This window comes from Corticium candelabrum, chromosome 4 (genome assembly GCF_963422355.1).
Source record: "Corticium candelabrum chromosome 4, ooCorCand1.1, whole genome shotgun sequence".
Taxonomy (NCBI): domain Eukaryota; kingdom Metazoa; phylum Porifera; class Homoscleromorpha; order Homosclerophorida; family Plakinidae; genus Corticium; species Corticium candelabrum.
The window spans coordinates 4,478,807-4,601,306 of record NC_085088.1 but is presented as its reverse complement, the minus strand read 5'-3'; the positions used below and the strand labels follow the sequence as shown (position 1 = coordinate 4,601,306).

General features: G+C 42.0%; 21 protein-coding genes and 3 long non-coding RNA genes across 34 annotated transcripts in view; 12 read left to right on the top strand and 12 right to left on the bottom strand.

The window, feature by feature from the left end:
• Positions 1–69, bottom strand: part of LOC134178401 (multidrug and toxin extrusion protein 1-like) — a 5,053-nt gene extending 4,984 nt beyond the window's left edge. The window contains exon 1 of the mRNA XM_062645279.1: positions 1–69. This exon is cut by the window's left edge and continues 269 nt beyond it. The gene's annotated coding sequence lies outside the window, so the exon portion shown is untranslated.
• A 233-nt stretch (positions 70–302) lies between these two features.
• Positions 303–11,805, bottom strand: LOC134178595 (uncharacterized). Its single transcript, XM_062645471.1, has 28 exons — positions 11,534–11,805; positions 11,336–11,386; positions 9,593–9,742; positions 9,444–9,536; positions 9,245–9,383; positions 8,791–8,887; positions 8,670–8,727; positions 8,514–8,611; positions 8,384–8,456; positions 8,269–8,329; positions 8,089–8,201; positions 7,946–8,037; positions 6,885–7,887; positions 6,558–6,663; positions 6,442–6,498; positions 6,277–6,385; positions 6,128–6,218; positions 5,915–6,001; positions 5,702–5,854; positions 2,747–2,879; positions 2,653–2,685; positions 2,497–2,600; positions 2,358–2,441; positions 2,191–2,303; positions 2,103–2,127; positions 1,960–2,028; positions 1,258–1,722; positions 303–1,190 (listed from the first exon to the last, which is right to left on the bottom strand). The coding sequence occupies exons 1-28, from the start codon at positions 11,771–11,773 to the stop codon at positions 840–842; spliced, it is 4,248 nt and encodes a 1,415-aa protein (XP_062501455.1). The 5' UTR covers positions 11,774–11,805; the 3' UTR covers positions 303–839.
• LOC134178598 (ras-related protein Rab-35-like) lies at positions 11,805–17,363 on the top strand. The gene is made up of 2 exons (XM_062645475.1): positions 11,805–12,029; positions 16,717–17,363. The coding sequence occupies exons 1-2, from the start codon at positions 11,826–11,828 to the stop codon at positions 17,161–17,163; spliced, it is 651 nt and encodes a 216-aa protein (XP_062501459.1). The 5' UTR covers positions 11,805–11,825; the 3' UTR covers positions 17,164–17,363.
• On the bottom strand, positions 17,217–18,756 carry LOC134178596 (uncharacterized). Its single transcript, XM_062645472.1, has one exon. The coding sequence runs from the start codon at positions 18,689–18,691 to the stop codon at positions 17,387–17,389; it is 1,305 nt and encodes a 434-aa protein (XP_062501456.1). The 5' UTR covers positions 18,692–18,756; the 3' UTR covers positions 17,217–17,386.
• Positions 18,757–18,868: 112 nt separating this feature from the next.
• On the bottom strand, positions 18,869–26,128 carry LOC134178597 (ciliogenesis-associated TTC17-interacting protein-like). Its single transcript, XM_062645473.1, has 11 exons — positions 26,081–26,128; positions 25,974–26,026; positions 21,937–22,125; positions 21,820–21,875; positions 21,163–21,240; positions 21,042–21,102; positions 20,872–20,984; positions 20,711–20,817; positions 20,594–20,658; positions 19,395–19,510; positions 18,869–19,332 (listed from the first exon to the last, which is right to left on the bottom strand). Exons 1-11 carry the CDS (start codon positions 26,110–26,112, stop codon positions 19,126–19,128), a joined length of 1,077 nt encoding a protein of 358 aa, XP_062501457.1. The 5' UTR covers positions 26,113–26,128; the 3' UTR covers positions 18,869–19,125.
• Positions 26,129–26,153: 25 nt separating this feature from the next.
• LOC134178593 (SWI/SNF-related matrix-associated actin-dependent regulator of chromatin subfamily D member 1-like) lies at positions 26,154–34,322 on the top strand. The gene is made up of 18 exons (XM_062645470.1): positions 26,154–26,215; positions 26,270–26,379; positions 28,344–28,407; positions 29,616–29,738; positions 29,799–29,870; positions 31,620–31,679; positions 31,750–31,866; positions 31,930–31,971; positions 32,024–32,083; positions 32,171–32,269; positions 32,329–32,391; positions 32,455–32,552; positions 32,608–32,662; positions 32,723–32,803; positions 32,862–32,939; positions 33,000–33,044; positions 34,017–34,118; positions 34,181–34,322. Exons 1-18 carry the CDS (start codon positions 26,168–26,170, stop codon positions 34,232–34,234), a joined length of 1,371 nt encoding a protein of 456 aa, XP_062501454.1. The 5' UTR covers positions 26,154–26,167; the 3' UTR covers positions 34,235–34,322.
• A 1,040-nt stretch (positions 34,323–35,362) lies between these two features.
• On the top strand, positions 35,363–36,426 carry LOC134178374 (uncharacterized). Its single transcript, XM_062645248.1, has 3 exons — positions 35,363–35,894; positions 35,956–36,003; positions 36,099–36,426. Exons 1-3 carry the CDS (start codon positions 35,379–35,381, stop codon positions 36,243–36,245), a joined length of 711 nt encoding a protein of 236 aa, XP_062501232.1. The 5' UTR covers positions 35,363–35,378; the 3' UTR covers positions 36,246–36,426.
• LOC134178375 (A disintegrin and metalloproteinase with thrombospondin motifs 10-like) lies at positions 36,173–38,767 on the bottom strand (the record flags this gene model as incomplete). The annotated part of the gene is made up of 4 exons (XM_062645249.1): positions 36,173–36,241; positions 37,229–37,530; positions 37,598–37,954; positions 38,017–38,767. Coding segments are annotated over 3 exons (1,230 nt in total), but the record flags the coding sequence as incomplete, so codon positions are not given.
• Positions 38,713–39,768, bottom strand: LOC134178376 (ADAMTS-like protein 4). Of its 2 annotated transcripts, XM_062645251.1 has the most exons (4): positions 39,679–39,768; positions 39,348–39,360; positions 38,905–39,284; positions 38,713–38,846 (listed from the first exon to the last, which is right to left on the bottom strand). In XM_062645251.1, exons 1-4 carry the CDS (start codon positions 39,752–39,754, stop codon positions 38,833–38,835), a joined length of 483 nt encoding a protein of 160 aa, XP_062501235.1. In that variant the 5' UTR covers positions 39,755–39,768; the 3' UTR covers positions 38,713–38,832. The 2 variants fall into 2 exon arrangements, with proteins under 2 accessions (XP_062501235.1, XP_062501234.1); XM_062645250.1 differs by having other exon boundaries at positions 38,765–39,284.
• Positions 39,769–40,977: 1,209 nt separating this feature from the next.
• On the bottom strand, positions 40,978–44,347 carry LOC134178663 (A disintegrin and metalloproteinase with thrombospondin motifs 9-like). 3 transcript variants are annotated; one of them, XR_009969669.1, is made up of 7 exons: positions 44,155–44,347; positions 43,664–44,067; positions 42,717–42,729; positions 42,270–42,652; positions 41,790–42,203; positions 41,323–41,727; positions 40,978–41,254 (listed from the first exon to the last, which is right to left on the bottom strand). XR_009969669.1 is itself a non-coding variant. In XM_062645548.1 (6 exons), exons 1-4 carry the CDS (start codon positions 43,746–43,748, stop codon positions 42,190–42,192), a joined length of 495 nt encoding a protein of 164 aa, XP_062501532.1. In that variant the 5' UTR covers positions 43,749–44,016; the 3' UTR covers positions 40,978–41,254; positions 41,323–41,727; positions 41,790–42,189. The 3 variants fall into 3 exon arrangements, 1 of the variants encoding a protein (XP_062501532.1); XR_009969670.1 differs by having other exon boundaries at positions 44,171–44,185; XM_062645548.1 differs by lacking the exon at positions 44,155–44,347 and having other exon boundaries at positions 43,664–44,016.
• A 6,276-nt stretch (positions 44,348–50,623) lies between these two features.
• LOC134178965 (lipid scramblase CLPTM1L-like) lies at positions 50,624–57,419 on the bottom strand. Its single transcript, XM_062645876.1, has 16 exons — positions 57,260–57,419; positions 57,094–57,194; positions 55,006–55,341; positions 54,464–54,536; positions 54,283–54,400; positions 53,557–53,651; positions 53,404–53,488; positions 53,239–53,342; positions 53,117–53,182; positions 53,000–53,050; positions 52,860–52,942; positions 52,678–52,712; positions 52,564–52,619; positions 52,453–52,497; positions 52,285–52,400; positions 50,624–50,983 (listed from the first exon to the last, which is right to left on the bottom strand). The coding sequence occupies exons 1-16, from the start codon at positions 57,416–57,418 to the stop codon at positions 50,884–50,886; spliced, it is 1,623 nt and encodes a 540-aa protein (XP_062501860.1). The 5' UTR covers position 57,419; the 3' UTR covers positions 50,624–50,883.
• On the top strand, positions 57,420–65,344 carry LOC134178968 (programmed cell death protein 5-like). The gene is made up of 5 exons (XM_062645880.1): positions 57,420–57,537; positions 57,603–57,640; positions 61,195–61,259; positions 64,924–65,015; positions 65,071–65,344. Exons 1-5 carry the CDS (start codon positions 57,460–57,462, stop codon positions 65,191–65,193), a joined length of 396 nt encoding a protein of 131 aa, XP_062501864.1. The 5' UTR covers positions 57,420–57,459; the 3' UTR covers positions 65,194–65,344.
• A 31-nt stretch (positions 65,345–65,375) lies between these two features.
• On the bottom strand, positions 65,376–71,209 carry LOC134178963 (uncharacterized). Of its 2 annotated transcripts, XM_062645875.1 has the most exons (14): positions 71,123–71,209; positions 70,476–70,684; positions 70,202–70,403; positions 70,007–70,118; positions 69,688–69,863; positions 68,847–68,995; positions 68,611–68,709; positions 68,465–68,550; positions 67,607–67,697; positions 67,300–67,365; positions 67,162–67,239; positions 66,985–67,100; positions 66,860–66,920; positions 65,376–65,792 (listed from the first exon to the last, which is right to left on the bottom strand). In XM_062645875.1, the coding sequence occupies exons 2-14, from the start codon at positions 70,659–70,661 to the stop codon at positions 65,376–65,378; spliced, it is 1,839 nt and encodes a 612-aa protein (XP_062501859.1). In that variant the 5' UTR covers positions 70,662–70,684; positions 71,123–71,209. The 2 variants fall into 2 exon arrangements, with proteins under 2 accessions (XP_062501859.1, XP_062501858.1); XM_062645874.1 differs by lacking the exon at positions 71,123–71,209 and having other exon boundaries at positions 70,476–70,718.
• Positions 70,895–73,448, top strand: LOC134178967 (heparan-sulfate 6-O-sulfotransferase 1-B-like). 2 transcript variants are annotated; one of them, XM_062645879.1, is made up of 2 exons: positions 70,895–70,955; positions 72,026–73,448. In XM_062645879.1, the coding sequence occupies exon 2, from the start codon at positions 72,046–72,048 to the stop codon at positions 73,198–73,200; it is 1,155 nt and encodes a 384-aa protein (XP_062501863.1). In that variant the 5' UTR covers positions 70,895–70,955; positions 72,026–72,045; the 3' UTR covers positions 73,201–73,448. The 2 variants fall into 2 exon arrangements, with proteins under 2 accessions (XP_062501863.1, XP_062501862.1); XM_062645878.1 differs by lacking the exon at positions 70,895–70,955 and adding an exon at positions 71,640–71,953.
• A 112-nt stretch (positions 73,449–73,560) lies between these two features.
• LOC134178969 (large ribosomal subunit protein eL22-like) lies at positions 73,561–74,343 on the top strand. The gene is made up of 4 exons (XM_062645881.1): positions 73,561–73,652; positions 73,707–73,808; positions 73,914–74,035; positions 74,089–74,343. Exons 1-4 carry the CDS (start codon positions 73,644–73,646, stop codon positions 74,231–74,233), a joined length of 378 nt encoding a protein of 125 aa, XP_062501865.1. The 5' UTR covers positions 73,561–73,643; the 3' UTR covers positions 74,234–74,343.
• Positions 74,300–76,807, top strand: LOC134178966 (DNA-(apurinic or apyrimidinic site) endonuclease 2-like). The gene is made up of 4 exons (XM_062645877.1): positions 74,300–74,529; positions 74,857–74,943; positions 75,008–75,396; positions 75,554–76,807. Exons 1-4 carry the CDS (start codon positions 74,409–74,411, stop codon positions 76,442–76,444), a joined length of 1,488 nt encoding a protein of 495 aa, XP_062501861.1. The 5' UTR covers positions 74,300–74,408; the 3' UTR covers positions 76,445–76,807.
• A 115-nt stretch (positions 76,808–76,922) lies between these two features.
• On the top strand, positions 76,923–93,975 carry LOC134178742 (muskelin-like). 2 transcript variants are annotated; one of them, XM_062645628.1, is made up of 21 exons: positions 76,923–77,243; positions 80,342–80,484; positions 80,556–80,644; positions 80,931–81,040; positions 81,946–82,138; positions 82,210–82,284; positions 82,811–83,103; positions 83,690–83,788; positions 84,414–84,472; positions 84,533–84,628; positions 84,692–84,743; positions 84,802–84,928; positions 86,381–86,448; positions 86,504–86,577; positions 86,839–86,941; positions 86,996–87,073; positions 87,129–87,190; positions 90,802–90,904; positions 91,545–91,617; positions 92,323–92,360; positions 93,786–93,975. In XM_062645628.1, exons 1-21 carry the CDS (start codon positions 76,995–76,997, stop codon positions 93,864–93,866), a joined length of 2,265 nt encoding a protein of 754 aa, XP_062501612.1. In that variant the 5' UTR covers positions 76,923–76,994; the 3' UTR covers positions 93,867–93,975. The 2 variants fall into 2 exon arrangements, with proteins under 2 accessions (XP_062501612.1, XP_062501613.1); XM_062645629.1 differs by lacking the exon at positions 90,802–90,904.
• A 307-nt stretch (positions 93,976–94,282) lies between these two features.
• Positions 94,283–98,979, top strand: LOC134179053 (uncharacterized). Its single transcript, XR_009969768.1, has 3 exons — positions 94,283–94,549; positions 98,734–98,782; positions 98,841–98,979. It is a non-coding gene; the product is annotated as an uncharacterized LOC134179053 (long non-coding RNA).
• A 699-nt stretch (positions 98,980–99,678) lies between these two features.
• On the top strand, positions 99,679–100,533 carry LOC134179028 (uncharacterized). Its single transcript, XR_009969753.1, has 3 exons — positions 99,679–99,792; positions 99,848–99,887; positions 99,970–100,533. It is a non-coding gene; the product is annotated as an uncharacterized LOC134179028 (long non-coding RNA).
• Positions 100,534–100,975: 442 nt separating this feature from the next.
• Positions 100,976–102,767, top strand: LOC134178673 (uncharacterized). 3 transcript variants are annotated; one of them, XR_009969673.1, is made up of 5 exons: positions 100,976–101,540; positions 101,593–101,747; positions 101,803–102,146; positions 102,210–102,307; positions 102,393–102,767. It is a non-coding gene; the product is annotated as an uncharacterized LOC134178673 (long non-coding RNA). The 3 variants fall into 3 exon arrangements; XR_009969672.1 differs by having other exon boundaries at positions 102,210–102,767; XR_009969674.1 differs by lacking the exon at positions 100,976–101,540 and adding an exon at positions 101,551–101,592 and having other exon boundaries at positions 101,669–101,747; positions 102,210–102,767.
• A 2,364-nt stretch (positions 102,768–105,131) lies between these two features.
• LOC134178452 (rhodopsin-like) lies at positions 105,132–106,597 on the bottom strand. The gene has a single exon (XM_062645329.1). The coding sequence runs from the start codon at positions 106,595–106,597 to the stop codon at positions 105,440–105,442; it is 1,158 nt and encodes a 385-aa protein (XP_062501313.1). The 3' UTR covers positions 105,132–105,439.
• A 5,494-nt stretch (positions 106,598–112,091) lies between these two features.
• On the bottom strand, positions 112,092–113,258 carry LOC134178451 (rhodopsin-like). The gene has a single exon (XM_062645328.1). It carries the CDS (start codon positions 113,256–113,258, stop codon positions 112,092–112,094), a length of 1,167 nt encoding a protein of 388 aa, XP_062501312.1.
• A 2,537-nt stretch (positions 113,259–115,795) lies between these two features.
• LOC134178450 (two pore channel protein 1-like) lies at positions 115,796–118,483 on the top strand. Its single transcript, XM_062645327.1, has one exon. The coding sequence runs from the start codon at positions 115,796–115,798 to the stop codon at positions 118,349–118,351; it is 2,556 nt and encodes an 851-aa protein (XP_062501311.1). The 3' UTR covers positions 118,352–118,483.
• Positions 118,484–119,571: 1,088 nt separating this feature from the next.
• LOC134178621 (rho GTPase-activating protein 32-like) overlaps positions 119,572–122,500 on the bottom strand; it is a 9,162-nt gene continuing 6,233 nt past the window's right edge. For 2 of the 3 annotated variants that reach the window (XM_062645504.1, XM_062645505.1), the window contains 4 exons: positions 122,155–122,203; positions 122,001–122,086; positions 121,001–121,108; positions 119,572–120,840 (listed from right to left, as the gene is read on the bottom strand). In XM_062645504.1, the coding sequence (XP_062501488.1) occupies positions 119,880–120,840; positions 121,001–121,108; positions 122,001–122,086; positions 122,155–122,203 (1,204 nt within the window). In that variant the 3' untranslated portion in view covers positions 119,572–119,879. Of the gene's footprint in view, positions 120,841–120,996; positions 121,109–122,000; positions 122,087–122,154; positions 122,204–122,500 lie in introns of those variants that run through there. The other variant, XM_062645507.1, reaches the window with a different exon arrangement.

The window sequence follows — 122,500 nt, the reverse complement described above, 5'->3', positions numbered from 1 at the left end:
AACAGCTAACTTCATTAATTACGATATACATCACAGTAAATGAATACATGATACATGTATGGGTGTTCAAAAAGTAAGTTGCACGTTGTGTGTGTGTGTGTGTGGTGTGTGTGTGTGTGGTGTGTGTGTGTGTGTGTATGCGTGTGTGTGTGTGTGTGTGTGGTGTGTGTGTGTGTGTGTGTGTGTGTGTGTGTGCGTGTGCGTGCTCACGTGAGCCATTCTGACGGCTGGTTTCAGTTTTCAGGTTTGTGCATTATGCAATCACCAATGGCCATTTTAATACTGAGTTCTGCACCCTTCGTCTGTATATGCATACATAACTGATAACCAGTACAGAAGAAAAGAAACAACTGCATGCACCAAGAAGCTCATAAAGTAGCACAGTTTCAAAGTCTCTGTTGTACAGTATTAAAACTTGTACACCTACTATCAGCAGTCTACACACGATGTCAAAATATACGATGACCATACAACATACAGCATCAGTTTTGGTTCTTAGAGTTCTAACATAATACTACTAGAGCACACCACATTGTGATGCACACATTAGCCCAACACTGCAGTATGTCACACATTTAAATCAACTTGAGTATAATTTAGTCTTGACCTAACCATAAATCAATGCAAAAATCAATAAAGTACAGAGACAAGTCGGCTGCCCGATCCAGCAAAACCTAACATGGCACAACAACTCTGCAATGTAAAACAATCTCGTGAAAATGTAAGAAATAATGAAATACATTGATAGAGCAGAACTACAATTGGCTGCTAAGTTGCAGCTACAAGTACTGTGAACTATGAGCAATGTAACATACCGTCATTAAGACACATGAAAGTCGTTACGATTTCGTATAAAACTCCAGAAGGTGCAGCCACTCGCGAGACAACTCGGGCGTGTCTGCCTTCAACTGCCACACCCGACCCTCTGATTCCAACACAAGCACACGAGAATCGATCTCGCTAATGGACAAAGGACATCCTCGTAGATATATCGAACCCATACACTTTCCATCCTGCTTCTTGTAGTAATGCAAATAACCCGTGTCTGACAGCTCGAAAAAGCGCGTGTCCCAGTGAGGCGCTCGTTTCTTACCCCCGCTCATTTTCTGAAGGTATCCCTCCTTTGTGGGTTGAAAACTCTGCCTCGTGGGTACGGACAGTGACCGAGACAGACGAGGTGAAGACTGATACTGAGAATACATGCAATACTACCATTACCGCTTGACACAACACTACAAAATTATACGCTTTCATTACCTGCAGCTGAGTGTGATTCGTTGCGTTGTCTGTGGACCTGCGAGGAGGAGAGGCATTCGGTGCATATGAAGCTACGGTTGCTGTTGACTTTTGAATAGAAGCCTCTGCTGACGTCACTGTGACACCGGATCCGATACTCTCTGTCAAATCAGGTTTGAAAGTCGATACGGGATTGTCTAATGAACAGAAACTCTTGGGCGTGTCGTACACTGCTTCTACTGCCACATCGGACGAACATCCAGATTGACTCCCAGACAGGTGACGACCGTTGACCAACTCTGTGTCCGACGTAGAATCGGAAACAGGAGAAGTAAACCGAGGAGACAGAGACTGCTGTGAATGAAGACTGCCAGAGGTAGAGACAGAGATGGTTGGTGAGACAAGCGGTGCTGCAGTCATTGCAGGATTTGTGACTCTTCCATTACTCTGAGTCTCCTTCTTAGGTTTCGCCAAGACCTTCCCTCCCTGTCATACGAAAATCAGCCAACAATAACCTAACACACACACACACACACACACACACACACACACACACACACACATGCACGCATGCACACAGACATGCATGTGCACACATACACACACACACACACACACACACACACACACACACACACACACACACACACACACACACACACACACACACACACACACACACACACACACACACACACACAAGTAGCTACATAAACGACACACTTTGTCACTGGCCGCTATTTGAGCAAGAAGACTAAATGATGACAGAGCCGATGCACCAGTTGGAGCATTCTACACACATCAATACTTTACATCTACCTAACCATTCAAAGTCGGTCAATTTCACAAAAAAACTTGTTACATACCTGAGGTACGAATTTCCCAGATCCACTATTATAAAGCAAGTAGCCATATAAAAATATGATAAATAAGTTACCATTCACTTATTGCTACCTTGCTGTTCCTGAACCTTGATCTTTCTTCGCTTTCTTCAAGAGATCGAGAAATGTGTGCACGCTGCTAAATATGTCTTCTGAATTTGTGTTCTGTTGTTCGCCGTATCTCTCCTACAATTGAAAAATAAATTTCTAAAGCGACCGACATTAGACTGGCAAGTTTACCAAGACAGACAAATATTGTGACTTCAACTGTGAGCACTGCCGATCCATGACATCGGTCTCTTTTTCGTACCGTAAAACAAATGCCTAAACAGCATATCGTTGATTGGCAAACTTGTTACGTGTAGACTACATTGCTTGCCTTGACGGATGAGTTGAAAGTTTTGTCAGTATGAGATGGATGCTCTTTCTTCTTCAGTAGGTTGTCCGCATTACGACTGATTCGTGACAGATCTCGCTTCATTACTGACATTCAGAGTATTACAAATCAACAAAATGTGGAATATAACCGACGTACCATCGACTTCAGCTACCAATGCTTTAACAGATGCTACATACAATAGATCACTTCATCTTAATGATTAGAGAAGTGCAATTAGAATGTGACGTACCGTTGACTGCCTTTGGAATGTTAGTCATTTCGTCAACAACATTGAGTGCCAAAGGATCACGTTGTTTTAAGAGGTCGACAAGATAATGAAGTAATGTATATTTTGCACTTCGACGACCACGAGTGTCAGCCAACTGCAAAACAACAATCGTTTACCTTACATGCTTGCCTTTGAAAGCAATTCAATAACTTTAAACCAACAACGACAGTACAATACATAGGCATAGGAACGGAGGGCACTGGGGCTACTGGGGGTCCTGGGGCACGTTCCCCTCAACTTTCCCAGCTGTCAAGTGACCAGCTAATATATAAGGATGACAGACGTAGAAACTGATAAAACTGACGTGACATACTGCACTAACATTATAGTGTTAATGTTAGTTTCCTGTTTTTGCTGTGTTGCATGCTTAGTAATACATTTAGCCCTATTCGCAGAGCCTCCTCCAGCAGATGTGTGCCCCCTCAACCAAATCTAGGTTCCTACACCGCTGTCAATAATCTAGTCTATATAAAGCTCAAATTGTGTGTGTGTGTGTGTGTGTGTGTGTGTGTGTGTGTGTGTGTGTGTGTGTGTGTGTGTGTGTGTGTGTGAGAGAGAGAGAGAGAGAGAGTGGGTTCGTGATACGCGGCCATGTCTTTTGTCCGTTTGCACCCAAATCGGTAAACACACTCGGCACACCAAGGGGAAGGTTTACGTGAAAACATTAAAAAATTATGCACCGAGTCCCCTCTCAAAGGGTCGACCCCAGCGTAAAATTTCTCGATGACACAAACGCTACACATTCCAGTTCATTCGAACACGCCCACACCAGTCCTGTGTAGACTGTACATGCCGTCGTCCTTCACAAAGCTTCGAGCAATCGACTATTTCTAGCTACTCTTGTAGCGCTTTCGTTTCTCTCCAAATTCTGATTGCATTTACACCAATCCAACCTACACGTTTCCTGCAGCAAGCACTACACGAGGAGTGTGTTGATTTCTATTGAAACAAGCACGAAGAGCAAGATTCAAATTCATTAAGCACATCCGAGACCTCGCAACAGAGATTGCACGTGATGTGTCCAAATGCGTCTTCCGTCAGAACTCTACAGTATCTTGCCCGTACAAAGGACGGGGCATAGATCTAGTACTTCTATAAACATCAACTACGGCCATGCAAAATTAATTACTTGTTGATCATCTGCAACCATCCCAATTTGAGCCTGCCCAAAATTTTTTTATTCTGAGTTTGAACTTTTAATGATATGTATGTACTGTACGTGTAAAGTCGTCAATCTAATATTGGATGTTCTCTGATATTAAACACTTCCAGACAAACAACAAACGAGAATGTATTCATCCAAAGGCATGAATGTAGAGAATAGTTACACAGAAACAAGATGTGTTAGATTGGGTTTGATCGCTTGACGTCTCGCTGTTCACGTTGACAATTTATAATTTCTGCACCTTCAAATAACAAGTACAGGTCTCTTCTACGCGCAGTAATAACAACAGATTGGCAGCTTTCCGCGTTCTCTCAAGAGGTTGAAGAAGAAGGGCAGGTCGTGTCTCTAATATCGGGCACCTGTTGTGCTTGTTGCGAGTACAATCGCAGCAAGATAATGCAATGGATTATGTCAATGTTGACGACAGACGTCTAGAAACTGCTCGCCGAGTATGAATAGCCTTTCATTTGTCTCTCATGTCAAACGAGGGAAGTAGCTGGAAAGACAAGTATCTTGAAATTGCTCTAGTATTGCACGTATACCTATAATAGGCACAAAATAGACAACTATGATCGCAAACAGCCGTATTCTAAAATTCAAAACTGCATCCACATGCGTGTCTGCCTTCATACGCTACACAAACGGAATGCGTCTTGCAGAAAACGGTAGCTTACTCGAATCACCATCCACATCCTATGTATTGCCATCGTTCGCGAACAAATGAATAGAGACGGCAGTAGCCGACAATGCTAAAATTAGTCTTGCATATCCAGACCTCACCGCCGCATCATACACACAAGTGGATGCAGTTTTGACCTTTAGAACACAGCTGTTTGCAATCGTAGTTGTCTATTTCCGCCTATAATAGGCATACATGCAATACTAAAGCAATTTCAAGATACTTGTCTTTCCAGCTACTTGCCTCGTTTGACATGGGAGACAAATGAAAGGCTTTTCATACTCGGCGAGCAGTTTCTAGACGTCTCTCGTCAACGTTGACATAATCCATCGCATTATCTTGCTGCGATTGTACTCGCAACAAGCACAACAGGTGTCCGATATTAGAGAACATGACCTGCCCCTCTTTTTCAACCTCTTGAGAGAACGTGGAAAGCTGCCAATCTGTTGTTATTACTGCACGTAGAAGAGAATGGTACCTGTTATTTGAAGGTAAAGACAGTAAGCTGTGGCGCCGTCAAAAGCAAAAACCGACAGCTGTCCGATATTAGAGGGGTGTGTCCGATATAGGAGAACAGCAGCGGAAATGGTAAATTGTCGATGTGAAGGGTGAGACGTCAAGCGATCAAGCCTAATCTAACATCTTGTTTTTGTGTCTCTACGTTCATGCCTTTAGATAAAAGAAATTCTCGTTTGTTATTTGTCTGGAAGTGTCCGATATCAGAGAACGTCTGATATTAGATTGACGACTCTACTGTTCACTGCGTGAATGTGTGTGGCAGGTCCTTAGTAAGTAAGTGACATGTGCTACTGTTGCATGTGACTGGTGTAGTAGTGACACATGCGTACCTGTGCACTGATAGCCCACAGCTTTCTGTGCACTCAATGATTTCTCTCTTGAAAATATAAAAAATATAAAAAATTATGAAATATAAAAATATGAAAAAATATGAAAAATATGAAAAAACTGTCGGTCTGTGTCAATTTTTTTAGAAATTCTGATGATCAACAAGTAATTAATATTGCATGTGTTAATTAATTAATTAATTAACACACAGGATCTTAAATGTTACCTTTGGCAGTGACTTCAGTTGAAAGCCATATGCACCACCTCGTGCTGTGCCACCATTGAGGTAATTGCCTATGGCAAGAACATATTCCAACACCACAGTAAAATTCCGATTTTCAGTCAGCTCATTGCATGCTGCAATTGCTGTTGATATTGACTGTACAGAAACTTTAGTGAGTACAGTTCATATGTAATAGACAAAACGCATCAAGCAAACCGGTAATAGTTCTTCAAACTGCTCAGGAAATTCTCTAATTGTCAACATCAACTCAAGTCTTCTGGAGAGATCAGCTACAGAGCATAACTAAACACAATCCAATAGTCAAATGCAGATCCATTGCAAGAAATACACAAACTCACATGCACACACGCACACACGCACACACACACACACACACACACACACACACACACACACACAGCATATAACCTTCATCATAAATTGATCCACAGAGTGTAATACACTCTTGTCGCCACTAAAATTTCTGTACATTTCAACATCCTCTTCACTCGGCTGAAAACTGGATCATAATAAATGTCCTCATCCAATGACAAACAAGACATACTGCTTGGCACTACCGTTTCAGTGAAATGACGTGTTCAAGTGGCAAACCTTTGTCTGGATCCACAACATTCAACTTTCCATCCAACTCTTCAACAGACATCTTAAAACCACTCAGAAAGATGCCTGACACAAAACAATCTTTCATAGTAGAAACACAGAATTGCCAGTCTCATTTCTACCTAAGTTTTGGGCTCGTTTACTATCCAGCAGGCTCTTCGGGGCAACAGGTTTTGGTGCTAAGTTCAGCATGTACATGTCAGAACATATGAGTGCAACAAACACAAGCAGGTATTACCAGTCGGCAATGGCGACGCCTCGTCGGCAGCAAACATATGCTCAAGGTCAGTGACATTCAATTTGTCTGTGACATCATTCGCCTCCAGCCAAAATGCTTTCGAAACCTAGACACACAACCTATTCAGTCAATAGACTTGAGATTAATCTGATTGTGGCGTTGCAAGTGTGTGTGTGTGTGTGTGTGTGTGTGTGTGTGTGTGTGTGTGTGTGTGCGTGCGTGTGAGTGTGTGTGTGTGTGTGAGTGTGTGTGTGTGTGTGTGTGTGTGTGTGTGTGTGTGTGTGTGTGTGTTGAATGTAAATTCCAAATCAAAGTGATAGAGCATACCATCATGTCCGGCACCTTTGCCCAAAAGAACTGCTTCAATTTACAGTTGGGAGTAATCGTCGGTTTAGGTGGTAAAAGAGATGGAAATAAACCTCCAAACAAACCTCCTAATCCTGGTGGTGGTGGAGGTACACCCGGTGGAAATCCACCAGCTAGGGGTGGAGGCGGAGGTGGTACAGCTGCCACCTGAGAAGACGGAGGTACCACCGGTGCAGCCAAATGTTGTACACTTGGAGGAGACTTCGAATCTTCAAAAGGCTGTATGATCTCATAAACACCAACTGGCACAGCCGATGAGACATCATCCTGCCCGCTCGCTGATGTGGGAAGCTCTACAGTTTCGTAGACGACGGGTCGAGCAGATGGTGACTTCTCGTCCGAGTTACGTGAAGATGCTTGTACAACTGAGTACTCATTAGATTGAAATTCACTCATTTTGCTGCTTTCTAGCTGAGATTTTGTTGTATGCAATTGAGCTTCTGCTCCAACTTCCGCATACTCTCCGACAAACTTATCACTTTCAGGCTTCATTTCGGTCGCCTTTGGAATGAGTAAATCATAGACGGGTTCACTTGATTGATTCTCTGTATGCACGACTTCCGATGTCGCTACTACTGATGCCAATTTTGACTTCGACACGTAGGGAGCAGGAACATGTGGAGCCGGTCCCGATTTCGACATCACCAATTTTGGATGTTCCTTCGGCTGACTGCTTTGTACAATAAAACTTTCCGATTGACTGCTGGGTATGCCTACAGGCTTTTTGCTGTCTTTTGCTGACGATAACACAAGAATTGGACTAGGCACCGCTGCAGCCTTCGCAGACACAACAGATGGCTGTGCCGGATCGTTTGGACGTGTGACAAGCATCGGAGCTGATATTTTAGACACGGGTTTACCACCACTTGACTTCGACGGTGTTCCAAATCGTTTGAACTTTGACCGGACGGACTTAAACAACGAGTCCTTTGGCTCATCAAGTGCAAGTGAAGGCGAAAACACCCTAATATACGAAAAACAATTACACACATAAAACATTGGAGATCAAAGCTCTTCAGTACTTTACTGGTGAAGTACTACCCCCACTCGCAACAGGAGTGACCTCAGACGTTTCCTGTTGAATCGCTTTTGCCATTTGATGCAGTTTTCGAACCTTAACAGATCGGTGAGTATCCATAAACCTTAAAAAATAGATAGCACTTACTCGAGCAACAGCATGCGAAGATCCTTCGGTGTCGGGCAGCGACTGTAATAAACTCTTCAGTTCTCTCTTCAGCATCCTAACCATCGCAGACACATTTTTCGATTCAGGCACACCTTGAAAGACATCAATACAGCACATTGTATCTCAACAGATAACTACATAACAACAAGCACGACATACCAGACTCCTGGCCAATAAACACTGAAGAGAATCTCAAAGACGATGCAGCTGTGGAGATAGCCTAAACATTACAGCTGTCAAAACGAGCACCTAGAAATAAATTTTATATACTTACCTCGATCCAAAGATCTCGCTCGGCCGCAACAGATGCTATTGGACGAGCATTGTTTGGGTTTGGAATTCGAAAACTAATTTTTTGTTAAATCAACTCAAGAGTGAAACTGGTATGACATGAAATGGCTCACTGAAAATCTTTTGTAGTCGTAGAAACAGAAAAGCCGTTATGGTCAACTTTCTGAACGGTAGCAAAGCGAGCACCCAGTTGAATACTATTCAGTGCATTCTGCAAAGCACATGAAGCTATAAAGCAGCCAGCATTCCATGCTGTTATGACAACATACATGAAAATTATCCGTCTTGTAGTATGATAAAGAGCCAGGAGTTACCTTCACCCAACGCCTACCGACATCAACAGGGTTGATTTGTATCAACTGTAGCAGATAGATGGACACAATCACTTACTTTGCCCACGTGAAATATGCAGCACTGTGTCCACGCTTCTCCAGTTGTCCTTGTTTTATCTCAACTTGCGAAGAAAAGTTATCACCAGTTTCATCATCTGTCAAACAAAATAGCATAGCAATACTCCTTATAGATTCAAATTATGTGACAACTCAAGTATTCGTGTTACATATAAAACAAATCAAAACATTCACGCATGCACGCACTCATGCACGCACACACACACACACACACACACACACACACACACACACGTGCACACACACACACACGTGCACACACACACACACACACACACACACACACGTGCACACACACACACACACACACGTGCACACACACACACACACACACACACACACACGCATGCACACACACGTGCATGCACACACACACACACACACACACACACACACACACACACACACACACACACACACACACAGAGTCTAACCACTGTCATTATCTCCAACACCATTCTGTTGTATAATCTGGTTGAGAACTGAAAATATCTTATTCTTGTCCTCTAACGAATCTGCATCCAACTCATAATCATGGTGATTGGCAAAATAGATATAAAATCGCTCATTCTCCTATAGCACAACACACCATTACATTCTCTCTACCAATAAACAACATAATGCAACACTCACGTCTCCCTCATATCGCAAAATCTCTGTAAAATAGAATGTCTTATGAACCTGCCCACGATGCATAACCAGCATCTTCTTGGATTGAAAATCGAACTAAACAAACAATGATATGTACAACATAGCCAGAACGTGACAGTAAAAGCAGCAACTTGAAGAATTCGCCGTTGAGCATTCCTGGTAAGTTTATTCCACTTGTAGACAGGAAAGTTGTACGTTTCCGTTTGCTGTTTGACTGCATTCGTGTCCAAAGCGAACTGTGAAGCATACCGCTCGGCAGCATCAATGGTCAGCTGCTTGTACTAAACAAGAAACCGTTAATAGACATTGTCATGTACTACTATGATATTGCAACAGACTGCTAACACACTAAATCCAATAAACTAAATGTTAATGCTTCAAGTATATCAATGTAATCTGGTGACACAAATTGTTGAACAGTCAGCAGAAACTACAGTGCTGGTGAAGACATTCAACCCACATAATTAAAATAATTTTGTCATGTCACCCCATGCAATTAGTTATAAAATATATTACACATTGAGTGTGTGTGTACTTATTAACGACAATCCATAGCATAATAGCATGATAAAAGAATCTGTAATTTCTGTCTCCCATTAGTTGAATCCTCACTTTCCCAGTAGTTAGACAACCTCCAATACCCAACAACGAGCTTCATCAAACTACAGTAACAACCCTACAAATTTGCATATGTCATGTGTACGATTTCTACACAACATATGTTGCAAAGTCAATATATAAAATATGTAAGTTGTAGACAGGTAAATTTGTCACTTCGTTGTCTACTTCAAAAACACTCCAGGTACATGCAAACCTGAATTATGCTGCTCTGGTAAAATTCTCTCATGAACAATGACAGTTGTACTTGGTATTAGTCCATTGTCCATGGTAGTTGCATGTACAACCAAACACAATTGCTTCATGATTGGACTGCACCAGATGTGATACATTCCTGAGTGTGACTGGACATAGTCATGTATCCATATACTCAGGACTTTTAGAGCTGGAGCGAAGGAACTGGGGGGCTCGAGCACCCCCAATTTTGAGCACAAACCTCTATTTTATAAGCAGACAGTACCCTCATCGTTCATGTAATTTGTCTTTTCATGCCCAGGCAATAACTTGCGAGTCGCTTCACCCCCTGAAAAGTACGTTATTCGTTAAGTCATGTGACTTTACCAGTCCCGTTTCTTATAATTCATCACTGAAATTACCAAACAGCACCACCGGTTTCATTACAGTTGGTGTTTCGTTTTTTCAAGATTAACTAATAAAGCCACGACAACAGTCTGCATTGACGATTGAGTGACAACACAAAATCCTTCCTTTTGCATTGCAAGAGCAAATTGTCTTCCTCATTTTTCTCTGGGATTACAAATCACGTGGAGAAATTATCTTTCAACAAAAGCTCTTCAATTAATTCTGTTGTCAGGCACCATTCCTAGCACTTTCAACCAACCACTGCTTGAATACCACTCAGTCCTTGACCACTCAATCAAATTTCTCTTTCATAGTCCTGTAAGTTACAAACTCATGTCATTCTATTCTTCAGTCTGCTCTTAGCCAATACTGAAGGCCCATCGCTTTCTAGCTAAAGACCTGATCCCAAACTTTCTATAGATAAAGATTAGGTGGTACAAATCATTTCCTTTCAGTCAAAAATGCATCCTACTGCACTAGCCTGACTCAGTCTAGATACCATATAGTTAGTCGTTTCCCAACGTGTAAAAACGCCTTTCCTCCCAAATACGTAGTATAAGTAAAGTAATAAGTTAACACACGTCAACAGGCGCGTTTAATTAACTAATTAAATGACCTGACCCTCACCACAACAACAGCAATAAACAAAGTCTTGTTTTATTATAGAATGATACCTTGACCATGTTCATAAGAAGAATCCTGAGCCAATTACCTTGAGTCTCCGGCTACCAAAAAAAGAAAAGACAAAAATGTGTGAAACCATGCATGGACAGCAAACGTCCGCCCTGCCCCTGTGACACCATGGTACATGTCCGCTGGCCAGGACGACCTCTTGTCCCTTCATGCATATTCCAAGTCACACAATTACTTACTGGCATCGATTCTAAATGAGTGGCGGCGGCCGTGCATTGTTCGCTCGTCAGCACGTTGTCGAGACGGAGAACTTCGAGCACGCGAGTCACCGGCAAACACGTCTGCGCATGCGGTGGACGAACAGATTGCGGCGACGCACTCTGGACCGAATCAAATCGATTCAGTCTGTCGTCCGACTTCGAGAGGCGTCGCATACGTTCAAGAGACGACGAACTGGCATACGACGACTTCTCAGCCATCCCCTACACTAGCGCATGCGTAGGTAACTAAACACACCCCTGCACGTGCAGAATGGCGGCGTCTGGGGCAATGCGGAAGTACAAGGTTGTCTTGCTAGGCGACGTCGGGGTTGGAAAATCGATGTTGTTCGAGACTGTGAAGAGTTTGAAAGAGGCTGGAAGGCGGGAACAGCAAAGTGCGACTCCGTTGAAACTCGGATATGGAACGAGTACGGAAATCAGTTATAGAGTCTACGTTGGAGACGTTGGAGTGTTGGTAGGTTGAGATGGACGTGCGCACTGCCGGACAAGACGATGTACAGACGAACTAGCTAGGGACGGGCCACCTCGAACTCTAGCTAGACGAGCAGATGTCCTATTAGGCTAAAGCAGTCTATTTGAGACGCTTGTAATAGTGTCGGTGCAGAGACTTTGTTAGGTTTAGTGCCTTTCGGGTTGTAATGGTTCTTTATGAAAATATACAGTACGTGTCACTGTATGTAACGGACTGACAGACAGACAGACATTATGCTTCAAGACCGTAATGGTCTTGTTGTGTTAGGTTGCTCATGATGTAAACGTTTGATGTAAATGGAAAATATATGTATTGAGACGGACAGACAGACAGACAGATTGTTTATTTATTGCATAGTTCATCCTCTACTTGTACACAAGTTGTCTATAAACTCTGCAAAAATGCTTTAAATGACAAACAGAAAACAGACAGACAGACAGACAGACAGATTATTTTATTGGTTTTAATTAAACTATAAAAGATACAGCAAGCAAACTCGGTTCATCAAGTCAATTAAGACCTACTCTCTGTTGGTGTTCACTGTGTATTTACAAAAATCGCTATAACTCCTGTGTCCTTGGCCGGTAAGCGACGATCTTGACATCATTCTAAAGCGAAAGAGCCTGGATTTCTTCTAGACGCTAAACATAGCATGTAAATAAGACACACCTAGGAGGATAAGGTTTTTGCATATCAAAGACCCCAGTCTATTAGAACGTTAGTCTATTGGAACATTAAGGTTAGGATATGATTACAGATAAGTGGTCACCAAAGCAGTTGCCATGCCAATTACTTCATTACTATTATTACTCTAGTGGAAAGCTTCATGCATTCAGCAATACTCTGTCGTGTTTGTCTGGGCTTGGTTGGTCAATGTACCATCACTATCAACTTCCGTCACTTGGTAGTCATCATCTATTTCATTTCTGATGTTATAGCTCTCCATGATGTCTTAACTGCATCTCGTCTTTTTTCTAGAAATTTTCTTCTTCTTTTCTACGAGTTTTGCAGGTATTGTAAGTCACAGTAAAACAAGTCTGTGTCAGTAACAGTAAATCTGGAGTCACAGTACACAAGCTATTGATGTCATAATCACTTAGCAGGTCACAGGCAATTAGTTAAGTGTTTCTAATCCAACACAGGTGCTTCGTTAGGTAGTTCCCCATTCACAGTGAACGCGAACAGAGATTAGTGAATTAAAGCTTAAATAGCCCTATTTTTGAATTTGTACCTCTACTTGACCATGTGAGAAGAGAGATTTTTGTAAGGTCACTTGGCTGTTACATGTCTGTAATAGCACAGAACGGTGTTGTCTCACAGACAGACAGACAGATTATTATGTTTGAAGGCTTACTCTACCAATAACAATCACTAACTTTATACAAGAGTAAACAGACAGACAAACAGACAGACAGACAGTTGGCTAGAAAGATGATCAGAGTAACCTATGGACAGAGAGCTATCCAGAGTCTAGATGTTGTTCAATTTTCAATTCAGTAAACTAAGTTTTGGTTTGTAGCCTCTATAGGGGAGCTTTTAACTTAATTCTATTTTTGTGTATTTGTGCATGTAATCTGTAGTTGTAGTTGTGACACTTATTGTTCATTATCTGTTTCTTTAGTAAAAAACTAGACTTTTAAAAAAATTTCTCTGAAAAAAGAAATGGATGTAGGGATTGCATAAAAAGTAACAGAAACAAGATCTGTAGATAATATGAATCAAAGCCAGACATCATTAGTGAATCCTTTCAACCCCCAAAATGTAAAATGTAGGGAATGTGGGGGTTGGAAGGATTTATTAATGATGCCTGGCTTTGCTTAATATTATTTATAGATCTTGTTTCTGTTACTTTTTATACAATCCCTACATCCATTTCTTTCTTCAAAGAAACAGTTTTTAAAATTCTAGTTTGGTAAGTTTTTAGGAGCACAAAAGCGCAACATTATACCTTGGGTGTACATGTCTTCATTAGGGCCTGTAAGCCTTTAATAAGCATGTCTAACATTTAGTGCGTTTTCATTAGCGTTAATTAAACCTGTTTATATGTAACAGTTGTCGTTAGACATGATTCAGAGGTAGTTTACTCAAGTGGTTTCTAGGTCTACGAGGTATACTGTACCATGGTATCCTAGCACGAATATGGATCCTAATTTAGTGCCTTTGCATTGTTCTTTCTTCTGTGCGTGTATAATTGAATATGCAACGGCAGTTGGAATAGAAGTTAGCTTAGTAGTCAAAGCCAAAGATTTTATCACCTACGGGGGGGGGGGATATGCGTTGCAAATGTCAGGTTCCCATATAAATTGCTATGTGTACGTAATTATTGTCAATTTGCTCCTGTGTGCGATGCAGATCTCAAACAATTTTCGGACTAGACCGGACAATGGCAAACATGATCAAATTACACAATTTTGATGATAAACTCTTTCATAAATACGTTTGGCTTATCTGATTGGCTCTTCATCCATTGTCTCTGGTTGCTATGGACAAGCAATCGCAAATACTGCTCCGTGATTGGCCCAAACTGTGCAATAGCGTGGATGACGGACATTGGATCAAATCTGCTTGAAAGAAACACAGTTTAAAATTAACATTGATTTTGGTTTCTCTAGTCACCAAAAGAATAGAGTTCGGGTAATTCTAAAGGGTTTTCGTAAGTTTCACAGCCGTACCTATGTACAAAAAGAGACATCCGTGGAGAAGAAGAAGAAAGAAGAAGAACCATAAAATTGGCCCATGGGCCTCTGAGGCTAGCAACTGTTTCTAGGTTGTTAGATGATTAGTGACCAAAACAAAAATAGGATATAGTACACGACGTACAAACATTTCATTTCGTTGATTTTGAGAAATTTTAGTCTTCATTTACTATGTTTTCTAAGCGTGCAAAAAGATGACCACGCCCCACAACGCTTCCTAACCTGGGCAATCCCTACATACAGGGCACTACCATACCCTGTGATATACAAAGATTGACAGACATTAGTGATATAGGCTCTTCTGTATTAGCATTGATGTTTACAATAAATGTTCTTTGACAAACAAACAGACAGGCAGGCAGGCAGGCAGGCAGGCAGTCATCGATAAAGGCACTTTGGTGTATTACTTACAGTGTGCTGTATTATGTACACTAACGTTGACAAGTGCTGTACAAATTCGAATAAGTACGAGAATATATGCTCAAGGCCTACTACTACAGTATTATGTCCCACATCTATGTGAACCCTGCAATGTTAGCCATGCAACCTTTGAGTGTATACAAGCAGACAGACAGACAGACACAGACAGACAGCTAGACAGATTAATGTACATGGCATAGGTGGTTTTAGTCTTTTTTAAGTTTGAGACAGAGACATTGTCACAAGGATTATTGTATATTTAGTGTTTGCAATTATGCTTAAAATGTAGTGAAATAAAAGAAAGACAGAGAGAGAAAGAGAGAGAGAGAGAGAGACAGACAGACAGACAGACAGACAGATAAGAGATCGAGTTAAATACGTGTTGTCTTTGATCACATAAAGTAGTTTGCTTGCATATTTTTAATGGCCCTTTCTGGTCCCTGGTTTTTTATCATTATTCTGTACATGAAATGTCTGTTAGATTGCATATTGTAATTTACGTAGTAATAGTATGATGCAACAGTCATGCACACGCTTGGTACTACCATGCATGCCCACCTGGACTTAGGTGATGCAACATCTCCATCTCCTGCTGTGCTTTGTGGTTTTGTGGAAATGTCAGGGTAACACTCCTTGATTGTTTCAAATCACACTTGATGGTATCGTTGTTTGATACAGGGGCTCTTGACCTCAAAGTTTGCTTCAGAGTTGTTTTGGTGTCTGAGGGGGTACTTTTAGATGTCTGGACCTCTGACGACAAGCCACACACACACACACACACACACACACACACACACACACACACACACACACACCGCGTCAGACTTGTACAGTTGCATTACATAAATGATCTGCAAACAAACCTGTTCAATCAGAAATATTACCATAATAATCATTGCAGTTCAAATAATATTATAGTACAAACCTAATTAGAATGACAGGACTGTATTTACTTACATATTTCATTCCAAGAAAGGAAATGCTGTCTGGCTTGGTAATAAGACTAGTATTTACCTGCTTACCTGTGACTGCCTCTGTGTATGTTTATTTCTGCTTGTAATTTTTGTTGCTACTGTATACTCTATCTATATAGTTCTTGCCATACGGCCTGCCATGCCATCTGTCACCTACGTATGTAATTGTTGGCTCAGTGTATGGTGTGTGTGCATGTGTTGTGTTGTGTTGTGGTGTGTGTGTGTGTGTGTGTGTGTGTGTGTGTGTGTGTGTGTGTGTGTGTGTGTGTGTGTAGGGTATTGTACTGACCTGCCTGGCACAAAGTCATATAACAAGCAATGAATGCTCAGTATATAGATCCTCAGAAAACACTGATTTAGATCAATACAGAGACAGAAAGGGTGAATGGTAATCAAATCAACAGAAGGGAGTCAATAGGTAACAATGAATCATTAACCAAGGCTTGAAACGCTAGGGTACAGTAGTGCAGGGTGGACACGCGACATATGACCAACTCGACATGCTCCGCCTACTGAACACGTGACCAAATATATATAATGACACTCATTTTTCCAACAGTTGAAATTATTTCTGTGTAGTTCAGCCTGTGGGATACTGGTGGTGTGGAACGGTTTCGAACAATCACAAGAAACTACTACAGCGGCACCAAGGCGTTCATCTATGTTTACAACACATATAACAGAGCCTCACTAGACGGTCTACTCACATTCATAACAGAAGGAAATTCGGAGTCATCCGATGCCCTCAGAGTATTAGTAGGCAACACCAATGGCTCACCGGATCCTGAAGCTCGTCTCGCAGATGAACAAGTGGTAAACAGTTTTGCCCGCCAGCAAGGGTTTCTGTCGACTCTGAGATTCCGGTTGTCTGTTACCTCAAAAGATGATGTACTTAAGCTGTTTCAGACGATCGCAGAGCACTTAATAGAAGGTTACTCCAACCCGCCAGACGCGAACAATACAGTCACCCTGGGACCGGGACCAGGACCAGGACCACTAGACCCTGGATGCTGTCTCTGCGGCTAGGACAGACGAGACAGACAGACAGACAACCGGAAAGTTACAGTCGAGGCACAAGATTTACTATTGATCAATTTCTACTAACTGTATAACTCAAACGATATTTTGCAGGCTTGGGATTTGTCAACATATGAGTGATTTGGGTAGTCAAATTTGCTTTATCTATTACATTGTATATATGCATCTCGTTGACCAGAAACACAAAACCATTCACGACCATCATCATCGACTAGAATCGCGTCGCCTCCAAGTAATCCTTCATTCCATTCGGCAACGGCAGCTGCCTGATCAGGTCGAACCTGGTCAACTGTCGAACGACAAACCGGCAATGATGCTGTAACGATCTCACTCGATTGAATCTCGACAGAGCGTTGGTCAGTCGTACAGGATAAGCCGGAGCAGTCTGACCACGCCCGCGTGAATAGCATAAAATCCCATCTCTTGAGTCACACACCGACTTTTCTATCAGTTCAACGACCGTCGAATGCCCCTCGGTATCGGCCCTCTGGTAGAAACTGAACTGACTGTTGTAGAATTCAATGCGGGTATGCAGAGTCCGGCCTTGGGACCGGAAGCTGAGACTCAACAAATATCGGTCATCACTACTGTCTCTGACCAAAAACGTGCCATCAGAGGTCCCCTCTAGTTTCTCTTCCGCTTCTTGTCGAGTCAGAGGGCCCCAGTACCAACCCTGAAAGGCCAGATTCTTCAGTCCGAACGCCAGACTTCTCGCCTGTCCCGGACTCGGGTCAAAGCATGGTCCCACACGTGTGTAAACCACCTCGTCTCCCTCCTCGCTTGTCGAGAAACCCGACTTCGTCCCGTTGTCGTTCGCCTCACGCGCGCTACCGGCCGGTAACGGATAGGGCTGCGAGTAGCGACTCATTCTCATCTGCTGTTGTATCCGTCGTCGTTCCTGTTCGTGCGAATACCAACGCCCAACGTCCCGGAGCGGCCCGAACGCTCGCTGTACGGCCGCCGTGTCGTATATAGGCGTCTCTACCGAGCTGAGAATCTCATCAGGTGGTACAGCTTCAGACCTGCGCTCTCCATCAAGGAGGTCATCCAGACTAGGCGCCTCGAATAGCTCAATCGCACCACCGCCCTGTACCCCCAATCGGCCACTTCCTCCTTTCATTGTCAAGAGCGTCTCCCGCTGTACGTATCGATTCTTCCCGGGCTGTCGCGGCGACTGCTCGAGCAGCTTCGGCTCGTACGCGTTGCCGTCGCGTCGCGGTGCGGGGAGCGACGCCGTGCGCGCCTTCTTCATCGCGTCGCTCATCTGCGAGACGTCTACGCCTCCGAGCTCGGTGATCGTGTGACAGCGACCATCGCGTGAACGCCTCGAGCCTTTGAATCGGTTTTTGATCGACTGGAAGACGCTGCGGCTTCGATGTCTTGACGCGTCGTCACCTGAAGCAACAGACTTGTCAGCAGGAACCTGGACGGATTGCTCGTCTTTTCGCTTGTCGGTTAGAACCGAGTCTGACGGCGTTTGTCGTCTCCCTAATGTTAGCTGTCGTAGTCGTTCCATTGACGTAAACTCTGTGTGTTCCCTCGTCCGGATTCGTGTGAGTAATAATGAATGCGCATGTGCGTTGCTAAATTGTACACTGTGGCATTGGAATGTGGTCTTATGATGTCATACAGACAACGATCTAATATTCATTTTGAAAAAAGAGAAAGATGTGGGGTTTTCGTATGAAAAAGAGTAGAAACAAGACTATGTAGAGCGTACGTGCTGTGACATCTTTCATGAACATTCAGCTCTAGCTAGACTGATCGATGAGCAACATACATCATTTCTACATTGTATCATTTTCTAAGGTATAAAGCACATAATGTTTAGAAAATGGTGCAGTCATGAATGTAGGGATCGGATGATTTGCTCAGTCTGTGAATAATGATGCGCATGTGCGTTGCTACACTGTCGATTGGAATGTAGACGTATACCAGTCGGGCGTATAACTATTTCTGGAATGCACTTGTACTTCCTGATGATGCGAAACCGCCGCTAGGCGCCGCTCGAGCCGAGTAGGACGCGAAAAAATCGGCTGCAAACGCAGTTACGTCGTCAGGTTTGCGTATTAGCAAAAACTGGAGGAAGTCTGCGAGAATGGCTTTGAGTTCTGGATGTTCTCTCATGTAAACGGCGTGAATTTCTTTCAGTTCCTCCTGTAATTTTTGAAAACGAGACGCTCAGTTTCGGTCAGTGTAACGCTAGTCATGTGACCTGCCTTCCTATCCAGATACTGTGAGAACATTTCCATGTCATCTTCCCAGTGTAGTGACCCTGGCAGGCTCATGACGTCAACAGCAGGAAGATCCTCAGCGTCAGTAGTCTGTTGTGGCACTAGTATATAAAACAAAGGCATCAGAAACAACAAGTCCAAGCATTGCAAGTGTCTAGAGTATACGTAGACATCACTGGTGAAGTGTGTGTGTGTGTGTGTGTGTGTGTGTGTGTGTGTGTGTGTGTGTGTGTGTGTGTGTATGTGTGTGTGTATGTGTGTGTGTGTGTGTGTGTGTGTGTGTGTGTGTGTGTGTGTGTGTGTGTGTGCGCGCGCGCGCGCGCACTGAAAATTTCCCTTCACCAGAGTGGTACCATAAAATTGCCAATCTAAAGAAAGGTAATACATACACCACACTAAGATGAAAGATGATTCCAAACTCTATTAGTAAAAACACAAATACTTTCTATACATGCAAACACAATTGAGCTTCAAATAGTTTCATCATTCCAATATAGCATCTTGTCCTTTCTGTAAATAAGGCCATACATCAATCTGATTAGAGATCTTAGATGTGTAGATGCCAATTACATTTGATAATTGAATTCACACCAGACTTGGGAACAAATACAGACAAACTCATTGCATGCCACATAATCAACCAGATTAACAAACCATGAAGGATGTCACAGTACAATAATATTATAGGTCAAAAGATTACCCAATCAGGATGTGGAACATCCCTTCTTCCCTGAGACAACCGACTGCAAATAGTAGTTACGTAAACATTACAAATATCACACAAAGCACAGATGGAGGGACAGAAAAATGGACAGATCAACATGCAGACAACAGACAGATGGAGAAAAGAGACACAAGGTTGACAATGGACTGACACTCGGTTTTTCTTTCATATTGCTTTTACGATGACCACAGAAGCCAACACAATCGACTACAATATCCAGACCCTGATTGGACATTGCTTGTAAAGTTACTTAATATTTATGAATGTCAGTTGTCTTTGATAATATCAAAATTCAGACACCATTAATCATTTGCTGCCAATTGTCCAACTCATGCATGTTATGAATCCCTCCTGCGCGCTTAAACAGAATCATGCAAACAAAATATTAATAGCACGCTGACAAACACTGCTGAATAAACAATTAGACAAAAACAACAATTACGAAACATATTGTACATACATGCATCCATATCACTGTCTGCTTCAGATCCTGTTGCTCCAAGTAAACCATAAAATGTGAGACGTCTAAACACGAATGCATTGCAGACAAACTTGATATCAAATTTGTGTCACGCACCCTCCATCGTCCAGTATACACTTGTATACTAGTGACAATCGATCAGCTCTATCGTAATGCTTCACGTATTGACAAGGTTGGCTGTCGCCAGTTACAGACTCTTGTCTCTACAAAGTCACATCAGTGCATAATACATGTTACTCCCCGGTACCTCATCTTACATAGATAAGTCGACACAATTCAAATGCTTCATAATCCAATCCGACAAATTCCAAAGGCAATGAGAAAGACCGATGCTGCAGTGCCATAACTCGTTGAAGCAAGAAGCTAGAACCTACACGAATTGACTACGTTTCAATACAGCAGCAAATCACAACGAATGACACCCGACCTTCTGACACAAAACCACTCATGCTGGAAATGGAAAATGATTTGACTGTGATTACTGATTCCTATACAAAGGTAGTGACTTGGAAAACACTACATATCAACTCATACGTTAACGTTGTTACCTGACCGATTTGCACGGTTTTAGTCATATGATATTTGTCATCTCTTTGTGACAAGGCAAGTTTCATCTCTCTGCCATCCTGCAAACAGACATTTTATGTAATCAATACAGGCCCATACATTACTTGGAATATATATATATATTGAAACAGTACGTTGCACTCAAGGAGATCATCTAACAGTAAGTTAGTCAATCACGTTAATTAATTTCTATTTGATATCATTCAAGTTTAGGGTTTCAATGACTCTGTTAGTTTCAGTCGCAATGTAAAAGGTTTACATGCACTGTCTGAAAAATAAGACAGTGCAGCGGTATGTGTGACACTGGCGGCTTTTTGTTTCATAAATATCACTATTTAATTGCTGATAACTAATTACCATTGATGTAGGCAAGAGTCAGGTGACTGATACACCAATTGTCAGCACATGTCCGTGTCTTATAATAGTACATCTTTCTATTTGTCTCATGCAAGTCTGCATGTTGCCTATCACAATGTAGGTACAGTAGTGGGTGTCTGCAATAAGCCAGCTAATTTGGTTAAATAAAAGAGCTTGAATACAACTGTCAATACAATAATGTACAATTATTCTATTACCTGGTACTTCTAGTGGTAGGTGTACGTGTCATAAATCACTATCAACGCTGCTGCATTACTTACATCGTATGTAGTCACATATTTCTCTTCTAGAACTTGTAGATTCGAAGCAACAGTCGCTGACAACAACACAGTAATATCAACAAACAGTCGAGAAACACATCATTCGAGTCGATCCACTTGTTATTGTCTGTACTGTGCCATCAGATTTTGACGTTGGCTTTACTCTGGTGATCATCACATTGTAGAAGTTTGAGCCATCCGGTGTACCTCCTAAACTTACATTTACGTTAATATGTTGATGGGCCTTCCCACCCACTTTCGCACACAGTGTTTCTGAGAACAGCAATTGTGGTATGATCTCATCGCCTACAATCAAGATGCAAACATGTGTGTTAGTCCAACATCACTGCACCATTGTTAATTCAGCAGTCACAGGTGAGTACACCATAGCTTGTCAAATTTGATTAGAAAAAGGTCGTTGGTAAACACAATGCAAGATGCCAGCAACATAAAAGTTTAGTTGTAATAAACAAATTTGTGTGCGAGATAACTGATGCTAACACCTATTTGAGGAACTGACAGCTAGAATCTACTAGATTGATGGTTTCAATACAAGATGAAATCGTAAGCAGTGCAGTACGTGACAAAACAAACCCACTGAATTAACTTCAAATTTTTACTGAGAAAAGCTTTGCTACTTTTCAAGTTTCACAGAGTGGCACCAGAATTGGATGCCTGTGCAGAGAGTGTTAACACTTAGCTGTTTAACTGTCACAAATGTGTTTATAGGAGGTGTTCTTACTAAGAACCTACTCCACATCAGGTGGCACCTTACAGCTGCCTGTTTATAGCAGCAGGATGGGGTAAATCGTAACTGCATGTCAGTTGTGCATTATGTTAGGGGTCGTCTGTAATTTTGGTATTTTTAAAAATCCGGATTCGGGCCGAACAGAAAGGGGTGGATGGGTAAGCCCTAAATTCAAATTCTTAAAAATACCAAATTCAATGACGTCATCATATCCTTGTCGCCTTCACACTATTTGCCACCAGTACAATGCAGTCTAGGAGACTTGAACACTATAAAATTGTAGTAGAGATCATTCACTATTCTATTATAAAATTGCTTGCTTGTCAGTCATCAATACAAGAGTATGTCAAGTCATATTATTTTAGGGCCGGAATTCACGGTGGGTGGGTCAACAGCAATTCGTCCCAAATCCAAATTTATAAAAAAATTACAAATGGCTCCTTAACGTACTGTATTATGAGAAATACATTTCCACAAGGTTGTTTGCAACGGCACCTTCACATACTCCTATCATCCACTCAAGACATTGGTGAGATGAGATGAATTGCAGCATTGTATTACAAGTGAGTAGTGTTCAAAATTTTATAACAGACAACGTCACTTTGGCAGCCTCACAAAACTTTTGGACAGCAAGGTGTTTAGGACATATACTTCATAATATCAAATTATTATACTGACTGTTCTGGCAAGTAAATGAATTAAATCCCAGGACTTCAGAGGTGTCATGACTGTCTGTCAGACTGAGTAATTTCATTCTTCTACTCTACAGCATAAAAATGCAAAAATATTTAGTGGGTCACCATGACTTGAGTGACTTTAGTTGTCAGGATGGCATCCTCACTGGTATAATATTGGTTGTCACAATGACACATGAACTCGGTTAGTCATCAACAGGACATGATGAGTTACGTACAGTTGCAAAAATGCTGCAGTCTTCCAACAGTGTGCATAGACAGCAGCTTTGTACTTACTAATAACATCCTACAGGGCATTCTAATAAAGTCGCGTTAGTATTCTAGGCCATATGTTTCCACTAGCTGCACCTTAAACTAGTTTAGATTAAACACGTTTAAAAACTGAACCAGTTCAAGAAAGCGACTGTTTCCACTAGGAACCTGCACATCCGGAATGTGCAAAACAAACCGTCATGGGTATGAATGCCTTATTTTGAAGTGTTGGGCTGCTCTGTCGTCAAGTCAGAGTAATTGTTGGTTGTCACTGATTCAGAGTCTGTTAGTAGGAATTTGCATGATGATGACCAAGGACGCCGTCTTCCCTCTCTCTGTAGCCGCTGATTTCTTTCCTCAAGTCAACGACCCTTACATCTTTAAGGCAATTCGATCCCAGAAAATAGTCAATATCCATCAAAATGGCATTGTCAGAAGCCATCTAAACAATTGCGCTACTGTCACATGACAATTAAACCTAAACCTCTTTGTTAAACCTACTACAAAATGGGTTTAAGGAATCGGTTTAGGTTTAGAATATAACTGGTTTAGAGCAGGTGGAAATAGGTCAATCCTTTACACCAGTTTAGCTTAAACAACTTGTTAATTAAACCGGTTTAGGTACTAGTGAAAACACACCCCTTGTGATCTCACTTCTACTATGACGTCAGACTGTCAAGTATACCTTACTAGCATATTTCCACGAATAGTGCCCAATGGGGTGCTATTTTTTTCATAGTTCTAAAACATGGGGCATTATTATTTCACAAGCATAGAGACTGTTGCATAATTTGTTCATTTGCATACCATCACACTACACAAACAAACTACCTAATCTATCTTATCACACTACACAAACAAACTACCTAATCTATCTTATCACACTACACAAACAAACTACCTAATCTATCTTACAGTTACACCTCCTGGCTACTTTCGCTATCACATGAGTGGTATTCCTGGTTTATTGCATACTTTGAATTGTCGTCATCACTTGGTAATTCTATCTGGGTGTTCATTCATCTCAACTGTACACATTGATAGATGCACATGCATACTGAGTTTGAATATTAACCCAGTGGGGCACTAACTGAGCATTTTTGGGCATTAGTATTTCATATATAGACTCACCATGGAGCTTTATTTGAGCATGAGGCACTATTCACAGAACTACGGTATTCACTGCACCCTATGTTAAAGCCAATTGGCTCAATTTAATGTTGATTACAGCATATTGACGACTAAGAATCCCAGTACATAATATATTTTGAGAAAAATAAAATAACTTTAATTAAACAAATGCAAAACGTATTTGCCTCTGCTGATAACCCTGCCCCACATGCTAGTAAAAGCCATATAGCACGTTAATCACACAATAAGCAATTTATACCATGGTCACGTGATGTGTATAGCTGAGAGTGCAATATTCACCGAATGTAACTTATTGCATTCTTGCCATGCTCGTGACCGATCGCACATCACATGACCTTGTTATAATATATTTCAACTGACAAATACTGAATGTAGTAAATTAATTAAAAATTATAATAAATATATTCCAACTGACATTTATTACTATTGCTATTTAGTTTAATGTCGTCATTACCCTCTAGGTAGGGTAAGTGGGATCTCTACCCTCAACTGCGCGCCCACCAACCTGGCAGGTAAGTCCCAGAGAGGTACATGTTTCCGCGTAATCCATATGGTGCTAGTAACTGGCTTATCAATCATTGATTGCGTGCACTACGAGGATTTTGCCAGCTTCAAACAGCATGCCCGGTACATATCAATGACTACCAGAAAAGCACTGATCGTCATTGCCAACAATCCCCACGCCAGATCACAGAAACTCCCCATCGATGAAAACAAGTCTAATCTCACAGACATAGCCAAATAGACAGTGAGAAAGAACCAACAAACTAGTTTCATTATATTGCTGTCACCACACCCAGGATTGAACCCAGGCCATCATGGTTAGAGAACCAGAACTCTAACCATAAGCATAGTGAACCCAGGCCATCATGGTCAGAGAACCAGAACTCTAACCATAACCATAGCCTTATGGTTAGAGTTCTGGTTCTCTAACCATGATGGCCTGGGTTCAATCTCGGGTGGTAACAGCAATATAATGAAACTAGTCTGTATTAGTTACTATCACTATTTTATTATTTCTTCATTAATTAATTTTAAAAATTAAATTTTGAACCAAATTCAATTAATAATAAAGTATCTATTCAATATATAAGTTACATTCATACTAACTCAACTGAATTAAGTCTTTTGAACACACACACACACACACACACACACACACACACACACGCGCGCGCGCGCGCGCGCACACGCACGCACACACGCACGCACACACACACACACACACACACACACACACACACACACACACATCTAGTTACATATATAAGCAACAGCTCCGCTGCTTTCCTTCCAGTCACACTCACCCTCTGTCAACGACGACAAGAAATTCACCGCATCTGGAGCCGCACAAACAACCCTATTCACAGGTTTTATTTGAACGATCAAAAATAGCGTAAAACCTAGAGCTCACCTCCCGTTGTTGTCCGCATCAGCTTCCGCCATGCCGTTGCTGCGATACGCTGGTTGATAGCAACTACGTATTGAATTCAATGCAAGCATGTCGGGACAATTTCAGGGCCGTCAAGTTTATTTTGCAGGCGATCTGGTACAACCGTGATTTATCTTTTAAAAATTATTTGCCTAACGTGTTATTTTGCAGAGATCTGCGGTCGGTGGAGCGATGCGGCCGGGAGTCGCAACTCAACAGGTCGCCGCTCACCCGTATGCCAGACTGACGGGTTCGAGGGCGCGTGATCGACGAGGCAGAGTGTAAGACGCGTTCCGGTTTTGTTGTGTGAGTGTAGGCTAGTACGGGCCGTGGCAATCAAATAGAAAGTGGTCCGGCCTAACGTGCGCTAACAAGCTTGTGTAAAGTAGTCCCCTATTGCAGTCCCCTATTGCAGCTGCCCTGTGGAGCTGCAAAATTCGTCAGGAAGTCGGCTATATGGATCTATGGTCGACAACTGCAAAATGTGGAGTTTGCATGTATTTGATCAAATAACATAAAAGCTGTTATTTACTAGCTAGGTTACTTAGCTGAAACGGAAGTAGATGGAATAGGCTTCTGGTGAAAGTTCACTCTACACAGAGCTTGCTTATGCACTGCTCATGGGGTCACAGTCCCTGTTTTACAGTTTGGGAGGCTATTTCAATGATATTACATTCCCGTATGTTGTTGATATTAACGTTAACAAAGTATTATTTGACAGTGTGTGTTTAGTACCCCAGGTAGTTCTCGTCATTGTGACAAACCGTCGAGCTCACAGTATACCATATAGCAAGACAATATTGCTAATTATTGCTAATATCCATTAACGGTCTTAGACTTTATTGCCTTGCATGTGAAGTCTAAGAATTTGTGTAGCAGGGATTCATTCTCCGTTTTCAGGATACCTAACTAGGTGTAGGCTATACCCAAAAAAAATTGGTGGCATAAAAACTTCTGGACTTCCTGAAATGCTGCTTCAGCAGCGATCAATTTTTGGTGAAACTTCTTGGAACCTCAAGACTCCTGGCTGGATGCGCAGTACACTAGAACTACATTGTAGTGGCATTGCCAGCATTCAATGGCTAAGGAACCAAACCACCAATTGATATCAAACTTAATTATTTTAGAGTAAATTGAAAAGTGATAGAACTCTTCTTCAAATCGAAGGACAACGGAAGAAGTAAATGGGCATGGATGGGATATATGCATGAATAGTCTGTCTTTAATGACCAAATAAATGACAAAACAGAATCTAAGCTGGCAAAAAAAGTTGCCATGCCCCAAAGTTGTGGAGGCTCTCCATGGACCCTCATAACGACGCCACTGTACATTTACACAGTTGCACAACACAATAGGTATGCACTATGTAGTAGGTACTGTACTAGCTTCAGTGGATGCACCAAACTATACATGATTTACAGTACTTGCAACTACATTGTACTTTATTGTAGGCAACTCATTGCTTGTTCTTGTTACATTGTTACATGCACTGCACAGTGTCAACGTGTAGCAGACTTACATGGCAGTAGAATATGAAATCAAAGTGTGCATGAACAGAAAGGCAGTCTGTGTGAGAACCAAAGACATGAGAAATAAAGGACGTTGCTGTACTAGACTTTAGCCTTCTTATTAAACATAATGGGGAAATGGAGAAGAAGTCCATTAGTTACTTGACGTGATACTTCAAGCAATTAACAAATGACATTGAATGCAAACTCAAATGAGGTTATGTACTGAAGGAATGAAGAAGCACTACAGTACAAACCCTCAGCTTCTATGCAGCTGGAAATAGTTGTTGCTTTTTTGCTGTATTTACTTGTTCTACTTACTCTACTTACTCTATTTACTCTTTCTTTGAATAGAAGCCGCGGCTTCTATTTTCTTCAGGCCACAGAACCATGCGGCCTCTATTCAAAACGTGTCTTTTGTTCGAGGGTGACTTTTATTCAAGTGCATTTTTATAGATGTCCAAGTTGTCCCATTGTGCATCACGTGACCGGCCGACACTACTGTACCCTAAACCATGTTGACGCCTCGGGCAATTAGATGTTTGCAGCATTACAGAAATGGGATGACTACATAACTATATTTCATATAATGTTTATTGTTTGATAATGTGGCCTAAGTCATCTGTGTTGTCCATAGTAGATCAGTGTTAGACTCAATGTGGCCACTGCTCGTTAGCATTTGTATGCATTTCAAATGTATGAGATCTTACCAATGGAATTATCTATGTGTGTTACAGGATTGTTAGACCTCCAGCACCACCAGTCCAGCCAAGGTTGGCCGACAAAGAACTGTCCCACACGGTCTGTTGTACTTTGTGAATTGTATGTATAACAAACTAGTGGAGCCGTTTACAGTGATAATAAGATGTCAGTCTTTATCACGTACATGTTGATCTATTATTGTATTTGGTATTCTTATCGGAATCTCTAAGATATAATTTTTGCATACAATGAAATTATGTCTGTGAAGCCAGTACTTTAATTTTGTTATCTAATTGTCAAACTGTTATATGGATTGTGTGATCAGAAGTTGTGGACTGACTGTCATCGATATTTCGGATAGGGTGGTCTTATGTTTATCTGTCCTGCTGGAGAGTTTGCTTATAGGAAAGAGAGTTGCTTTGGTACTTCATTAGATAATTCTTTGGTAGATTTTTTTGTAATTCCAAATGATGTGTAGTTATGTCACTGATTGAGTTAGCCATTACTACATACATCGTTCTTGTAAGCAATAAACATGCCCTCCAGTGTAAGGAGTTGTTCAAAATTATCAACAATTTCACGAGCATACAAAGCGCACGCATTGGGAGGGGGTTATGGCCTCACGCTTTATAAAGTGTTGACTGGTAGCAAGTGGCTTATCCGAATTTCTCTGTTTTCCATGGCTGGAATTGCATCATGCATTGTTCCCATGCTAGTCACCCGTATGTGAAGGATTTGCAAACATGTACAACCACGGCAACCAATTCCGGTTTTGTTCTAGAACAACATTACCAGTCTATACCCAGACTTTCTTAACGTTTTTGTCTTTGTCCACTTGAGTGACCGGAGACCTCGAGCTGACATCATTCGAGTGCATCAACTGGAATGGAATAAAAATTGTATCAGTGCAGTAGCGTTGAAGACCACCCGTCAACCCTCTAATAGATGGAATCATGGTCAAGCTACTGAATTGTGCACCAATAATATTGCGTACGCTTTGGGGAGGGGAGGGGGCTTCAGAAAAGCGTGCGCTTTGTGTATGTTCGTGAAATTGTTGATAAATTTGAACGACCCCTAACATGCTCTGCATTATGTGAGTGGATGCATGCACATGTGTGCATGTGTAAAATAGCTCTGCATAGTCTTTTTGCTACTGTATACAGTGTGTCAGTGTTACCTGCAAGTTGTTCTGTTGTATGCTTGGCTGCTGTAATAGGCATGCAGTAGAACACGGCAATGGGACTGTGCCTTTTGTTTGGTAATGTGTTGTCATGAGGCTCTATTAATGAGTATTGTTTTGATAACAGATAAGAGATCTTGTTCCCGAGTCACAAGCGTATGTGGATCTAATGAGATTTGAGCGAAAGGTTGATTCTACTATCATGAGAAAGCGACTTGAGATTCAAGAGGCTCTTAAACGTACTCCAAAGGTTGTCATCATTTTATCATTTCAATACATTTCATTTGATATTTGGTCGGTTGCTGCTTAGAAAAAAGGTACACTAAGGATATCTATTACTCACCAGTTCTTTCTAAGTCAAACCATGATATCACCTGAAGAGGTCAGACTAATACTGTAAATGATAAATGCAGACATCCTTACAGTGAAAGTTGTTTTGAATGTAACATGCTTCATCTACTCCTAAAACATGTGATGTCATTTGATATCAACATGTGCTATTCAGTAGTATGTAAGAAGGACGTTTTCATTATTTTCTGTTGTTTTCATAAGCTTGTTTGTTATGTGTTAGTAAATGTAAATGTTAATGTAAATGGCATCGATCTAATTAGGGTCTGTTTACAATTCCCATCATTTCACAAGTGTGTAAAGCACACATTTTGCAAACCCTTTACCTGCCTCTGCAAGTCCTGGGGGAAATGTTGATAAGATGGCTGCATATTACATGACGTCAGAACCATTGAAATGTATTTGCTATACGGTATTATTACGTTTCGATTTACAAACAAATTTTGTATAATGATTATCTATATGTACATGTAGAGACATCGGATATATGCACCTTTATCTTGCCTCTTTCCTTCAAGTACAAGATGATTGTGCTCTTGTTCTTCTCTTTGGAAACTGATTATAGTGTTTCACACAACATCATACATCACTCCATCACTGTCACTCATTGTTAGACATGAAGACGTTGACAAAGTGATAGTACACTACAGACAGCTAGGTGACTTGTGTGCTACAGTTGATGCTTTTAGGTAAACTATAGTCTCATAGTTGTCAAAGAACACATTGATATTTAAAAAACTTTTTAGATGGACACTGGAACACGTGCGTTAACTCAGAGACCAATCGCTTCAAGATAGTTGTGATTTTTCTTAGAGGAAGCATACAGCAGCCCCACATGTCCTTCCCTGAAACACACTTGTACATTTGTGAAATTGATGAAAGTTAGGAAATGCACCCTAGTTCTTATATATATATATATATATATATATATATATATATATATAGTCTTACATCAAGCTCTCATTGCCCCAGAGGGAGTTCATAATCGCTGTTCGCACATGGTTGGGGATACCTTCTTCCCACCTCCTCCAAGCTCAATGCGTTGTTCTTGTGGACAGGTTTTAGACAATTATGGGGACCATCTACTGGGTTGCGGAGAGGGAAACTGGAGAAATAGACGACACAATGCTCTTGCTGACATAGTATTTGAAGCACTATTATCTGATAATGCCAACTGTTGTCGTGAGCAACGGCTTTGTGGTGACTCGAATGCAAGACCAGGAGATGTATACCATCCAGATTTTGAGAGAGGGCGACCGACTTACTTTGACATCACAGTAAGAAATTCTCTCCAACGAACATATATGGTAAAGGCAGCCTGTCAAGCAGGGGTTGCGGCAGAAGCTGGAGAAAGAGAGAAAGACAGCTCATATAAAGACATTGTTAGTGAGAATGGAGGTGTGTTTTATCCACTAGTTGTTGAAAGTCTGGGCTTGTGGCCGCCATCTAGTCTCCAGATTTTAAAATCTATCTGCAGAAGAACAACATTCCACAGTCACCTCACAATGAGCCAGGCCACGTCCTATTTCCACCAACGGCTTTCTATTAAACTCTGGTTGTATAATGCAAAGATAATTCTAGAGAGATTGTCTGTAGATTGCTCTGATACGTTCTAGACTTTTTGTAGAGTGGGGGGTAAGGGTTGATTTTGGGTTAGTTTTTAAAAATATAATAAAATAAAAAAATAAAAAATATATAGTCTTATATCAAGCTCTCATTGTGGTGCTCTTTACCTAAGTTGAGGATGATATTTGCCATGTGTGATGTAGTTTGAATACGTTAGGGTGTTGGAGGACTAGAGTCATCATGGGAACTAAAAATTGAAGGCCGTCTCTTGAAAGATGTGTGTTTGTGTATACCTCAACATTTTATTACTTATGGACACTTGATCATTACATTCATTGATGTTGCAGTCTACTGAGCCACCAACTGATTCTTTGACTCCAGAGCCCAAGTTGTCATCCTTCCTCAAATGTTTAGCTATAGAACTGGACAGAGACATGTATGGTCCCGATAAGCATCTCATGGAAGTGAGTTATCAAATTTTAATGGGTGCATTTGTTCATTGTGAGTGGAATTCCAATTTGTTGTAGTGGCGACGATCAACACACACACAAGAAACAGACGGGTTCCAAGTAAAGTTTGGCATCATTTGATTTGTTGCATGGAATCACTGGGTTTCTTCAGGTGAGACGTACAGGAGATCAACCTGTGAAGTGCAAGGCATTTCTAACTTTGGAGTCTCAGGTAATTACATGCTCATGCACCATCGTGACTTACATGTTTGTGGTAGTTGTTCTTGTTCTTGTTATATGATCTCTTGGAATTTTATAGCCTCCGAGATATCGGCTTGATGCTCGTTTGGGACGTTTATTAGGTGTTCACACCGACACTCGGCCAGGAGTCGTAAATGCATTGTGGACATATGTTAAGGTAGCCTTGCAACACAAATTGCAACAGAAATTATTGTGACACGTGCAGCGTTTACTCAGACCCATAAGCTGCAGGATCCTAATGAATGTGACCATATTAATTGTGATGCTTCATTGCAACAGGTTGGAATTTACATGCTCAAGTTTTTGTGTTTATTGATTATTATTTGTCATTGATGTTGTCAGATATTTGCCATCTCACGAATGAAGTTCTGTGACATCCCTCATCTTTTACAAGGACTATTACATCCACCAGATCCTGTAGTCATCAATCATTTAATCAGGTTTTTACATGCCAGTGATTGCAACTTATGTACATGATCTGATCTGGTGGTGTAGCAATGACGCTTATGATCGACCAAGAGTAGCATGTTATGATATTGAAGTGGACGTGGTATGCTCTGAAGACAGGAATTATGCACAAACTGCATCTACCTGTTGTCTGTTATATTAGGATTCTTCAATAAAGCAAAACATGAACTCATTTTTGTTGTCAGCAGCAAGCCAACAAGAAATTGCTTTGTTAGAAACAAAGGTAACTTGGAGTATTTCAATTTTCAGTTGTGGAGTTCTGGTTTAGCTGTACATGTTAGATCCAAGACATCATCCAGGCCATAAACAAGTCTAAAACAAAAAGAGAGTTCTTTAGACGGTTTGCTCAAAGTCCTTTAGTATGACACAAAGAAGCTTAACTTGTGGAATGGATTTAGAAATGTGTTTGATTTGAGTAGGGCTTTATACACCAGTGGTTGATATCGCAGAACAAAGACTTGAAGGTTACTTGTGTTAATTGCCAGGAGTGTGTGTGTGTGTGTGTGTGTGTGTGTGTGTGTGTGTGTGTGTGTGTGTGTGTGTGAGTGTGGGTGTACTGTGTGAGTGTGTGGGGGACAAATTGTGTGGTGCTGTAGCTCAATTGGTTAGAGAGTGCATTTGGAGAAAAGAACATCCGGAACCTCACAGGGTTGCAGGTTCTGGTGAGCTATGGCATAATTTCCTTAAGCAAGAAACTTACACACCATTGCTTCTCTTGACTCAGGAGTATATATGAGTACATGGTCTTTGACTGGGGTGGACAAGACCGCTGGCTTGGCAATAACATCATGCAGCGACTGGTGGGCCTTGGTGTCTAGTCCCAGAGCTGTGCCATTGTCAGTGCCCCTGGATGACTCCGGCCAAGCTCCAGGTGGATTGTAGCGCTGACCCTAAGCCTCCACGTAGCGCATGGAGGCCCTGTCTCTCTAGAGGCAGGGGAAGCAATCTCCGCAACTGACCTTAAGGTTGACGTCATTCAAGAATGACATAGAGGGCTTGACATTTGTCCACATTTGTCCATTTGTTGCGGGGTCTTTTTGTCATGTCTGTGTGTGTGTGTGTGTGTGTGTGTGTGTGTGTGTGTGTGTGTGTGTGTGTGTGTGTGTCTGTGTGTGTGTCTGTGTCTGTGTCTGTGTCTGTGTGTCTGTGTCTGTGTCTGTGTCTGTGTGTCTGTGTCTGTGTCTGTCTGTGTCTGTGTGTGGTGTGTGTGTGTGTGTGTGTGTGTGTGTGTGTGTGTGTGTGCGCGTGTGTGTGTGTGTGTGTGTGTGTGTGTGTGTGTGTGTGTGTGTGTGTGTGTGTGTGTGTGTGTGTGTCATGTCTGTTCATGTCTGTGTCTGTGTTGTGTCTGTTTGTGCCTGTTTGTTTGTGCCTGTTTCTGTGTCTGTATGCTTATTTGCTTGCGCACGTGTTTGAATTATTGCAATCTTATTTACCAGACTATGAAGGATGTGACGGGTTGCTCTGAAGAGGAACGACAAGGCGAGTATTACAACATGCCTTGGGCACAAGAAGCTGTTTATCGTTACTTCTATAGCAAGGTATTGACAAATTCCTTGTATAATCAAGGATGTTCTATAGGCGCTAAATGCTGTTGCTCTAGGTGCAGCAAAAGCGCGGTGAACTTGAGAAGGCATTGGGTATACATAACAACTGATGTATAGATATTAGACAATGAGACTGATAGAGGTAATAAATATATTAATTCATGCTGTCACGTGTGCATAAGGAAACTGAGAGAATTGGGCTAGCTGTAGGTGCTGTTGTACTGATGCGAGACAGTGGATTTTGCAGTTTTTGCCCATTGTTTCATTCTTCTTGCCCCATCTTCTCAGTGGCAGCGGAACTGAGGGGGTGAGGGGCAGCTGGCTCCAACCATTACCTTGATAGCAAACAGTACAGCATTCAGTCAAGCAACAAGAAAAACCATTGTCCATGTCCAGGTACTCCGGGATCTTTTCATAACCCGTCCCCTCAACTTGGCAGTCACTCCGCTGCTCCTGTTTCTGCCTCAGAAATGTCTGTCTCTCTTCATTTATTCTCTTTGTTTTTATTCTTTCATTCTGTTTTTCTTCTCTCTCCCTCTTTTGATTTTGTAAGACAACTACTAGGGGATGTGCTCGAGAGCGCTTACAGAAGAACAGTTGTTTTATTGCTCATTAATGAGTACACGTGTTTAGGTTGCATAATTTATAAAACGTAGTGACATACGGGAATGGGGCAAAAAAGTGCGAGAGGTCTGGTAGGAGGTTAAATGCAGGCAGTAGGGAGCTTACGCTATACTGTACTTGCGTCTACATCCCAGTGGCGTAGCCAGGATAGTGTACCACGGGGAGGATGCTCAACATCTAACATATCAATCTTCTATGTATAAATTTTAATCATCAAGGATGGTGCCGTGCAAATTCTTCAAGCACTGCTTCAGCATCAACTGCTATGTTTCTATGGATATGAAGAAGAGGTAGTCCCACGAGCCGTTATTGGTTTCACGTAGTTGATCTCAAGTTCGTCTTGATTCGCTTTAGCCCACTGAAAGATCTCTGCAAAGCATGTTGTATACCTTTCAGACAGCAGGCATGGAGGTAGGTGCTCGAACACCCTGAACACCCCCTCTGGCTACGCCACCGAGTACGGTTTAGCGTCTATAGTAGGAATTCTTGTGCGTGTACAGTACCGTACGTACGGTAAAGCCTCGAGTGCACCCATCATTTTTTAGTCAGTCCGCTAATTGTTGATACCGCCTCTCTGTGACATCACAGTCACGTAGATCGCTTCAGACGAAGTCTTCTCGCATCTGTTTTATGTCGTCGCGTCACTTTGCTAATGCATGGCTTTGTCTTGCCGCCACTAGGATTGTAATGGTGTTCGCTACCGCAACCATTACACCAATATTAAATGAACGGGCGAACGGTCAGGCAGGTAATCAGGAACGAGTTTTGGCACTCAGCAGTACGAACTTTTGCAGACGAGCCGGCTTACCGTCAATCCAAATCAACGAGCGCGACGGCGGGGATCGACGTTCGAGGGTCGTACCATGTGATACGGTGAAGGTGAAGGGATTTGATTGGTCTAGCACCTCGAGATTTCCGCAAGATATCAATAACCGGCGAAATTCAGTGAGCCGGCTATTACTGTGGTATAAAATGAGTGGCACTGATGAGGTGGGAGATGACGCTACCGACGATTATTGGAAATACGATTCCCTTAGCGATATTTCTAGCGATGAATGGTCGCACAATGCAATCGTTTTGCCTCCAGATTCTGACGGTTCTGAGCTGTTTAGCACAGACGTCGTAGGCAGCAACGTACACAGCAAGGTAAAGGGTACAGGGAACGTAGAATTCCAGAAAGATGACGAGATTTTATGTTGTTGTACAGGGCGGAGACGCGAGGCCCAGTCTGCAAAGAGGAAACCGACAAGTCCCGGTAAAATATTTGCATGCGTTTTCGCAATTTACTTGCGCATATATGAATTTCTGAAAATCTAACTTTCTAATGCCTTGTCTGATATCAATGTTTAGGATGATGTGCTGTCTGATGATGATTTTGATAACGATGACATAGAGTTTGCGCCTACTCCTGAAGAAGAAGCAAAGTATGCCCACATTCCGAATGGTCCAATGATAACAGACAAAAGTCAATTCGAGAAGCGAAAAGTTTCTGACTAGAAAGAAAGAAATGAACACAGGTATGATGAAGTTAATTATGTGTATGCAAACTAATTATATATAGCCATGCACATTGTCAGAGAGTTTCATGGGTAGTACACTGTACAATGCTACATGCTCGTTTTGAAATCCCACTCTTAGAAGTGCCAGTGAAATAGGGCAACGTCGTAACTTTAACTAAGCAAAGGCATAATATAATTTATGTATAATGTAGCCATACGTTCCAATGGGAGAAAATCTGAGAGTATTGCATGCATACATTGGCCAAATTTAAAAATAGACGTCGTTTGGAGGAGATTGACATGCAAGAGTCTTTCTTCTGGAAGACTCTAGGTTTGACCGGATCACGAGTTCAACATCCTTGTCAGGGAGAAAGGTGAACTTACTTCTACAGTGAGTTCAGAACTTAACCCTGTCCCACGTCTGCTGTCTAATGCGAGTACCGTTCAGGTATGTCTGTATACCATTCTACAGTATCAGGAATCGCTGTGTAGTCTTCTTGGGAGATGACACCATCCACCAGCAGTCTATCTATAATCTCAACATCTTGTCAAAGAAAACAGGACAACATAGTCTGATTCACCAAAACAATGTTGTTGTTTCTAAGACGGCATTGACGCCATCTTTCCAAAGCCTATAAAATTGTGTCCTATTAGAGAAACGCTTCCTGTTCTCTATAAATTATATCTGTTATAGGGCTCCATTTATCAAAGGATTGTTCCTATCTAATGGTTTTTGACCTACTCCCAAGATATATATTTACTCTATTTGGGTGCGAGAGAAAATATATTATTATATCTTCTTCGCCTCGTCTAGATCAGAAGATTAGGGCTCTACATTGTATATGTATCACCTTCAACTTGGATGTTTCTTTACTTCCATGGAATGCAGTTGCACACATTTGTGATTCAATAGCTTTTGTAGTGGCAAAATATTGTTTAGCTTATAGTTAAGCATGGAAATCAAGCTGTTATTCTACTTACTTTTGTGAGGGTTGTTGCCGTGTGCACTGAAGAGCATACGTTCTTACTGCAAAGAAGTACATCCGTAAGTGGTGGTTTTGTATCAGTAAAATCGATGCAATTGATACTGCCTGTCATAGGAGCAGTTGTTCTACTGGTGACAATATAGCATGCAAGTCCCGTAATATCTTTTAACTGCAGTCACTGAAGAGCACAAGTTAGGCAGCAACCGTTCTTCAGCTGTCCCTTGCACCAATGTGTCTTGCTAACCCACTCACAAACTTTAGCCGCTATCTTGTCAACGCAGTTCTCTTTAGGAGACTCTACAATCAAAGCGCAAAGAGGATATGAACAACGACAGTTGATGCCATGTTTATCAACGTACCGCACCGTATACAAACAGATTGGAAGAAGAGCGCATCTGACCGATTTTGTTAGTCGCAATACAAGTGTACCTGCCCTCGTCGTGCGTGTTAACCTCATCAATCATAATACTGGCTCTGTTTTGAGACAGCTGAGTAACCGAGATTCTTCCGTTTCTTTCTCCCAGTGCAACTGTTGTGCCATTGGGCAGATGCCACACGATGAGAGCGTCCGATCCGGCATGGTCTACTCTACAGCTGATACCGACGGTGGTACTTGACACGGCATAGACTTCTTCTCCAATAAAGTAGAACAAATCCTTGTTTTCGGGTGGCGGCTGTGGCTGCGATCTGGGAGGTGGAGAAATCCGGGGAGATGTCGACGCTGAAAGAAGAAACAAGCTAGTAACCTATATGTCACAAAAAGGTCGGTTGACTATTGCATACAGTGTATCTCACTTTGACAATAGCGAAAACACGGCAGTTTGTTTGCTGGCTTGCTAGATCCGTACAGATTGATGCAATGCTCGTGTTCCACAGCCGTCCGAGTTGAATGCTCTGTGCACGTGACTAGACGATAGCGAAATCCGTGCCCGCAGTCGACCGAACACGGCGACCAGTCACTAAACGTATAGTTATATTGACAAGCACACTGCTCTGTCACAGCTACGGAGCCGTTTCGCGTCTCGTTTGCGTGATTTAAGCAATGCTTTACGGCAACAATCTTTCGCTCACCGTTTTGTCTCTTTTGTATGCATGCCACGGTCCTTCTGCGTTCCCCACATTTTGTTTCATCCCCTCTGCTCGTCGTGCAATCACTCCAACTCGACGTGACGAGTTCACAAGATCGCAAACAAGCTTGATAGCGAGGCGGCTTTGCCAGGCCTCTTGCACGACAATACCTGTCACGAACACGTGTCGTTCCATTCGAGCATGTCACCTGTCTCCGCCTCTTTCCCTTGCTGCAAACGCCCGAGCAGGAGCCCCACTTGGAAACAATCCAAGTGTTGGTGTGACACGGTTTCATTCTACACGATCTGAGGCCAGTTGGCTTCGAGCCCGCGTTTGTTATTTCACAAGCGGCATCGCCCGACTCGACGCTGTACTTGTCGTCCACACCGGAGCAACTGCATAACACAATAAGGGACTGCGATCCGACGCCACAAGATTGACTGCAAGGAGTATAGCCCTTTGTTGTCCACCTTAATAATTAATTAACAGAACTTCACACGGAGCTTAATCGATTTTAGGGACGAAATATGATTACCTGCAATCTACTGCATACAAATAGTTAATTAACACCACACAATTCATTAATGTCTTCACACGTCCTACCCATACTGTGATGTCCGCCGCACTCGCTGTGGCAGCTTCTGCTCGCGTTTGGCTTGGGAGAGTTGTTAGCATCGATGCAATGTTGATCACTGACTGTTACCTCTGAACTGCTATTCGATTGCTTGCATTCTACGAAGCGCGACTGACTGCCCGGGCCACATGCTGCATTGCATTCGTCGTACGGCCCAGCCACCCATTTGTACTGCAAGCACTCGAACCCGCACGATCTCTTTTTCATGGGTTTTGAATTACGATTGCATTTCAATTCAGTTCGTGCCTCGAACACGATGCCTCTCAGTGTCTTGCCTTGACAGATGACGCGGCGCCTTTGGATTCCTCCACATGTCTTTGAGCAAGGTGAGAATCTCCCTGCTCGCCATCTGTTGGAAAAATGGCGGTTATTTGGTGCCAAGGCTCTCTTGCTTCAGTCAGACATTATTTACCTGTAACCAATGTCTACAAGAGACACAAACGCAAGTCACACATCATTATCTCGTCGTTTGCACCAGTAGTCCGGACATCGACACCCAACTTAGAGAATCTCATTGTAGCTAGGACCAGCTGTAGCAACTAGCGACAAGTCTGATGACTATACGGAAAAGTGCAGCACACTCGCAGTGTCTGTTGCTGCTTTGTCTGCCTTTTGTACAATACCATGGCCTAAGAACTGGTCAAATTGTAGTTGCTCTGCTCTATACTGTTCGCTGCGTCAGTTGGCTTGTTTCGCGCCTAGCTACCGTCTTTGCGAGGATAGAACTGCTTTCTTTTTCTTACCGGTGTTTCCATCTTGAGCTGCTGTAGAGACGTGAAAAATACATAGAAAAACGAGACAGAAAGAAGAAAGCTTCATTACTTCCGGATCCGTGTCTGCTTTGTCAACGCACGCATGCGTCAGTATGTGGCTGTTGACGTCACTTTCAAAAAATGACTGGGTTTACAGGACTATCGACGCGCTTGTACTCTACACACGATCGTAAATCAGCTTTCCTAGAACCCCGTGTTTCAACTCAAACCTGGCGCGTTCTCATCACTGAGAGTACTGCTCTTTCTATTATATAGAAATAATGGTAAAAAGAACTTTCCTAAAGTTTTCTAATACTCTGTATTATAGCGATCACGTGTCATAAACTGGAGTTTTGTTACAGTACTTTTCAAAATCTGGGTTTGATGTGAACAACGAAGTTGATTAATATTTTCTCAATTAACTAGTGCCAATTTTTTTTGCTAGACTCTGCTTAATTAACCAGTCGATGATTTAGACCCAGAAACTGTACAACTATGACGTGTTTTCTTCAATACCTGACACATTCATCGTCTATACATAACTGCACAGAAATGACGCGACGAGGAACACTGAATTTGCTTGTACGAGAAAAGAAGAAGCCGTAGGAAGAATGCAACTAGGAGGCAAACGCAGTAACTAGTTGCTTTCTAAATTGCATCTTAGATAATAGAATACACATCGGTTCACGTGCACTTTTACAGACCATCGCAAAATTATACAGAAGCCACCTGCTGGATGAATGCACGTGACTACCGGAAGTTTGAATGACCACAAAATTATTACGCAATTTTCTAGAAATAATGTGAACCGTAGTTTACTGCAAAATTTCTATTCGAAAGACTGTAGAGGGAAGACTCATCCTATTACGCTTGTTTGCTAGACGAAATGTTGATATAACTAGTATAAATGAAGCTGTGTTTACATAACACGTTACAAATTTACAAAACGTCAAAAACCCGGAATTTTGAAAGCCAAAACGGTCTCAAATAGGTCTTCCTGGGAGACAATGTTGGCGCCCACGCAACCGAAGCATCAATTTGCTTCTTATCGCAACGCCTTTCAAGTTTTCACACATTCTTGTTCTATTCTTTACTACTTACCCTATAGTTGTAAAGAAACATTACGCAGAAGTTTACTCCACAAACTCCCGGTTTAATTTTGGTCATGCGTGGGGAGTGCAAGGCTTTATAATCTGCAATAGTCTGTATAGTTGCGTTTCTATCTAGCTTGGGCTGGACAATATAAATATTTCTAATTAGGTAGTGTCATTGAATTTGCATGAGCCGTGCCATAGTATACAAGCATCTCTTTGAATATTTGTTTAGCTGCTATTTAGTTGCGATGGCATCTCTAACAGAACATTTCACTAAGCAGAAAACAGTCTAATATTAAAGGAAACAAGAAAAGCGTCCTATCCTGCATAGATATAGTTACGACAACTACCCTAGTCTTGAACTTCCTCACAAGATTTACAGCAAATCTCTGCCAACGCTGAGTCACAACGTAGACTGATATGCTCACATAGACCATTTGGTAATAAGTCATGACACTCACTCGCGCCCGGCACTGAAACGAAAAAGAGATCAGTACATGTACAAGAAATACGATTGCGACGGTGCATAGTAAAATCTCACCTTGTATATGGTATACGACTAGACTTGAAGTGGCATTTGTTTGACCTGCTCCATTCTCTGCAATACAAGTGTAGTTGCCGTTGTTATGTTTGTTGGCATTTTTAATCAGAAGAGTTGAAGTAATCGAAGAGTTGCCTGAAGACGAGATTCTTCTTCTGGTAGCACCGTCACGCATGCGGTAATTGCCGGGTAGCAACCACGTGATATCAGCAGGCGGGTCATCCTGTTCTAATGCGCAAACGATACCGACATCTGTGCCAACAAGAACGCGGATTTCGTCTCCGATAGTATAGATTTGGTACGTCTCGTTCTTCAATGTTAAATGCAAAGGCTCCCTAGTCGTCATCAACGTTGACATCGAAGGCTCCTTATGTATAGTCACAGAAACGACAATCTGAGGAGGAACTATGCAAATGACAAATTTTGAAATCATATTGGTAAATTATGAATTCGTTGATTGTTGTTACCGAGTAGGTCGCAGCTTTCTTTTGTTCGTGGCTTCCGACCGTCGGAGAGGCAATTCGTTTCATCGATTCGCGTCGTTCCGTTCAGACAGGCGACTTGTCGTCTTCTGATTTTCCGTCCGTTGGCAGTCAGACAACTGGCCCACTCACCGACGTGCCAAGACGGACAAATGGCACCACACGAGCGTTTGTGGATCGGGATCGATCCCGGATTATCTCGCAAACAGCGTTTAATACCTTGGACCGTTCTCAATTGGCCGTCGGTGTAATTACAAATGCAGGAAACGGAACGGGTCTGTGTGCCACCGGCGCACGTTTGCGTGCATGGACCGTACGGTCCCAGTTGAAATCTAGATAGATAAACTCAAAGACGCGAATAAACGTTGAACTCATGGACTCTAAGTTACCTGCAAGTACCTACACAAGACAAGTATTGATAACCGAGATAAAGTGTCAATGTATGACGATTAGTATCGGACATACCGACGATGACGCTACACTTCACGTGACAGCTCTTGCGAGATGGCGGCTTCGGATGCCTCAGAGCAATGATGCAATGTTCATCTTTTGTGACTTTCCTGTGCGTTCCGACCTTTTTCGAACACCAAACGCGCCGTGTCCGATTGCCCTTTCCGTCATTCGTCGAACACGTCGCGTCGCATTTCCCGTATTTCTCTTTGAGCCAGCCGTATTCTGGGCATTCACTACCACACGACTTGGTACTGACTGGTTTCACTTGTGGGTTACAATCTTCCAAATTAGCGTCGAACGTCGAGCCATCGCTCTTCCTGCCTTGGCAAACGACGCGGCGTTCTCTCTGTCCGTCACACGTTTGAGAACAGGCCGAGAATTCGCCAGTTTTCCAGCTGTCCAAACGAATTAGTTATGAACACATTTCTTCAACGACTAAACCAGTCAAAACTGTCTCACATGTATGACGCACCTACAAAGGAAGGAAATATGACACGTTGCATTCAGTATTGCTATTTGACGGTATTGCAGTGCAAGGAGGGATGGAGACACGGGTCTCAACATATTGGGATTTGACAACTTGAACTAGAAACTCTCGAGAGTGTTAACATTTTGTCTAGGGCTATGTGAGTACAGACTAGCAAGAGACAGACTCACAGAGTATGCAAACGTCAAGAAGGACACGCAATACCTAGCCAGTGTGTGATTCTACATGATTCTAGTCTGAATGCCTCAATCTTTACTCCAGTCACTAGCTAGGCAATGATGCATAGATAGACACTAGGGTATGACACGACGTTAGTAGGTGCGTACAGCACGGGAAATCCATTGTGTTCACTGAATCAGTCCGGAACATTGACTGTTATCCGATTTTGCATGCAGTCGTCTAGATTCAGTAATGTGTTTCTTGATGACCAAATGAGCTCCGTCATGGCATCACACTTTGTGACAAACATCTAATTAAATTAGTGTTTGCCACCGTAACAGTGGCTCTCTGTTCTTACGTGTGTGCACCCTCTGTGTTGTCCCATGCAGACCCTTTCGTCGCTGCACACATCTAGCTCTAACAGACTGCCTAGCTAGACTTGTAGTGTGCGCATCTTACTGCAAAGTGAGTCGAGTATCGATGTCTGCATTGCATTACCTAGCACACCACATCGTTACCTTCTTTCTTGAACGCAGTGACAAACATCTAATTAATTAGTGTTTGCCACCGGTAACAGTGGGTCTGTTACGTGTTACCCTACGTGTTGTTCTAGAGTGCCGTAGAGACCCTTTCGTCGCTGCATACATGTGCCTATCCTAGCTCTAACAGACTGTCTAGACTTGTAGTGTGCGCATCCAAAGCTAGAGAGCATCTTACTGCAAAGTGAGTCGAGTACAGATCGATAATACTGCATTGTTACCTTCTTCCTCGCCTTGAACGGCGACAGTCGTCAGTTGACAGGCTACAAAAACCAGGAGAGTTTCTAGAATGCACGTCATAACCATTCCTGCTTTCTGAAACTGAGGCAAGAGCAAATTCGCCCGCGTTTTGTACCGCAACAGAAGAATCGTTCACACCACCCACTTCCGCTGAGATCAGTTACGTCATGCATTGTGACGGCATGACACCTTCTGAAGAGTGTCGTTCGAAACTTTAGCGAAAGTGCTCGTTTCGGTTGTGATTAATTCCACTAATGATCGCAAGGTAGAAGGGAAAACTGATCAGATGAAGGTCACGTGACACTGCATGAATTGTCGCACAACCAGATTTGTTCTGTAGAGATCGATCACTGTCAGTGTAGCAACACAATACTACAGAGTTGGTCTAATAAACAAAATGTGTTATTAATTGTCAGCATGCAGGCAGTATCTGCTAGACCATTCTCTAACTGCGGCAATGACGCGCACTCACATGTCTAGCTAGTCACCTTTGTGTCCAGTCGATCTCAAACCAGCTCCAACACTAGAGTCCATTTTGTGGGCATCATACCCATATCTTAACGACCAACTTGTACGATGAAACATTGATACGATACCGCAAACAGCTGCCCTGCCAAAGTGCAGTGTCAGTCTTCCTAGAGCTGCCTGTTTAGGTGACTTGAGGTCAATTGCGTCACCATGTAGAGAGTGTGAAAAGGGCAACGGCAACCGCAAGCACTTTACCATACGGAGATTCCTACGCTTGTATGTACACCGGTAACCACCAGTGGTCATGTGATCCCTTGCCAAATACGCCGCACACAACCGGTCATTATATATCTAGCGACTAAATACGACGCTTTGCCGCAGAATGAGTACAAAATCACATACGGTACGTACTCCTATTTCCTGGAACTATTTTTTTGAAACTAATTCAAACCACGAGTCACTTACAGGTAGCAGAGTTACTAATCAAACTTGGGTTACTATTTTCAATGTCTGCTGTGACATGGTTCAAGTAGAAATGTAGACTACTAAGAGCAAGTATAAAGGAACACACTCTTGACGCATGCAAACTGTCAAGTTACGGTAGTTTACTCAGGTATCCTCATCATCAAAACCAATAATCTACTCATGATCATTGTCTTCATCTTCTTCTGACTGTGTCTCTTCTGCCAGATTTGTTCCCTGAATGTTTTGTGTTACCTTTTGATCTCTGACATCCAAGGCATGGCTTACTAATCGAGCACGGCTATTTATTCAAACTGACAACATTGATGAGTTACTATTCGAGCAGGGTTACTATTCCAGGAAATACTGTATTGCTGCTCACTAGTCAACGGACTTATCAACAGTATGGTAGTTTGACCTCCGTATTTGATTGCTCTCAATAAAAAATAACAGATGTCCATAGCAACAAGACTACAGTATAAGCCAGCAAAAATACCCCACATTTTCGTGTAGTTTCAATCAGATAATAGCCACGTAATTTCCCCAGTACCAGTCAGAATCATAAGTTGTTCTAAAGCCTACCTAATTGTGAATACAAGATTACATGGTAGGGTGATGCTTCACCACGTGGCCATGTGCACATTTTAGCACTGTCCTGATACTTCTCATACCGGAGTACTTCTCAACTTTCTACATTGTATAGCATTTGGTCCCATGTTTGAATGTATCAAATTCCTTTCTTCCTGCCATAAATACCAGTGTATGTCAGATAACGTATGGAGGAAAATCATGGCCACACAACTATTCTCGGTATTGACATATGGATGTCATGTGTGGAATATGGCTAGACCTACCTTGGCATGAATGGGAGAGATTCAATCTGGATGAGGTTACGAAACTGGTTTGTGGAAGCATCAGAAACAGTACCAATTCAATATAGATTGCAGGCGTTACAGTGACTGCAAACTGGATGCAGCACGCCTAGTGGATATCAATGACCACCTGCCCCTAGATTATTATCCCTCCATAATGGGCAAGTGGGGTCTTTACCCCCATCTGGGCGCCCACCAACCCGGCAGGTGAGCCCAGCGGGGTACATGTTTCCGTGTAGTCCATACAGCGATCAATGACTAACCAATTCGATATAGATTGCAGGCATTACGGTGACCGCGAACTCGTGGACAGCACGCCTAGTGGATATCAACGACCACCAGGAAAGCACTGAACGTCATCGTCAACGAACCGTTCGCCAGACCACAGAAACTCCCCAACGACTGAAACGAGTCACAGTCTCATGGATAAAGCTAGAGAAACATGAGAGAGAAAGACAGACAAGTTTCATAATTTACTATTGTCACTGGGGTTTGAACCCCCAAACCATGGAGTGGTAGCCATTGTCGCTAACCACTAAGCCACGGTGGTGACTATATGTGTCGTGCTCAACCAGATCAGTCTGGTTTGTAAAGTCTATTACAAGTACCGAAAGCAAACCCTGCTTCAGAAGTACTTAGACCATCACGGCTGTCTAGAAAGAAGACATGACTTTACGAAGGATCCGAGTAGATCCCAGAAGCACTGTTTTCTGTAAGTGCTGCAGGTTGTGATGACCTGGAATAATGTCCAGCCACCGTGCAATACCTGCGTGCACTGTGCCCAAAGCTCCCAAGACCACCGGAACCACCAGTGTTCGACAATGCCACATGCGGCTTATCTCCACTCGCAAGTCTCTGTACTTCGCCAACTTCTCAGCATGTTTCTTGACAATGTTGCCATCAGCAGGACAGCTGATATCAATAAGAAGACAAGTGTTTGTCTTCCTATTTCTGAGACAGATGTCTGGACGATTGGCTTTGATCTTTCTGGCAGTGGGGATGGTGGTATCCCACATCATAGTAATGTCATCCGTCTCCACAAGCCTATCAGGATGATGCCGGTACCATCTGCTCTCCACTGGAACCCCAAAATGGCGACAAACATCCCAGTGAATGATGGATGCCACCTGATTGTGTCGATCAGTGTAGTCCGTCGGTGCCAAAGCACTACAGCCTGCCACAATGTGGTCGACTGTTTCCAGGCCTACACTGCACATGCGGCAAGTAGGACTGACATCACGATGTAGAATCTTGCGCTCATAGTACCGAGTCCAAAGAGCTTGGTCTTGAGCAGCAACAACCAGTCCCTCAGTTGCAGCAGGAAGATTCACTGCCTTTAGCCATCCGTAGGTCTCTTTCATGTCCACAGGCGGTTGCTCAGTGAGACGACGATACTGCCCGTGCATAGGCTTCCCGCTCCAGGACCGCACACGAAGAGAACTGCAACACGTACGGTAATGTCTCGTATCTGTTTCAGGTGCTTGCTCGAAGCCACCTTCAACCGAGATGGATGCATTCCTGTGTAAGCTCTGCGACTTGTCGTCCAAAGCAAGACTCCTTCGCAGCTGTGCAGTAAACCGACAAGCCATGTGCTTGATCGAGTGTTAAGATTTTCCAGAGTCACACTCCCGTATCATCTGCATGAAAGGATCAGAACTGTCAGCAAGGTAACAGTTCAGCCTCACAATACAAGATTGATATGTCGACTCAATCTGTTGTAACCCCCTACCCCCATCACTGCAAGGAGCGTACAGTCGGTCAACGTCTGCAGCAGGATGGTGGACACCGTGCATAGAGAGGAGCTTTCTGGTCCGTCGATCGAGCTGCTGCAGGTCCGTGCACCACCAATGAATGACGCCAAAACCGTAAGTGAGAACCGGTAGTGCAAACCCATTGATGGCTAGAATCTTGTTCCGACCATACAACTCAGTCCGGAGAACCACCTTCACTCTGCGCAAGTACTCACGACGGAGTCTCTCCCGCATCATGCTGTGCTGAATACCGTTACTCTCATCTACACCCAAGTACTTGTAGACTTGAACCGGTTCCAGACACTTGATGGTGTCCGTTTTTCCTACCGTCAATCCAGAGTTGTGTCCAGATAGCCTGCCGTTGACAAAGTGTGCAACAGCACATTTGTCCAGACCAAACTTCATCTGGATGTCATCAGAGAAGGTACGAACCGTGTGCAACAACCCATCCAACTGATCAGAGTTTCTGCCATACAGCTTCAGATTATCCATGTAAAGTAGATGACTGATAAGCTGACGTTTGGCAGTCTCACCATGCCCAATGGTCATCCGGCAGCCGTAACCGGTTCTGTTCAGCTCCTTGCTCAGAGGATTGAGAGCCATACAGAAGAGAAGTGGAGAAAGTGAGTCACCTTGGAAAATACCCCTCCTGATCTGCATAAGCCTTGTCTTGATAGTACTATTCCCGCAAGAAAGCACCATCGATGTCCTCCAACTCTTCATCACACGTGACAGGAACCCGCACAAGACTGGACTGATCTTATGCAGCTGAAGGCATTGGAGCAACCAACTGTGTGGCACGCTGTCATAGGCTTTCTGGTAGTCCACCCAAGCCATGCTCAAGCTCTTGTGCCTGGTCCTACAGTCTTCGGTAAGCAGCTTGTTGATCAACAGCTGATCCTTTGCACCAAAAGATCCCTGTCGACAACCCTTCTGCTCCGAAGCCATGAGGTTTCTCTGATCCAAATGCCCTGCAATCCTCTGCCTGATGACTGAGGTGAGGGTCTTATAGAAGACAGACAGACACGTGATAGGCCGGTAATTTTTGGCCTGGTCATTCTTGTCATTCTTAGGAATCAGAGTAGTTATTCCTTGAGACAACCAGTCGGGTACAGAGTCTGGATTCTGAACCAGCAGGTTGTAGTTACGAGTCAGATCAGTGTGAAGACACGTGATACGCTTGACCCAGAAACCATAAACCTTGTCTGGACCAGGAGACTTCCAGTTCCCCATCCTTTTGAGACACGATGTGACCTCATTGTCTGAGATAGGTAACCACTGCTGCTCATCTTTCCGGTGCGTCTCGTCATCGGTTTGACGTCTCAGCCAGAAGGCAGACTCATTGTGATGTACCTCAGTTTCTAGGATACCACCCCAATACTGTTCGATCTCAGACTCGGATGGCGGGGAAGTGACCCGGATAGTCTGCTTATCCAACTCTCTGTAAAACCGTCCAGCATCTCGTTGAAACAAACCATTCTGGCGAAGTCTCTTACGATTCTTCTCCAGCCTCCTGGTCCGCTCGATCTTGGACTTAAGTTCCATTTTCAATCGATTGATGGAGACCTCACAACTCTCCGAACAGGAAATGCCCAACCGATGCCGAAGACGTCGGAGTTCATGTAACATACGAATGCCCGATGAACCCTTTCGAACCTCCAGCAACAGTGAGATCGTACGTCGAAGTGTGAGAATCTCCATATCCAGCCTTCGTCTCCATGACGGTGTTTGAGAATTGGTTGACTTCGTCGTCTTTAAGCCCCGCCTTTTGGACACTAGCGAAGCAGCAGAGTATACCAGGTAACTGATTTCACTCATATCTGGTTCATCCTTCAACGAACTGATGATCGTGTTAAGATCACCAATAAGCTTCAGGGTTCCACTGTTCACAAAGATCCTTGGAAGGCATTGTCTCTCACAGATAGGAATTTGCCTGACTTTCTGCAACTCCTCAAGAAACTCTCGACGAAGTACAGGGTGCACAGCAGCATCACAATCAAGCGAAAGACCATCCTCCGTTTGGCAGCAGTCTGGACTGAGTTGAGATGAAGAAGTTTCCATCCTTTCTAGCCGAGAAGCTATACTAGGATGTGTAGTCATCAGATCAGAGCTCACAGAGTCATAAGGGGATGGTGATTCCCCAACAGCACTGCACTGAACTGAATCCAAAGTGTCATCTACGGATAGGATATCACCACTATCTCTTGCAGATGAGCAGTCCTTAGAGAGAACAGTGACTGACTGAACAAGGGAGCCATCTTCCAAGTGATTAGCAAACTCATGATCCTCTTGCATCATTGACACGACAGGTTTCCCACCACGTGCAGCAGGCGCCATCCTGACTGAAGCCATGCAAGGTGATACATTGTCAAGCAAAGGCGTGACAACTGTGCTATCAGCTGATAGAGCAGAAACCACATCAAACGCCGATAACAAACCTGAGACGGGCTTTCCATCCTGTGCGGCCTCGCGTTTAATCTCCTCCAACTCTGATTCAGTCAGACTTCCAGAAGTTAAGAGATATCGCTTCTGGTCTGCCAAACGCTGCTCAGAGACGTCCGTCAGAGAAGGATTTCGTTCACACCACAGCTGATGCATGGGTTTTCTGAAAGCAGAGAACTTGCATGACAACAGCACGTAGTAATAACAAAACATCACTTTCCTATTCATTTGTCGCGTCCATTTCCTTCGTCTTGTTGCATTGCCGTTCCTGTTAGCCGAAACACAAGATTCGCTAGGAATGGTGGGCATCACAGTAGTCTCGTCAGCGGGATTTGAAGCCAAATTCAAATCAGACGCCGCACGAGAGATAGTTGGACCAGTCGCCCTACGCCCAGAACTATTCCTGGTCTTCCGAACAGCTCCAGTGATTCCAGATGCCGACTTTTCGAGCCCTGTCCTGGTTTCCCGACAAGGAACGCGCTCCTCAGCTAGCTCTGAGACGAGCGATACAGCTAGACGTCCATCTTCCATCAATATCCGTGTTATTATTATTATTATTATTATTATTATTATTATTATTATTATTATTATTATTATACACGACAGCTACTATAAGAAATTTCGTTTTACTAGGAAAGATGCACATCATCCAGAATTTGAAACTGGAATTTGAAACAGATCCTGTGTTTCATTCTGGTGATTAGAATGAGTGTACAGTTAGCTAGAGTAGAAAGAAAATGCTCATGCATAATGGTGTATCTGTGTACAGCATAATTAATAGGTTGCTTGTAAACAACAATTTCCCAGGCTCAATGACATCACCCACAGTATCCTTCAAGGACATTTCAAGTAATCACTTTGGTTAAGTTAGTTATTACCCGAGGCCCAGATATCTGGCCAACGACCATACGACCATATTTTTCTAGATAGGAACAAAGTGGTCTATCACAGCCACTCAGCACGTCAAACTCAAATTTGTTCATCATTCTGCATGTGCTACTCGTCGTATAGATTTGTTACCATACTCGCTCTACTATATTGTATGGTCCTCACAGTCCCTCAAAAGTTCCACAATAGGACATTCAGAGATTGTCGATCTAATACTGTCATTGGTAACACGAGCAACCAAGACTCACATAATTATTAATTAACTTAACAGTCCGATTGTCAGTTATATTTGTACACGTCCAGTATTCATACACCTGTCTAGTCTTGTTTTTTGCCTTTCTGTTTCGTCGGCTGTGCTTGTGGATCATCATAGGATCTACCAAATTCGTTCACTCGTTTCATATCAACAGGATACAACCTGCAACAACAGAGCATGATTAGGAGTTGACTCACACAAACACCAAGCACTACCGTGTGATTAGTATTAATGAAACTGGTATGTCTTATAATATTTGTTCTACCAAACTTGAAAGCATTAATAGCAAATAAGACGACACTGCTTGTAAAGTCAGTTGTCCTCCTGCACAGTCAAGTTTGTGTTGCTACTGATTGACAGTATCCGTCAGACACCTGCACTGATGAGACACGGGGGAGGGAGAGGGGGATAACCCACAATTGGACGACTGATGGTATTGGATGACTGATGGCATGGTACTAATAGTACAAATGACAATCACATTCTTTCAAATATACCATTAGCCATCTCTAGACTGATCAACTAAAGTTTAGATCAGCCTAGTATGTAGGGTCTCACAGCTCAATAACATGCAGGGGCGTAGGAAGCAAATGATGACGGTCTGGCCTAGCGCCTGCCCGCGGTAAAAGGCAGGGCAATGTAGAACGTGTTATTAGGTAGGCATACAAAACTGCCATGAGTAAAAATATATTAATTATTTAATCGACTATACCCATAAAACGAAAGTTGGTGCCATTGAGTAATTGGTGAAAGTGCATTTTTCTAAAACCGGTCCGGCCATGTCGGACTAGACACCACGCCCATGATGACGTATCAAACTGGCTCATTAAGGAACAATTTAATACGTAATAATTAACTATATCATAATATCCTTACTAGTAATTAAAACAGCAACAAGAACATAGTATTAAATATCAAAAAAATGCTAATTTTTTTACACAAACTACAACATAAATAACAAACATGGATCAGCATTTATTAGTATATGTGTGTCGTACAAAATTAATCTTAATTATTATTAAATTACTATAAATCTTATGTACTGTACAGTGTTAGAAAAAGTGGTCGTCAAGTTGCCATTTGACGCCAAACTGAGTTCATGTGATGACCAATTATTTCAACAAGGTTGCCATCCTGACCACTAACCTCACTCATGGTGGACCCAATAAATCTTTGTTTTTATTCTGTAGAGTATAATAGTGAAACTACTCAAGTCAAACTGAGAGTGACACCCCTAAAGTCCTGGGATTTCGTTTACTTGCCAAACAATCAGTATCATTAATTGATATTTATGAAATATATGTAAACGTTTTAAAATCCCTGATGACTGAAAATTTGTGAGGTTGCCAAGATGACGACTATATCTACCATAAAATTTCGAAAACCATAATGTAATATTGTAAATAACAAAACAATAGCATTACAAACATATTAGCAGCCATTTTATTATAGTTTGTCTTTACCATCTCTGGTAGAGAAAGACGACAAAGACGATGTCATCCCTGAAGCATGCAACTCGATGAGATGTTGGCATAGCAATAATAAATGCAAACAAGTCGTCGATAAAAGTGTTGAACGCCTGTAACACAACGGCATGAAAAACACAAATGCATAAACAAGAGATGACGTACCTTGTACATGAAGACTCTCCAAGGTAAATGTGCAACACTCTTTAACTGTTTGGATAAAACACAAACAACCTTGACAACAACACAATATAGCAAAAGTAAGAATATTGTAACCTTGTGGTTAAGGAATAGCTGAGGTAACATAAATATAAATCCAAAAGCGTATACTCCTTACGACCAACACAAAAGTGAAGTGCAGGTTCAAGTACGATTTTGTATGAAACTCACCATTAACAAGGCTGTGCACGAACCACGAGTACCAACTAAAAATAAATATATTTTATTATTTATTTGGTCACGTGTTACACAGTACGCGGAGAGTCGGCTAGTCGTATGTCATGTGACCTTAGCATTTCTCGGGTAACAACAACAGACATGCACCCAACAGACAAATCACTACATACAATCACCTTTTGTATTGCAAGTAGACCAGACAGTAGACAGCACCCAAAGCAACTAACGGGATCAGCAGGTACATCAAATACCTCATCGCCTGTCGTGTAACAAGAAATTAATCTGCTACCAAAATTATTGATATTAACACATAAACCTCTGAATCCAACTTCTCAGTCTCCTTTTCCACATCCGAGCTGTCGCCAGTCTGTACAAAACAAAGACATACATACTGTTATGCCAGTGTCTATAGTTAGTGCAGTAAAACGTGTGCCTTTAGTGTTGGCATCCAACCATTCCATTTTATTTCAATCTTGAACGCCTTCCATACTTTCCATACCTTCGACATCAATCGACATATCAACTGCTAATCATCAGCCATGTCACACGTGTCACCTCAATGACTGATGAGATGCCAGCCGGAACGATGACCAACAGACTTGTCTTTTCGTCAAGCAAGTAGACAAAGATAACCAGCTGACTGAAACACCTCCACGCGACTGCACCACAACATTCGGTTACACATCAATACGTTTTTTAAATTTAGATATCAATGTGTACCACTACGGCTTGACAATCCGACCATGCTCTTACGCTCTCTCCAGTAGCTGATATCATTCTTGAATGCCAAAAAGTCAAAGAGTATCTGAGAAGCAAACGTGGTTCTCAAATAAATTTGATGTGTATCTATTATATCATCAAATGCTGTCTCACGTGAAATGCTGACACTAAAAATGTCAATGCCAAAAAATACAGATTAGTATCGACAAAGATCCCTTTTACTTGATCGATGTCGTTTTCGGTAAAGCCTACCGCACAGGAGATAAGTTACACACAGATTTGCTTGAAAGAGATATACAAAGGGTCACAAACAGACAGCAATGTATTCAACAAGAAAAGCTGTCGAACAAGGATGAGCAGTCAAAATTGACATCAAGATTATACAGTTTCATTTATGATAGGATTATAACATGAGTGTACATATTACAATTTCAATATACAGTTTAACACACACACACACACACACACACACACACACACACACACACACACACACACACACACACACACACACACACACACACACACACACACACACACACACACACACACACACACACACACACACACACACACACACACACACACACACACACACACACACACACACACACACACACACACACACACACACACACACACACACACACACACACACACACACACACACACACACACACACACACACACACACACACACACACACACACACACACACACACACACACACACACACACACACACACACACACACACACACACACACACACACACACACACACACACACATGCACGCACGTGCACACACACACAACACATGCACGCACGTGCACACGTGCACACACACACACACACACACACACACACTAAAATTCATACCAAGTCTACTCATCATGCTCAATGAGTTTTGCATTGATAGCCACATTCGTAGCAAACCAATACTTATTGAAGAGTATCTTATTTCAAGTGGCATCTCCTCAGAATCACTATCTATTGGCTAGTTCAGACATACACATCACCATTAAATGTAGCAACAACTTGAACTAAGCATACAGCTTACATGGAGATGTTTCAACAAAATGCTCAGCTCATCTACGTATACAACAGGCAAGTATTTGTAGCCAACTGTAAACCTGTGACAAAAAAAAACATGAGCAACCAACAGCATACTAACTTTCGAAAACAGTAAAGCCCATATATTTCAAACTCACTCACCTATTACAACAGCCTAAATTACGATCCATTGTGTAAGTAAGGTGTGTGTGTGTATGTGTGTGTGTGTGTGTGTGTGTGTGTGTGTGTGTGTGTGTGTGTGTGTGTGTGTGTGTGTTTGTGTGTGTGTGTGTGTGTGTGTGTGTGTGCGTGTGTGTGTGCATGTGTGTGTGTGTGCGTGTGTGTGTGCATGTGTGTGTGTGTGTGTGCACGCGCACATGCAATGATGTACACATATGATAAACTTGTATAAAACTACTCTACAGCCCATTCTTAGTACACACAAACAGTCAAATCACTCAACTAGTTATAAGTCATCAAACTTTTAGCTTGCACTGACGTTTTAACATCATGAATCTAATTATATCACCACTAGTTATCCATACCAACCGAACATGATCTCTCAGTTCTCCAGGATACCCTTTACTCCTTGAAAACGATATCGGAGTTTCCATAATATGAACAGTCAGTTTAGTTCTCCAGTGGCTCACTGGTACATCTGATTGAACCGCCTCCGTGCTAATACTCTCAACCGTGTCATTTGTTTGTTCCGACAGCAAACTCATTGTCTCTGCTTTCTTCACAGTCATTTGTGTCAGGGGTACTACAATAGAAGACGTCCATGTAGAATCACTGACACTCAATTCTCCAGCCTTTGCAACAAAGATGTGTGCAAATAAGCTTCCATTCCTCCTTGTTGTCAACGGTAATGAAATGTTCATAGTTCTAGACATAAAATAATTATAATATTACCGATGCATGAAATGCTATAGTAGTGCAGGCCAGTCACGTGATATACAACCGACTAGACAGCTTGCTAGGCAACCACATAGCAAGTCACCAAATAAATGTCCCATATGTTTAATATAGTGGACGTGAATAAAGCTACATAGCTATGGCATGCAGAGGGTTTGCACTGTAGTGCTTCTTCATTTGAAAGGCAACATTGTCACCCCTGAGAATATAATACAAACGACATATTTGCATTTGACAAAGTAAAACCGCTATAACAGTGACATGTAAAACTGCATTATTCTATAAAACTTATAAATGTCACCAGCTGCCAAAGAAGTTCAATCAGAAAGTCATGTTCTTGTTCACATTTGCTGGTTGTACTAAATCTTGTTGAAGATACAGATTTCTACCTTTGCAGGCCCATAGGACACCATACAGCTTGTGTGGACACGACCGCACAGGCTTTCAAGAAGTTGACTTTGGTCTGCATCACAAGAACTGGCAGTTTGCCACTTCCGGTCTTGGTGTTAGCTGATACCTATGCATAAAATGCTAGGTATAGTAGCGCGTTTGGTATGTATGACCCTATGACAGGCCATGATAGGCAAAGGCATAACACATGATCGCTGATTGACACAAATACGTGACCGAATGTCAGTCTTTTTCTCACGCTCTTCTAAGTGGCTGACATTCAAGCTACAGTATGCAGAGGGTTTGTACTGTAGTGCTTCAACAGCTTTCATTAAATAAGTAATATATTTTATCAAGGTATATGACAGACTAGTAAACTGTAACGCACATGCAGAGAAAGTACATTGCCTGGCTACTTTGTCTGTTGCTTTGAAACACTGTGAGAACAAGAGCGTTACCTAAGCCATGCCCATGTAATATGCTAGACTGCAAATGTTTAAGTTTCGCTCCTACGGCACTGGCAAAGTCTTGAGTAAATCAGCTACACTCCCATCGCTTGACTCTGATTTAGCGTCACCTACCTTACAACCTCAAATCCATAATGGACAGTTATATGATGCAAAAATCAGCAGATTCTATCACATTTGTGTTATTATACACATGTGACATAGCATTACCAACAAACAGACAGACAGAAAGACAAATGCCTGACGAATTTGTATTATTGCTGTTTGACAAACCACCCCTACACATACACTGTATACAATAAACAGTATAGATGTTTGAGATATAGTCTAAATAATTGTACAATAATATAATATATTTTGCTATCAAACCACATTAATTATTTTGGTGTAGTTCCCTCATAGCAACATATGTTAATGATATACAGGCACACAACACCTACGACTTAATTCCATCAATAGAAGACATTCAAATTAAGAGTAAAATACTACTACCAGAAATGTCCAAACCATGTCCTGGGTAGCTATCTACAAACCATGCCAGTCATCCAACAAGTCCATTTTGATTGAAGTGGCTAAGCCCGTTCAAAGTTTGATCATACAAGTCTACTGTGCGTGTGTGTGTGGTGTGTGTGTGCGTGTGCGTGTGAGTGTGTGTCACTGTGTGTGTGTCACTGTGTGTGTGTGTGTGTGTGTGTGTGTGTGTGTGTGTGTGTGTGTGTGTGTGTGTGTGTGTGTGTGTGTGTGTGTGTGTGTGTGTGTGTTTAATTTATCATCAACATTTCCCACCTTAATTAAGTTCTACATGCGCAAACCATTAACAAAAAAACTTCTCATAAAGTACCCAGACACGCAGTAATCAACTTACTCCACGAATGCCTCATCGAGCAGCAGCTTTCGAGACAGAATCTCTTTCCTCGCCCTAGCACCTTTCCCAATTGACTCTTTTTCCGACACGTAGATACGCAACTAGACAAACGAGCATACAAACTAATGCGATGCCCTCCACAAGTCTACACATGCAGACAGCAAACCTCGAGCGAGTCTTCTGGTCTGGCGTGAGGTTCAAGGCAGTCACCTGTGCCCGCTGCACAAGACTCGGGATTGAACATGACATAGAACGTGTAAAACATATTTACGAAATAGAGAAAAAAGAGAACTAAGACAACGTTGGTGAGAGACAACCAGCTCATGTTTGCTGGTTGATTTTAATTCGGTGGTTAGGCAATCGATCATGGACGGCGACCAGGACGCGGAGTTGCAGGCGTTACGAGCGAGGCGTATGGCAGAAATGCAAGCTCAGTACGGTGGGGTAAGCAAGAGTAATGGCAGAGGCTTGTGAGGGATGTCTCGTATTGTTTTATGTTATATAATTAGGGTCAAGAGGATGAGAAGAAGAAAGCTGAAGCCCAGAGGTGAGCAGTGGCTTGGCTTGATGATTTAGCAAATCTTGAAGACAAGAGTTTTTGTCTTTCTTTGTACGTACTGTTAATCTGTACGTATTGTATCTGAATTTCCTGACGAGGGCGCGTCGAGTTGTCTTGACCAGAAATATGCTAGCCGTCCTATACAGCTACATTGGCAGGGACGATGCAGGTGAAGATCTACTGTCTTCTTTTTTCAGCGTTAGCGAACAAGATGTTTTTACGTCTTCTCCAGAATCTGAACGTTAAGAAGGCTTGTGGTGCAGATGGAATTGAAGCGCGTTTTCTCAAAGCGGGCGCCTCTGCAATTGCAGCCTCACTTGCTGATTTATTTAATGTCTCCCTTTCCACTGGGAAGGTCCCTAATAACTGGAAATGTTCAAGGGTCACTCCGGTTTCAAGTCTGGTGACAGAAGTGACCCGTTTAATTATCCCCCAGTATCCCTACTATCATCCGTTTCCAAGTTATTGGAACACTTTGTTTTCTGTCAACTGAATTCATTTTTGGAATCTAACTCGCTTATTCCGGAGTCACAGTATGGTTTCAGGAAAGACAGTCTACCCAGGATGCTGTGGGAATCCTAGCAGATAACCTCCTAGAAGCAAAGGATAATCGCAGTTGCTCTGGTGTAGTCTTTCTTGACTTCCGTAAGGCTTTTGACACTGTGAACCATCAATGTCTACTTAGAAAGTTCGCCAAATGTGGGGTGGTAGGTAATGTTCATAAGTGGCTGTCAAAGTATCTATTGGATCGTTGGCAGTTTGTCCAAGTTGGAGATGTGAAGTCATTTTGGTCCTGCTGCTTGAGAGGAGTTCCGCAAGGTTCAAAACTTGGGCCACTATTATTCAATTTCTACACAAGTGACCATTCTTTGGGTGATTTACGTTCTTCAGTCATTTCATATGCTGATGACACCTGTCTTTCTGCATCTGGTGATTCCTATAATGATATGTAGTCTGTTCTTCAAATTGATGTTAACTTATTATCAGCCTGGTTCAGAGACAATTTGATGATGCTAAATGGAAAGAAATTGAAATTGGTTCTATTTTGAAAATTTTGCGATACAATTGATCGTTCTTCTTTATCAATTACTGTGGATGACGTTGCTCTGAAACCAGTAGACTCTGCAAAATATCTGGGTGTTATTTTCGATCACAATCTGAATTGGCGTCCCCATTTGAGTTCCGCTGTGAAGAAAGTTGCACGAAAATTAGGCATTTTATACAGGTCGTTCAAATTACCCAGTGTTCCTGCTTGTGTGGCGTTTGTGCAATCGATTATTCAACTGGATCTTGACTACTGTTTTTCTATTTGGAATGATGCTTCTGCTGGTATTTCGGCTAAGCTTCAGAGAATTGAAAAGAGATGTCTATGAGTCCTCGATGGTTGTCGTGGTAGGGAGCCCACTGGTGATATTTCACCTATCCTTGCAAAATATGGCCTGCGCACCTGCAAGACACGTTATGCTTTCTACTTAGGATCTTTAGCTCATCGAGGTTTCTATTCGCTGGCTCCCAGTGAAATTAGTTTTCGATTTGAGAAGGCGGACATCAGCAGCACGTATGGCACGCGTCTCTCAGCATCAGGAGTCATCCTCTCACGGTCACACACTGAAGCCCTGCGCCTTACCTTCTTCTATCGGGCCCAGTGTTTGTGGAACTCGCTCCCTTTCTCATTGAGAACGATTTCAAATAGAGTAGTGTTTAGATATCATCTAAGGAACTATATCTGTATGCTTGATTAGATTTAGTGCAATTAATAGTGTAAATAGTTTCTTGTAAGCACGGTTCCCGGAAGATCGGCCACTGTGTCGAGGGATTCCCATTGTAAAATAAAGTCTCAATCAATCAATCAATCAAAAATTGTCTGTCTGTCTGTCTGTGTCAAATCTTTATATTTCATGCATATGAACTATTACAAGCTATAGATACGAAAGTCCGTTGTATATCAATTAGACCCACACGGGTCTCTAAAAATTATCAACTTAGGTTGCATGCAATTGGACACTATATATGTCACTAATGTCATTTTCTTTGCTTCTGTCTGTCTGTCTGTCTGTCTGTCTGTCTGTCTGTCTGTCTGTTTGTCTGTCATATTTTTCATATTTGAATTAGGATACAATAGCAAATGGCTAACTACGTTTGTCTTATGACAATAAAACCAAGAGAAAACAACTATCAACTAATACAATATATATTTAACTACTAATTGGTTAAAAAGGATCATGTGATCCCTTTTCTATAGAACATCTACAAGTCTGGGCACTTGGTCTGTCCCGACTGTTTGTCTGTCTGTCTGTCTGTCTGTCTGTCTGTCTGTCTGTCTGTCTGTTTGTCTGTCTGTCTGTCTGTCCGCCCGTTTGTCAAAGATCATTGTTTGAACACATTAACGCTAATACAGAAAAGGCTACATATAACACTAAGAGTTCCAGATAAACAACCATAGTGGTCGTAGAAGAAAAACTCTAACGAACAGCCATCTGATGTTTGTAGCTATCATCTACAGAGTCATTACTCCAAACTATTCTGTTAATCTTTTTAGCTAAAACACTTCTATTGCAACATTGTAATGCTAGTGACAGTATTCGCCGCTGTCTGTCTGTCAATTTGATTTTATTGAAACACATAATCTACTCGTATCTCTAGCACTAAACGTAAGAAGACTACTGAGTTTAACTTAATTAATTAAAGTGCATGATTGTCAGTCTGTCTGTCTGTCTGTTTGTCTATCTGTTTGTCTATGTGGCAAAAAGGCAAAAGCTATTGGAGATACCAAATCAGCAGTAGAGTTTTTCACTGACCGGAGACGACACTTCTCTGTTCTATTACAGACATGTAACAGCCAAGTGATCTCACAAGAAATATCTCACCTTTCACATGGTCAAGTAGAGATAGACTAATTAAGAGATAGGGATATTCAGTTTTTAATCCATTAGGTGTGAATTGATGAACAGAGGAATGGACGGATGTGGAATTGTATACTTTTGAAGATTTGCTTGTTGTGTCTTTTAAAGTTAAAAATCAATAAAACAATCTCTTTTTCTGTCTGTTTCAGACCTGGTGTAGTGATTCCTAAGTTAAGTTAAAGACACCCTATATGTCAAGAAATGTCGTTAATAAAAACATCACTAAGTTTTATTGTTTATCATGATTAATACAATAATGACTAGTCTTTTAAAAGATGCAAGGTAAAGATGACGAGATAACAAGATATCTCCATGTAATGCTACAATTTTGTGTGTTTATTTTGACAATGTTAACCCAAGTGACTTTGACTCTCATAACATGTCTACACCTTTCTTAGACAGAGTCGACGTATTTTGCTGCTGCTAAAGAATGTATAATTGCCAGTGACAATCGGATCCCATGTGCAATGTTAGTGGAAGGTGGGTGGGTGGGTAGCTATCAGGAGTCGATTTCTGTTATGGTATCACAGTTACACATACTCTGTCACTTTATCTATATAGGCCAAGGTGGTGGAATAGTAAATATATGTATGTGAGATATATAATTTATTGTTATTATACTTGTCTATTTTTTTATAGAGAACAGGAGCTGCAAAAGAACTCAATATTGTCTCAAATACTCGATCAAGCTGCTAGAGCAAGATGTAAGTCTGACATGTAAACAGGTTTGACTGCAATCAACATAGAAAATATGATTGGAGTGGCAAAATTTTAGACTTTGTAGTTGATAACGTATGCAGTGGTGTCATTTCTAATCGGGTTGAGCCCTACTGGTAAAGTATGGAGTAAGGGATTGCCACACTAACTAATCTTTACTGCTACTGCACTAAGGTCAGGTGTTTAAGAAATTTTATAAATATTAAAATTTAGCCTTGCATTTTAAGAACCTTAATTAAGAGAGAATTTGAAATAAGAAAATTGACAAAATGGCTAAGAAAATTGTAATTTGCAATTATCAATTTCAAAATTAATTAAGTACACTCTACAACAACTCTAATACTGTACCTACTCTTGTATCACCCCACCCCCATGGCTTGTTAGCTTAGTCTGTGAAGTATAGGATGGGGTCTTGCTGGAGGGTGTGTGCACCTTTAGGTGCTAATTGACAGAAGTTTTTGGCCAATTACTACAACTCAAGTTTGCTATACATAAGACCAGTGTTTCTACTTGCAGCGTTTGCTCAGACTTCATCGCATTTATGAACTGTGTAGTCATCAAGAACAAGTAGGCGGTGCACGTTGTTTTCCGTATTGCCCCAAACCCTGCTCATTCAGTACATCATGGTTTCATGTGTCATCTACCTTCTTTTAGAAGGGGTAATCAAGACGTTATCGGAGACGTTCAACCACCCGCACCTTATTACTCTTGATAGATACTTGTGGACCGACATGTCTCGCTGCTATCCGTGACACTACTAAGCCATGTTGACGATGCCATTCTATGGTGAGGAACTTCTTTTCTACTGTAAAAGAGTGAATTTTTTTCTTGGCATGAATGAGAACTCAATGTTCAAATGTTGTGACAACCTATGTGCTAAATTTTTTATCTGGGTGCTAATTAACACCAATTAATTAAGTGGAGCTTAGGTGCAAAAATGTTAGACTCTGGGCCAAAGTTGGGGATGGGGCTTGATGGATAGCAGGGTGATACAAGAGTAGGTCGGTACAGTAATATATTTAGAAGAATGTTTTTGCTCCAACGGATGAGATTGAGTATTGTCTTACAATAAAACTTGGCTGTTGAAATGCATAATGTTTTAGCAACTATAAGCCCTGTGATATCAATCATGTCTGTGTGTGACAAAACCTCATTGAGCTATCTCTGTCAAGCAAAAGGACACTAGATGAAAATGTTATACATGCCAATAGAAATATTGTGCATCTACAGAAAGTAAGGAAACTAAAGAAATCCGGGGTCTGGCCTTTGCCAACCTGGAACAAAAGCGTTTTACTTAACTAAAACAAGTGTATATAGAAACATACTGTAAAACCAGAAATTCATGCAAACAGACTATTGTGCGAATTTGCCCAAAGTCAGTGCTTTAGAGGTGTCGTGTGGTTTTAATTTGTGCGATTTCAAGACAGCCCGGATATTTTCAAGTATACTGGTACCACAACTAACCACGCCCACTTGAGGCAACTCCTTTTTCCTCTCTTCAATGACTTGGCCAAACCGATACAACATGCATCATCCAACAGACTAAATCATTGCATGAAAAGCTTCATACCCAAGCCATTAAAACGTCATACTCTAGTACCCTCATAGCGTACACGGACAAACATGAAACTGGCAGGCAAGATGGAAGGTATGCGCTTGCGCATGTCTATTACACAGTGCGAATTCAATTCATTTTGATTGCATAATTGTCTAGATTTAAATCATTTCATGAATTTCTGGTTTTATGGTAGTCTTAAATTGTTGGAAAGCCGTGGTCTTCAGGGTGAAACAGAATACTACTGTAGGTGGGAGTCTAGCAGAAGACTCGTTATATGTGCAGTGGCGGATCTAGAGAGCAGCGCAACAGGCATGCATATACCCCTTTTGAGACAGGAAGTATAGTACACAGAGAAGGCTTCAGAGGCATTTCAGCATACGTGGACGCAGTCACTGTCGATAACATTGTCCTTGTGTGTGAAATAACAAGAGTTTAATACCCAAACATTATGTTCTCTACATTCTTGCTGTAACTCTAGTAACAGTAGCAACTACAGAAAGAGCAAATTCTGTGTTAGAATATATTCTTACTCCAAAGAGATCTGGAATGATGCAGAACAGGTTTAATGCACCTATTCTACTTTGCGTTCTTGTGACTTATACCCCGTTTACACAAGCACTTGTAAGCGGGCCACCCCGTGCTGGCTCGGTTTCTATAGTACGTGTAAATGTGAGCCGAGCCGTGCCAGCTTAGCTCAGTATTTCTAGCCGGTCCAGTGCGGGCTGGCTCGGGTCAAGTACATTGTATAAATGCGTAGCGTGCTGGAAAATGACCCGCGCATGCTCATTTGGTACAACTGGCGATAGACCTACGTCTCGTATATATATAGTACGACGTCTCTGTATATATTTTTATATGTCTTATGCATTTCTCGATATGCCTGTTGTAAAGCCATAGAGAAAAACACGAGCAGCTTGGCTTCTGTCCATTGCAAACGTGAGCTCACATGAGCTTTGTATAGCTCAAATAACTAACGCACGTTAATGACACGCATTGGCTTCCTTCTACTGAGTGTGTCGTGTAAATGCAGGCTGGAATACTAGGCTGGCGCGGCTCAGCTCGCTATGCGTGCTCATGTAAACAGGGTATTAGATTATGAATTTGTAGTTCACGAATATGTCAATCGCTTTTTAATCCTGTGTCGTATATCTCCTCACCGACTTGTTATCAGTACATGGTAATGTGATTATGTTAATGAAGTTAATAGATATTTCTGATTTTTTTGTTTTGTGACATCACATTGCCAAAACCATAAGTGCGCCTACCTCTTTCAAAAACTCTGGATCCGCCACTGTATGTGTATCTAACTTGAAGGTGTGAAATCATAGAGATGTGGCCAAACTCAGTGACAGGCTTACTCACCCTTGGTGTCTCAATCTTAAGGCTGATTACTCAAGCAAGTACACTAGCAATTGTAGGGATGCGATGATTCGTCATGGTGTATATGTTCATGAAATACCCAGGAAGATGTACATTAGTCTCATGTAGCCAGACTTTACCCACTGTGTCATACTTTTGGAAGTATGATGTGGCGGGAAAGGGTCTGGCTACGCGAGACTGAATGTGGGTGTGCCCAGTCTGATTCACTAGCAAACCTGTTCACATATATTGAGCAGTTGTGCACGGGCATAGCTAGTCTCGGTTAGCCAGACCCCTTTCCGCCGTGTCATACTTGCGGACGAAAGTGTGGTTCTCAAGTTTGTGGGGCTGATCACACTGCAAAGCCACACCCATTATTTACTTTTTAATTGAACGTCCGCCATTGCTGGGACGGTGTAATGGACAAAGATTCATCTCACTGTTTGGTAACACAAGGGAAACATGGCGTTTTGCTTTACATGTCTACAAAGATTGGGGAGGATTATCCCCTTTCCCCCCTCGATGCTACTCCAGTGATTTGTGAAGCAATTGATGTTGTTAGTGATTTGTGATATTCTTGTCTGTTTATTTACTTGAGACTGGCTGAATGAAATCATACTCTTTGGTAACTGATAATCGTCATCTTGCACATGCGTTGTTGTGCTCTGGATGGCCATATGTCACTGTTCACCACATGTTACCCGATTCCATGATACTATATTTACACTTTACAGTGAACACCATTGCCCAAGTGAAGCCCGAAAAAGCACAAAAAGTTGAAGGCATGTTGATCCAGATGGCTCAGACGGGACAGCTGGGTGGCAAGGTACTTGCATGAGCTTTTGCCACAATTTTCTTACTGACATTATGTATACATATAGGTGACTGAGAATCAATTAAAGTCCTTACTAGAGCAAGTCAGTCAAGTAACCCAGAAGAAAACGGTTGTCAAGTTTGATCGACGACGACATGCTGTAGATTCAGATGACGACGAGTATGGCTAAGAGACGGTAGCTCTACTGTACTTGTCTGTCCATTGTCTTTGACAGAAAGGTTATCCTTGTGTTCATGCACCATACAAAATAACAATACGAATTGCTCATTGACTAATCAAAAATACTTTAATGTGTAAAAGCAATGTAAGCATGGCACCAAGATAGCAAGATACTGTATGCTCGTTCAAGTCTCATTTGGTGCGAGAGCGCTTTGCTGCACGTGAACCAGCAGACTGAGGCCGTTTACGACTTGCACGCTGTGATTTTCTAGCATCGGTAGTGTCTGTTGCTGACACTTTGGTAACGGCTGTAGTTGTACCTTGTGCCGTCTGATCTCGAATGCGAGTGCTTCTTCTGAATGTACCACTTGAGGCGGTTGTAAGTGTGAGTGTGGATTTGCCTTTCACGCCACGCGCTAGTGACTTTGGCTTTGCAGTCAGTGTGGTTGTGGTGACAACCTGTTTCTGTCGACTGGTTGTGGATGGTCTTGCTTTTTTAGCTTGTGGAGACCCGAGGGTGTCTGGTTTTGCCGTGGAGCTCTTGCTTGTTTGAGATGGAGGCTTTTTTGACTCAAGTTCAATGATTTTGTCTAACAGCTCGACGTCTCCCTGCACGATTGAGTCAAACGAAGTTAGTAGGCAAGACATGGTAATGATACACACGTTAATGTACTACACACTGTAATACAGCTCTAGCTTGAATGGTCAATATATAATTGAAAAAGTTCCATTTACTGGTACTTTACAGCCAGTGATGACAGACACACAAACACACAAACATCAAGTTCACATGCTGATTAGGCTAGATATTTCAATCAATACTTGCAACTATGTTGCCTGTATGTACAGTCTGTACATTAATGACATTAATAAATTAATGACGTATTTCTAAGTCATACATAACAGCATGCTATTGACCATTGACCATAGCCAATAGGCCTTCAAAGAACCGATCCACTTCCTGATCACCAGAGTCTTGAAGAAGTGTATTGAACTACTATTTTATCAATAACGGTATTTTTAATGCAATCTACGTATTCGGACATAATGTTTATTGTCATTTCTGGTGGATGCTTGTAAGCATGCATTCTAACTGCCTTGCCTTAATTGCCACCCAGTCAGGGTAGGGTGCAAACCTTACCTATCGTTTCAATGTTGCAGTGCAACTAGTACATCACAGGCTATACTTACGTCGTGTGTGGAGTTTGTTTGTCAGTGTAGATCTTTCAACATTTGCTCATGTGTGTATCGACTTTACATTACACATGATATGGAGACCTTTCCAGTCAAGTTGAAAAGACTTGTGGGAAGATTATTGTTGCAGGATTGACTGATAAGTATTTCTTACTCCTGTCCTATTTCACACACACACACACACACACACACACACACACACACACACACACACACACACACACATTATGTTGAGAGGTTCTACAGGCATTCTGTCAAGTTTTACTCTGTCTGTTTTCCTTACTGGGTGCTTTCTCACTGGATACCCACCTACCATCCATTCCTGCCATCTCTCTTGCATACCCCCTACCTCCACCATGCCTATAATACTTACTGCCTGTCTGGCTGCTCATCGACATATTTAACGTTATGCATATGTCTTGTTTGATTGTTTGCATTTCATGCTGTACAACTGCTTTGAAGTGTGACATATTAATATATACCTTGTTGTTGGTATCAATTGATGTGTCTCCTACTGCTGTCATTTCAGCAATAAAATGATCTCTGTCAGAGCAATCCGTGATAGCAACCCATTCGATTTTCAATTCACTGATTCGTTCCTACTTACTTGAACATCTGAAACAGTTCCACATACTTGACGGGATGCTTTCCTTCTTCTAGGACATAATCGTTATGCAAATCAACATAACGTACTAATGCAACCGCCTTCCGAGTTCCTGGATCCTGAGCAAGGACATTTAGTAACTGCTGTTGGATCATTAGGTTGATATCAATATTAAAGTACCTGTTTGTTAACACCAAGTGGCACAATGCAAGTCTTCTCATGTACAATACCAGAGGTGTCTTCCCATGATACATCAATCTAATATCAACCCAATAATATAAGTAAAGTAGTTCAGCAAAGATGAAAAAGGAGACATACTTTTATGGCCTTCTCTTTTGGTTCACGACCTGCCTTTGTTCCAAGCTGGAACAGAAATATTCCGCCCTGCAAATTTTATAAACAAAGTGCTTGAAATCAACTCAAACACAGTATTGGTATCTTAATTAACCAGTTTTCTATTACTTCGAATAGTTTAATAATCAGAAAGTAAACAGCATTTTCTTCCGTTCTTTGTACTGATAAGACTTATTGTACCATCTATCTATCTATCTAACCAGGCACAGACTCAAAATTTACAAAATAGTGTATGTTTAAAAAATACTGCATTCAAAACCAAAGAAATCACCTTGGCTTCTCCCTTGTCATCATGAATGCAGGGAAACTCGGAAGATATTTTGATAGGCTGTCCACGTTTTAGTGAATTCACTTCTGGAGATCTAGGGATCGAAACATACAATATTATAAGCTGAAGATGATATCTTGGTTAGAAGGGAAGATACCAATAACAGTGTCCTTGTATCAGTTACTATCATATATGTAGTCTAAACCGTTGTACATGTACATTTAATAACTAAAGGTGCACAGTAATAGATGAAAATCCACTTATCGGAGTACCAGTAGCACAAAATCGTATTGCGTACTGCATGTCATGAGAGGCAGGTTTTTTGAATAATTCTCAACATTTGATAGATTTTATGTTCCATTAAATTACACTACATCATTACAACAATAAACAGTTATTAGTATATTTTTTCTTATCTGTGTGCAAGTTGTCTTTCTCATACATGCTTGCACACTTAATTAATGGCATCAGAACAACATCATGAAGTTTGTATTATGGTCATATTATTAAAGTCGAGACCTTTAATATGCCATTAATTAAGTTCTTTATTGATTTCACAAATATGACTATAAAGCTATTGTTCTGCATAAGGTGTGTGTGTGTGTGTGTGTGTGTGTGTGTGTGTGTGTGTGTGTGTGTGTGTGTGTGTGTGTGTGTGTGTGTGTGGTGTGTGTGTGTGTGTGTGTGTGTGTGTGGTGTGTGTGTGTGTGTGTGTGTGTGTGTGTGTGTGTGTGTGTGTGTGTGTGTGTGTGTGTGTTATGCACGTACGTGCGCACAAGAATTAATATTCAAATGTTGAACTATTAGACATCATAACAAACTACTTGTCAACACCACAGCTAGAAACGCTAGATGCATTACCCAAATCCTTTGACAAATTCGTACTCCTTTGAATTTAGTTTCATTTGAATGTTAAAACCGATCACAGTGACATCATACGGAAACTCCTATACAGAAGGTTACCAATTAATTTATTTAGTAATCAGCAAGATTGATTTGTAGGAGACCTTGGTGGCAATCCTTTCAAATTCGTGTGCTGAGTCAACACTACAATATTTTGCTCCTGGAGTTTTGCTAATTTGAGTGACCAGTTCAACATTCAAGTCCTAAGAACATAGCATGAGAGACTTATATAACTTATCCTCACAACAAGGGTTCGTCAATACAGTAACACATATTATGCCCTTAATTAATTTAGTGTGGAAAAGAATACTCTACATTTTAGAATGTATCTAAACATTACCATTCCAATTCCAACAACTGTCGTGTAGATCCCTTGTTGCGAATTCGTTTGCAGCATTGCTAGCAGCCGTTTTTCATCGTTGTGACTGTCAACCGTTGAGTTGAGATCTGTGAGGAAGATAATTCGATTTGATGATTTCGTACTTTCACCTGCAACCAAACACCGGGTAAGCAAAATATTAAACATTAATAAACATAATTAAAAAGAATACAAAACAATGTTGCAATACTAGATAGACCTGAGACAGCTACCTTAATTAAAAAGGAATTCTGCGAGCACAATTGATTTGTATTAATAGAACTTGATCACAATTATTAGCATACATAAAAAAACATCACCATTTCTGTATGTCATATATATATATATATATATATATATATATATATATATATATATATATATATATATATATAACTACTAAATATTAAATAAATATATATACTAATATAAATAACTAATAAATATTATATAATATATTTTTAATATTTATAATATAATCACAGAACTATTCTAAACAAAAATGCTTTAAAACGGCAATCAATACTACTTATTAATAACAAAATAGCAAAAAATATGAAGAAACTCTCGAAGATGTCAAACAGATTTTGGAGATGCAGCTAGCGTGCGCTATTGTGCAGCCTAGTAGCGCTGACTACTTTTATTTGCTACACCCCTACACGTAGAAATTAAGGTTTTCTATGATGTCGTTTTGTTTCTATCAAGACACATAGACAAGCATTCACGATGCTATCGCAGATATGCACGCATATTCTCAAATCAGGAGCTGATTATAACATAACATCATCATGCAAACTGTAAGTGTCGTACAAGTGTAGCCTACCTGCAGTCTTGTACAGATCAGTAGCACATTGAGCTGCGGCTGAGAGATTAGTACTACCACCCGCCTTCAGACTCTTAATCGTATCCTTGATTTTTGCAGCATGTGTTTTTGTCCACTCTGTCAATTTCACAGCCACATGAGCGTTGTGATTGAACAAAACAAGCCCCACCTTATCTCTGTTACCAAAAAATTCAATTATTTATAAGACTAATTAATATCAAAATATATATTATATCAAACATTTAGCTTCAAAAATTTCAAAGGATTGTATTATCTTAACTAGATAATAAATATAATTAGCACGTACTTATATACGTACCCTTTGCCAAGTTGATCAACAAGAGCAGACAAACAATTCTTTGCCACCTCAATTTTCTGATCGCTGCAGTCTTCATTAAATGCCATGCCCATTGATCCAGAAATATCCAATACTATATTAACAAGCAACATCAACTGGTATGCACGTCTACGTTAAAGGTTGTATTGTGCAGAAACTATTACAGTATTAGTTTACCAACTACTAAATTGAGGCGTGGTCTTTTGTGTTTCTCCATTCCTTTCCCGTCGTACATTGAGTTGAGACTCATGCCAACCCATTGCTGAGTTGCATTGGTGAACGGACTTTTGTCAGTAAGAGCTGCAAATCGTGGTTCAAACGGAACTGTGGTTGCTTTTCCCGTTGCAAATCCATAGCAGTAAAACATATTTTCATAATTCTGTGCAATTTCAAGTTGAACGTGCCACACATATCAAGGTCACGTGCGTCACGTGAGTGAAGACACACCTACCAAATAAGAGGTTTTCTTTTCTTGTTTTGAAGAAGTTGCACCCGACGTTGGTCGCTTTGACGAAAATCCTGATGCTTGACGACCCGTCATGAAAGCTCTAAACTGACTGGGACTTTTGGCCGCCAACAAGCGGCGAGGAGCTTTTCCTCCTGTAGATTTCCTAGCAGTTTGCTTGGTACGAGCCATCAGACAGAAATGTTTGCTGCAACCTAGTCAAAGGATCTAATGGAGTACGAGTTGTTGAACGCGCATGCCCAACCACTTAATAAGAACCCCTCATGCCATGTGCTATTTTTAGTCTTATTTGCATTGGGAATCCCGGATAATAATTCGTTGAGGTCTCTTTTCTTTTTATTAGTGGTGATGGCGGCGTATCCGGGGCTGCAATCCACACTGCGTCTGGGGCGAGGCTAGTTGGAATTGCCAGTAAACTACGCAGAACAAAGCCGACAGTGCTGTCTACAAAGCGATAGAGAGAGGGTTAGTAACTGTACCTAGCGTGCCGATTACGTTCTCAAGCTGTTTCTAGTTGCTAGGTAGACCAACGTACAAACGTTAACCTAAATTTTTAATTAACGGTACATGATAGACAAGACTCCACCTCCCATCTCATTGTTTTACCGGAAGCATCACATAACTCTACCTACCGGGTATCTCCTGTGTGTATCCTACACACGAGAGGCTTGGGTATAGACATAGAGCATTCCAATATTAAGCCTCTACTTCAATGCATTCGACTGTTGCTACGTACTGCACTAATTATAGCCGCACTCCAGTCGTTTCCTGTACTCGACTACGCCGACAAAGATGACTTAACTGACACTACTAAATAAAGTCTGTTCGATGATTGGAGAGGATGTGGGAACTGCGGTTAATAGATATTGAAGCGCAGAGATGGGCGTTGTTAATTCCGGCTAGTGAAATAAACGGTTCCAGTTTAGCTACAAACTTAGGTTCAAAGGTTCAACCAATGCCTCAACTACATAAGCCTGCTAGCTACAGCTGTTTTACTTATCAATCCATAGTTCAAAGTACGGCCCCGACAACTTTCAAGTAGTGGGCGTTATAGCGGTGGCTTTGAAGTTATTTTACACCTGGTGTAATACGAGAGGAGGGCAGGGCCAAGCGCGTGTCATACAGGAAGTTACAAATTGTGTCGTAATAAAGAACCAATCACAGTATTCATTAACTGATCTGGAATCTCCTCCTTGTGAGCTTTCCAATGATGTTAGAATCAATCTGCTAGGACATTCACTTCAGGAGATACGGGTTTTTCCCCACATCCTCTCTAATACTCGAGGTCACGCTGACCGCAAGGCAGCGCATTCGGGGCTGCAATGCAAACTGCGTTTGGGACGAGGCTTGCGGTCCGTGCGGTTTAGGTGCGGTCCGTGCGGTAAAGCCCGGCCAACGTTTTCAGCGACGCATGCGTGATATCACGAAGACCACAAAGGTGAATGTGGTCTGGATGTTGCAGAGTGAGTGTGCAAGTTACCAGTTGATGCAGCGTGTAGCGTGCAAATGTAGGAATCACTGTCTGTTTCTGTTAGGTAGCACATGACAAGCGAAGATGGCGCCCCCTATAACTACGTATGGATATTTGACTTTCAGTGTTTTGTCTTTCTGTTTCCTGGGAACCCTTTATTACTACTGGAGACCTCGAGCTCTAACATTTGTCGCACTCACGCGAAAACCAAATTTCAGACCAGATTACAGCGTTGAAAAGGCTGACTTTGATGCGAAGGGCACTGGTGTTATGGTTTTTCTGCATATTCAGAAGACCGGAGGCTCGGAGTTTGGTCGTCATTTGCTACACTTGGACGTTGGTAAACCGTGTAAAATTACAAAGCCAAAAAATGGTTCTAAACATACTCCCAAAAATTCAAAGTGCTATCGACCTGGCCAGTCGAGTAAGCAAAAGAAGGGTAAGGTACAAGAGACGTGGCTGTTTTCTCGTTTCACAACAGGTTGGCCGTGTGGCGTCCATGCTGACTGGACAGAGTTGCACGAGTGTGTTGCAAGGGTGTTGGAATATCGAGAAGGACATAAACATAAAGAACGGGAATTCTTTTATGTGACTATGCTAAGGGAGCCGGTTAGCAGATTTGTAAGCGAATATGCTCACGTGAAGCGTGGTGCAACATGGGTTAGTGCAAGACATTGCAACAATCGTGAGGTCCCAAAGAAATATTTGCGTGACTGTTATCCGGGGTTTTCTCAGGGCAAGCGTTGGCCGTCTTTGACGTTAGTAAAGTTTCTAACTTGTCCGTTCAATCTTGGCATCAATCGACAAACAAGAATGCTGGCTGATCTGACACTGGTTAATTGTTACAACACAGATTCATATTCTAGAGAAGAGAGAGATAAGAGAATTCTTGAGAGTGCTATCACAAATCTCAAAAGTCTTCCCTATTTTGGTCTTACTGAATATCAAGTCTGGAGCAAAGAGTTGTTTGAGCACACATTTGATTTGAAATTTACTGAGCCGTTTGACAGTGTTCACGAACAGAATGTATCAAAATCTCAGGAAACCTTGACATCGTTGCAGGATAGTGAAATAAATTGGATCAAGGAAGTGAATCATTTGGATGTAAAGTTGTATGATATCGCAAAGAAAGTATTCCTAGACAGAGTGGATAGAATGAGAAGAAACGTTTCATATTTTCATCATCAGTATTGGAGTAGGTATTTGGTCATCGACGGCAACTCTGAACTTGAGTCATAATAGATATTTTGTGGACAAATTCTAAAATTGTGGTGACATTGAGTTGACAGATTCTATAGGTTAGTTTTAGGATAAGTGATGCTATAGCTATTTCTTCATGACAATGTCTGATCAATGCATCAGAGTAAATCTAACAACATAATATAATAAGCTAAGCTTAGCTACTACATATTGGCGTCTGCGTTGTTTTTAATAGGTTTGATGTGTCGAACGTGGAATTTATAATGAAGTTATGTGTGCTGTTTATCACAGTATATACCCTTGAGGGCAATGTACATACATATACTAACCTAACGATGTTTACCTAAATTACTGTAGTGTAACGGAAGGCGTGTGAACTAAAATACCTTTTCGTCGACAGTTTTACTCATGCACAAATATACAAGCGAAGTCATGATCTGCAGCATTGCGCATGCTCGGATATTGAACCACGTGGGGACGTTATGCCGCAGGTAAGAAGAATTCTGTAGTTAGCTTACCGTATGACATCTTACTGTTTATGGCAGACACAGAAAAGGCAGACTAAATCCAAGAAGAAAGCGCAGGTCAAGTACACGATCGACTGTTCTCATCCGGTCGAAGATGGAATAATGGAAGTCGGCGACTTTGTAAGTTTGCCGTCTTGCTGTTTGTGGTGAAAGAGTCAAAGGCTTACACCATCAAAATGAGCTAGGGTCATCGCCCCTAGAACGTTGTTCCTCTTTGCTTTACAGGACCAGTTCCTGAGACAGCGAATTAAAGTTGGTGGGAAGACAGGCAATCTCGGAAATGAAGTCCAGCTGGCCAAAGATAAAAACACAGTTACTGTAACAGCCGACATTCCATTTTCTAAAAGGTGAGGCCCCACTCGGTGTTGGTGCGATCACGTGATTGATTATTGTGAGATAGGTATTTGAAGTATCTCAGCAAGAAGTTTCTCAAGAAGCACAACCTAAGAGACTGGTTGCGTGTTGTGTCGTCCGGTACAGGTTCTTATGAACTGCGCTACTTTCAGATCAATAATCAAGAAGAAGAAGACAAAGACGACAGTTAGGATAGCTGCGTGCGTTTGCTGGCACGTTTGTACGTTGAGAATAAGTACTATACTCGGCCTTAAAAACATCGAAATCAAAAAACCGTGACCAGTGACCCGGATTGGAGCGACGACGGTCTGACTACGCGAGGCTACTAGGCATGCGTCGTGAAGATTTCTGTGCGCTGTGCGCGGGATGCGAATTCTTAGCTGGAATATAAATGGATTGCGTGCTGCAGGACGGGAATCTTCTGTTGAGAAGTTAATCACTTCACTAGAAGCCGACATCGTTTGCTTGCAGGAAACTAAAGTTTCTCGTAAGTCTAGTCTGCTACACGTCACACGCATTTAGAATGTATGGTGACCAGGTCTGATTTGTTTTTTGAAATTTGTTTGTTTGGCTGTTGGTCTGTTGGTCTGATGATTTGTATGTTTATGTGTTTGTTTTTCTGTTGATCTGATGGTTTGTGTGTTTATCTGTTTGTTTGTCTGTCTGTACGTCTGTCTCTCCTACTAGGCAGCTGGTAGAGACGCTCTATTGTATCAGAATACGCATGCATCTCTCTGTATGTACGTTTTATGTGTCTGTATACACTTGCTGTGTTTCCAATTAATTAAATGTGTGTCTAAATACATTGTTGCAGGAGATCAACTCGATGAACCAACAGCAATCATTGAAGGCTTCGTCTCCTTTTTTTCTTTTTGCAAAACTAAGAAACAAGGCTATTCTGGTTACTCCAACTGCATCACAGTACACCCACTTGTTTCCTTTATCATTGTAGCAAATGGTTTTAGGTGTCGCCACGTTTGCTAAATTACCTTGTTGCCCAGTCTTTGCAGAACAAGGCGTGACTGGATGTCTGGCTGCTGGTCAAAGTGATACCATTGGTTGCTATGGAGAGACGGATTTATTCCAAGTTGATTCGACAGGGCTGGATCAGGAAGGTCGAACAGTAATGACAGAACACAAGCTGCAAACAGGCAAATCACTCGTGATCATCAATGTGTATTGCCCTCGTGCTTCTGTATGCGAGGACGGTGGGAAGCGAATGGAGTATAAAATGCAGTTTCATAGGATATTGTCTGAGCGGTGCCGAGGTCTCGTCGAAGCAGGGAAACACGTTTTGCTGCTGGGAGACATGAATGCAATACATGAATCTATTGACTGTTGTGAACCAGACATGGTAGTGTGTGTGTGTGTGTGTGTGTGTGTGTGTGTGTGTGTGTGTGTGTGTGTGTGTGTGTGTGTGTGTGTGTGTGTGTGATTGTCTGCTAAATCTTTTTTACAGTGGGCGATCCTATGTTTGTAAATCTATTATGTCATGGTTTGTTCTTTTGTAGATGACGTTTGACAGCAGCTTTGGGCAAACGTGGATGGCCGACTTGATTAGAATAAATCCGTCAGAGGGTCCTGGTCTTTTAGTTGATTGCTTTCGGCAGTTTCATGCAACCCGTAAGAATGCGTTTACATGTTGGGCTACCGTCACATCAGCCAGAGAAACAAACTACGGCCGTCGTCTTGACTACATCTTAGCGAGTCCCGATTTCTTTCTCGAACACGTGACTGCTAGTGATATCTCTCCTCATATTCAAGGATCAGATCACTGTCCAGTTGTTGTGGACATAAACGTATCATTCTGTCCCGCTGATAAGCCACCATCATTGTGTAGTCAGTTTCTACCCGAGTTTTCTGGACGACAGCAGAAACTGACAAGTTTTCTGACGTCACGAGCAACAATGGAAACAAAGTCTAGAACTACAGTGGAAGCATCGAAGTCAACTAGTCCAAGTGAATCTGATTCTCGCAAGCGGAAAAACTCTGTTATTGTCGTAGGCACAAAAAGAACTAAACAAGAAAGTCAGACAAAATTGGCGAGGTTTCTAACAAAGATGGCAGGTGACGACAAGTCTGAGACACCAGAGACTGACAAAGCAGCAAAGGGTGTTGAGACAATCGATGATCAGTCTGATGTCAAGTTGTTAAAATCTGTTTCTACCGACAGTCGGTTATTACAAGCAAATCAGTGGAAGAGTCTGTTTAAGGGTCCGGCTCCTTTGCCGTTGTGCAAAGGACACAACGAGCCGTGTGTTCTGCGGACGGTGAGGAAGACGGGACGAAACCAGCACCGACAGTTTTATGTCTGTGCACGACCACAGGGTCTCTCGACTGATCCGAAGGCTCGATGCGATCATTTTGAATGGGCATCCGGGATTAAAGTCAAGTCACTATGATCGTAGAGCCAGTGTGGGTCATAACTGTGGGAAAGTTTTCATTAGACTGTTTATATGCTTTCGTTAATATATTGGAATGAAATTCTATTGTGCAGTTGGGTTTGTATGCACACGTGCCCAGAAGCAGTCTTGTGACCAGCCACTGCAATTAGACTGCAGTGTGGGCTATCCGCCTCGTGTACACTGAAGGTCTGGCCACGCAAGACTATGTATCTCTACGGCTCTGTACAGTACCTGCTATATACTGTACTAACAGAGCCACTAGTCTATACAGAGACTCTGTACAGCACATAGCAGTGAGTGCGTTTCACTTTACATCTGATGTCAAGAGTTATTGCCATATAATTATCTACACTGCTTGAATATAAAGCATAACAAATTTTAATTAATCAATTATTTATTTATTTATATAACTGATTCTATACCTTGCATCATGGTTTTTTGCGCATGCGCAAGTCCTAGGCGCCTGTTACGACACGTTTCTTCGTGGTTTGAATTCTGAGTGTCTTCTGCACTTGATTTTTGCTGCAAATTGTGGAGCCGCTTACCGATGTCATATCCTCAAACAAGGAGCTCGCTCTGCGTGCGACGTCGAGGTTTTCGAGTTTTGCCGACGGTTTCCACGCAAACGGGCTGCAACGGCCAGTGGAGAGACAGCTCGTTGTCGAAACAGAAGTTGACTTACAGCGTGAAGTCCTATTCTAGCTTCTCACAGACGTACAAGCCAAGCAACGTATTGGATAACAAACCGTCGGACCAAGGGTCGAGATGGTCTTCAGAGAGCAACCATCCTCCACAAGTGAGACTCTATAGTATTGATAGTTTCGGATGTACTTTAACTAGGGTTGATGGACGGGGTTGATTGATGCTTCTTGGTTGACTGACACTAAACAGTTGTACACATCAACAATGTTTTCTTGCATGAAGTCTAAATTGATTACTAGATGTTGTGTGATTAGAATATGTTATGTGATCTTGAGGTATTCTGATTGGTTAATTAATATGATGTGTTGTGTACGAGATAAACCTCTTGGCGTGGTGCTAGAAAACTGGGGCTTGTCAGTTATCTTCATTGATAAACTCTCAAGGTTTGCCAGTCTAACAATCATAAATCCCTACAACCCGTGCTCTAACTTAGAACAAGTTTTGGAATGTTTATGGAAGATTGAGCAGAAATCGATTTATAGTCTTCAATGATATATTTAACCCTAGGAGCCCATTGGCTAGGGTTACAGTAAATCAACAAATCTTTGTAAACTTCCACAAACTCTATTTGGTAAGAAATAATGTTCATAAACTTCCCTCATGCGTCTTGAACACGTGTGTGATGTGACAACGAGGCTCAATCAACATCAGGGTAGGTCTGCTGACGTGCCTACTTCATTCTCAATATGTCTTTGATTTCTTGGCTTGCAAATGCCAATTTGTTGACAGGACATTACCCTGAGCTGAGAAAGCTGTTTCTGCCCAACTCAAACAACGAAGATGATCGTTCAGACAACATATATGCATCCGCATGGATATTTGGGTTGCAAAAGTTTGTAAGCGATTTAAGTTAGTAAATTCTTACAAAAATTTATCGATTTACAGTACCTCTTGGCATAGACAGACTGACGACAGGACCAAGTAAGTGATTGACGACCAATTGGATGTTACTGCTGGTGTGATGCGATTGTATTCTGGGTTCTATTAATAAGAAGAAGGTTGTGCGGGGAAGAAAATTGTGCTATTCGTGTGGTTAGTTTCCACCGTCTGACTGCCTTACTTGTAATATGTTTTTAGTATCATTCAAGATTGCATGATCTGCCATTTAATTAACTTTGTAGAGTTCCAAGGTCGTACATGTATCTACTACAAGAAACTACAGAAAAACAACTACATATCAAAGACTATAATTTTATTAGGCAGAGAAGTGGTCATTATTTCGTGCTCAAACAGGACATTCTAATTAGTCTGCACCTAGGGTTTAGCGTTTTAGTGCTTCTTCATTAGCTCAATGAGGTTTTTAGTTCTTGAAATCTGACACATGTATTGTTCTAGGTCTACTATTTTGTAGTTTTGTTAGCATTTCTAAGGCCATGCTAGTGTTTTTCTATGTTTCTCATCATTTGCGTGCATAGGTTTCACTCTCTGACTGAAGGAATAATAAACATCATGTGACTTGATCAAAATACATTTTAGTTAGAATAGTAGTGCTCTGAAATAGCTAGCAAACATGGTAAGGTGGTACAGATTTGAAAGAAGGGCCTGTGAAGCTCTCTAGTGATTGACATGCATGCCTAGAATCTCATATTCACACTCCAAGGCACATACCAGAGAGCAAGTGTGATAGGAAAAACACTTTGCTGCTTGCACAGTGTCAGAGAATGTTTAACTGCATGTTGGTGATGTACACTATTCAGCATTCTAGCCAGGATTTTTTGCCAACCCTCAATATGACGTCATTAAATATAATGACGTCAATTAATGACGTCATCAAATGTTTGATGTTGACATATTTGGTAATGACATCATAAAATTACTTTATCTGTTTCCTAGTTGTATTAGAGTCGGATGCATGTATATTAGTAGTAGTAGTAGTCTGTATATTGTTGTACGTAGATATCCTCCATTTCATAGATGAGGCAAAATTCAATAGAGGTAAACTGCAATTTTAAAAAGAAGTGTGGTTTGCTAACTGTAACAAAATGTCAGAAGACTCTATGTAAGTCTTGAAGTTACTGCATGATTGGTAGGCTATTTAATAAAATTGCCACTGAGATCTTGTTGAATAAACCTCATTGAACATAACCTTGTTAGACATAACACAGACAGACAGACAGATAATACAGCAGATTATTACAATGACAAGTTGACTTAAAACTGGAATTATAAGTGGACCTAAAAGTAAAAGAGTGTAGGAAACATGAGATTGAAGGTAAATAATAATTAGTAGAACACCTGCTGCAGCCACAGTCTCATTAGCACTTTTTGTGTGAAAGGTCAACAGAATTTCACCTCAAACATCAACAAGGAGAACATGCACTCTCTAAGATTACCAGATGTCTGACATGAGAATGTGTATTGTTCTGCAGCAACTCTGGGACCATCAAGACCACTAATGTCTTTAGATCCGTGATGCCACACTATGGTATGCTAAGGCTTTTTAATTCTGTTTCCAACCGTCAATAAATGCTGTTTTCCCCACTCCAAACGTCCCTTCCTTCTCCCAACCCTCAAAATCACGGTATTGACGGTACTGGCGAGAACACTGCTATTAGATGAATTCGTACTGGGGCCACTTATAACCTGATTACTCTGTTTCTTCAGACTTCCTTTTTTTGCGTTTTTGTTTTTTCCTGCACGTGCGTTGATTTCTGTGCAATAAGGTGACGAGAAAAATAGAAAAAACGCTGTGGCCTAAAAATAAACAGAAATAGTTTGGGAATTTTTGACAACTGCTGTATAGCTAAAGTAAACACAGCTAAATTTTTGGGATGACATAATAGACTCTTGTTCTACTGAGTCATAAGCAGAGAATGTGTTGACTGACAAACTACAGTAGCTTTGTTTGCTGCTTGTTTTGCTCACATCTGTTAATAAACTGGTTATTGAAAGAACTTTGTACACTTCTTCACACAGAGAGTCTTAGTTTTCAATATTGACAAGGATACGGTGACATTTTCTACTATTTGTCTTAGTATAAGGCAGTGTGGGTTTTACAGTCATCTAATGATGTCATTTTATTATTAAAACTTACTCAGTTTTAGACGATCGTCATTTAGAGATTTCTAATTCATTCAGGGCTTGGAAGATCTGATTGGTATTGCTTTCTAACATACAGCTATGTAGATAATTATATGTTCGTCATTAGTTGCACTGGTGTTTGAAAGTAAAGTTTGATTTGGTTGATAACAGTTTTTGACATTGAAGTTGGACAAAACCAGCATAGTGTCTTCAATCACGTTTGGCAAGCACGAGAAAGCTCACGTATGCAACTTGAAGAAATTCCAAGTGTTTGGTGGTTTGGATGAGGAGCATATGAGCGAGCTGTACTGTGGGTGAGTAATTGCAACAGTTTGAAATTGAATCATGTGCTTGACATTCATGCCATCATAATGTTGTTGTCCAGAGGTCTTCTCAATAATCACTCTCCAGAAACATTTCAGCTGCGACACACCACACATGGTCATCAATTCCCATGCAACTACATTAAAATTGGTGAGGGTAATATGCTGGTACATGTACTGTTGTCATGCTGTAGTTGTATTTTGTTTGGCAAAGAGCAGGCATTAAGTAGTAATCAGTAGTTTTCTTTCTGTTATATTTCAGATTTACTTGAAATAGAAATTAGTAACAGCATTTAGTACGTATGCAATACTTTAGCTGCCTAGAACTTATGTATTTTGAGATAAAGTGAATTGGGCAATTATCTATTCATGTTGCATATGTTACTGAGTTTGTCTAGTTTTTCAATTGCTGTGTGTGATTCTTTGTCAATTTATAGTGCCGTTGTTGGCTTGGGGACCAAGCTTCAATTTTAGTATTTGGTACATTGAACTTCATGGCCATGACGAAGAAGCTATTGTGCAACCTGTTCTCAAGTGGTTCAGCGATGTAAGTAGTACTTTGACAAGATAATAAAATTATCATTATTGACATGTTGCCATGAAAGAATAGGATGCCAATAGTTGCTGTTGATACAGGGCAGTTTACTTTTAGGTCTACCACATTGACCAAAGCATGCAATAGATTATAGGTTTCAACCGTTTGCTCTTAACTTAAGCAAACAAGACTTCAAATTCTGGACTTTTCATTGTTGCAGCATGTGTGCAAGAAGTATCCAGGTTGTGTACAAGAATTATTGTATTGTGAGATGCTGTGTGGCACATATGTTGGTCACAGAGATTGTTTTGTTGAGGGACAATTTTATCGACTCTTAAATTAAGAAGCATTCAGGACAATTGATTTATCAACCTTGTGTATTCAGTTGCTGTCTCTTGAAAATGGCACATTTGTGTTGAGACTCTGTTTTGGATTAAGTTCATACACGAATTGGCTGTCATGAATCTTGTTTGTGAACGCATTATTTGTCAAATAATGTGGCTTAGCAAGCTGTCTACATTCAACAGACCATATGTGTAATACAAGGAGTCTTTACTGAATGCCTCTTCAATTCAATGTGTTACAATTTGAAACAAATTAAGTCAATATTGCAACTGAGTCAGAGGTGACTTGACCTTGACAAGAATTAAATAATGTTGCCAATAACTTCAGTCATTGGCGACATTATTTGCTCACTTTGTACTTATTACAAGTAGGTGACGTTTGTGCCTTTAGTATTATTTGAGATAGTGCAGGCACTCTTGTACATACATGTAGTTGGATAAGTGCACTTGCATGTGATTGTGAATGTAGCATCTAGAAGAATCAGTGGCCTTTTTAACAAGAGATGCATTAGCATGATATCAACATTGTTTTACAATTTTACTTGAAATTTAGCAAGTGCATTGTTTGTGTAGTTTAGACAAAGGCAAGCAATGCGGCTGTGTCTGAAGCACCTTCGTCAGCACGGCTACATGGATGAGTTTGAACGTCTTCAAAAGAAATCTTGCATTCAACTTGAAGAACAACCCATTACCGAACTATATCAGGTGCTGGTTGTGTCTGACGATTTTGTAGCTGCCGAGAGAATTTTAGAACAAGGTGCCAAAGGTAAGGTTATGTAACGGCTATGTGTAACGTATGTGTTACTGTATATTTGATGGTCATCAATCTATATGTAGATGGCCTATTTTCCAACCATGTTGCAGAGCAGTCAATAACAGCTGAGTGGAAGGCACTGAAAACTAATTGTTCTGGTTGGTAATTTGCATGACAAACAGGAACAATTATTTACAATAGAAATATAGCGTACACATATTGCGAATCAAAAATCAGATGTTTACGAAGAACAGTGGATCTATGGTAATGTAGGACTGAATTGGAGAGCACAGATGCTATCTTATTTATTTAATTTACTTTATTTGTTCTTTTCGTTATGGGTATTACATTTCTATTTTTTATAACTGGATGCCTTTAGAGTATTACTCAATATTACATTAGTTAATCACTTTTTCAATGTCAAGAGTTTGATTAGTGTTCAATATCACACACACACACACACACACACACACACACACACACACACACACACACACACACACACACGAACACATACCACACACACACACACACACACACACACACACACACACACAAACACATACCACACACACACACACACACACACACACACACACACACACACACACACACACACACATCCACTTTTGTTTTCACACCACATTTATAGATTCCATGTCTTATCTGTCTTTGTTTTGCCAGGAAAATATGCTTGGCCTGGTATTCGAGGTGGTCATCAGATGGTCATTGATTCAGATACTCAGATGGTGTATTTGTTTGGTGGCTGGGATGGGACAAAGGATTTAGCTGATCTATGGTGTTATAATATTCTTGCAGCTCAGTGGACCTGCTTGTCTGTGAACAGTGAGCTCCAAGGGGGTCCATCAGCACGCTCTTGCCACAAGATGTGCATTGACTGTGTCAATAAAAGAATATATACATTGGGCCGTTTCATCGACTCCCAGGCTCGGCAGGCAGCAGGAAATAACTTGAGGGCAAGTATTGTGATAAGCAATTTTATATATAGTGCATTATAAATACTTGTTAAAAATGCACACCAGCTAATGGTCTTGTGCAGTTCTAATTGGATTTTATGTTTTATTCAAGTTAGGAAAGTTTGAAGAATCACCTTGCGGTGTGTATGTCTGTCTGAGATGATTTTTGCATTGTAACACTGTAGAGTCACTGAAATAATTGATTGCCACTTGGTCTTGAAGTCTGTCTCATTTTGTCTTCTTTCATTATCCCTTGCACTCTTTGCCAGCTTGTTCAAATATCTAACTGCTTGTTCGCCCCAATGGCCAAAATGTTTAAAAACAAGAGGATTGACCAATGGGCAGGACCCTTCTGGCAGCTGCTCAGAATTGTGCATAGCCTCTTCTCTTCCCGTTTCAATGCTGCTACTCTGTCTGTCTGTCTGTCTGTCTGTCTGTCTGTCTGTTTGTGTATCTATATGTTTGTCTGTCTGTCTCACTCAGTGTGTGTGTGTGTGTGTGTGTGTGTGTGTGTGTGTGTGTGTGTGTGTGTGTGTTGCCATTGCTGCAGTTTTTGTTCTAATTAGTTTCTTGTGTATTTCTGTAGAATGATTTTTATTGCTATGACATCACAGCCAACACATGGAATCAGTTGAGCGAAGACACTACAATGGACGGTGGTCCTCGACTGTTGTTTGATCATCAGGCAGGTTTTATGTGGCTGTTAACAATTTATTTCACCCGATGCACTTCATCTTGCTCATCCTCTTTCATTGCAATTAATAAGAAATACTTTTTAACATTTCACAAAAATGATATAGACTCCTAGAGATTAGGATCTCCATCATACAGTGAAACTAATGACTTTGGTACCAAAGTAAAGTTGGTTGGTTACTATAGTATTAAGTATGAGTTTTTGGTAAATGTATATTTGATGACTAGTTTGCAGCTTATTTGCATGGTAGTGCACAGTCTTTGTGGTAGGTGTGCTTGTTTCTGTACTCTGACTGCATGCAGTATTGTAGATCTGAGTGGCTAGATTTCTTTGTAAATAAACAATTCAGAAATTTTCTAAGTAATAATCAGTGTAGTTGTAATGACATAGCACTACAAACTATTGAAATTGGCAATGCACCGTTTGAAACTAAACTAACACACACACGCACACACACACACACACACACACACACACACCAGTAGTTCAGCTGCTGTAGGTACATACAGTACCACTGAATTATACGCTGAAGGTCCTGATTATGTCAGTCCTTACATGGACACTGCTTGGTATTATATGTAATACTTAAAGTGATTCTATTTTGTTTCACTCCTAGATGTGTATGGATACCAGAACTGAAACATTATATGTTTTTGGTGGACGTATCTTACTATTGTGAGTTCAGTTGTTCTGATTCTGCTGTGGTTGATGCATTGCCATTGCTTGACATATTAGGCCTGACAAAGATAACTCAAACTATGCCAGAAATGTACATGATGTTTGCAGTGGTTTGTTCTCCTATCACTGTTCTTCTAATACTTGGAAACAATTGTTATAACCTTCTTGTTTTTTACCATTAACGTATGAATTACTGAACTTTGTCTCTGTTTGTAGACATTCGAGAATCCCACTACTACGTCTTGGCCATGTTATGTTGTTCCATGAGGTAAGTGTTGGCTAGTGCTTGAATGTTATATAAACTGATGTAAAATGATTTTTGACAGCAAACGAGAAATTTGTATATACTTGGTGGTCAGGGTAGGGATAATACTGAGCCCATCACCGACATTATTGTCTACAATGTGGACACGGAGAGAGTAGATGTTGTACTGGAAGATGAACAAGTAAACGGTAAGGATTGCATCAAGAATTCAAAAGTATAGAACACTGTAATTAGTCTTTGCATGTGTACTGTTGTTGGATATGTTTGTGGAACATACTGTATGCATGAACTGTTCCAAGACCCTGTCCAGTGCATGTATGTTTGTGTACTGACAAACATACATGTGTATGTTTGTGTACTGACAAACATACATGTGTATGTTTGTGTACTGACAAACATACATGTGTATATTTGTGTTTGATACATTCATAGTTAATTAAGTTAATTAATTCATAGAATGAATAATATCTTGCAAGAGTTTGAATAAGTTTTATTATTTAATTGGTCACATGTTATGCAGTTGGCAAAGTGAGTCACGTGACTGACCTGCACTACTGTACATCCTAGCATTTCACTATTTGCTGGTCACTGTTGTCACCATATTTGCAAGTGTACAATGTACACTAGGATAGTGATAGATGCCTTTGAATGATATTGTTATTTGCCCGTCATTGACCTGTAGATTATTTTCTACACTTAGGCCAGACCAATTACATTTTTTATGCTTGGATTTGCCAGTCCAGTTTTGAACTTGACCAAAATAAAAATAAAATTTGATGTGCACATGGCAATGATATTACGTTTGCTGTAAACTGATTGGTAGTATATACATTCTACGACTTACCAATGACTTCCCGGTGGTAAACTGTGCAGCGACTGTTTCTGTGTTCCACTCTGTATCACCATCATTTGTTTTCTTGTCTATTTAAGTTTTGTTATTTTACGTTTATAGGCAGTCAACAAGAACTGTGCATGCTCAAAATGTCACATGATTTTTTATTACTTTTCTTTGGTTCCGGTTGGTTGGTTGGGTTTTCGTGTCCAAATACTCAAGCATCAAAAAATTAGTTGGTCTGGCCTTGGATAATTTTACAGCAATCTTTGCTAAGTAGGAGAGTTGATTGTGTTTGACAGACACAATGTTAGACTCGTTTTGTAATAAGAGACGTAACATAAGGTAATACAACCATGGAAAGCACTCAGACGTTACCGTATGTTTACCATATATACACAGTAACACTCTAAGTAATCTATCCTTGATAGAGCAGCACAGTACATCTTGCAATTACAGTTGCTTATTTGTTCAATAAATATCTCTGTCTGATCAGCATTAGTAAATGTCTGATCACATGATTTCCTGGTCCGACATTTGTCAGAAATTATTCAATGAGTAATAGTTTGGTCTGTGTATGTGCAGTTATGATTTCTTTTATGTACAGTAATGGCTGCAGTTGCTTTAGAAATTCTTTTCTATTGCAGCGATTGTGGAATACGTTGAACTGGTGTTGACATTGTTTAGTTTTGGTTTATGAAACATTCCAGTGCCTGAGTAAGGTAGATAGATACAGTAGATGTAAATAAAACTAGCAAAATTGTATTAGAAGACATCACTGATTATGTCTTTATTACTGGTGGCTTAGTACCACAAGGTGGCTACATGCAAAGGGCAACGATAGACTGTGAACTGAATGAAATTTATGTCTTCAAGGTTTGTTTGATATAGTGAAGTTTGATGTAAATCGTCTGACTAGTTGGGCTTGTAGGGTCAAAATCGTTATGTGGAAGAGGGCCACTTAAACAATTCGTTTTGGGTTTATGACACGGAGACACGCAAGTGGTATGTCGAATTTATTTTGTAGTGACACAGAGTGCTCACTGACTGGTTGAGTGATGACCACACACACACACACACACACACACACACACACACACACACACACACACACACACACACACACACACACACACATTAATAAATCCAAAGAACGCATTGGGCAAGTGCAACATGACATTGATGATCTTGCACTGTGCCTGTGTAGGTGGATTACGTAGGTGTTTAGGAATTGACGGGTTTATTGCTTATTTATTTGTGTTTTAGGGCACCTCTGTACAAGAGTAGTGGTGACCAGAGGCTGTCGGCTGATCCAGTAGAACCATGTCCTCGATATGCTCATCAGCTAGTGTACGATCACATCAGAAAGGTAACCGTCTTATGCTGCTGACTGGTACTATTTGCTGTTGAAGTTTTGTTGCAGGTGCATTACTTGTTTGCGGGAAATCGAGGTCGAGCTGGTGGACACAAGATGCGTTTAGATGATTTCTGGATGTTGCAGGTTTGTTTTACTTTAAATTGTTGACTTACATTTGATATGAATTTATGTGATACAGCTTAAGAGATTGTCTGTCAATGACATTGTTCAAGGCTGCAAATACATGATTAGGAAACAGAGGTAGGTAGTTGAACACTGATTATGACGCACGTGTAAAATTCACTCATGGTTTGTGTGTGAAGTCATTAGTGAGAACTCTGTTGTCTTGTTTGTTTCTCTGTTTGTACCGTATTACCTCATTTCGACGACATGCCATTATAAGCGGGGTTTACTAAAACAGCATGCCATTATAACGTGGGCACTGCTGATTGGTATGTACATCAGCATAGCGTGAGCACGGTGGCCTTGGATGCACTTGACAATGAGCTGGAGAACACCATAGACGAGACTCTTGTAAACACTCAGCAGATCAAGAGTGGACACCAACAGAGACCACTCAGAATGAGCTGACATATGGAAGACAGTGAAGACGAGTATGAAGATGCTGCAGACTAAGTTATATTGTAGATACTGGTACTGATATTAGAGTTACACCGATAATCGAATCGGTTATAGGTTATCGTTCGATACAGGATATTGGTTTTATTTCGGAATCGGTAAATCTTGTGTTCTTGCATGCCTATAGGTTGTGCTGAGCAGTCAGTCTGTTAGGGGCACATGAGTTGCATGCATGTCGGCTGAGAAACAGAAGTCCACCAATTGGGAGCATTTCAAGGTGGCTGAAGACACAAAATTTTGCACGCTGCAAGGCTTGAATGATGCAGACATCATGTGGTAAGCAGACAAGAAAAACATTCAATACCACGAATCGTCTGCAGCACCCGAGAACTCGACACCAGGATCGGAGCATGGCGTATTAAAGGACCATAAAGGAGGGGATATAAGTATATGAGATCGGGACTTTTTGCTTGGGTATCAGCTATTGGTACATTGGCCAAATACGTTTGTTAGTGCACTCTAACTGATATGCATAGAAATAAGCATTTCATAGTTAGGTTGTGGGGTATCTTGGTAGCTGAAACTGTTGTTCACGGTTTACTTTACTGATACTGGTAAGTTATGCAGTACGGTATGGCAGTCTGTTTTGGTGTGGATCTGCTGTTAACCTAGAAGTGAGGCAATCTCCCTCATTCTAACAGCATACTGTTAATGCCTCAGGGTATAACAGCATGCTGTTGAACCCCACAGCACATTGTACCAGCATGTCATTGAAAGTGAGGTAATACGGTATGTTTTGTGTGAGTTTGTGTCAGCTTTGTCACTGACTGTTTGTGAATCAAGACCACACTTCAAATAGCAGTATATTCTGCTATTCGGAACAGCTTTTTGCTACCCAAATCACTTCCTGTAGCCGTTCAGATTGGCGAATTTGTTTACTTTACCAAAATGCTTGACCTAATAAATTGCGTTTTGTTAGACTGTATCACTAACCAACTATGGTGCACGACGTTGGCTCCAGTTCATCTAGGATGACTATAATGTCAGCATCTTGAGTAGATGTATTTGCCATTTTGGCGCTTGTGTTAGACAGACGACATGCTTGATAACTCTAAACTTACTGCTTTGGAATTTCTAATGTGGCCTAGATTTGCAAGGCTGTGTGCTGCTAGCTTCGACGCTAGGCCTTCCTTTGCTTCCGGTGGTCCTTCCACGCAAGGATAGCAACGGGGTGGTATCACGTGATGTTGTCTCCGTAAAGTGAAGGGAGGCCTAGTAACTCTATGTCACGTGACAAACTAGTTTTGTCACCTGACCTATTTCACAAATGATGATTGGTCGACTGTAAATCACATTTGAGTTACTTCCTGATTATTTCCTCTGAAACATGCAGAGAATAGTAAACAATCGCCCACCTTACAGGTGTCATTTAGTGTGGTACAATAGCTTGTGTGCCAGACGTGTACCGACCGAAGAATATCGTTTGGGCGCGTTTGTAGGTTGCCAACAGTTCCAGTGTTCTCCCTAAGTTGCAGCAAGTGAAGGTATCTATTTTAGTCTTGTGCAGCGATTGCTTCTGGAGTAGCTTCAGGCTGACATCAGCCACGTAGAAATTTCACGCGTTGTCGCAATGGCTTTCGATTGATTCCAGGAGTGCGATGATAGTTTAAGACAAAAGCGTACATGTACAGTAGCCTGATCGCTATTGCGTAGTCTTCTAGTCAACGACAAGAGAGGACAGAGTCTGCACGTTGTCTTTTTGCGTGCGACATGGACGTACAGTCTTTGCGCTTGTTTCTCTACGCTAACTAAACAGTAAGCAGCATTGCAAAGGCCAGCATGCATAGTTACTGATTGCATTTTGCGTCTTTTCGTTCCAACATCTTTTGTATGACGGCATACCCTGCTGTAAACGAAACACACCTGATCTCTTTTTTTTGCAAGTCGTTAGCAATATAGAACAAACTGACAAAGGGTGGGTTTTCCTAATGACATAATTAGTTAAGTTGTCTAATGACATAAACAGTTACTAGGCCTCCCTTCGCTTTACGAAGACAACATCACGTGATACCGCCCCATTGCTATCCTCGCGTTTAAGGACGACAGTGTTCTCCCCAGGCATCTCAAGACGTGGTGGCCTGCCACGCCTTGACTTATGCCTGTCACGCCTTACTATCTATGTGTTAGGCAAGAAATGTGAGACCGGTTCTTGTTTATACGAATAAAACACCTGTTGTTGTTGTGGAAAGTCCAAAAGCAACGTCATAGAGATCGCTATGTCCAAAATATACTTATGACGTTGTTTCGAATCCGACGTCATTTGGTGGCGTATTTGCCCACATTCCAATCCGTGTGTGAGTCACGCCCTCGGCAGCCGTTTGTGCCGTGGAGTCGTTATTGGTTCGTTGAGAGAATACAAAGTCGCAAGACAAAGTACATCAATGCGTCGAATTGTGTTGTTGAAGTGATAGCCCAATTTCTCGTCCTTCTAGTGGCATTTTTGGCACCTACGGAAGCCAATCTAGGAGGCATTACCCTACACAGGATGTAAGACAATGCATTGATTACAGACGCCAAAACGTGCTTGAAGGGCATCGGCCCAAAGCCAAAGTGAGCAAAAGCATTGCTCAGGTTAGTGTAGACACGTTCGCAGTTTCAAAAAAACTTGTAGATCTCAGCAAGCATGCCGATACGCTGTGCACGTCTCTTTCGGCATGGAAAATTACCACCGACTGCTTAGTGAACTTGTCTACTAGTGCTACGTTACTAACTAAAGCTATTACAATCGATTTTGTAATTTGCATTGGCTTGGAATAAATTGGGAGGCACAGGTTTTCGACTTGTATGCTGATTAGAAAGTAGCCCGGATGGAAAGTGGGGTGCTACAGGGCTGTAGTGATAGCTTGCTTGTGTGGTACTCTGTCCACGCATAGAAATGTTGTACAGCTAACATTTTAGACCAAACAAGCACCCTATGTTGCTCTAGCACTGTACCGCAAAGCCGGCAAATGCCACTCAGATGACCACGCCCACGTTGGAAACAACCACGCCCACAAGTGCATTCCATTTAGCTACACCTACACCACCACGCCTTTGAGATATTCTGGGAGAACACTGGATCACCGAAAGCGAAGGAAGGCCTAGTGTCGAGGCTAGTGTGCTGCCTGTATTTAGATTCGCTGAGGTTCAGATCAATGATCAGATCAATGAGGTTTAGTGAGGTTCTACTGTAATACTTTTGGATTGTATTTTGTTGTTCTTTTGGTTGCATATTGTTGTACGCTTGTGGCTAGGTTTACAGAACTGTCAAGATCTGATCCTATCGAGGCTTTAACATATTTGCAAAAGGATCTTGCTGAAATAGTCAATCATGATAACCCAGATGAGAGAGAAGAGGTATCAGACAATTATGTCAATTTGTAACCAGACAGCGACTCAGTATTTATGTCTCAGTGTGCATGTGCAGTGAAGGCATATGATAGTGTGCCAGTGTGTGCCGTTGTGTGTGTGTGTGTGTGTGTGTGTGTGTGTGTGTGTGTGTGTGTGTGTGTGTGTGTGTGTGTGTGTGTGTTGTTGCTCTATTTACTTACACAGTAGATTTTAACAACAAAAAAGAGGCTTTTACGTGTAAGAAGTGATACTGTCGTGTATTTCACATCGTAGATTTGCAAGACAAAGCTTCATTCTTGAGTTATGGGTGATTTCTCAGTGTGCGTGCATGACCACTGTATGTACTTGCAGTGGTGGATTTTAATGACAAAATCTGGCTGCTTCAGATAAAAACAACATTTTCGTAGACCTAGAAGTGATGTTTTCATCGGATTTACGAGATAAAGCTTTGTTCTTGTGATTTTCAGTGCACACGCATAGTAGAAGTATACAGCATTTTAACCGCCCTATGTGTTTGTCATACTGAACATTGAATACCCAATTGATTGCACACTGAGACATCAGCACCCCGATGCTTTCATTTACAATTTAGTTTTAACACTTAGTAACCTACATACAAATAAACTGCTTTGTGTTTGTTTTTTAGTTTCAGGCCTTGGTTTCCATTTTATTCAAGCAATCGCCACAGTTGGCTAATGGGGAAGCATCATCTCTAAAAGGTTGACAGTATGTATTACTTATTGTATCCACGGTTTGCAGGTCAATATTGCATTTATTGATCCGAGGTGGGAAGGGCTTATCTCTGAGATAATTGAACGAGCCAATGGTAAGGTCTATTATGGAAGTGAGGAGCCCCACCCACCAAGGTGGCAATAATGCCATATTGAGGGTAGACCACCATACTGTAAGATACTATAAGTAATTTATTATGTGGACATGGTGCCACTGCACCCCATCTCAATCTTCAATGAGTAGTGATCAGCAGGTGCATATGCATGTGTTTTCCTCAAATTTCTAGTTTTGAGCTGTATTAATTAGCCTCAAACAAAGCGAAGCTGTTTGTGATTCTAACATATTGAAGAAGCTGTCTGCTATAGCCTGGATTGGTGTGGTACATGAGAGTGTTTTGTTATGTTTATGTTTGGTAGCTAAATGCCTAATAGTTTGTGAAAGTTTGTAACTAAGCAAAGCTAATTGACTACAACTTTTTAGCACAGTTTGGTATTTACATTAAATACACCCAGGGTATATTCTGTTGTCATGGCGACTGAGTATTATTGAGTATGGTTACCTCCATGTTATCTATGCAAGCATTGTGACTGGTTTATTTGCCTCTGTTAAACACACCCATACAAGAAGTTTTAAACAGTTAGTCATACATTCAATAATTGTAACTTTGTTGAGTACTATTTGTGGTTTCTTAGGCATTGCATCTTCTGATTTGCGTGCTGAAAGGATTCAGGTTTGTCTCTATTAGTTGTTATTTTAGTATACAGATTTGATAGTTGGTTTGGTATCTTTGCAATCGTTATTGGGTATTGTTTTGTGTGCATGTATAAAGCATGAAATGTAAACATGCTACAACCCTGAATTTCAAATAGTACCTCAAGTTATCTTTACTGTTGAGCGAAAACTGCAGATTGTGGTGTTAAAATTTCTTGCATTTTTAATGGTTGCCGCACCTTGTTTATGTGGAATTTCGCTAGATATCTAGGGTTTATTTGATGTCATTGTGTATTGAGATCTGATGCACTTGTAGATAGCAATTGCTGTTGATGTGACTGTTACATGTTGCATGAGCATGGAGGACCAAAGTTGTTTAGCTGATGAGTTCATATGGGAAGGTAGCTTGGTGAACTGGGCTACTAGTATGATTAAGGACAATTTATATCATCTATTATGTCTCGGTATATCAGCACTTTGGGTGGGCATTGCAAGTGCATAGACATGACTTGTAGCCTGATTTTGAGTGGGTTTTGTTTCTTGAATGACGTTGGATATCAGGAGATTTGTAAGAAATGTGAAGTTTTAGTTACACTGTCAGTAACCAATAGTGTACCACGACTGTACAGCATTAATACAGTCTATGAATAAGCTTACACACACACACACACACACACACACACACACACACACACACACACACACACACTAGGAGCTGCCATGTACTGTTCACGCCCCCACCCCCACCCCACCCACCCACCCACCCCCGGTTAAAAGCTGGGCTCCTGTGCACTGTACTCAAGAGAACTTCTGGGCCTGCGCTAGCAATCTCATGGAGCCAGGCCTGGTACTCACAACTGCACTGGCTTGTGAAGCCAACTGTGGTGTGAGCACCCGATGTCTCACCTGGACCCAGTGGCTGATGTCATTTCTCGGCCAATGGCCACTTAGTCCCCAGTCAAAGACCACGTACTTGTTTATTCTCCTGAGTCGAGAGAGGCAATTGTGTGTGAGTTTCTTGCCCACGGAAACTATGCCATAGCTCGTCATCACTGTGACTTGAACTTGCAACCCTGCAAGGTTCCGGATGTACTCACTCCATAGGACGACTCTCTAACCAGTTGAGCTACAGCACCACACACACACACACACACACACACACACACACACACACACACACACACACACACACACACACACTTGAAGTAATGAATTAGCTTCTTGGGATGGTTGCTTTGTCAGACTAGTACAGATGTAGAGTGACCTAACAGCAACAATACATGTCGCGTGAGCTTAATTGTTGTCATTGACTTGAATACTATGCATAGCTGTTTCTAGTTATTTTCTTCTCCTACATTAAATGGAGCGGTTGGGCACTTCTATACCTTCATAGTTGACTAATGTGCACTTAGAGGATAACAACTTACATGATTTTATTTTGTAGTTGTTTGATCAGCTAACTGTCTTCTTTCCGACTGCGATGACTCAACCAAAGGAAGACTTGGTTGACTTGATTGGATTTTAGCTAATGAAACAAGTTTGTAAGTTTTAATTAAATTGTTTCCTTGTTGTTGTGCAGATGCATTTTGCGTGCAGTAGAACAAACATATAAATATTTATAAATTACGTGAAAACATTGTCCAGGCACATCATTGTTGCTGTAAGGTATCGTGGGCCATCTCTCAAGGGGGGGGGGGTAATAATGGCTTACTGAATTATCTATTATTCTGATACACGCTGCAAGTACTTCTTTGTCTTTAGAAATTTAGCTTGCTGTTACATCGAGCATGTTGCCTGCTTATTTGAATGAAGTCCAGTGATTTGTGCTGTTACAGCATAGCATTTTGTGGCTGTCCATTGCTAGTGCACTGGTAAGTACTGTCTGTGTCTGTGTCTGTGTCTGTGTCTGTGTCTGTGCTTTGCCGTACACGGCAACGCGTTATCATTGATTTCTTCTACAACCTACGGCATTCTTGACTGACCACCTTCAAACACTTCGAAGTCATCAGTCGGTGCGACTGTCAAACGTGGCCAAATGTTCGATAGACTTTGCCGTCAAGTTGTCTGCAGTAGAGATCAGTGTCGTGGTGAGGGAGGCTATACAGATGGGACACGACAAGACCGTTTGGTGTACCATACATGCTGCAGACAGAAGACCAGCCGTAACATACATTGAGGAAACGAAAGCGACTCGGTAGCGCCATTTAGGTAAGCATTTGAGTTGTTATTCAACTAGCCTCGTCCCAGACTTACGTAAGCTTGGCAGTGTCCGGTTCCCGTATGACACTAGGCTGAAAGTGTTATACGGGAACCGGACACTGCCCGACTCACGTGAGTCTGGGGACGTAGCTATTATTCAACTTCTTGCAACATATTATGGTTACAGGTAGCCTACAAAGTAATTGGGCAGTACGTAATATGTTAGTTGTGTATGTGAAACCTGTGGCACTATAGTGGTTTTAGTGAGTGCGTCAGCAACTGCCACTAATCTTTGGAACACCTCGATTTCATCGTAGAAATTTATTCATTAAGATAATTAATTAATAATTAATACTTTTAAATTTAAAGTTAGCAAATCAATAATTAATTAATTAAATGCAGTGGCGTCGCTCGTCTTTCTAAACTGTATGGGGTCAGCCGCGAAGGTCTTTTCAATATAATTTGAAAGACTATCCAGCCACTAATGTTGGGAAGGACCTGTGCATCTTTTATTCTGGTTAATTAAAGGCACTGTTTGCTGATACAACGACTGAGCTACACCTTCAACTCTCTTGCTGTCCAAAGTCACTGAGTTTAGGTTTGATGAGTTTAGGCGACCGTCTAAATATAGAGCAGCTGCATGCATGGGTCACGTCTATAGGCACATGCACGGCTCAAAACGATATTTACTGCTATGGTTTTGTTGCGCTGTATACCATCTATGATAGTGCGTGCGACACTCAGAAACAGCCTGTATAGAAACCCGCTAATTAGTAAGCTTTTAGTTAGCGCTTCGAAACACCGACGTAGCGTGGTCCTCATGTTTGGGGGGCTAATAAGGAGGCCGGAAACCACGCCCATTTCTCGCATGCGAAGCCACGCCCATTTTCTACTTTTCTAGCTCGCAGTTTGTATACATCTAACTAAGTAAATATTATAAATTTTAGGTTACAAACAAGCTGCAGGACTGAATGCCGTCAGTGTGCCTAGAAAGGAGTGGAAACACTGTTACAGTCTGTGCCAAAAATGTTTTCATGGCTCGCTGCGATGATCAATTGCAAATTAAATAGCATTTCGATGACAATAGAATCTAGAAGACCAATTCAGTGCAAACGACGTTGACCAATTTTAGCATTTCGTAATCTAGCGAGCAATATAGGTTAGGCCGTTAGCTACTTAGTTATAATAACATGTGGAAAAAGAGTAGCGTGAAGTGCAAGCAAATCGTTAGGTAGCGGAGCCGCAGGAAATTCCATTCTCCGGTCAATCGGGTTGTCGACCTTAACTACACTTACTTAAAATAATTGATGGATAGGCGTCTCTGCATGCTTTTTTGATGCGGTCCTCTTTGACTCTTTCGTTGCCGGATAGCGTAGTAAACGTCTCAAATAAGTACTGGTCATGCACACTTTCCGTGTCCACGACTTCTCGACACTGGTTTTATCATACTGAAATGATGATCTGTAGTGTCAAAGAGGTAGAGTCAATTAACGTCGTCGATCGTCAACATACTACTCTGAGATTAAGCGGACTGTCACTGTTTAGTAACTTAAAATTGCAGTTTTGCTTGAAGCGGAATGACACGCCCAAAATGTTTGGGGGCTATAGCCATTCCCAGCCCCCTCCCCCGACGCTACGCCGGTGTTTGAAATATCACACTTATATAGAGGTAGTACGGCGGGACCTTATAGAAGAGTAAAGAGTCGCGTTTAGTTGCGTGACTGAGCACAGAAGAATGCTTCAGCTTCATTTTTCACGCAACACATCTCTAACTATCCTTTTTGAGACATGGAGCTGCTCAGCATACAGATAGTGTTTCTCTGCTGTCTTTCCCGTGCAGTACCACGTGTCTTCGTTGAGTCTTTGTATTTGCACAACTGCATGCATGGACATCAAACTTAGCTTAGCTCGCGCGCGTTAAGTCCAGGGTTCATGCGTTGCCCTGCATCCGATCAGTTATGAAAATACTAGTGAATTTCAACTTGCAGGAAAAACGAGAAAACTACATTTACTTTTTTAAATCCGTACGTTTCGCTGAGCGCGAAACCAAATCTAGTTGGAATACATACTATCTAGACCTCTAGGGTTATGACGAACGCAGGCAGCAATAGCAGGGCTAAAGTGTACTAGAATTATTGTCTAGACCACACTTGAAAATATGGTCTTTTCAAAGTTTTCGCTTAAGCTGCATGACAGGGTTATCGATATGGAGCCGCTGTGATGCTTAAAATTGTGACTCAGCCACCATAACTTAATTTTGCTGTCGGAACAGATTTTGTAGTCACTGTTGGGCTTTGTAGTTATCTACGACAGCGAAAATGCACGTGCACATTGTTTATACGAGAACATTCGTCAATTCAAGACAAGAAACATTGCATTGTAAAGTTGCGTGACTCTTACACATATATGCACATCTATATCACTCTTTTATCGTGATTGGTTTGTTTCTAAACAAGTACGACACTTTACTAGCACAACTAGTATTACATTTTCGAGCCAAACTTTTATGATTGTACTATAGAAGAAATCTTCTGTTGATGCTAGACTACAACTGGTATTCTGCCAGGCTGCTGGGTGGTTGTCTTGCAACTGTGACGGACACGAGACTGTTCAACTCGCGATCGCTTCCTTTTTGCATTTCTTATATATCGCCTGAGGGAGGGAAATGCAGACGAGATAATGTTCTTTACATAAATTAGGTAAAGAACTGCATTAAAGAGATGATTGTATACTGTCAGATGCATTCCAAAGCCAACCAGTTGAGCGTTTCCCACGTATATCTTCCACGATACGACATCGAATTTTCTTAGAACCAAGATGATGAGTAATGGTGCTGTCAGGAAAACGTTTGATGCAATAGTTGTTGTGACGACTATGAAAGGACGCGTAGCAATTATGGCAAGGGGAGATGATTGGCTCCGATTGTCATTCGATTCTGAGACGCTCGTCGAATGAGCAAGGCCACTTGAAATTCGTAATCTCTTGCGTCGCATATGAGCCAGCGTTATGATCAGAACTCTAATAAAGCAAATGACGTCAATGATAAGTGGTGCGATGTAATTGACGGCGAAAAACAAGAGAGTGAACATTGCACTGCCGATCTCTTCTGGTATGTCGACGCTGTACGCCATGCTACAAGCCCCATGCGGTTGCAAACGATATTCGCTCCATCCCATGAGAGGAAACGCTGCCCAGAGAGCACAAAAGACTATAATGGCGACGACGCACAGTTTCGCCTTTTTCAGAGTCAATTTTCTATGCAGCGGTCGTGCAACCATGTCATATCTGTCATACGCTAGAGCGGAGGATGACCATCCAGTCCAAGCATGCATAAATACGAAGAAGAAATAGTAGACCTTGCAGATGATCCTGTTGGACTCGGTCATCGTCATCGGATATGCATACACCCACGATTGCAAAGCCAGCACGGTCATTCCAAACAAGTCTCCGAATGTTGCATTCGCGATAAGTAGGTGCCCTGGCAGCTTGAGAGCTTCTCTCGATTTAAACAGAACGATCAAGACGAACGTGCAGAGGAGAAACGCGATCGAGCACGGCACGAGGTTAATGATGTCTTCGACGTCTAGCGGCGGCTTGTCAGGAATGGTCGAGATGTCGCTCGACTCGTTGTGACTGCAGTTGTTTACGCTGGAACAGTTGAAGAAAGTAGACTTCCATCCCGACATTTTGAAAGACGAAGGCCAAGTCACTGAAATTGTTTGGAATGTCATCGCTTTTATCTAAGAGCACTGAATGTGTGTATTCATTGACGTTTTAAAACGTCAGGCGGCACTAGCATTTCATGTAATACAATTGCACTGCTAGCACTACTTACCAGGTGTGTCGTCTATATACGTAGATAGTGCATCTGCAGTCTCAAGTTCCAGGTACACCGGTACAGCAGATGGCATCGGATTGCCCACCTGTCAAGGGCCCATTTCGCACAACTGCAGATAGCACAGACTTTCAGAAGCCCGTTGTCATAATTTTGTAGGCATGACTACTACCCTTCAACTTTCAACAGTCTATTAGTATATGATAACGGGAAAAGATCTTATAATTAATAGGATAACTCAAATTGTGCTACAAATGTACAGGACAGTAACATTTTGTTTATCACTGATTTTCTATAGTACTTGAATACGTCTATTACAATTTTCTTGCTTTCAATGTACTCTAGTCTCTGTTTGTAGGCGTTCAAGAATCCTACTACGTCTTGTCTATGTGATGTTGTTGCATGAGGTAAGTGTTGGCTAGTGCTTGAATGTTTCTTAAACAGATGAAATTTGATTTTCTACAGCAAACGAGAAACTTGAATACAATGTCGATGCAGAGGGAGTAGATGTTTGTACTGGAAGATGAATAAGTAAAAGCTACGCCCTGCTTTAAGAATTCAAAGTCAGTCTTTGTATGTGTACGTACTGTCGTTGCATGGTTGTGCTTGTAAACACACACACACACACACACACACACACACACACACACACACACACACACACACACACACACACACACACACACACACACACGAACTGCTTATATGTGACCAGCTGCAAATTGTTGCAAGGAATTACTCATCTACTATATCAGCTAACTATGAATCTACCAGACAGCTGGAAGGCGATACAATTTACTAGTACACGTGCAGTTAGTTAGCTTATAAAGTACACTCAAACCTTCCTTATCCGGGCAATATGGGACCGGGGAGTGCCCGTATTTCAGAATGTCCGGATAAAAGAAAGAGGTAACGCGCGTTAGCTTTGGAGTCCCAAACCACCTTAATGTCCAATGTACTCTAATTCTGTCATGTACTAAGTGTCATTACGATAGGAAGATGCGTGTACACTCTTGTACTCCTCTTTCTAAGAAGAGCAAAACAACTGCCACAGTAGACTTCGGAATTCCGAAGATTTTCGAGGCGTGTCTCTGTGACTGACCTTTGCTGGTTTTATCAATGACCTTGAGCTTCGTTTCAAGACTGATGCAGGCGTGCTTTCTTTTCTTCGAAGCCATACTCCCACGCACTGGCGCGTGAATGCGACTGAACATACGGGAGTTTGTTGTTTACGCGGCGTGTAACCTCGGAGCCTCAAGAAATATATGCGCAGGGTTTCCGAGGGTGCAAAGGTGCCCAGAGCCATATATAGAGAGAGTTGCGACAACCCGTATCACGGGCGCCATTTTGTTTCCATGCGCGCTACGTAAAAAATCTGTCTAAAATCATACTAAGCTACTACTATTTCTACATTAAAGTGAGTTTTATGTTGCTACTTGTTGCAGCTGTTGGACTATGATTTACTTCTTCAGAAGCTCGATTTGTGTCGTTTCCTGATCATCGTGGTTTCGGGTGAGAGCGCTACCGAAATACAGAGATTCCAAATGAGCCGTTTGCAAGATTTCAGTTGTTTCTGTCAATGTTTGCACTGCAGGAGAGACGTTGTATTGTTCAAACAACCGATCTGAACAGTTTTGACGCTTTTCAAGGAAAACCTCGCGCTTTGGCCTCGGAATTCCAACATTTATAACCGTGTTGTTCTGTACACGTTTCTTTCTGCAATGAATGGTATAAATAAAACGATGGCTCATCATCAGAAGCTCAAGTTACAAAGGTATAAATGCGATGCTTAATCACATGTTACACAAGCACACATGTATACTCATGCACACATTTGTTGACTGGCTAGAGTTGTGTTTCCATACAAGGGCATTCATTTTCATTTCAATTTTTTGACTAATTTTCTCATTGTCATGCTCTTGCTTCCTAGTTCACCTTGACTCTGATTCTTTTCTTTCTCTAACTCCTGTTTTCTTTTACGTTTCATCTGCTTGCATAGAATGTGTAAGCGAACAGTCAAGTACTTTGATAGTAGCTTCTGCTTGATATTATGACAATTGAGGAACAAATCATGTACTGTTATTTCTTCAGCCTTGTCCAACAATAATCTTTTCACATTTTTTGATGTCATCAACACTGATTCATCGAAGTTTCTTAGCATGACTTCTACTTTGAGCATCATAGAGAATGCTTACTCTGATACCTGAGTAAAGCATCCTTGCTTATACTCTTTTAGGATAGTGAACGTTGCTGAGTCTTGATCACTTAGATCACAGCTGGTCACTTCCACAAAACAACCTGTGCAGATTTCTTCATTTTTCTTTATGCTGTGTAGGCAGTATCCTACAAGGTAATATAAGCTGTTCAACTCAGCCTTCTGAATGTCATCTATGCAATTTACTTCTGATATTTCCACTTCTAAATCTTTCAGATCCAGTTCAGTGTTTGGTAGCTTCAATGGCTGGTCAAGAAAGTCAATTGCTATGTCTCTATCATCTTCTTGGTAGTTTCTTTGATATGCATGAGGTTGTTTCAGGAACTGTGCAATGCAAATGACTTTTAATGCGTATTTAGATGCCAGTGGTGAAGGAATAGGATTTTTTAACCTGACCAAACTAAAAAGATTTTCAAGGCAATCTTGAGTAAGACGACTTGTCAAAAGGAACTTGTATCCCATTGAAAGCAACTCCTCTTGGATACCAAGAACACTGTTTGTAGACATTATAATCCCTGCTTGCACGGGTTTCCAGTCATTTTTATCTCCAATTTTCATGCTCTGTACTAAGTTGATAATAGACATAAGAAATAGTAGAGCTTCTTCATATTTATCACAATTCAATCTGCTTAGTGCAACTGCAGGGTACCTGCTTGTCATGAAATCAAACCACCGGTTAAACACATCCAGAAACCAAGCAGTAGAAAGATATTCGTTTCCTCTGCCTTCTTCTTTCACAAGGTATTGAAGTCCAGAGCTCACTGACTTACTAAACAGATGCGGTGCATGTGATACTTTCATTTTCTCAAAATGTGATGGAGAAATAGTGGCGTTAGTTAGCTTTGGTGCTAATTTTAAATCATGATGGTTCTCAAACTCTACTAGATCTTTTACAGGTGTAATGGACACAAAATTACAGTTCAAGTTGTTTGCTTTAACAACATCATCAGGTAGAGTGATGACTTTGCCACCAACCAAAGCTGCCTTAAGATTCTTTATTAGGTGAGGAACATCAGCGAGAAAATATAACCATTTGGTTGGACTTTGAGGATGTACTACTTTGCTAACAGTATTGCAGTGTCTTCCAGTAATGAGGCCAAAGCTTCTCCACAGTGCTCAGTTTGCAGATCCCATGTCACTAGTCACAGCTATGACATGTAAGCCTATCTTTGCAGCACATTCAATAATTTCCAGCACAATTGGTTTCATTAGAGTTCCGTCAGTGGAGTTTCCTGTGAAATGGTATGCTACTGTCTGTTTCCACCGTGATGACAGTCCTCCCAACATAAACACAAGAGCATGAGTGGCAGTACCACAATGACCAGGCAAAATCACATTCCCAAGCAATTGTCCACTACTTGCATCATACTCAATACTAGGTGTAATGGACATTTCATCTAATGTGAGACAGCAGACTCTTTCCTCTTCACACAAATCATTTACCTTCACTGCTAAGTATTCAAAAACTTGGTTGAGTATGCCGGGCTCAAATAGAACTGTTTCCATCCGTCATTGAAGAGTTCGAAGAGATGGTAAAGGAAACTGCTGTTTTAAAAGTAAGTTATATCCTGTGGCTCCACATGCAAATTGAAGTTGTAAGGCTTTTTTCACTGTGGCAGATGACCACCGAATTCCTCGCATTCCTCGGGACAATGCTAGCAGCTGATCTTCAGCAAAAAGTTTTTTAATCTTTGATTCCTGACTTGCCATTTGCTTAGTAAGTGCATTATTTCTTCTTGTAATTTTATGCAGTTTGGCTCTTGAAACTTGTAATTTGGCTTTCAATTTTACGACTTCTCTAGCTGTTGTAGAGGAATCAATTGAAAGGGTATTAGATTCATCCACATCTATCTCTAGATCTGCCACACTGGTTTCATATGCTACAGAGTCATGTCGAGTTGTTTCATCATCATTGGAATTATGTTCAGCTGTACATTAATCAATTGAGGTAGATTAGTTAACTTGCATTAATTGTACTTGGTTCTTCATAGTAGTAATTTAAACAATTGAAAAATGAAAAACAATCCCAAGATTGAAGAAACTTCTACTAAACTTTGAAATTATGTCTACATGTGTGCCTGTTGTCATTATTGCGTGTGTGTTCTATCATGTGTAATTTGCAGTTTTCTTTGTAGTTTTATAAATATAGTACAGTTGATTGAGATGTTATTAATTAAGTGAAGAACAATTCATGCACTGATATAAACTTGTGAACTGTTGCATAGTGACTTACATTTTGAAAATGGTTTTGGTGAAACACCACTGATTGAGTACATGTGGTCTCTCAAGACCAGATTCACTTGCTTGGAAATGTCCACTGGATGTCTTGCTAATGGTGATTTTCTAATACGTTGATGTCGTTCCTTGTGAGGAAATATGGTTGGAACAGCGTTCCACTTAAGTTTTCTTTTTCCATCAGCCCTTCTGCACTCAAATTGTGATTCATCAAAGTGTGCCTTCAAAATGATGAAAATTCCATGTACTTATGGAGGAGACTATCGTCATTATTTAAAAATGTGCACAAGTGGACCAACTTAGCATGTAGCTGCCAGTCATACCATCTAGGCAGTTCAAGATCCGAGTCTACTAGAACCAAATCCGCTTTGGCCGACATCACAACGCGTATCTACCGTACCTTAGTGTTTGAGAAACAAGATAAACGTTACGGTATTTATGTACCTCGCACAGGAGCGCATATGGCGATGCTATCCAGTTCTTGCGACTTACTCTAGCCTCCCAAACTTTTCTTCTGGCACGATCCTTAGGGAACCGAAACATTTTGAATCCATTTTCTGATCTATTACTACAGTTCCAAGCGCAGCAGTTAACCATAGTCTCGCTAGTGGGTCGAAACGCGCCTAATGCCGGATACTGTCTACACACGACTGGAAACAAAATGGCGCCCATGCAATCACGTGATCACAAATTCCATAACGCCCATGTCGCAACTCTCTCTATATATGGCTCTGAAGGTGCCCGGTCTAGGGAGGTGCCCGGATCTCGGAGGTCCGGATAAGGGAGGTTTGAGTGTATATTGAATAATTCCTTACAACAGTTTGCAGCTGGTCACAGTTGTCATTTTGGATACACTTGTATCACAGTGATAGACGCCTTTGTACACTTTTGGATATTATTGTTTGCCAGCCATTTGATCAGTGGATTATTTTATGCACTGAAATAATTGTTTACAACAATCTTTGCTATACAGGAGGGTTGACTGTGTGCGACAGTAAAATATTAAACTTATTTTCATAATGATTTTGTCATAAGAGACTTGGCCTATAGATAACCAACCATAACACTTCCACTCAGTTCGTGATTTAACTGCTTATTGAACCATGGTTATGCGTTATTCAAAAACTAGAGTGAAGCTATACTGTTGCATAAGTTGAATTATGCAGTTGTGTGCAGTTATGATTTCTTTATGTACAGTAATGGCCGCAGTTGCTTAAGAAATTCTTTTGTTGTAAAATATGTAGAATTAGTTCGACCTGGGTATCTTTATTGTGTAGTTTGAAGCATGCGGGTTCTTAAGTCTAAGGATCTAGGTATATAGACAGTTGTAATTAATTTGAAATGGAAACATATATATATATATATATATATGTACAGGGTGTTTCAAAAGTAACATACCGAAAGTAAAAGTTTGTCAAGTAAAGTTTTGAAAGTAAAGATTGTCACTTTATGACGTCATAAAGTGACAATCCACCATATTTGAAATGAAAACTGTTTTTGTTATTATAAAGATATATTTTGGGCAATAAATGTAAGCATTATTCGCTTTAGATATACAATTATTGTCATAATGTATTTCAATAATATACTGGTATGTTACTTTTGAAACACCCTGTGTATATATATATATATATATGTATATATATATATATATATATATATATATATATATGTATATGTATATGTATATATGTATATATGTTGCCTGAATTCTACTGTACTTATTGAAGTTTAGCAAACTAGCAACACCAATGCCTAGAATTCATACAATTGGCTTGGTGCAATCTATCAGAGAAAGATGGACATCTTGCAAGATAGATTACGATGACCAGCTTGATTGAGTGGTCGTTTGTGTGAAATCACAGCGATTCTCATTTAGACGCGTGATGCATTTAGTAATCACCCCTCACGGTGGCATTCGTATATAGAGTCTTCGCTATGTTTGTACATGGCTCCCATCAATAGCATCCATGCACATGCAAGCGCACGATATCGATGTGAAGCAGTAAAAGGCCTCTACCATGCTCTCGTCGACGATGGCGGCACCCCAAAGAGTATAATATGTTTTCTATCGTTCGTGCAACGACGCAACCCTGTTGTTACAATGATTTACCTGCATTACACATTATGTGAAGAGACAAAATGCAAGCAGTTAATACCGTTATGTATCCAGGGCTGCAGGGTATATATAGAGGCACAGCGATTTGTCGCTCTGAATTAGCTGCATTTGAAATAAGGTTTTCTATAAGTTTGCGTTTACATATGTATGCACGTAATCGTGACCCAGGTGCTTTAATTAACTTAACTACATTTTGATGTCGGACGGATTTATTGTTTACGAGTTTGTACAAGTTGTTTACTCAAGAGAGAGAACTTGTACAAGTTGTATGTTTTTATAAGAGAACATACGTCAAATTCAAGAAATGGTAATTGCGTTCTGATGATTGTAATATTGTATAACACTTACACTCACATAATATATGATTTATGTATTACTATTGTCTTACACGCGTCCTCGTGATTTTTGTATTTCTATGACAGTTTACTTCTTACAACAGCCTACAACCAGTAAATATACATTTTCGAGCCAAATCACGAACTCTCAAGGATCACACTAGAAGACATCATCTGCTGATGCTACAACTGATGTTGTGCCGGGCTGCTGGGTGGTTGTCTTGCTTCTGGGAACGACACGAATCTGTTGAGTCATTTGATTTCTTTCTGCTTTCTTCTTATATCGCTTGAAGCAGAAAAAAGCAGACGAGATAATGTTTTTTACATAAATTATGTAAAGAACTGCATTAAAGAGATGATTGTATACCGTCAGATGCATTCCCAAACCAACCACTTGAACTTTTCCCACGTGTAGTGTCCACGGTATTACACCGAATTTCCTTAAAACGATGATGATGAGTAATGGTGCTGTCAGGAAAACATTTGATGCAATAGTTGTTGTGACGACTATGAAAGGACGCGTAGCAATTATGGCAAGAGGAGACGTTTCGTTCCGATTTTCATTTGTGTTAGAGGTACTTGTGGAATGAGCAAAACCACTTGAAAGTCGTAATCTCTTGCGTCGTATATGAGACAGCGCTACGATCAGAACTCCAATAAGGCAAATGACGTCAATAATAAGAGGTATGACGTAATTGACGGTGAAAAATAAGAGAGTGAACATTGCACTACCGATCTCTTCTGGTATGTCGACGGTGTACGCCATGCTGCAAGCCCCATGCGATTGCAAACGATATTCGCTCCATCCGACGAGAGGAAACGCTGCCCAGAGAGCACAAAAGACAATAATTGCGACAACACACAGTTTCGCTTTTTTCAGTGTCAATTTTCTATTCAGCGGTCGTGCGACCATGTCATATCTGTCATACGCTAAAGCGGTAGACGACCATCCAGTCCAAGCATGCATAAATACGAAGAAGAAATAGTAGACCTTGCAGATGATCCTGTTGGACTCGGTCATCGTCATCGGATGCAGATACACCCACGAATTCAAGCCTAGCACTGTTATCCCAAACAAGTCTCCGAATGTTGCGTTCGCGATCAGCAAGTGTCCTGACGACTTCAGAGCTTTTCCCGATTTGAAAAGAACGATTAAGACGAACGTGCAGAGGACAAACGCGATCGAGCAAGGCACGAGGTTGACGATGTCTGCAGCATCTATCAGCGGCGGCGAGTCGAAAACATTCGACTCGTTGTGACTGCAGCTGTTGTTTACGTCGGAACAGTTGATGAAAGTAGAATAATTCCATCCCGACATTTCGACAGACGCAGACGAAGTCGGACGTCCAAATGGCAATGAAATTGCCAGTGATGTTATTGTCTTTATCTAGAGCACTGAATGTGTGTATTCATTGACGTTAATGGAATTTTTTCTAAACGTCAGGCGGCACGTTTTCATACATACCACTGAATATATTGACATCTGCCGTACATGGTAATGATACACGTGACCGTAAAATATACTGTACAGTATACCTTCTGTACCTTCTGTACCTTGAACTTGAGGTTGAGATACAGTGTGTAAACGTAGACGGCACTGTTTAGTAATCAGTGTAAACACCCACCTGTCAAGGCCCTATTTCGCACAAATGCATGACATGCACGTACTTCATAATGTCGTATGGCAAAACAACATTTAACTTTCAACTGACAATCTCGAACGGATAATTGAAATGATGTTTCTTGACCAGGTAAACTCAAATTGTGCCACAAATTAAATGTATACAGAACGTCTAGAGTGGCTATAGTTCTCATATCACTGTTCTTCAAATACTCGGCAACGACCTTTTAGATTACTGATCCCATATCTCTACTAGTGTGTGTGTGTGTGTGTGTGTGTGTGTGTGTGTGTGTGTGTGTGTGTGTGTGTCTGTGTGTGTGTGTGTGTGTGTGTGTGTGTGTGTGTGTGTGTGTCTGTGTGTCTGTGTGTGTGTGTGTGTGTGTGTGTGTGTGTCTGTGTGTGTGTGTGTGTGTGTCTGTGTGTGTGTGTGTGTGTCTGTGTGTGTGTGTGTGTGTGTCTGTGTGTGTATGTGTGTGTGTGTGTGTGTGTGTGTGTGTGTGTGTGTGTCTGTGTGTGTCTGTGTGTGTGTGTGTGTGTGTGTGTGTGTGTATGTGTGTGTGTGTGTGTGTGTGTGTGTGTGTGTGTGTGTGTGTGTGTGTGTGTGTGTGTGTGCGTCTGTGTGTGTCAGTGTGTGTGTGTGTGTCTGTGTGTGTGTGTGTGTGTGTGTGTGTGTGTGTGTGTGTGTGTGTCTGTGTGTGTGTGTGTGTGTGTGTCTGTGTGTGTGTGTGTGTGTGTGTGTGTGTGTGTGTGTCTGTTCGTTCGAAAGGATCGACACCGAATTTTGCTTGCACACGTCAAATCCCTAGAGGTCGAAAGTGAAGATGTCGTCGTCTTCGGACGTCTCCAGCGACGACGCGATTTCCTGCGGATGGAACCCGCCTCCGCTCGCGCGCGAATATCTCTGTAACGGCTACCGAATCTCCACCAAATAAAAACTGCTCGTTCCTGACGTCGGACGGTACGCGCAAAGCGTGTCGTTTATTGCGGGCGACGTCGGAAACGGGAAGCTATTTTTGCGTATACAAGGGTCTCGAAAAACGCCTACAGTACAAGTTCGTTTGGCCGTGTAGGCTAATCGAATTCCTGCCCCGTTCGATACACGTGTTCCTCGCAACGCCAGCAACGTCTTTAAAGTGACGACGCCCAACGGGACGGTCGAAATGGGGAGAGTCAGACGAGTTGTGACTTGGTGTACATACGGGAACGGATTATCCGGGTGAATACGTAACTGCACGTGACTTCCAAGTTCGCCCAGACCTAGATATTTGCTAACTGAATTCGCGTCGAATAGATGCCAGGTTTGATACACCTGCTCCCTGTCACTGCCAATTCTGATAAGTTCATGAATGCATACAACGACAAATTGATTTACTAATAATCTAATCTGCTCGTAGGGAGAACGGGATGGTGGGTTAGTAGTCTCTAGAGTCTCTGTTTGTATACGTAAAGTATAAAACATTTTGAGAAAATGATGGGTATGTAAGGATGGGTATGTACTTATTCATGCTCATCTCCTACATCACAACGTACTGTGAGTGTCACACATGACTGCACCGGCGTAGGAACCGGAGGCTGGTGGGGCTTCAGCCCCCTCGCTCACTGTAGGAATTGAAATGCTGTGCTATTGACTTTTGCAAATCTGGGCGCGTTTCTACTAGCGCCTAAACCGGTATAACAAGTGGTTTAATTAATTAATCTAAGAATTGACCTGTGCTAACCAGTTATATTCTAAACCTAAAGTGCATCGATCTCTATCTACGCTTTTAACTTAATTAACGGAACGAAAGATTATAGCAACGGACTACGAAAGCATGATAATCGTGTCCATCTCAAGTGATGCAAGAGCGCTTCATGCAGAATTGAGAAATAACAAGCCCGCTCCTTGCAAGAGTTAAGCTGGATTTACAATATGCAAACGCTTGAGCGTCGCGTCGCGTCACGTCGCGTAGTACAAATTCAAATTGTAAATGGTCTACGCGACGCGACGTTCGACGGACGCGACGCGTCCAAATAGAACCAAGTTCTATTTGAGCGTCGAATTGATTTCGACCAATCACAGCCAACTATAAATGCACGTGTGGCTTCCGTGGGCAATGATTATTGATTTGGGCGCTGTACTCGACGTTGAGCGGTCTATAGATTGTGTAGGGAGCTGTCCTTGCTTGTGGATGATCAACTGCAAGACGTACAAAGACCTGCGTGCATGGGAGAACGCCTAGAAATTGATTTTGAGCAAGCTGGGGGTTCCGGCAGAGTTCTGCTAGTAGAAAATCGAAGCGCGAATGGTCAGTTCAATAATTCAGGCAGCGACGTCTACGGCGCGCTGAAATCGTATTGTGAATGGTACGACGCGTGTGACGCGATACGTGCCACTCCCACGCAAGACAACGTGACTGGACGCTCAAGCGTTCCCATATCGTAAATCCAGCTTTACGCAGCTGTCATGTATGTTCATGTGCTGAATTCGAAGTAGTGTGGGACATTGATGATATTTAGTTAATTATCTTTAATCACATTGACGAACCCTGTGTTTTCAAACATTCTTACAACAAGCTAATGATTAAATAATGATAATGACAATAAATAGACAAAAATTATAAAAAAATTACATTGATATTAACAATGTATACTGTATATATTGTTATATATACTGTGTCTGTACACACACAGACACAGACACACCACAGTGACACACACACACACACACACACACACACACACACACACACACACACACACACACACACACACACGTACACACACACACACACACACGTACACACACACACGCGTACACACACACACGCGTACACACACACACGCGTACACGCACACGCGCGTACACGCACACGCGCGTACACACACACGCGCGTACACACACACGCGCGTACACACACACGCACGTACACACACACACACGTACACACACACACACACGTACACACACACACACACACACACACACACACGTACACACACACACACACACACACACACACACACACGTACACACACACACACACACACACACACACGTACACACACACACACACACGTACACACACACACACACGTACACACACACACGTACACACACACACACGTACACACACACACGTACACACACACGTACACACACACACACACACACGTACACACACACACACACACACACACGTACACACACACACACACACACACACACACACGTACACACACACACACACACACACACACACACACGTACACACACACACACACACACACACACACACGTACACACACACACACACACACACACACACACACACACACACACACACACACAACACACCTTTAGGCACATACGCTCGTAGCTCTGAGGCGAGTAGAACACAGCTTCATTTACTAGTTGTAGGGTGCGGAAGCATCAGCATTAGACCAATTTGGCAAGTATATAGGTATCTTATGACTTCTGAATCACATACCTAGTGTATTCATGTTATTTTAGTATTTAGTAAAACCGTTTAAACCTTACATTTTACCTTATTTACACAAAATATTTATATTTTCCAGTATGCACAACACACATTTGCTAAAGAACTCTTGCAAACGTTCGTTCAAGATCCAGACAAACGGACGGACACACAAACATGTTACTAAATATAGTCAAATACTGAATCATCAGGGATGACACTCAAAGACATCTTCTGCTGATGCTTAGTAACAGCTGGTGTGCCGGGCTGTCGATTAGATGTCGTTTTTGGGCAAGAACATGAATCTGGTGAATTTGGTTTATTTCCTTCTTCTTCCTAAATCATTTGATGGGGGAAATTCAGACGAGATAATGTTCGTTACATAAATTGTAAAAAGAACTGAATTAACGAGATGATTGTATATTGTCAGATGCATTCCAAAACGAACCACCTGACATTCCATTCTGACATGCTGCGACAAACTTCGGCGTCCAAACAGCAATGAAATCGCAAATCTCTATAATGTCACCGCCGTAGAAGAAATCGTACGTGTGAATTGGCTGACGTTATGGCAAACTAGTTTTGTTAACGTCAGACGTCACTGGCTTTTACCGTAATACACAATTATATTACATGTTTACTATGCAGTGAGGTCGACGCCTAAATATGTATACACACAAGACATCTGCACCGGCACGGTTCGAGGTGTTGTTCACCTGTCGACGGTGAAAAATATCGAGGCAAGCCTAGAGTTCTAGACTGCCGGTGCGGCTGGTGCGGCCAAAACGACATCAATTAATTGATTAATGTTTGCGGCAAAATAAAGGGATATATATATATATATATATATATACACACACACACGTCACATCTTGATATCCGCGCGCGTGCGTCATCCTATGTATGCACGCACCAAAAGTAGTTTCGTCTGCTCTATATCTTTAATTTCGTCTTAAAGATTTAGAGCAATTAGTTTGACGAACCATGCGTGCACGGGTCGGGTATCCAAATATTGGTCCAATGGAGAAACTTCGCTCAAAACTTAATTTAACAAGTCACCGCCGTGGCTTAGTGGTTAGCGACAATGGCTACCACTCCATGGTTTGGGGGTTCAAACCCCAGTGACGACAGTAAATTATGAAACTTGTCTGTCTTTCTTTCTCGTGTTTTTCTAGCTTTATCCATGAGACTATGACTCGTTTCAGTCGTTGGGGAGTTTCTGTGGTCTGGCGAACGGTCCGTTGACGATGACGTTCAGTGCTTTCCTGGTGGTCATTGACATCCACTAGGCGTGCTGTACCGATGTTCGCGGTCACCGTAATGCCTGCAATCTATATCAAATTGGCTAGTCATTGATCGCCGTATGGACTGCACGGAAACATGTACCCTGCTGGGCTCACCTGCCGGGTTGGTGGGCGCCCAGATGGGGGTAAAGACCCCACTTGCCCATTATGGAGGGGCATAACGACACACACAATGTACGAAGCAGGCTAGGGTTAATTAACCATGCCATGCTGTTGCACATGTACAAATAAAAACATTTCGGACATAAATCTTGTTGCAAAAGATGTTGTTCGAGGATATAAACACATAAATATTAATTATTGTCATGCATGCAGGTTGACTGGATTCGGAACTTTAGGATAATAGATATTAATAAGGTGTTGTGTATCTGGGCTTCCTAGAAATATAGAAATTTAAGACTAATAATGTTGGATAATACAATTTGAGTCAAATTATAGATCACACTCGAAGACGTCGTCTGCTGATGCTACAACTGGTGTAGTGCAAGTCTGTTGGCTAGATGTCTTGTTTCTGGCAAGGACACGAAGTTGGAGAATTTGGTTTATTCTCTTGTTCTTTTTGTATCGCTTGAGGCATGGAAATGCAGACGAGATAATATTCTTTACGAAGATAGTGTAAAGAACTGCATTGAAGAGATGATTGTATGCAGTCAGATGCATTCCAAAACGAACCACCTGAACGACTCCGATGTACGCGTCCCGCGGTATGACACCGACCTTTCTTAGAACGAGAATGATGAGATATGGTGCCGACAGAAGAACATCTGATGCAATAGTTGTGGTGACGACAATGAAAGGACGCGAAGCAATTATGGCAAGAGGAGACGTTACTCTCGCATTGTCAGTCGATTCCGAGACGCTCGTAGAATGACGTGAAACTCGTCTGGAGAATGATCTCTTGCGTCGCATATGAGACAGCGCTATGATCAGAACTCGAATAAAGCAAATGACGTCAATACTAAGAGGTGTGATGTAATTGATGGTGAAAAACAAGAGAGTGAACATCGCACTGCCGATCTCTTCTGGTATGTCGACGGTGTACGCCATACTGCAAGCTCCATTGATTTGCAAACGATATTCGCTCCATCCGATGAGAGGACACGCTGCCCAGAGAGCACAAAAGACAATAATGGCGACGACGCACAATTTCGCCTTTTTCAGTGTCAATTTTCTATTCAACGGTCGCGCTACCATGTCATATCTGTCATACGCTAGAACGGCGCAGGACCATCCAGTCCAAGCATGCATAAATACGAAGAAGAAATAGTAGACCTTGCAGATGATCTTGTTGGACTCGGTCATCGTCATCGGATGTGCATACACCCACGAGCGCACACTCAACACGCTAACTCCAACTAAGTCTCCAAACGTTGCGTTTGCAATCAGTAGATGGCCTGGGCACTTTCGAGCTTCGCCTGATTTGAAGAGAACGATCAAGACAAACGTGCAAACGAGAAACGTAATCGAGCACGGCAAGAGGGTGACAATGTCTTGGACATCTATTGGTGTCTTGTCGGTGTACCACACAGAGCCAGACTCATTGTGACTGCAGTTGTCCACGCTCGAACAATTTTCGATAGTAAAATTCCATCCTGACATGTTGACATGCAGCCTTCAAGTTCCAAAGAGCAATAAAATTGCACGTACAATGTCATCGCCTTTTACGAATGAGTGTGTCAATGGGCTGACGTTATGGTAATCTCTTATTTTCTAAACGTCTGACGTCACTGGCTTTAACTGTTTCAAGGTGCTGTCCACCTTTCGACGGTTACGTGTGTCACCGTACGCAAACATACGGTACAGTGTTGCCAGATTGCTTACACATCAAGGCCAATTTTGCACAACTGCAGACAGCACAGTCAGCTGGGATAACGGTCAGTACACCGCGAAACGGTTGCCTGTTATAGGGCATAGGCAAAGAAACACTAGAGTACTAAACTCTCCCTTGTCAGTCTATGATAAAGAACAACTGCTGCACACTTACTGCCACCTGCTAATTATAACATGAAGAGGGTGAGAAGGGGGCTGGACACATTGACTGGCACGTGGGATTGTACGTCTAGCTGGCATGCTAAGTAACACCAGCGATAACAATGAGCGCACGCGCTGCATTCCGATTGCCGGCCGTTTGTTCGGTCGTCCACAGTAACCCTCCTAGGGTTAGTAATAAATCGGAGCCGATCATGTTACCAAGTCTATCGACACACTGAGATATCCGGACAGCAGCTCAGTTGTAGAGAACTACGCACGGCTCTAGCTCTAATACCGGTTTTAGTACGTTCACCACTCTATCTAGAACCCTTTTTCGTGTTGGCTATATCGGTTTATATATATATATATATATATATGGCGGATTCTACAGAATCTCCACCAAAAATCACGCAGAAGTGTCAATCTTTGTAACTAGGAGACTAAGTTGTGTACAACCGATCAGTTGAGAGAGATTTTTCAAAATTGTAGGGATCGACTATCACTGTGGTGACACCTGCTCTCGGTCAGAGAAATAACTGTCTAGCTAGCCTGGTATTTGCAATGACCGTGCACTTGACGATTGCAAATGCAATGCAGAAAGGTCTTACGATAGACCGTTAACTGTCCCTAGTACCATGCCTCCACTCGAACCACCAACAGGACAAACGATGGAACCGACAGATTTTCGAATAATCCGCTGTATTCACTTATCCAGACTGATAAGTATTAATTAGCTTTATTAGTATGTTTAAGTTGTTTCTGATTTTTTTCCCTAGATATATAGGAATGTATATTTCTCTAAAACCGCCCGATGGACGGAACACTACAATCTAGCTAATAACTAGTGAACAAAGAGTCTCTATCTAAACCTAACAAGGACAAACGGTCCAAAACCATCCTAATACTGCCAAAGGCACATAGAGAGCCGACCGTCCATGCAAGTCAACAACAGCTCTGCTAGCAGAGACACCACTCCGAAGAGAAGATCGTCTTGCAATAGTTTTGAGTATTTGCAGGTTGTCGAGGGACCACAAACCGTACGACTCGACAACCAGAGGGTTCTGATTATTCCCACACACATCATCGGTGCACGAAGACGATGTCAAGAGTGATGTAACAAAATTGTTATAAGAAGCGCTGTCAAACGGTGATGTGTTGTGCTCCTAACTGAAAAATTATACGCTCCACAGCCCCGGCAAGACGTCCGCGGAGCCTTCCCTGTGTGCGAGAACAGGTAGCCTCGAATTTCCAGACCAGAGACCGCGCAAAGCGCGCGAACTCTAGTCTGGACCAAGTCGATACTAAAATGATTTCGGAAGTATTTATCAATATCGATGGTAAATGGTGTCTAACAGCGTAGGATCGTTTTACCTAGATCAACATATCATTTGTAAATGCCATGACATCTCACGAAGAAAGAGACGTCTGCCGTGTTTGCGGCGATATCTTGGTGGACGGCATGAAGCGACGACTCTTTGATTCTTCGGCAGACCGCTAGCTAGTCTAACCGCTCGACTAGCGAGACTACCGCTCGACCAGTTGTCAAAGGTGATGGTCTGGCGACGCTGCTGTGCATGTCCTGTCACCGCAAGTCTGAAAATATCGAAGAACTGAAGCTGAAACTAAAACTAAGATGTGTGCGTGCAGAGTCTAATCATTGTTCTGGCATGCAGAGTTCAGTCATTGTTCTGGCGTGCACTCAGCCGCCCACGAGGATTTCACACTCGCGCAATCAGTGCTAGTGCACTTAGCATAACCAATTATTGCTAAGCCAATCAGAATTTACAACTGAGATTCGGGTTGTAGAAGCTGATTGGCTTAGAATGGCTATTTCCGAAATCATTTTAGTATCGACTTGGTTCGCGCGCTCTCTGGTCTGGAAGTTCGAGGCTAGAACATGTGTCTTCGAGGTCTGGAAGGTCAAGGCTCTGGCTTTGTACACTGAAACATGCAGAAGAGCCTCGAATTGTAGTTCCAACTTAAGGTGCTAGCTTCTTACAGAACATACGTACATGTAGTCGTGCTAGCAGTCAACTCAAAACCCGATCCGGGTCCTGAACTCCTGTGGAACCTCCCGGATGCATCCGTGGTCACGTGAGAAACTGCTCACGTGCGCGCTTTAGACATCTTGACAGGTGTACACTAGAAAGTATAACCCCAGCCACATGGGCGATTCGTTCGCGTCCAAGGATGGCCAAAGCACGACACTACTAGACTCATTCCAAGGCTCCGTCGATTTCGACTCCGCGTCCGGCAGATCAACCACCAACGAATCATTCGACCAGACAGGAGCAGACCGCAGATACCTCGACGCCTGCATCTTCCTCTGGGAAGGAGAAGACAACGACCAGTTCGACGTCCATCCCAGAACAAAACGCTCAATCAAAGCCTACATGCTCGTACACAACAGATGGATGAAGTCAACAGACCTGATGGCGGCTGTTGTTCTTCTTCTCTTGGCCGTCATCGAGCCTCCCTCCATCATAATCAATTCAATCGACACTCGGAACTCGACCAGACAACGAGACGACGTGAAATCCGTACTCTTATACGTCCAGTTGACGACGGAGGTAGTGTGTTTGGCTGTGATTTCGTTTGGTATTATGTTGAGGATGATGTGGATGGGCATGCGCAGATACTTCTATCGCGTCAGTCTGTTCATGACGTTTTGCGTGTTGATAACAATGTTTGCGCGGACGGCGACCACGCCCTTTTGTGCTCACTCTTGGTGCTACTATCTCGATCTGATCCGGGCGTTTCGACCGATTTTTTTAATCAATTCGTATTACTGTGCGTCGGTTCGGAGGACAGTACGGCAGATCATTAAATCACTCAAGTCGGCCATTTTTATTATTTTGTTTATTGTTGCATTCATCATGGTGTGCTCTCTTCTCGCTCTCATTCTCTTCAACGACTCGAGAAACAACGAATTCTTCGCCGACTATTTGACGTCACTCGTGAGCCTCACTGTACTCTTCACGACGTGTAATTCCCCGGATGTCATCTTACCGTACTATTCACAGTACTGGTGGGCACCGTCGTTCTTCATTCTCTTTCTCTGTGTCGGGCACTACATGATGAAGGCATTACTACTGGCTGTCATCTTTGAGTCGTTTTCAGCCCACGTTTGTGATAAATTTTGTCGACTCTATCTACACCAACGAGAGGCACTGTTTCATGCATTTTACACGTTGTGTGGTCAGTCGACAGAACAATTAACTAAATCTTCATCCATACAGATGACGGACAGAGAATGTCACAATGCAGATGTAGATGATATTCGAATCATTTCCACACCGGAGGTCACATTCCAGCAGTTTCGAGGTCTGATGACATTTTATCGGCCCAATTGGTCATTAGTAGACGTCCAGTGTTTCTTCAAGTGTCTCGACTCTAATGGTAAAGGATGCGTTAGTCTGACAGAGTTTCTTCGATTCTATGAGTTAAAGGACGTCGAGTGGCAACCGGACGTTCGTCATCATACACACCAATGGAAAGGATATGTGTGGAATGGAATACCGGCGCTGAAACGAATATCAGAGAGAAAATATCTGGACACGACCCAGTTGCAAGTACTGGAGTGGACTGTCGGTGGGCTGTTTCGATTCTTCATAAATGTGTCGTTATTCGCGTTCTTCGTCGTACTCATTTACGAAGGTGCCTCGGATGGGAACCCTGACGAACACCAGACATGTAGAGCTTTGGAGCAACGAGACACTGTCTACTGGATTAAAGTTTTCTTTGTGATTCTGTATGTCATCGAAGCGGTTCTCAAACTGTTGACACTCGGCATCAAAGGATACTTCTCCGTATCGTGGAACGTCTTCGACTTTGTTTGTGTCGTAGCTGGTGTCCTCGACGTCATCCTGGATGTGGCCGTTCTCAAAGGCGTGAAGGCATGCGATGAGGACTACTTCGGCGAGCACGTGATTTTCAAGTTTGTCTTCTGTATTCGAGTGATTCGACTCTTTCGTTTATTTGAGGTTTCCAGGAAGAGTCAGGAAACCGTCTCCGCTCTCTTTGCCGTCATGCATCGCATGATGGCCGTGGCACTGGTCATCCTACTAATGTTCTACACTCTGTCCGTCGTCGGCATGGATTTCTTTGCATCCAAGGTATATCGCGGTTGTTGCCAGAACTACACGAGGCAAGGGTTCGATGTCGGTGTGTATTTCTTGGGCGACAGAAACAGCACAAATCAATACTATCTGAACAACTTTGACAGCATATTTGAGAGTTACGTGTCGCTTTTCGTTCTTATGGTAGTGAACAACTGGTACGTTCCCATGAATGGGTTTACATCGGCGACTGGAACGCAGTGGACTCGTCTCTATTTCGTCTTCGTCTACATCGTCAGTCTGGTCTTCTTCGACACTGTTGTTTCCGTCATCATCGACTCGTTTCTGTTTCGAATTCGAACTCATCAGTTAGGGATCGAACCGAAGGATGTCGATGTTGGTGTCATTTCAGTGAACGTTCGAGATGAGGACAAGATCGATGGACAGTTGCCCGATAGTGAGACTGCTGTTTACTACCGTGGTACATACCATCCGAGCAAGGCTGATATCAGACTACGGAGGTATGACAATGAGATCACACCGTTGCTACTGAGACAGGACAGGCAACTGCGACGTCACGATGAAAGACCAGCGGTGACCATTCGTCACTCGTTTGGTAGTGAAGAACACCTCATCTTTGTCAAAGACCACTTTGCCACCTGACAATTTGGCTTCATGACAGGTATGCATCAAAGAGTAATAAATAACCTTATTGATGCTAAATTAATTTATACAATTAATTAATTTATAAATGTAAATATCAGGTGTACAAACAGAATCCAATTGAAATGATTAAATATGTGTTGCAAAGTGTGGGGCCCCAATTATGGAGGGACAATGAGATGAAAAACAAATCTCAATCCTGACCATCTCCCTCCTTCTAAGGTCAAAATCCACCAGGCGCGTCACCTATGGGGTTTAGGAGGGACAACGAACTGCCCCATTTGAGTATGACAAACTGTATGTACACAATTTAGATTTTAGATGAAGGTGTAACTGCTGAAGTGCTGCATACGTTCCAGCAAGTGGCAGTACATTTTTGTATCTAAGCAAACCAAAGCATGTTGGCTGTGGTGTTACGTAATAATTAACCAATCAGAATACCTAAGGTCACGGGACATGTTCTTGTGTGTGCTTGTGTGTGTGTGTGTGTGTGTGTGTGTGTGTGTGTGTGTGTGTGTGCGCACGTGTGTGTGTGTGTGCGCACGTGTGTGTGTGTGTGTGTGCGTGTGTGTGTGTGTGTGTGCATGTGTGTGTGTGCATGTGTGTGTGTGTGTGTGTGCATGTGTACGTGTGTGTGTGTGTGTGTGTGTGTGTGTGTGTGTGTGTGTGTGTGTGTGTGTGTGTGTGTGTGTGTGGTGCATGCGTGCTTGTGTGTGTGTGTGTGTGTGTGTGTGTGTGTGTGTACGTGTGCACGTGCACGCGCGCGTGTGTGTGTGTGTGTGGTGCATGCGTGCTTGTGTGTGTGTGTGTGTGCGTGCATGTGCACGCGCGTTTGTGTTGGACCTTCTTTGGTCCTATAATAATAAATTAATATATACAGTATGGCATGGCCTTGTTCATGGTATCAATATCTACCAAAGCCTTGGACTGTACATAGACTAGAATATGTTACTGGACCTCCAAAATTGTAGAGGCCAGCTGCTGGGGTTTACGAGACCTTGTCTGTTGTTGAAAAGGCCGCACCCACTATTTGGGTCCATGCCCCTGATGCCACTCCAGGTAGACAGTAAGTCGACTTGAACAGAACCGACCCAAATTATAAATGGGCCAGATACACACCCAACCCACTGACGAAGACTTCACATACAAGATCAGGAGATATTGAGGGAGCATACGAGTTAATATCAACTAGTATATTTCCATGCACAACAAGCTGCTAGCCAATCACACAGCAAACTGTTTCACAACGAATGCTGTCATCTCACAGCATCTAGATTTCTATTCGGTTTCGTCAAGCACGTAGAAAACATCAAATGCAAACTGTACAGTTCGTCTCTCCCACAAGTCACAACGCTCACCGTCCAGACAACTTATAAAGACCAAATACTCTACGTCTAATACCATCTACAGCAATAAATCTCCTGCTGCTTGTACACACTATAGGAAGACCACTACTCTCTCCAGTCTGTCTGTACATCAAGCAAGTCTACAAACTTCTATACACAAAGTCTGTCTCTACCACGACATATCACAATATCGAGTACTCCACACCGTCGGCGACCATGCTCGCATCATGGCCATAACTGTGAGCCCTTCGGGCCCCAGTCGTCGACGAGTCCAACATGGACGCCATAAACGAGTCAATGTCTGTGCTGTGAACTCGGCTTGCTAACGAATTCGATTTCGTCTGAACAGGCGAAGTGGGTGAACCAACGCCATGCCCTGAGGGGCTGAAGCCGGGTGAGTCAATCGAGGTGACTTTCGGAGACCCAAAAACGTCCACATGAGGGAACTCCTCCTCCTCCTCCTCCTCCTCATACTCATCATAGTCATCCACATGTCTATATGATCCGGTCGTTCCTACTGACGGCATTTCCTGTGACTCGCCTCGTTGTAGAGTCATGCTCCCACGACTGAACGCTCCCGAGAACGCGTCGGCAACCGGACTCGTATGCCGCTTCGTCCTCATCTCCTCGATTTCATCTAGACTCCGCGTCTCGTATCTCGACGACTGTCGCTGCGGCAGCGTCGCCGACTTCCGACTGCTCACGTTCGATGGACCGGCATCGAGAAGGTCCTTCGCGTCCCTCACCGCCGCCGGCGGAGCCCCAACGAAGGCAACTGGATTGCTGATGACCGGACGACCTTTACCGAGATACGATGACCGCACCGACTTCCGACCGAACGATAGAAGGTTCCTCCAGTTCGTACTCGTTTTACGCGACGAGATGTCGTCAGTCGTCTTGCTTCTACGTTCGCTCGGCGGCGTCAGATTGCCTCTATTGCTCCGAAGAGATAGAAATCCATCCGGTGGATTCTGTGTTGCTGAGCGTACTAATGGTGGGATTTGGATGTTGGCGCTGGCGGCCATTGCGGCCAATCCGGGTTCGCCAAAGTACCAGTCAACGTTTGTAATCAGTGATCTTACCACTACTGATGGAGACGATATGTCGATCATACCGACGTCACCGATACTCGAAGATTGAGGTCTACAGGTTGGGAGGCAAGGATCACGTCGTACAACAACATCATGTGTGTGTGTGTGTGTGTGTGTGTGTGTGTGTGTGTGTGTGTGTGTGTGTGTGTGTGTGTGTGTGTGTGTGTGTGTGTGTGTGTGTGTGTGTGTGTGTGTGTGTGTGTGTTACTCACTTCATGAGATTGGGTGCCCACACGATCGACAAGTTCTTGGCTGTCATTTTCGTTTCATCGCTATGTAATGCGAGCCTTGCCAAGTGCTTCATCAAGAATTCAGTAGTACTGTAACAAACGGTTGGAGATGACTAGCAGCCTATACAGTACAACCGACACACACACACACACACACACACACACACACACACACACACACACACACACACACACAAGAATGGATGGACAAACACAGACAAACGGACAGACAGACAGGTGGATACATGGACAGATAGACAGATAGACAGACCGACAGACAAACAGGTGGATACATGGACAGACAGACAGACAGACAAATAGGTGGATACATGGACAGATAGACAGACAGACAGACAAACAGGTGGATACATGGACAGACAGATAAACAGACAGACAAACAAGTGAATACATGGACAGACAGATAAACAGACAGACAAACAAGTGAATACATGGACAGACAGGCAGACGGACAAACAGGTGAATACATGAACAGACAGACAGACACACACACACACACACACACACACACACACACACACACAGGTGGATACATGGACAGACAGACAAACAAGTGAATACATGGACAGACAGATAGACACACAAACAAACAGGTGAATACATGGACAGACAGACAGACAGACCAACAAGTGAATTCATGGACCGACAAACAGGTGACTACATGGACAGACAGACAGACAGACAAACAGGTGAATACATGGACAGACACACACACACACACACACACACACACACACACACACACACACACACACCACAGGTGGATACATGGATAGACAGACAGACAGATAGACACACAAACAAACAGGTGAATACATGGACAGACAGAGACAGACAAACAGGTGAATACATGGACAACAGACAGATAGACACACAAACAAACAGGTGGATTCATCCATGATGGACAGACAGACAGACAGACAGACATGGATAGACAAACAAAGAGACAGACACAAATACACACCTGAGATGAGGGGGTGGTAACTGCCCCAACACGGTAGCTATTGCGTTCTGTTGCTTCAACGTGCCCTCCTCCATACGACAGGCAGCCTGAAATTCCGACCCAAAAACAAATTTTACTAAAGCCAATAGCCAACCATTCCCAAGACCGTCGTTACCTCAAAAGTGTCATACAACTGATACGTAAACAACGGATTCGGTAACTCTCTAAATTACAACACAACACATTCATGTCACTCCACAATACATCCACATTCTCCATTAAGACGTTTATCACCACTAAGATCTCAAATATCGTTAACTAAACTTGAGCAAGCTGGTGTGTGTGTGTGTGTGTGTGTGTGGTGTGTGTGTGTGTGTGTGTGTGGTGTGTGTGTGTGTGTGTGTGTGGTGTGTGTGTGTGTGTGCCTGTGTGTGTGCGTGTATGTGTACAGGGTTCTCGCTAGAGATGTTTGGGAGCGTGGCGGGATGGGCGTGTCCACAACGCATGCCATCTTCTCTCTT

Coding starts and splice junctions, on each gene's coding strand:
- LOC134178452 (XM_062645329.1), bottom strand. CDS start 106,597: ATGTCGGGATGGAATTATTCTACTTTCATCAACTGTTCCGACGTAAAC.
- LOC134178376 (XM_062645250.1), bottom strand. CDS start 39,754: ATGAAGCTTTCTTCTTTCTGTCTCGTTTTTCTATGTATTTTTCACGTC.
- LOC134178595 (XM_062645471.1), bottom strand. CDS start 11,773: ATGGCTGAGAAGTCGTCGTATGCCAGTTCGTCGTCTCTTGAACGTATG. Junction 6,664..6,884: donor CAAAGGTGCCGGACATGATG/GTATGCTCTATC, acceptor TTGTGTGTCTAG/GTTTCGAAAGCATTTTGGCT. Junction 2,128..2,190: donor CAAGGTTCAGGAACAGCAAG/GTAGCAATAAGT, acceptor GCTTTATAATAG/TGGATCTGGGAAATTCGTAC.
- LOC134178597 (XM_062645473.1), bottom strand. CDS start 26,112: ATGGCGGAAGCTGATGCGGACAACAACGGGAG. Junction 20,985..21,041: donor GAGTGGTTTTGTGTCAGAAG/GTCGGGTGTCAT, acceptor CAATTCGTGTAG/GTTCTAGCTTCTTGCTTCAA. Junction 19,333..19,394: donor CACAGTATCTGGATAGGAAG/GCAGGTCACATG, acceptor CAAAAATTACAG/GAGGAACTGAAAGAAATTCA.
- LOC134178451 (XM_062645328.1), bottom strand. CDS start 113,258: ATGTCAGGATGGAATTTTACTATCGAAAATTGTTCGAGCGTGGACAAC.
- LOC134178663 (XM_062645548.1), bottom strand. CDS start 43,748: ATGGTTATGACGTGCATTCTAGAAACTCTCCTGGTTTTTGTAGCCTGT.
- LOC134178742 (XM_062645628.1), top strand. CDS start 76,995: ATGTCATATCCTCAAACAAGGAGCTCGCTCTGCGTGCGACGTCGAGGT. Junction 80,485..80,555: donor ATGAGCGAGCTGTACTGTGG/GTGAGTAATTGC, acceptor GTTGTTGTCCAG/AGGTCTTCTCAATAATCACT. Junction 82,285..82,810: donor ACTGAAAACTAATTGTTCTG/GTTGGTAATTTG, acceptor TTGTTTTGCCAG/GAAAATATGCTTGGCCTGGT.
- LOC134178969 (XM_062645881.1), top strand. Junction 73,809..73,913: donor TAATGGAAGTCGGCGACTTT/GTAAGTTTGCCG, acceptor TTTGCTTTACAG/GACCAGTTCCTGAGACAGCG. Junction 74,036..74,088: donor GACATTCCATTTTCTAAAAG/GTGAGGCCCCAC, acceptor ATTGTGAGATAG/GTATTTGAAGTATCTCAGCA.
- LOC134178968 (XM_062645880.1), top strand. CDS start 57,460: ATGGACGGCGACCAGGACGCGGAGTTGCAGGCGTTACGAGCGAGGCGT. Junction 57,538..57,602: donor TGCAAGCTCAGTACGGTGGG/GTAAGCAAGAGT, acceptor TTATATAATTAG/GGTCAAGAGGATGAGAAGAA. Junction 65,016..65,070: donor CGGGACAGCTGGGTGGCAAG/GTACTTGCATGA, acceptor GTATACATATAG/GTGACTGAGAATCAATTAAA.
- LOC134178593 (XM_062645470.1), top strand. CDS start 26,168: ATGTCGGGACAATTTCAGGGCCGTCAAGTTTATTTTGCAGGCGATCTG. Junction 32,392..32,454: donor GTGATGCTTCATTGCAACAG/GTTGGAATTTAC, acceptor TGATGTTGTCAG/ATATTTGCCATCTCACGAAT. Junction 32,940..32,999: donor GGTTTGCTCAAAGTCCTTTA/GTATGACACAAA, acceptor TGATTTGAGTAG/GGCTTTATACACCAGTGGTT.
- LOC134178963 (XM_062645875.1), bottom strand. CDS start 70,661: ATGGCTCGTACCAAGCAAACTGCTAGGAAATCTACAGGAGGAAAAGCT. Junction 70,404..70,475: donor AAAAGAAAACCTCTTATTTG/GTAGGTGTGTCT, acceptor GAAATTGCACAG/AATTATGAAAATATGTTTTA. Junction 67,101..67,161: donor CACTTGGTGTTAACAAACAG/GTACTTTAATAT, acceptor GTCCTTGCTCAG/GATCCAGGAACTCGGAAGGC.
- LOC134178596 (XM_062645472.1), bottom strand. CDS start 18,691: ATGGAACGACTACGACAGCTAACATTAGGGAGACGACAAACGCCGTCA.
- LOC134178965 (XM_062645876.1), bottom strand. CDS start 57,418: ATGAGCTGGTTGTCTCTCACCAACGTTGTCTTAGTTCTCTTTTTTCTC. Junction 57,195..57,259: donor GACCAGAAGACTCGCTCGAG/GTTTGCTGTCTG, acceptor TCGTTTGTCTAG/TTGCGTATCTACGTGTCGGA. Junction 54,401..54,463: donor TTTTGTTGAAACATCTCCAT/GTAAGCTGTATG, acceptor TGTCTGAACTAG/CCAATAGATAGTGATTCTGA.
- LOC134178450 (XM_062645327.1), top strand. CDS start 115,796: ATGGGCGATTCGTTCGCGTCCAAGGATGGCCAAAGCACGACACTACTA.
- LOC134178967 (XM_062645879.1), top strand. CDS start 72,046: ATGGCGCCCCCTATAACTACGTATGGATATTTGACTTTCAGTGTTTTG.
- LOC134178966 (XM_062645877.1), top strand. CDS start 74,409: ATGCGAATTCTTAGCTGGAATATAAATGGATTGCGTGCTGCAGGACGG. Junction 74,530..74,856: donor GCAGGAAACTAAAGTTTCTC/GTAAGTCTAGTC, acceptor ACATTGTTGCAG/GAGATCAACTCGATGAACCA. Junction 75,397..75,553: donor ACTGTTGTGAACCAGACATG/GTAGTGTGTGTG, acceptor GTTCTTTTGTAG/ATGACGTTTGACAGCAGCTT.
- LOC134178374 (XM_062645248.1), top strand. CDS start 35,379: ATGTCGTCGCGTCACTTTGCTAATGCATGGCTTTGTCTTGCCGCCACT. Junction 35,895..35,955: donor GCAGCAACGTACACAGCAAG/GTAAAGGGTACA, acceptor GTTGTTGTACAG/GGCGGAGACGCGAGGCCCAG. Junction 36,004..36,098: donor GAGGAAACCGACAAGTCCCG/GTAAAATATTTG, acceptor ATCAATGTTTAG/GATGATGTGCTGTCTGATGA.
- LOC134178598 (XM_062645475.1), top strand. CDS start 11,826: ATGGCGGCGTCTGGGGCAATGCGGAAGTACAAGGTTGTCTTGCTAGGC. Junction 12,030..16,716: donor TTGGAGACGTTGGAGTGTTG/GTAGGTTGAGAT, acceptor ATTTCTGTGTAG/TTCAGCCTGTGGGATACTGG.